This window comes from Microtus oregoni, unplaced genomic scaffold (genome assembly GCF_018167655.1).
Source record: "Microtus oregoni isolate MIOR12 unplaced genomic scaffold, Mior012 000067F_000, whole genome shotgun sequence".
NCBI classification, from domain to species: domain Eukaryota; kingdom Metazoa; phylum Chordata; class Mammalia; order Rodentia; family Cricetidae; genus Microtus; species Microtus oregoni.
The window spans coordinates 669,928-814,106 of NW_024543953.1; the positions used below are offsets into that span (position 1 = coordinate 669,928).

General features: G+C 35.3%; 1 protein-coding gene across 2 annotated transcripts; it reads right to left on the reverse strand.

The window, feature by feature from the left end:
* Window positions 1–20,896: 20,896 nt before the first annotated feature.
* Window positions 20,897–108,255, reverse strand: Klhl4 (kelch like family member 4). 2 transcript variants are annotated; one of them, XM_041640974.1, is made up of 11 exons: window positions 107,771–108,255; window positions 61,909–62,073; window positions 61,216–61,352; window positions 58,961–59,157; window positions 54,123–54,335; window positions 45,044–45,212; window positions 40,055–40,279; window positions 38,618–38,780; window positions 36,390–36,602; window positions 22,606–22,777; window positions 20,897–22,267 (listed from the first exon to the last, which is right to left on the reverse strand). In XM_041640974.1, the coding sequence occupies exons 1-11, from the start codon at window positions 108,190–108,192 to the stop codon at window positions 22,208–22,210; spliced, it is 2,136 nt and encodes a 711-aa protein (XP_041496908.1). In that variant the 5' UTR covers window positions 108,193–108,255; the 3' UTR covers window positions 20,897–22,207. The 2 variants fall into 2 exon arrangements, with proteins under 2 accessions (XP_041496908.1, XP_041496907.1); XM_041640973.1 differs by having other exon boundaries at window positions 45,026–45,212.
* Window positions 108,256–144,179: the final 35,924 nt, after the last annotated feature.

The following is a 144,179-nucleotide window of genomic DNA, read 5'->3' on the forward strand; positions in this document are numbered from 1 at the left end:
TTTTATTCAGATCTTTCATGGTGTAACCTGCATGCCAGGTTCATCTCAGTCGGCAGTTGAGTGAAATAATGTTTTGAGGGTGTTCACAGCAACCTTTCAGGAGGGTGGGATAGAAGCAATCCACAGGGTCTCATCCTCTGTGAAAACAAAAGAAGACCCTCTCCAAAGCTTCATATCCTTAGACCCAAATTCTGAAGTCATAATACCCTTATGATATCCATTCTGGTTCTGCTTGGGAGCCCATATAATGAAATGTCTCTCTGTACTTAGCTCCTTTATGGTCAAGAGATTCAAAGAAAACACAGTAATACAAAGACTCCAGACTCTCTGTGAATTTTCCATTTTTACATGGCTTATTTTTACTCTATCACTTTCCTTTACAGACAAAAAGATTATACCACAGAATTTATGGATTGGAAACTCTTTCTGTTAATTACTGGATGAGCTCTCTCTGATAACAATTAAGGTTACATGTCTATCTATGAGTATAACAGAATATCATTAGGCATTATTATATTGATATTAACTTTTTCATCGTGTCTGGTTTTATTCTAGGTCTCTGGGTCATTATTATTATGTGTCATGGGGAATTTCTTTTTTGGTTCAATCTATTTGAAGTTTTCTATTCTCCTCTACCTTGATTATCACAACCTTTCCTAGGTGGGGAAACTTTTCTTAATTAATTTTGCTGAAATTATTTTTGTGTGTGTTATTGGCCTGGGTCTCTTCACTGACTTGGGTCTCTTCTTTCTAAATACCTATTATTTGGAGATTTGATCTTTTTATTGAGTCCCAGATGTCCTTGAATATCCGTGCCTATTTTTTTAAGACTTAACATCTCTTTTGATTGAAGTATCTGTTTCATCTACTTCATTATCAATGTCTGTTATTTTCGTTTTTATATCTTGTACTCTGTTGTTGAGGTGTACCTATGAGATTTTTTTTAGTCTGAATTTCTAAATTTTTCATTTCCAGTTTTACTTCATTTGGAGTTTCATTAGTCATTCTATTTCTATGATAAACTCTACTCTCATGTCATAAATTGTTTTTATTATTTCATTCAATTTATTTTATTTTCACAGATTTCATTAAAAGATTTATCTGCTCTTCTTTAATGTCTTTGGGCATACTTATGATTGCTATTTGGAAGTTCTTTACTGTGGAATAATGCTCCACATTATTGTAAAAAACATTGTAAAGTTTTTTCACTCATATTGGTTTAATAAAATGCTGAATGGCCAGTAGCCAGGCAGGGAATATAGGTGGAACAAACAGATGAGGAAAATTCTTGGAAGAAGAAAGACAGAGATGTAGTCATCATCCAGAAGCAGAGGAAGCAAGATGATATTGTCTTACTGAGAAAAGGTAACCAAACCACATGGTTAAACTTAGATAAAAATTATGGGTTAATTTAAGTTATAAGAGGGAGCTAATAATAAGCCTGAGCAATAGGCCAAAGAATTTAGAATTAATACAACCCTCTGTGGTTTATTTGAGACTGAATGACTGTGGGAACAGGTAGGACAGAATCTTCCATCCATATTTTTGTCTTCTGCTTCAGATATATTGCATTTCCCAGAGCCTAATGTCATAGGTTTACAAGGTTCTAGTGGAGGCATATTGTCTTAAATGTTAATTTTTTACATTGTCATGTAGTCTTCTTGAGTTATGATGATCAAGGTGATATTAAGTGTTGGAAACTGATCTTGACTTTGTTGGTTGGCTGTTCAATTCTTTGATTTATGTTGCCCTCTCTGGATATAAGAAAATAGAGTTGCTGTGGTTTCCTTGGAACAGATGGCTTCTAATGGTTGGTAGATGACAGAACAGAATGGAAATATAATAGGAGAGAAGACAAAGAGCAACTGCTGGAAAGAGCTAAGGAAATTCTGTCCAGATCAAGGGACAGTATCTCCAAGTAGTTGAAGTTACAGAGTGAAGAGGGGCTTCAGACAGTAAGCTGAAATAAAACAAGGAAAATTATGGAGAAACAGGAATGAAAGAGGGACAGAGAGATGCTGTGTCTGTATCAAGAACTGAAGTCTACAATGAATGGCGTTGAGGTGGGACAAGGGAAATCTGAAAGCTTGTTTTTACAGGCTGATGCTGGAGACAGAGATATTGCAAGAGAGGACAGGAAGCATAATATGAAGCACCTTCCTGCCATGGCCATTGAAAGTTCCAAGTAGAAATTGGTTTGAGAAATATAGTGATGACACAAATGAATAGAAATAGACTAGAAAGAAGGGTTGTGAGAGTTGATCGGTAGGAGCAAAGCTGAGTTCTCACTAAGTTTTGGTTCAGGGGAATCAATGTATTTTGGGAAGAGTGGCACTTACTAGACAGGAGAGGCTTAATGGAGGAAAGGAAGAAGAGTAAATATTTCTTACTGAGTCCTCGGTAGGTGTGACTACTGGAGTCATTCTTGGGACATGTTTCTAGGTATCTGGGGCTGAAACAAATGAATGGGAGTGGGCTGTAAGGAAGGACTGAAAAGGTCCACAGGTAAAAACAAAAAATGTTGGTTCAGCACGAAGGTTTGTCAGGTGCCCTCATGAATTGGAGGTAGAGTGGAAGAAGGGGCACCTGCTAGCAGGTGGCTGCAGGGCTGGGAATGAAACTCAGGAGACTGGCAGTGTAAACCAGGAAGAAGCATAACAATCACCTACCTGAGTCCCAGCATGATGTGACCCCTGGGCATTAGCTAGAAATTATTTTTATGCATAAGGAGCTGAACTAAAGGAATCTTATTACAATTTCTATTTACATTAATGTCTTTGGTTTTGTAAGTTCATGAATGAAAAGGAATTTTGTCCTTAGAATAAAGCATATCTTGATTCTCACCCATATCTGATTTAAATGTTTAGATAAAATGTTAGACTTCAGTATTTTGAATTGAATCTACAAGGTATTAAGTGTCTGTGACAGTTCTAATGAAATAACAATTTTACATGTGAAGTTGACATTTATCTTAGAGAATTTATACCTCTTATCTAATTACACATTGACATCTCATTTCCTATTTGTAATGACATTAGAAACGGGAGGATCTTTAAAAAGGAATTGTGATCTCATGAGGACAGAGCTATATTTAATGGATTTAATGTCATTATAGGAACTCTGAGAACACATGTTTTTGTCTATTTTCTATTTTATTAGAGTTTGAGAAGAAATTGGCAACCTTAAAGTAGAAAATGAGCCATCATTAAAATCATGCCATGTGGGCACCCTAACCAAGGAGTTTTATTATCAATCTGTGTAACAAATAAATGTCTATTTTTATAAACCACTATGTCTATGGAATTCAAAGCTATAAAAATATCAATTGTCTGTCATTGTTGATTTTTAGGGTTATTTGTATATTTTTGATAACTGTCTTTTCCAGGTGTTCCTTGAAAATATTTACTTCTACCCTGTAGCATTTGTTTTCATTCTCTTCATAACATATTCTATAAGATTTATTTTTTAGTCCAATGAAATACAACTTATGGATTTTTTAATGAGCTATATGTTTGGTGATATACATAGTGAGACTTTTGTTTGGGTCTTGTGCCAGCCCGAACCCTAAATTATTTTTCTGGACCAGACCAGAGGTGTGACATTAAAAATACAACTCACATGGCTTTGTCGGGAGGGAGATTTTCAGTGATCCCTCATAAAATCCTGAATTCATATCCTGAAAATCTTTTGTGTTTATTCTTCAAACATTCTTATAAAACAAAATATAAACTGAGGGGGGATTTCATTAGCATTCTGTTTCCTAGGTAATCAGGTGAATGGCTGTGGTCATGTTCATAACTACCTATGCCATCTCTGTTACATAGGCCTAATTAACATGTTTTCAGGCATCCACCAAATTACAAAAAAAGGGAGCAGAACAACATTACCATATCATGACCCTTTGTTTTTTTCTCTTATTTATTTATTTATTTTGTTTAAAAAAAATCTGCCTCCTCCCTATCTCCCATTTCCCTCCCCCTCCTCCCACTCCTCTCCCATTCTCACCATTCCTCTCTCCCTCCCCCCACTCCATTACCCCTCCCTCTTGAGTCTGAAGAATAGTCCAGATTCTCTGCCCTGTGGGAAGTCCAAGGTCCTCCCCCCTCCATCCAGGTCCAGGAAGGTGAGCATCCAAACAGGCTAAGCTCCCACAAAGCCAGTTCATGCAGTAGGATCAAAACCTAGTGCCATTGTCCTTGGCTTCTCATCAGCCTTCATTGTCGGAAATGTTCAGAGTCCCGTTTTATCCCATGCTTATTCAGTCACAGTACAGATGGCCTTCATAAGCCTCGATAGATCAGCCCCACTGTCACAGTGGGTGGGGGCACCCCACACGGTCCTGACTTCCTTGCTCATGTTCGCCCTCCTTCTGTTCCTCATTTGGACCTTGGGAGCTCAGTACAGTGCTCCAATGTGGGTCTCTGTCTCTATCTCCATCCATCGCCAGATGAATGTTCTAAGGTGATATATATGCAAGATATTCATCAGTAGGGCTATAGGATAGGGTCATTTCAGGTTCCCTCTCCTCAGTTGCCCAAGGTACAAGCTGGGGACATCTTCCTGGATACCTGTAAGCCCCTCTAGAGTCAAGTCTCTTGCCAACCCTAGGATGACACCCTTAATTAGGATACATACTTACCTGTTCCCATATCCACCCTTCCTTTATCACAACCATCCATTTCCCCAAGCTCCCCCCATCCTCCCCTTCTCACTTTTCGCACCCCATTTCCCCTTACCTCCTTCCCACCTCACCCCCAAGTTTCCAGTTTTTGCCCGGCAATCTTGTTTACTTCCCATATCCAGGCAGATGACTATATGTTTCTCTTTGGGTCCACCTTCTTATTTAGCTTCTCTAGGATCACAAATTATAGGCTCAATGTCCTTTATTTATGGCTAGAAACCAATTATGAGTGAGTACATACCATGTTCATCTTTTTAGGTCTGGGTTACCTCACTCAGGGTAGTGTTTTCTATTTCCATCCATTTGCATGCAAAATTCACGATGTCATTGTTTTTTACCACTGAGTAGTACTCTAATATGTATATATTCCACACTTTCTTCATCCATTCTTCCTTTGAATGGCATCTAGGTTGTTTCCAGGTTCTGGCTATTACAAATAATGCTGCTATGAACATAATTAAACAAATGCTTTTGTCATATGATAGGGCATCTCTTGGGTATATTCCCAAGAGTGGTATTACAGAGTCTTGGAGTAGGTTGATACCGAATTTCCTGAGAAATCGCCACACTGATTTCGAAAGTGGTTGCACAAGTTTGCATTCCCACCAGCAATGGATGTGTGTGCCCCTTACTCCACAACCTCTCCAGCAAAGGCTATCATTGGTGTTTTTGATTTTAGCCATTCTGACAGGTGTAAGATGGTATCTCAAAGTTGTTTTAATTTGCATTTTCCTGATTGCTAAGGAGGTTTAGCATGACCTTAAGTGTCTTTTGACCATTTGAATTTCAACTGTTGAGAATTCTCTGTTCAGTTCAGTGTCCCATTTTTTAATTGGGTTAATTAGCATTTTAAAGACTATTTTCTTGACTTATTTATATATTTTGCAGATCAGACCTTTGTCTCTTGTGGGGTTTGTGAAGATCTTCTCCCAGTCAGTGGGTTGCCTTTTTGTCTTATTGACAGTGTCCTTTGCTTTACAGGAGCTTCTCAGTTCAGGAGGTCCCATTTATTCAGTGCTGCCCTTAATATCTGTGCTGCTGGGGTTATACATAAGAAGTGTCCTCCTGTGCCCATAAGTTGTAGAGTACTTAACACTTTCTCTTCTATGAGGGTCAGTGTGTACAGATTGATTTTGAGGACTTTGACCCATTTGGACTTGAGTTTTGTGTATGGTGATAGATATGGATCAATATTTATTTTTCAACAGGTTAACATCCAGTTATGCCAGCACCATTTGGTGAAGATGCTTTCTTTATTCCATTGTTAACTTTTATCTCCTTTATGGAAAATCAGGTCTTCATAGGATTGAGGGTTAAAATCCGCATCTTCTATTTGTTTCAATTAGTAAACTTCTCTGTTGTTATGCCAATACCAAGCTGTTTTCAATATTGTAGCTCTGGAACAGAGTTTTAAATCAGGGATAGTAATGCCTCCAGAAGTTCCTTTATTGTATAAGATTGTTTTGACTATCCTGTTTTTTTTTCATATAAAGTTGATTATTGTCCTCTCAAGATCTGTGAAGATTTTGATGGGACCTTGATGGGGATTGCATTGAATCTATAAATTGCCCTTGGTAGAATTGCCATTGCTATGTTGAAACTCCCAATCCAAGAGCAAGGAAGATCTTTCCATTTTCTGGTATACTTCTCTTTCTTTCTTCAATGACTTAAAGTTCTTGTCAAATAGATCCTTCACTTCCTTGGTTAGAGTTACCCCAAGATATTTTATGCTATTTGTGTCTATCGTGAAAGGTGATGCTTCTCTGATTTCCCTCTCTGCTTCCTTATCCTTTCTGTATAGGAGGGTGACAATTTTTTTTGGAATTGATCTTATATCCTGTCACGCTACTAAAGGTGTTTATCTGCTGTAGGAGTTCTTTTATGGAGTTTTTGGAGTCGCTTATGTACACTATCATATCATCTGCAAATAATGAAAGTTTAACTTCTTCCATTCCAATTCGAATCCCTTTGATCCCCTTATGTTGTCTTATTGCTATTGCTAGAACTTCAAGCATTATATTGAAAATGTGGGAAGAGAGTGGACAACCTTATCCTGTTCCTGATTTTAGTGGGATGGCTTTGAGTTTCTCTCTGTTTAATTTGCTGTTAGCAGTTGACTTGCTGTAAATATCTTTTATTATATTTAGGTATCACCCTTGTATCACTAATCTCTCCAAGACGTTTGTCCTAAAGGGATGTTGAATTTTGTCAAATGCTTTTTCAGCATCTAATTAAGTGATCATTTGACTTTTTTTTTCTTTCAGTTTATTTATATGATGGATTATATTGATAGATTTTCATATGTAGAACCAGCCCTACAACACTGGGATGAAGCTTACTTGATCAAAATGGATAATTTTTCTAATGTGTTCTTGGATTCAGTTTGCCAGTATTTCATTGAGGATTTTTGCATCGATGTTCATGAGTGAGATTGGCTTGTAATTTTCTCTTTGTGTGGTTTTGGTATCAGGGTAACTGTAGCTTCATAAAAGGAATTTGGCAATGACTTTTCTGTTTCTATATTGTAAAATACACCAGGGAATATAGGTATTAGGTCTTCTTGGAAGTTCTGGTAGAATTCTACATTGAAACCATCTCGACCTGGGTTTTTTTTGGTAGGGAGGTTTTTGATAACAACTTCTAATTCTTGGCAACTAACAGGTCTATTTGGATTGGTCACCTGGTCCTTGTTTAACTTTGGTATATGGTACTTATCTAAAACAGTGTCCATTTTTTTTCCATTTTCCATTTTTTTTTGCATACAGGCTTTTGTAGTAAGATCTAATGATTCTCTGAATTTCCTCTGTGTCTATGGTTATGTCCCCCTTTTCATTTCTTATCTTGTTAAATTGTGTATTCTCTCTCTGCCGTTTGATTAGTTTGGATAGGGTTTCCTCAATCTTGTTGATTTTCTCCAAGAACCAGCTTCTTGTTTCATTGATTCTTTGGATTGTTTTCTGTGTTTCTATTTTGTTGATTTCACCCCTTAATTTGATTATTTCCAGTCTTCTACTCTTTCTATGTGAGTCTGCTTCTTTTTTTTTAGAGCTTTCAGGTGGGCTGTTAGGTCTCCAATGTGTGCTTTCTCTGTTTTCTTTAAGTGGGCACTTAGTGCTATGAACTTTCCTCTCAGGACTGCTTTCATAGTGTACCATAGGTTTGAGTATGTTGAGTCTTTATTTTCATTGAATTCAAGAAAGACTTTAATTTCTTTCTTTATTTCTTCCTTGATCCAGGAGTGGTTCAGTAGTTGACAGTCCAGTTTCCGTAAGTTTATAGGCTTTCTGGGGGTAGCACTGTTGTTGAACTCTAACTTTAATCCATGGTGATCTGATAAGACACAGAAGGTTACTAATATATTTTTTTTTGTAACTGTGGAAATTTGCTTTGTTTCTGAGTATGTAAGCAATTTTCGAGAAGGTTCCATGAGCTGCAGTAAAGAAGGAATATTCTTTCCTATTTGGGTGGAATGTTCTATAGATGTCTGTTAAGTCCATTTGATTCATTATCTCCATTAATTCTCTTATTTCACTGTTAGGTTTCTGTCTGATTGACCTGTCCATTGTTGAGAGAGTAGTGTTGAAGTCTCCTACTATTAGTGTGTGCGGTTTGATGGCAGCCTTGAGTTTTAGTAATGTTTCTTTTACGTACGTGGGTGCTTTTATATTAGGGGCATAGATATTCAGAATTGAGACTTTGTCCTGATGAATTGTTCCTGTTATGAGTATAAAATGTCCCTCTCCATCTCCTCTGATTTTAGTTTGAAGTTAACTTTATTAGAAATTAGTATGGCCACACCTGCTTGTTTCTTAGGTCCATTTGCTTGATAAACCTTTTCCCAGCCCTTTACTCTTAGTAGATGTCTGTCTTTGTGGTTGAGGTGTGTTTCTTGTAAAAAGGAGAATGTTGTATCCTGTTTTTGTATCTGATCCCTTAGCCTGTGCCTTTTTTAGGTGAGTTGAGTCCATTGATAGATATTAAGTGATGTTAATGACCAGTGGTTGTTAACTCCAATCATCTTTTCTTTTCTTTTCTTTTCTTTTCTTTTCTTTTCTTTTCTTTTCTTTTCTTTTCTTTTCTTTTCTTTTTTTTTGGTAGTAGAGTTTGTAGTTTCCCTTCTTTGAGTTGTGCTGTTGAACGATCATTAGATGTCTGAGTTATTGTGTACATTGTTGGACTTCTTGGGTTCTGATTTTCCTTTCTATTCCTTTCTGCAAGGCTGGATTTGTGGTTACGTATTGTTTAAATTTGTTTTTATCCTGGAAAATTTTGTTTTCTCCATTTATAGTGAATGAAAGCTAGGCTGGGTTTAGTAGTCTGGGCTTGCATCCATGGTCTCTTATTTTCTGCAGTACATCTATCCAGGACGTTTTGGCTTTCAGGGTTTCCATAGAGAAGTCAGGTGTAAGTCTGATAGGTTTACCTTTATAAGTAACTTGGCCTTTTTCCTTTACAGCTCTTAATATTCTTTCTTTATTCTGTATATTTTGTGTTTTGATTATTATATGGTGAGTGGATTTTTTTTTTGATCCAGTCTATTCAGTGTTCTGTATGCTTCTTGAACCTTCAAAGGAATAGCTTTCTTTAGGTTGGGAAAGTTTTCTTCTATAATTTTATTAAATATATTTTCTGGACCGTTGAGCTGTACTTCTCCTTCTTCTACTCCAATTATTCTTAGGTTTGATCCTTTTATTGTGTCCCAGATTTCCTGAATGTTTTGTGATGAGAATTTGTTGGTTTTGCTGTTTTCTTTGATCAGTTTGTTTATTTTCTCTATGGTATCTCCAGTGTCTGACATTCTTTCTTCTATCTCTTGTAATTTTTGGTAGTACTTGTCTCTGTAGTTCCTGTTCGTTTACCCAGATTTTCCACCTCCATCCTTCCCTCAGTTTGTGTTCTACATTATTTCCATTTCATTCTTCAAGTCTTGAACTATTTCCCTTACCTGTTTGATTGCTTTTTCTTGTTTCTCTTGGTTGTCTTGGGTATCTTTGAGAGATTTATTCATTTCTTCTACCTTTTTGTTTGTGATCTCTAATTGTTTATGGCAGTTTTTCACCTCCTGTTTAAGGTCTTCTATTATTTTCATATAATTCAGTTTAGAGTCGATTTCTTCTGTTTCTTCTCGAGTAGGGTGTACAATTCTTCTTGTTTCGGGATCCCTGGATTCTGGTGATGTCATGTTGCCTTTCAGGTTGTTAGAGGAATTCTTGCATTGTTGCCTTCCCATCTCTTCCTTCAGATAGAGCCAGGAGAGGCCTGGTGTCTTGGTCCAGTCTTTGCTGTGACTGACTCTCTGGGTGGATCTCCTCATTGTAGAAGCAGGAACCGTTCCCGTGCAGATGGAACTCATCAGCACTGAAACAGGGATGCCTGGTATCCCAATTATCCATGGACAAAAGGGCGAACTTGGGGGGCATGGCGGGGTCAAGTAGAATGCAGGAGACCCTGCAGCACAAGCTGAAGGTGCCCGCACTCCCTTGCAGGGGACCTTGAGGCCTGCCCGGTAGGCAGGCACTCACTGCTCTGAGTGAGTAGCCTTAGTGTATCCTGACCCTTTTTATGGAGGTGACCACCTCTTGTGTGGCAGGTGCAAATTATATCCTGGAAGTCTGACTGTCATTCAATGTAGAAATACGGGAATACAGACATTATTAAAACAAGGCCAACTTCAATTGCTTCAAGTGTTACAATTTAGGAGTTACTTTTAGATTTTAAAGTCATTTTGAAATAATGTTCAGAAAGAATAGTATTTTCTGAACTAATTTTATGGGAATATCTTTTTGTTGAAAAACTTACCTCAGTCAATTATATTAAATTTATTCATTTGTTTGTTTATTGAGCTGAATAGTTTTTTTGTTGAAAACAATTTCTATACTATAAATGATGGCATGCATTGGACATACTATCATGTATAAAACCAAGAATTTTCTTGTGATCTGAAGAAGAGAATTATGTTTCTCACAGATTTTAATACTTGCTCAGTCAAACAAATTAAGATGCATTGGGCTGGCCGGAAATATCCTATTTGTTCAGATAAAAATTCTGAATCAAGTTTTGTTAGTGTAGAATTGGCAGAAATAAGACAAATGTAAATATGAAGATTTGTGAAGGTATGGATTTCAAAGATAGTCATCTGATTTTCTCCTTTTTAAATCTATTTTTTATAAAGCTATCTTGTCTCATTTTTACATGCCAATTCCATTTCCTACTCTCTCCTCTCCTTCTGCTCCCCCCACCTTCCTCTCTCGAACCCCCCATCCCATGCCCATTCAATCCTCAGTGCCCTGATAAGGCTTCCCATAGGGAGTCAAAGAAGTTTAGCACATTGCTTTCAGGCAGGATCAAGCCCCCCCCCCCCCCCATTTCTAGGCTGAGTAAAGTATCTCTCCACAGAGAATGGGTTCCAAAAAGCCAGAAAAAGCAATGGTACTAAATCCTGGTTCTACTGTCAGTGGCCCCAAAGTCTATACCAGCTATACAACTGCAATTCACATACAGAGGGCCTAGTTTGGTCATCTGCTGGTTCCCTCATGGTAAGGCCAGAGTTGGAAGGCTTCCATTAACTTAGGTAAACTGTTTCAGTGGATATCTCCATTATGTTCTTGACCTATTTGCTTTTGTTCTCACTCGTCCTTCCCTTCCACTTGACTTTGGCAGCTCAGCCCAATGCTCCACTGTTTTTCTCTGCATATGCTCCCATCCGTTGCTGGATAAAGTTTCTATGGTAACATTTAAGATAGTAATCAGCCAGACTACAGGTCAAGGCCACTTCAGGCACCCTATCCATTATTGCTTAGGGTCTTACCTGGGGTCATCCTTGTGGATTCCTGGGAATTTCTCTAGTGCCAGGTTTCGAGATAGTCCCATAATGGCAGCCAAAATAAAGATATCTCTTTTTTTTTGCTCTTTATCTCTGTCCTTCCCCTATCTCAGCCATCCTGTTCCTTCTAGTTCTTCTCCCTTCTACTTTCACTTCTCCCCTCACCCCAAACTCCCAATTATCTCACAAAGGTTGACAAATGGAATAAAATAAAAAAGATGAGCATGGTATGTACCCATTCACAAGTGAATACTAGCTCTAAAGCAAATGATAAGGAGCCTTTAGTTTGTGACTCCAGAGAAGCTAAGTAGCAAGGACTATCCTAAGAAAAATATGGATAGATACTCAGGGGAAGGAGAAATAGGCAAGATCTCCTGAGAGCTGGGTGGGTGATCACTCACCTCCCCATCACACAGGTTAAGGTACCAAGTTAAATAAGGTTGTCAACAACTTGGCATGTTACCTGTCAAATGATGGCACAGATGGTCAGTTTTACAGTAATCATTACATGGTACTAGAAAACTAACTGTGTCCACATTAATGCCTAATCAAATAAGTATACATAAAAAACAGTGTTGTACTGCTTTTGTTGTTTTTTATTATTATTTTCCATCTTGATTTGTTTCTGTTTAAATGCTTATTGACTTCACGGAGAACTGCATAAGACACCTTGGGCTTCCATTTTACAGCTGCATTTGAAAATAATGCTAGGCCACTCTAGCATAGAATGAACAAAAAAGGAAGTGAAAAGAATCTGAGCAGATGTGACCAAAATGGATGGAGACCTACAGAGGCCTAGACACAAAAATATAGCTATATTTGTCACAGCAAAACATAACTTGGAAATGAAGTGAAGGCAGGTCCTTCTGGTCATTTATTGATGGAGATCACCTTTCAAGGCAGATGCAGTTAGGGAAATGTCTTAGATATTGGTTTGTTGCTGTGTAGAGACACTATGACCAAGGTAATTCTTAAAATTAATGTGTTTAATTGGGTACCTGTTTACAGTTTCAGAGGGTTAATTCACTTTTATCATGAGAGGGGAATGGATGGACATGGTGCTAGAGAAGTAGCTAAGAGGTTTTTTATTCTGATCCACAGACAACAGGCAAAGAGAGAAAGAAAGAGAGAGAGAGAGAGAGAGAGAGAGAGAGAGAGAGAGAGAGAGAGAGAGAGAGAGAAAAGAGAGAGAGAGAGAGAGAGAGAGAGAGAGAGAGAGAGAGAGAGAGAGAGAGAGACTTGACTTGCCATGGGATTTTGAAACTTCAAAACCCACTCTCAGAGGCATAACTGTCCCACAAAAGACATAACTACACCAACAAGGCCACACCTCCTCATCCTTTCCAAATAGTCCATTGACTGGGTAATAAACATGTACATAAATGAGAGTTTAGGGGCCATTCTCACAAAACTACTACCAAAAATGAGTTTTAATTAATGCATTCTTTCTATGAGTATATGAATGTATACATTTAAACACTTTACAATTAGTAGACAAAAATGTTGCTTCTTGATATATATCATTTATATGTATACATATGACAGTCGACTATAACATAAACTAGGAAATGAAATGACCAGTGCCAGAAATCTGTAACTTGTTGTAGAAAATTATTTTAAGGTGTGTTACTTTTGTTTATGCTATATTTGTTTAACTCTGTGAAGCTGTGATCCTTTGTCTGTCTAAAACAGATGATGTTCTAATAAACAACTGAGTGGCAAATAGTAAAGCAGAGAAAGTATAAGTAGGGCTGGTAGGAAAAGAGTATAAATAGGAGGTGGAATCTTGGGAAAAGAAGGGGCAAGACAGAATGAGGAGAGGAGAAAGTCAGAGTTCAGCCACCTAGCCAGCCACAGAGTAAGAGTGAAAGTAAGATATACATAAGCAATAAAAAAGTCCAAAGGCAAAAAGTAGATGGGATAATTTAAAATAAGAAAAGGTGTCTAGAAAAAAGCCAAACTAAGGCTGGTTGTCCACAAATAATAATATATCTCTCGGTTTGTGATTTATTTTGTACCTGGGTGGCAAGCCCCCCAAAAGAGTCCAAAGACCAAAGTATAAAGGACAACAGAGTAAAAAGGGGGAGAAACAACCAACAACAGGAAACTCTTTTGGAATTGATTGCTGGTGGGATCATGTAGACTTCTAGAGATTACACCTTTACCCCAAGAAATTGACGATAAGATTATATTGCTGATGGTATCATATATATATATATATATATATATATATATATATATATATATATATATATAAAATAAAATTTAGAGAAATCAAGCTAGTACTGCCCTAGAAGCTTCTTATCTATTCTCCAGCATTCAGAGTGCTGGGAGGTGCTATGCACCCTACCAAAAGAGAAAAGTAGTTAGCAGTCTTACCCAACTGTGAATCTTGAAGGATACCATAATGACTGTTCCAGCACGATATGCCTATTGGCAAGATTGTGGCACAAATGTGTAGTTATATTTCATTTCTATTCTAATAAATAAAGTTTTCCTGAAATTCAGAGAGTAAAACATCCATCCTCATCAACCGTACAAACCAGGAAGTCATGAAACACATTTTCAATCCCAGTAGCCACATTAGTTTGCCATAGAAACTAGTCATTTTGGTGCATGTCTCTTCAATACCAGAACTAGAGAGGAATATAAGACAGGAGAAGATAATTCTCAGGCACAGTTTCATTTTGAGGATTCCTGGAAGCAGGATCACTATTTTGGGCTGAGGTAAAGGTAAGAACAAGTGACTAGCTGTTCTGTTTTGCTTACCTTCAGGTTCAACCATAAGAACTGTCTCTGGGTTTTTATTAATTGTGATACACAAATGTTATGGAGAATAGCCAAACACTTTAAGATTGGATTACCACCCTGTCCACAATATGGACCCTATCTATACCTGGCACCAATATTGGCATCAGCAACCTGTGACTAGGCAAATCATAGGCTCTATGAGAGAACTTACTGTTATTATCCTGCTAAATGGACTCCTAATGACTTCTGACTTTAACCACAGAATAGTACATCTCTCAACCCTCATAGAGAAACTTCATTTTGCAAGAGATACTGATATACAGTAAGGCCTATAGCCTTTTCACATGTGGAACATAAGAAACTGTGGAATGCTTAACCATAAATAGTAAAATTACATCTTACAGGAGTAGGGAAGTAGATATCTTAATTAAGGGAGCCATTTTAGGGTTGGCAAGAGACTTGACTCTGGAGGGGTTCCCAGGTGTCCAAGGAGATGCCCCAGCTTTTTCCATGGGCAGCAGAGAAGAGGGTGCCTGAACTGGCCCTATCCTATAGCCACACTGATGAATATCTTGCATATCACCATAGAACCTTCATCTGGCGATGAATGGAGATAGAGACAGAGACCCACATTGGAGCACTGGACTGAGCTCCTAAGGTCTATATGAAGAACAGAAGCAGGGAGAACATGAGCAAGGAAGTCAGGACAGCGATGGGTGCGTCCACCCACTGAGACGGTGGGACTGATCTAATGGGAGATCACCAAGGCCAGTTGGACTGGAACTGATGGAACATGTGATCAAACCAGAATCTCTGAATGTGGTTGACGGTGAAGGCTGACGGAGAACTCAAAAACAATGGTGCTGGGTTTTGATTCTACTGCATGGATGGGCTTTGTGGAAGCCTAGTCTGTTTGGATGCTCACCTTCCTGGACCTGAGGGGAGCAGGGAGGACCTCGGATTTCCCATAGGGTAGGGAACCCTGACTGCTCCTTGGACTGAAGAGGTAGGGAAGTGGGAGGAGGGGAGGAAGTGGAAATTTTTAATAAAAAATAAAAAGTTACATCTTACCCCAGCCTCCCAAATCTCAGGGTTCTTAGAAGAATAGAAAACAGAAAGATATGCAAGAGTCAAGGTGGTAGAGTACTAGAGTTAAATTGTATTTTCTGAACAAATAGAAGAATTAAACATATGATCTTTCAGGAGCTATAATAGCATATTCAATAACTTTACAAGCTCAAGTCAAACAAAATGTGAGCGTGGGAGTCAATGGTGGGGACAAAGGAAAATTGGTCATTGACAACTACTGAAATAAGAGAATCAGTTTCCTTTAAAAATATGACTCCTGGTAGATTTCCTACACTCTAGGAAGTAACTCCAAACCCAATACAGTAACTCAATCCAATACAGTAATAGGTTTGGGGGGGAAACACGTGAGGTTGGGTAGGTAGAGAGTAGCAGGTGGATCTGAGATGAGTTACATGGCCTATGGTAGGTCACAAAATAAAAGGATTAGTATTAATGTGTGAGAGAGATTTGTGGGGAGGAGAGTCACTCAAAGTATTGGTAGAGAGATAGAGGTGGGAAACATGAATGTGCATTGCACATGTGCAAAGCAGTTTAAACAAAATTTAATTAATAGAAAATATTTGAAAGGCTTACTTGATCTGAAAAAATTGGCATGAACTACAGTGGAAGGTACTGAGCAAGACTTGTCTTACTTTAAAATAACCCAGAAATAAGAAAGTCAGATAGCGACCTGCCTCAGCTTCACTAGCCTGCCAGCAGGCAAGTTTTCTTGCAGGTAGTCATCTCCAACCCCCACCCCCAATTGATGTGATCTTCTAAGCGACAAGGCCCACTCTGCCCCCTAATCCACCTATCCCCTGATACTTCAGAAGAACTCTTAACCAGAAGTGGCAATGGCACACAGCAGATCATGAGAGAAGGGCAAGAGAGATCTCAGCAGCTCCCTGGACACAGAGAGTGACTGCACAGAATAGACTAAGAACAGTTTCCTAAGACACAAATACCAACTGCAAGGATTGGACCAAGAAGCAAAGACACTGTTGACACCAATTGGAGGAAGAGATGTGTAGGCACCAAAAGCAAAAATTCATTCAACTACATTAAAAGCAACATGGTAATGTCAAAACCCAGTAGGCATAAAACAGGAAGACCTAATCATCCTAACCCAGAGGAAGCAGAAGAAAATGTCCTTACATATAACTTTATGAGGATGATAGAGACCCTTAAAGAGGAAATGAAAAATCCCCTTAAAGAAATGAAGGAAAAGACAAAAATTGAATGAAATCAAAAAATATCTTAAATAAACTCAAGAAAACCAGGAAAAAGCCAACAAACAAGCGAACAAAATAGTTCAAAACTTGAAAACTGAAATAGATGCAATAAAGAAAATATAAACTGAGGGAATTCAGAAAATGGAAAATTTGGTTAAATGATCAGGAAGTACCGATGCAAGCATAACCAATAGAATATAAGAGATGGAAGAGAGAATCACAGGTGTTAAAGATACCGTAGAGAAAATAGATTCATCAGTCAAAGATAACATAAATCAAGACCAGGTGAGCAATTTAAGTAGACATAACTTAAAAACAAATAGAAGATGTCATCAAAAGCCTCCCAACAACAACAAAAAGACCAGGGTCTGATAGTTTTAGCAAAAATTCTACCAGAACATCAAAGAAAAGCAAATACCTATACTCCTCAATTTGTTCCACAAAATAGAAACAGAAAGAACTTTGCTAAATTCTTTTTATGAGGTTACAGTTACCTTGATACTGAATCCACATAAAGACTCAACCAAGGAAGAGAATTACAGACCATTGTCCCTCATGAACATAGTTGCAAAAATAGTCAATAAAATACTGGCAAACCAAATACAAGAAAACAAAAAAATCATCTACCATGATTAACTAGGCTTCATCCCAAAGATTCAGGGATGGATCAACATTAAAAAAAATCTATCAATGTAATCAACCATATAAATATACTGAAAGAAAAAATCCATAAAATTATCTCATTAGATGTTGAAAAGCTTTCGATGATATCCAACATTCCTTTATCATAAAGGTCTTGGAGAGATCAGGGATACAAGGAACATATCTAAATATAATAAAAGTAATATACAACAAGCAGACAGCCAACATCAAATTAAATGGAGAGAAACTCAAAGTGATTCCACTAAAATTAGGAACAAGACAAGTCTGTAGACTCTTTCCATATCTATTCAACATAATTCTTGAAGTTCTAGCTAGAGCAATAAGAGAACATAAAGGGGACTCAAATGAAGAAGTCAAACTTTCACTATTTGAAGATGATATGATAGTACACATATGTGACCCCAAGAAATCTACTAGGGAACTTCTATAGATAATAAATACTTTCAGTAATGTGACAGGATACAGATCAACTAAAAAAAAAATCAGTAGCCCTCTTATATTCAAATGATAAAAAAGCTGAGAAAGAAAGCGGAGAAACATCACCATTCACAGCAGCCAGAAATAACATAATATATCTTGAGGTAAAACTAACCAAAGAAGAGAAAGACCTGTTCAACAAAAGCTTTTAATTCCTCAAAGAAATAAATAGAAGAAGATAAAAGAAAATGAAAAGGCCAGGCAGTGGTGGCGCACGCCTTTAATCCCAGCACTCGGGAGGCAGAGGCAGGCGGATCTCTGTGAGTTCGAGACCAGCCTGGTCTACAGAGCTAGTTCCAGGACAGGCTCCAAAGCCACAGAGAAACCCTGTCTCGGAAAACCAAAAAAAAAAAAAAAAAAAAAAAAAAAAAAAGAAAAAAAAAAGAAAATGAAAAGATCTCTTGTGCTCTTGTATAGGTAGAATCAACATAATAAAAATGGCAGCCCTACCAAAAGCAATTCAATGCAATTCCCATTTAAATTCCAAATCTGTTTTTATTGGCATAAAAAGAGACAGGTTGTCCAATGGAATCAAACTGAAGACCAAGGTATTTATCCACACATATGAATACCTGATTTTTGATAAAGAATCTAAAATTACACAACAATAGAAAAAAAGCATCTTCAACCAACAGTGTTAGCATAACTTGATGTCAACGTATGGAAAAATGCAAATAGAGTTCAAATGGACTAAAGACCTCAATATAAATATGACTACACCGAACATGATGGAAGAGAAAGTGGGAAGTAGTCTTCAATACATGGGCACAGGGGACCACTTTCTAAATATAACACCAATATTACAGACACTGAGAACAACAATCAATAAATGGGCCCTCCTGAAACTGAGAAGCTTCTGTAAAGCAAAGAATACAGTCAATAAGATAAAAAGGCAGCACATTGAATGGGAAGATATCATCACCAACTCTATATAAGACAGAGAACTGATTTCAAAAATATATAAAGAACTCAAGAAATTAGACATCAAAGTATCAAATAATCTAATTTAAAAAATGGGATAAATGTCTAAGTGAGAATTCTCAAAAGAAGAATCTCAAATGGGCAAAAGATACTTAAAGAAATGTTCAGCATCCATAGCTATCTGAGAAATGCAATTCAAACCAATTCTGATATACCATCTTACACCTATCAGAATGGCTAAAATCAAAAAACAGTAATGATAATTAATGTTGGAGTGGATGTGCAGCAGGGGGTCATTCCTCCATTGCTGGTGGGAATGCAAATTTGTACAACAGTCTGGAAATGAGTATGGTGTTTTTTTTTTGTTTGTTTGTTCTTGTTTTCAGAAAATTGGGAATCAACTTACCACAAAACCCAGCAATACCACACTTAGACATAACCTAAATGATGCTCAATCATACTACAAGGATATTTGTTCAACTATGTTCATAGCAGCATTATTTGTAATATCAAGAACTTGGAAACAAATTAGATGCTCCTCCACCAAAGAATGGGTAAAGAAACCATGATAGCTACATAATGGAGTACTACTCAGCAATATAAAGCAATGACATCTTGAAATTTGCTGTACATAGATGGAACCAGAAAAAAATAAACATGCTGAGTGAGGAAACCCAGACACAGAAAGATGAACATGCTATGTACTGACTCATAAGTGGATTCTAACTGTAAAGCAAAGGATAAGCCTATAATCCATGACTCCAGAGAGGCTAAGTAACAAGGAGTATCCTTAGAGAAACATATATAGATCCCCCTGGGAAGAGGGGATATAAATGATCTCCTTGAGAATATTAGAAGCATTCGGAGTGAAAGAAGGAAAGGCAGAAGAGGAAGAGGAGGGAAGAAGGGTCTAAGAGGAGGAGAATTTACAGAATGGGATGGTTGAGATGGAGCAAGGACAGAGATGGAGAACAATGAAAGAGATATCTTGATTGAGGGAGCCATTATGGGTCTATCAAGAAGACTGTCATGAGATAAATTCCTTGGAATCCACAAGGATGACCCCAGCTAAGATCGTAAACAATAGTGGAGAGGGTGCCCGAACTGGCCTTGCTCTGTAGTCAGATTGATGACAATCTTAAATATCACCATAGAAACTTTTCCCAGCAACTGATGGAAGCAGAGGCAGAGATCCACAGCTGAGCACTGGGTTGGGCTCCCAAAGCCTAGTCAAAGAGCGGGAGGAGTGAGAATATGAGCAAAGAGATCAAGATACCCACTGAAACAGTTTACCTGAGCTAATGAATGCTCATCAATTCTGGCTGGACAGGGAAGTAATCAGCAGATGACCAAATTAAGCCCTCTGTATGTGGGTGACAGTTATATGGCTGTGGCAGACTACAGGGCCACTGGCAATGGGACCAGCTTTTATCCATACTGCTTGTACTGACTTTTTAAAATCCATTGTTTCTGGAGGGAATACCTTGCTCACTGTAGATATAGTAGGGAAGGCCTTGGTTTTTCCTTAAAGCAATGACCCTTACCCTCTCTGAAGAGGGGATGGGGTGTGGGAAGGAAGGTGGAGGGAATGGGAAGAGGGGAGAGAGAAACTGGGATTGTTATGTAAAATGAAAAAAACGATAGGTTTTTTTTTAAAAAAAATAAAATACAAAATAAATAAAATCTGTGTTCTCCATTTCAAACATGTTCATATTCATGAGGAAAAAATTGTGATGGGGTTAAAGAATTGTGACATTTGTACTTTCACATTAATTTGATAAAAATACAATTTAACACATCTAACCAACCTGTCACCCATGCTACTGTAAATAGCACTAATGGAACTCATTTGTTTACAGTGAGTTCAAAAAGGTAAATATAAAAGTTATTAAAGAAAGAGCTAGCTAAGGAGAGAGAGGAGATTAGTAGGAGTAAGGGAAGAAAAGAGATGGTATATAAAGGATTAATATGATAAACATGCCTTATGTACATGTAGGAAATGTCACAAGGCAACTTATTAGTATGTATAATTAAAAAATGCTAAAATAAACATTAAAATCCAGAAATGTCTTATGTTTCTTTTTTTGTGTGTATGCTAACCTTTCTATGCCACCTTTGATGTGAAGTCTGCACCACTTTGTTGAGAATTATAGACAAAATAAGAAACAAAGGAGGGGAATTGTGTATTAGCATTAAAATATTTTTGCTTTGGGGGCACTACAGCATCAGAAAAATCATACAACTTGCACTGGACATATTTTAGAATGACAATCATTATAGTCAGATGGAAAAGATTTTATTTAGATTCAATTTACCAAAGTACAAATACCTTTTTTTCAACATATGCTGTGATATTAAAAAAAATTAATAGGTAGTAAGTAGCATTTTTAAAGCATTACTCTGGATTTTGTTGCTTGTTTTGATATTCTACAAGGCAAAGTTCCTTTTATGAGAAGTATTATAGAAATTCAAAAATGGAACATTTACTTGAAAAGTTAACTTCAAAAACATGAGTTTTCAATATTTCACCATAATGTTTTATCTTTAAGTAGTGTAAATGAAAATAAAATAAAAGCTAAAGTAATACTCAAATACTCTTTTTATTTTTATTTTCAAAAGTGTAGTTTTGTAGTACATGTGTCTTTACTATTTACTGCTAGGTAAACATGATTATGAAATTAAAAGAAGATTAGGTATAGATAAGTAAAGAAAAATTATAGAATTGACTATCTATGTTAAACTTTTTAGTGTTTCCGTTGTTAATATTGTGCATCATATTCTCAACTTTAACTTTGTTTAGATCAAATTTTAACATAATCGAAGGTGTTTATTGAGAAAATATTAAATGTTTGAGGAAAGAATAAACTTCTGTACAATGAGGCCCTCAGGCAAAGTTTGTAACAATATAATATTCACTATTAGATGATAGATTGTATATGCGACATTATGATACTTTACTGCAAATGAATCTATCAACACACCATGTCATGGGATAGAAAATTTATATACATATTTTAGCAGAAAGTTAACTGAAAATAATAGCCTGTGAAAAGTTTGACATTGTGTAATTAGTATAGGAAATTACATCAGTGAATGACCTGTTTCATGCATGGCACAGAAAACACTTTCTTCTTGGCTAATGTGAGGTATTATTAGCTAGGTGAGCTATTGTTTGAAACAAGATGGTATGCTTTAAAGCTTCTGTCATTCTTTTTTATTAAGTTATTCCAGATGGTAGAGTACCTTCAATAGAAAATGTTTTACTTCCTAGACCCTTACACGAAAACTGTTAATGCATTCATCACCTTCAAATACTGCCCACTGCCAAATGTTTGTTAGGTACTTTAACATTTTATGCTAATGAGGCTAAACATAGCCCATGGGATTTTGCATTAGATTATAAGCTGAGACAGCACATATACTCAACAGTAACATGTAATCCACATTTTTCAGCCGTATGAATGTTAAAAATTTCAACTACACGTGAAAACAACACAACAGCATTTGAATCTGCTATCAACTTCTGAAAAGAGGATATGTCTTCTTCATTCTTGAGATAATTCTATTCCATTGTATTAGCTAATGAGAGTTTCAGTGTAGCTTCACAACTACAACACATGCTCCGGCTCTTCCAACATTCACAGGTACTTCCTAAAACACAAACAAAAAAGAAACACTGCCTTTAGTATAACCCAGAAGGTTGGCCTTCAAAGAATTTTTACTGCCTTGACCCAACTTTTGCCTTGTCCTTAAATAAGAAAGTTGCAGCTCAGATCATTGAAGACTGTAGATGGCTTCTGGAAGATCAGGTGCTTTGGCATTAAGTTTTTACTTTTGTGACAATTTTCTCAGTTTTTCAACTGTGCTTTTTCACACAGCTAATGATACTACTACTCAAAGTTTTTTGAGAATTAAATGAAATAATGGACCACAAGAATTTGATATATAAATTCTGAAATATAATAACATGAAGATTTTTACTATAATACCTCTTTCCATTCATCTTTCTGAGCATCATATGATTCAACAGTATTCAGATATGTATGACCATCATATCCGCCAACCACATAGAGTTTGTCTCCAAGGGGGCATACTGCAACAGCATCACGAGGAACACTCAAAGGTGCCACAGTTGACCACGAATCACTTTTTGGATCATATCTTAAGAGATTTATGAAGAAAAATGAGAGGTAAAATTCAGTAATATCACAATAAAAATCAATAGGCATTAATAAAATGTGTTATTGTGTAAAATACATAATTAGGAACACTGAAAAGCATTATCAACCATAGGTTTGCTATACAAGACAAAAGAGTTAAAAAAAAGTATAAAGAATTGAAGAATTAAAGAATATGTACACGATATAGCTCTCTCCAGCCACAAGAGGACACACAAAGCATACAGAAAAAGTGCTTCCTTTTTCCATCAGGTATTTCTTTTGTCCATACTCAATTCATATGTTATACAAATTTGGCATTAAAGTCTCCCATAGATAACTTTTCTATAACTTTGACCTGTATGCTTAAACTACGTAACATTGACTCTAAAAAGTGTGAAAAGTAAATTAATACAAGTATACATTACATGCGCTCTAACCATGTTGATCTATTTGTAAAAGCACATTGAAAGTGTTATCTTGTATGTCACCTTTTACTAATTATATTAGGATTACATCTTTTAATCTTAACAAATTTTCAATAGATACCTAAAAGTCTCATTTTAACTTTTTTCTGAATTTTAGATTATTTCAATAATATTTTAATAATATCAGAAACCCACAAATTATCAAGATTATCTTTATGTATCTTTTACATTATTGAATGTCCTTACTGTGTCATGTTAAATTGTTATGGTATGTTGAAATTTAGAATGAGAAAAGCTACAGTTGATTCTCTATGTGTAGTATTTTCCAAATAATAATGTAATTGAGTCTATAGTGGTCAAATTAATTAATTATAAGTAGAAGTGAGTGAAAACTCACAGAGGTGATTCCTCCCATGTTCACATAAATTCTCAAGTATTTTTAATTCATACATAATCAAATCTCAAAATACTAATATTATCAGGTTATTATTTAATTCAGAAAATGTTGAATTGTTATGATTTTGCTTAATTTCTTCATTATTGGCATACTTGAGAATTGAAACTAGGTTTTAACATTGTTGACAAATGTTAAGGCACTAGCACTTGGATAAAACCCAGCAGAAAATATTGAATTTTAAGAAGGAAATGAAATTATTAATTAATATGAAACCTATAAAGTTATGAAGCAACACACTGACTAATTAATTATATTCAACTTGTAATAACACCACTTATCTCCCTGTTTCTTTCTCTTTTCACTCAGTCTATATAGACACATAAATTAAACACATTAATTCTAATGGAGATTTCTAATGTTCTTACAAATAGGAGACTTAATAATGGGCCCATTGCACACATGATAGAATGCTTAGAAATAATTTCTTTGACTTCTTGAACTGCATTTTAAATTAACATTATAGAAAATAAACACTGATGGATGGGGAATCATCAAAGTTAAATTCTCCTATGTTAAGTAATGGTTAAGACAATTCCAGGGAAATGGGCAAGTCACCATTTTTCAACAAGTAATAATGTTGTAAATGTAAAACTTTTTTTTTCTGTTTTGCTGGTTAGTTTTGTCAATTTGACACAAACTGGAATCACTGGAAAAGTGGGAAACTCAATTAAGGAATTGTCTCCAAATCATTGGATTGAAGGCATGCCTGTGTGCATTTTCTTGCTTAATGGTCAATGTGAACTCCATTTTTGGCAATGCCATCACAGGGCAGATGCTCGTGGGCTGTATAAAGATACAAGCTTAGTAAGCCTTTAGGAACAAGTAGTGTTCCTTCACTGTCTCTGCTTCAGTTCTGCCTCCTTATTCTTGCTGCAATTCATAACTTTGCTTCCTCAATAGTGGATTATAACCTAAATAAGTCATTTCCTCTATTAAGTTAAGATTGGTTAGCAGTGGTTTCAGTGCTGAGGAGTTCCATCTGGATGGGTGAGTGTGTGCTATCCAGGGGCAGATTGTCCCGGAAGAGAGCACAACCCCCTCTCCCCCAGCTCCTGCTACAGGGCTGTCTTTCTTACACACCAACCAGCCCCCCCCCCCCAAGCCTGGCCTGTTGTCTGTTAAGTCCTTTGCTCAAGAACAGTTCTCTGCTCCTACACTAAGTATACCCACCAAGAGCAGTGAGTGCCTGCCTATCGGTGAGGCCTCTAGGATCCCCAAAAGAGATCGTGGGCACCTTCAGCTTGTGCTGTAGGGTCTCCTGTGCTCTACCGACCCCGCCAAGCCCCCCCCCTCCAAGTTCGCCCTTTTGTCCGCAGGTCATTGGACTACCAGAAGTCCATGTTTCGGTGCTGAGGAGCTCCATCTGCAGGGAACGGTTCCTGCTTCTACACTGAGGAGATCCACCTAGAGAGTCAGTCACAGCAAAGACTGGACCAAGACACCAGGCCTCTCCTGGCTCCATTTGAATGAAGAGATGGGAAGGCGCCAATGCAAGAATTCCTCTAACAACCTGAAAGGCAACATGACATCACCAGAATCCAGGGATCCCGAAACAAGAAGAATTGTACACCCTACTCGAGAAGAAATAGAAGAAATCGACTCTAAACTGAATTATATGAAAATAATAGAAGACCTTAAACAGGAGGTGAAAAACTGCCATAAACAATTAGAGATCACAAACAAAAAGGTAGAGGAAATGAATAAATCTCTCAAAGATACCCAAGACAACCAAGAGAAACAAGAAAAAGCAATCAAACAGGTAAGGGAAATGGTTCAAGACTTGAAGAATGAAATGGAAATAATGAAGAAAACACAAACTGAGGATAGGATGGAGATGGAAAATCTGGGTAAATGAACAGGAACTACAGAGACAAGTACTACCAACAGATTACAAGAGATAGAAGAAAGAATGTCAGACACTGAAGATACCATAGAGAAAATAAACACACTGATCAAAGAAAACAGCAAAACCAACAAATTCTCATCACAAAACATTCAGGAAATCTGGGACACAATAAAAGGATCAAACCTAAGAATAATAGGGGTAGAAGAAGGAGAAGTACAGCTCAACGGTCCAGAAAATATATTTAATAAAATTATAGAAGAAAACTTTCCCAACCTAAAGAAAGCTATTCCTTCGAAGGTTCAAGAAGCATACAGACAACTGAATAGACTGGATCAAAAAAAATCTCCTCACCATATAATAATCAAAACACAAAATACACAGAATAAAGAAAGAATATTAAGAGCTGCAAAGGAAAAAGGTCAAGGTAAAACTATCAGACTTACACCTGACTTCTCTATGGAAACCATGAAAGCCAGAAGGTCCTGAATAGATGTACTGCAAAAACTAAGAGACCATGGATGCAAGCCCAGACTACTATACCAAGCCAGGCTTTCGTTCACTATAAATGGAGAAAACAAAATTTTCCAGGATAAAAACAAATTTAAAACATACGTAGCCACAAATCCAGCCTTACAGAAAGGAATAGAAGGAAAATCACAACCCAAGGAATACAACAATGCCCACAATAACTCAGACATCTAACGACCCTTCAACAGCACAACTCAAAGATGGGAAACACACAAACTCTAATACCAAAAAAAAAAAAAAAAAGAAAAATAAAAAATGACCGGAGTTATCAACCACTGGTCATTAATATCACTTAATATCAATGGACTCAACTCACCTAAAAAGAGACACAGGCTAAGAGATTGGATATGAAAACAGGATCCAACATTCTGCTGTTTACAAGAAACACACCTTAACCACAAAGACAGACATCTACTCAGAGTAAAGGGCTGGGGAAAGGTTTATCAAGCAAATGGACCGAAGAAACAAGCAAGTGTGGCCATACTAATTTCTAACGAAGTTGAATTCAAACTAAAATCAATGAGAGGAGATGGAGAGGGACATTTTTTACACATAACATGAACAATTAATCAGGACAAAATCTCAATCCTGAATATCTATGCCCCTAATATAAAAGCACCCACGTACGTAAAAGAAACATTACTAAAACTCAAGGCAGTCATCAAACCAAACACACTAATAGTAGGAGATTTCAACACTCCTCTCTCACCAATGGACAGGTCAATCAGACAGAAACCTAACAGAGAAATAAGAGGATTAAGGGAGGTAATGAATCAAATGGACTCAATAGACATCTATAGATCATTCCATCCAAATAGGAAAGAATGTACCTTCTTTACAGCAGCTCATGGAACCTTCTCCAAAAATGATTACATACTCGGTAACAAAGCAAACTTCCACAGTTACAAAAAAAAATTAGTAACCAATTGTGTCTTATTGGATCACTGTGGATTAAAGTTAGAATTCAACAACAATGCTACCCCCAGAAAGCCAACGAACTCATGGAAACCCGACAGTTAACTACTGAACCACACCTGGATCAAGGAAGAAATAAAGAAATTAAAGTCTTTCTTGAATTCAAAGAAAATAAAGATTCAACATACTCAAACCTATGGGACACTATGAAAGCAGTACTAAGAGGAAAGTTCATAGCACTAAGTGCCCACTTAAAGAAAACAGAAAGCACACCTTGGAGACTTAACAGCGCACCTGAAAGCTCTAGAAAAAAAAAGAAGCAGACTCACCTAGGAGGAGTAGAGGACTGGAAATAATCAAACTAAGAGCTGAAATCAACAAAATAGAAACACAGAAAACAATCCAAAGAGTCAAAGAAACAAGAAGCTGGTTCTTGGAGAAAATCAACAAGATTGATAAACCCCTATCCAAACTAATCAAATGGCGGAGAGAGAATACACAAATTAACAAGATAAGAAATGAAAAGGGAGACATAACCACAGACACAGAGGAAATTCAGAAAATCATTAGATCTTATTACAAAAGCCTATATGCCAAAAAATTGAAAAATGTTAAAGAAATGGAAACTTTTTTAGATGAGTACCATATACTAAAGTTAGACCAGGAACACATGAACAATCTAAATAGACCTGTTAGTTGCGAAGAATTAGAAGTTTTTATCAAAAACCTCCCTACCAAATAAAGCCCAGGTCCAGACGGTTTCAATGCAGAATTCCACCAGAATTTCTGAGAAGACCTAATACCTATACTCCTTAATGTATTTCACAATATAGAAACAAAAAAGTCATTGCCAAATTCCTCCTATGAAGCTACAGTTACCCTGATATCAAAACCACAAAAAGACTCAACCAGGAAAGAGAATTACAAGCCAATCTCTCTCATGAACATCGATGCGGAAATCCTCAATGAAATACTGGCAAACCGAATCCAAGAACATATTAGAAAAATTATCCATTACGATCAAGTAGGCTTCATGCCAGGGTTGCAGGGCTGGTACAACATATGAAAATCTATCAATGTAATCCATCATATAAATAAACTGAAAGAAAAAAACCATATGATCATTTCATTAGATGCTGAAAAAGCATTTGACAAAATTCAACACCCCTTTATGATAAAAGTATTGGAGAGATTAGGGATACAAGGGTCATACCTAAATATAATAAAAGCTATTTATAGCAAGCCGACAGCTAACATCAAATTAAATGGAGAGAAACTCAAAGCCATCCCACTAAAATCAGGAACATGACAAGGCTGTCCACTCTCTCCATACTTCTTCAATATAGTGCTTGAAGTTCTAGCAATAGCAATAAGACAACATAAGGGGATCAAAGGGATTCGAATTGGTAAGGAAGAAGTTAAACTTTCATTATTTGCAGATGATATGATAGTGTACATAAGCGACTCCAAAAACTCCATAAAAGAACTCCTACAGCAGATAAACACCTTTAGTAGAGTAACAGGATATAAGATCAATTCCAAAAAAATTGTCACCCTCCTATACAGAAAGGATAAGGAAGCAGAGAGGGAAATCAGAGAAGCATCACCTTTCACGATAGACACAAATAGCATAAAATATCTTGGGGTAACTCTAACCAAGGAAGTGAAGGATCTATTTGACAAGAACTTTAAGTCTTTGAAGAAAGAAACTGAAGAGGATACCAGAAAATGGAAGGATCTCCCTTGCTCTTGGATTGGGAGTATCAACATAGCAATGGCAATTCTACCAAGGGCAATTTATAGATTCATTGCAATCTCCATTAAAATCCCATTGAAATTCTTCACAGATCTTTAGAGAACAATAATCAACTTTATATGGAAAAACAAAAAAAACCCAGGGATAGTCAAAACAATCTTATACAATAAAGGAACTTCTGGAGGCATTACCATCCCTGACTTCAAACTCTATTATAGAGCTTCAGTATTGAAAACAGCTTGGTATTGGCATAAAAACGAAGAAGTCGATCAATGGAATAGAAGACCCGGATTTTAACCCACAAACCTATGAACACCCGATTTTCGATAAAGGAGCTAAAAGTATTCAATGGAAGAAAGAAATTATCTTCATCAAATGGTGCTTGCAGAACTGGTTGTCAACCTGTAGAAGAATGAAAATAGATCCATATCTATCGCCATGCACAAAACTCAAGTCCAAATGGATTAAAGACCTCAATATCAGGCTGAACACACTGAACCTGATAGAGGAGATAGTGAGAAGCACTCTACAACACATGGGCACAGGAGATCAATTCCTACGTATATGCCCAGCAGCACAAACATTAAGGAGAACATTGAATAAATGGGACCTCCTGAAACTGAGAAGCTTTTGTAAAGCAAAGGACACTGTCACTAAGACAAAAAAAAAAAAAACCCACTGATGGAGAGAAGATCTTCATGAACCCCACAACAGACAAAGGTCTGATCTCCAAAATATATAAAGAACTCAAGAAACTAGACTTTAGATTGCTAATTAACCAAATTAAAAAATGGGACACTGAACTGAACAGAGAATTTTTAACAGAAGAAGTTCAAATGGCCAAAAGACACTTAAGGTCATGCTCAACCTCCTTGGCGATCAGGAAAATTCAAATTAAAACAACTTTGAAATACCATCTTACACCTGTCAGAGGGGCTAAAATTAAAAACACCAATGATAGCCTTTGCTGGAGAGGTTGTGGAGTAAGGGGCACACACATCCATTGCTGGTGGGAATGCAAACTTGTGAATCCACTTTGGAAATCAGTGTGGCGATTTCTCAGGAAATTCAGGATCAACCAACCCCAAGATCCAGTAATACCACTTTTGGGAATATACCCAAGAGATGCCCAATCATATGACAAAAGCATTTGTTCAGTTATGTTCATAGCAGCATTATTTGTAATAGCCAGAACCTGGAAACAACGTAGATGTCCTTCAATGGAAGAATGGATGAAGAAAGTGTGGAATATATACACATTAGAGTACTACTCAGCGGTAAAAAACAATGACATCGTGAATTTTGCATGCAAATGGATGGATATAGAAAACACAACCCTGAGTGAGGTAACCCAGACCCAAAAAGATGAACATGGTATGTACTCACTCATAATTGGTTTCTAGCCATAAATTAAGGACATTGAGCCTATAATTTGTGATCCTAGAGAAGCTAAATAAGAAGGTGAACCCAAAGAGAAACATATAGTCATCTGCCTGGATATGGGAAGTAGACAAGATTGCCGGGCAAAAACTGGGAACTTGGGGGTGAGGTGGGAAGGGTTAAGGGGAAATGGGGTGAGAAAATGAGAAGCGGAGAATTGGGGGAGCTCAGAGGAATGGGTTGGTTACGATAAAGGAAGGGTGGATATGGGAGCAGAGAAATATATATCCTAATTAAGGGAGCCACCTTAGGGTTGGCAAGAGACTTGACTCTAGAGGGGCTCTCAGGTGTCCAGGGAGATGTCCCCAGCTAGTACCTTGGGCAACTGAGGAGAGGGAACCTGAAATGACCCTATCCCATAGCCATACTGATGAATATGTTGCATAACATCTTAAAACCTTCATCTGGCGATGGATCGAGATAGACATAGAGACCCACACTGGAGCACCGGACTAAACTCTTAACATCCAAATGAGGAGCAGAAGGAGGGAGAACATGAGCAAGGAAGTCAGGACCACGAGGGGTGCACCCACCCACTGTGACAGTGGAACTGATCTATTGGGAGCTCACCAAGGCCAGCTGGACTGGGACTGAATGAGCATAGGATGAAACCGTACTTTCTTAACATGGTGGACAATGAAGGCTGATGAGAAGCCAAGGACAATGGCACTAGGTTTCGACCCTAATACATGAACTGCCCTAGCCTGTTTGGATGTTCACCCTCCTGGACCTTGATAGAAGTGGGAGGACCTTGTAGTTCCAGCAGGGCAGGGAATCTGGACTGCTCTTCATTCTCGAGAGGGAGGGGGAATGGAGTGGGGGGGAGGGGGAGGGGGAGAGGAGAGGGGGGAGGGGGCAATATGTGGGAGGAGGGGGAAATAGGAAATGGGGAAGAGGTGGAAATTCTTTTTCAACAACTAAAAAAAAAATAAACAAGAAAAAAAGAAAAAAAAAAAGAACTGCAAGCAAAGCAATTCATTTTTGATTATTATTACATATTTCCAAAGTGGACCCATAAGGAATATCACAGACTAATGAAGTACTGTAGATCTCATTTCAAATTACCATGGTTGTATCTCTTATGTAGTATAAGCTTCCAAAATTCACACAAATAATTTGAAATCATTTTTATATTCATATAATTTAATTTCATGATTTTTAAAAATATAGTGTCCAATTATTATTATAATTCTCTTATTACAGAAGAAAATGCCACGGTAAGGGGAGAAGGGGTTAGAGAAGTGAGAAGGGGAGGATGGGGAGAGCTTGGGGGAATGGGATGGTTGGGATGGAGGAAGAGTGGATATGGGAGCAGCAAAGTATATATCTTAATTAACGAAGCCATTTTAGGGTTGGCAAGAGACTGGACTCTAGAGAGGTTCCCAGGTGTCCAAGGAGATGTCCCCAGCTTGTTCCTTGAGCAGCTGAGAAGAGGGCACCTGAACTGGCCCTATACTATAGCCACTCTGATGAATATCTTGCATATCACCATAGAACCTTCATCTGGCATTGGATGGAGATAGAGACAGAGACCCACATTGGAGCTCTGGATTGAGCTCCCAAGGTCCAAATGAGGAGCAGAAGGAGAAAGAACATGAGCAAGGAATTCAGGACCACGAGGGTTGCGCCCACCCAGTGAGACGGTGGGGCTGATCTGATGGGAACTCACCAAGGCCAGCTGGACTGGGACTGATGGAACTTGTGACCGAACCGGACTCTGAATGTGGCTGACAAGGAGGGCTGACTGAGAAGCCAAGGACAATGGCACAGGGTTTTGATCCTAATGCATGAACTGTCATTGTGGGAACCTAGTCTGTTTGGATGCTCACCCTCCTAGACCTGGATGGAGTGGGAAGGACCTTGGACTTCCCACAGGGCAGGGAACCCTGACTGCTCTTTGGTCTCAAGAGGGAGGAGGAGTAGGGGGAAAGGGGAGGGAAAAGAGAGGAGGTGAAAATTTGTAATAACAATATAAAAATTAAAAAAAAAAAAAGAAAAAGATTGGATAGCAGTGATGGAAACCAGAAAACTGGAAAGCCTTCTCTTTCTTTACAGTAATGGCTTTAATGTGTGTGACATTTGTGTACTTGTGTTCAATCCTGTGTTTATTTGTGTGTGTATATGTGTGTGTGTGCATGTATGTGTGTGTTAGTAAGAAAATTCCAACAGAAATATATGTCTACAACGTACAAATTCTACCTGTTCCATGAATTTCTTTAAGGGAATATCTCTTATATCATCTGTGTTTTCTGAGATCCCACTGATAATTTGTGATTTGGTGATAATTTAACATTATTTTAACTATTTTTGTGCCTATGTATTTTGTCTACTTTGAAAGAGAATACAGACAGATGATCTTTATTTTAAGCAACAAATAATGTTATTTATCTAAACCAATGTTTTCCACTCTAAGAACTCATGCCATGGAATATTATTTTAAGTTGTTTTCTATTCATTTATGCTGTGGAAAATTGGTTTAATGATAAAAAGATGTGTTACACTCTTTTAAGTTGCATTTATTTAACTCTGTGAAGCAAAGTTATTTTGCATGTGTAAAACACAAGACTGATGTAATAAAGAGCTAAATAGACAATAGTTTACCAGGAGAAAGATAGTTGGGGCTGCCAGACAGAGAAGATAAATGAGAGAGATGAGAGAGAAGAGGAAGAGTGAGAAAAGAAGAAGGAAAGGAGGAGGCAAAGGTCCAACTCCCCAACAACATGGGCAGTCATGGAGTAAGAAGAAAGGAAAGACATAGACTAGAGAAAGGTAGAAACACAGAGAAAAAACATAGTTGAAGAGAAATGGAATAATTTAAGAAAAGCTGGCTAAAAGTGCAGCAGTGGTCCTAGCCACACCACTTAGCAGTTTAAAGACTCATACAGTCAAAAACAGCTATTCTATATGCAGTAAAAGAGGTCTATATGGAGACACATTTAAACAGGTTACAGTGAGTTTTACAATGTATGTAGGCTTAAGAAAAGAGACAGGGTAAAATAGTTACTAAAAAAAAGTTAAAGACATAACAAAACTTTATAGCTAGAAGTAAAGTAATATAAAAAAGAATAAGCCATGTAAATTTTGAAAACACACATGGAGTCTGTATCCTACATATTGCCTTATTGAACTTGAGTTTTTTGATTGCTATAACCAAAGGGCAGCAGGCTAACAGACATGAGATTGTGAACTAGACTGTTAAGTGGAACCAACCTGCTTTAGGTCTATCTTAACTTTTAAAAAGAATTTTTAAAAATGAATTTCCTTGGAGAAGAGCTTTTGTTTTTATTTCTACAAAAAAAAAAAAAAAACCTATAGATTCCTTCCAGGTTGATAAGTATCAGGTTTGATTGGGCAAGGGCTGCTGATATTGACAGGTGATATATATCAGCAAAAGATATATCTTGTCTGTCAGGACTTGGCCATTATCTCAATATTTACAGGGACCCCCTAAAGAAGCCTTCACCCACAGATATCAGGAAGCAATTTGGAGAACATGAAACCTATATTCCAAAAAGATGGAGTAGATCGTTGTTGGTTATTTGGTGGGTTATGGATGTTAGTTATCATTAAAGAAATATAGCAATATAGGATAAGAAGACAATTATTAATCTCTATTTTTTTGCATAGGCATTGATTTTCGTATATTTATACAAATTTAGAGTTATTTTTGTTATAATGTATATATGTTTCTACTTTTATTTTGTGTATTGTGCTTATACAGCTCATTTAGAAATACAATGTATAATTAGGATATGGGGTGTGTAGTTAATCTATACTAATGAGGCTTTTAGTTATATCAGATATGTTTTCAAGGTTAAGCAAGTATATTTTAGACAGATAGGTGATTATCAAACATTTAAAATACCTATAGAATGTGGCAGTTAATATGTTTAATAACCTAAGGTTTTCAAGGTAACGAGACACATCTGCTTTTGGCATCAACACTTTACTTCATAAAAGAATGATGGACATTGAAGAAACTCCATATGGAGTTTGTTTTCAATGGGCAAGTATAGCACATCAAAAAAAACTGTTAAAGTTTGCCAAGAGAAGGTGGAACAGTCCTTCAAGAATCCTGCTTCACAGAAAAGTCTGACAAACATTCTGCAGGACACAGAGGAAAGTGACTGTCAGATTTTGCCAATACAAGGTAGAACAGTCCTTCAAAATTTCTGCTTCACTGAAAAGTATGCCAGATATGGTAGGCCTGTAGGCTAAAAATAGATGCCCCAACATTGCAAAGGAACATTGGGTGAATGTCCAGGAAACAAAATGTCTCTGTTGTTAGGTAATATTACATCCATCTGGGATCTTTGGTGGAGATAAAGACTAAATATTGTTATAGCTTTACTTAGGCATGATAGAAAATAAATTAGGCATAGCATTTCAGAATCACTAAGATAAGATAATCAATGGAGTATTTTATTTTGAATTTGCTAAATACAAAGGATCTGAATTGTAAATGTAACTCTTACTTGATAACTGCTTTTTTATATTTATTTATTTGAAGTGGGAGTGTTGTTATCTATCTGTTGCTTTCATTGGTTAATTAATAAAGAAAACTGCTTGGCCTGATAGGGCAGAATTTAAATAGGCGGAGTAGACTGAACAGAATGCTGGGAGAAAGAAAGCCGAGTCAGGCAGTGGCCATGATTCTCCCACCCGACACAGATGCAGGTTAAGAATCTCCCTGGTAAGCCACACCTCATGGTTCTACACAGATTATTAAATATGGGTTAAAGCAAGATGTGAGAATTAGCCAATAAGAGGCTAGAACTAATGGACCAGGCAGTGTTTAAAAGAATACAGTTTCCGTGTAATTATTTCAGGTAAAGATAGCCGGGTGGTGGGAAGCGGCCTGCCGCTCCTACCACTACATTTATTTATTATGGATACAATATTCTGTATGTGTGTATGCCTGCAGGCCAGAAGAGGGTACCAGACCCCATTACAGATGGTTATGAGCCACCATGTGGTTGCTGGCAATTGAACTCAGGATGTTTGGAAGAGCAGGGATTGCTCTTAGCCTCTGAGCCATCTCTATAGCCCCTATAACTGCTTTTTTTTTTTTTTTAAATAAAAGCAGTGTATGGTGTTCTGTCTGCATGCATGGCTGCAGGCCAGAAGAGGGCTCTCACTACAGATGGTTATGAACCACCATGTGGGTTTTGGGAATTGAACTCAGGACCTCTGGATGAGCAGTCAGTGCTCTTAACTGCTAAGCCATCACTCCAGCCTGATAATTGCTTTTGTTGTGTACACTTTTACAATGTTAAAGTTAAAATATTTTATTTTTATTTAAAGAAAAGTGAGAAATATCATAGAATGTTAGTTAAAGATATATTTGTTTAATCTGTGGAATATTTGTTTAATGATATAAAGATGTGTTTCATTCTTTTATGTTGCATTAGTTTAACTCTGTAAAGTTGTGTTACTTTGCCTGTCTAAGACAACTGATTGGTCTAATAAAGAGTTGAATGGCTGATAAATAGCTAGGCAGGAGAAGGATAGGTGGGATTGCCTGGTAGAGAGATAAAACAAGAGAATAAAAAGAGAGATAAGTAAGAGAAAGAGGAGAGAGGACACTGGGGGCCAGCCACCCAGCCACAGATTAAAAAGAAAGAAAGATATATAGAATAAAGAAAGGTAAAAAGCCCAGAGGCAAAACAAAGTTAAAGAGAAATCGGATAATTTGAGTTAGAAAAGCTTGCTAAAAACAAGCAAAGCTCCAGCATTCATAAGTATGAGTAGGTCTCTGTGTCTTTATTTGTGATCTGGGTGGAGGATGCCCAAAGAGCAAAGACTAAAACTGTAAAATTAGCTTTGAGCAAGGAAATATTTATTGCAATAAGTAAAGTTGTTGTTCAGAAAAGTAATTTTGTTTGGAAATTCTGCTCATATTTTTGACAGTCCATTTTATTATCACTTTGAAGACCAAATTGAGTTTTGAAATGGTAAACTTAATTTGATTTGGATAACATGACTGATTGATAACTTTGCATAAAAATGTCCTTTTACGTTTATCTCTTTTGTGCCACTACTTTATAACATAACTAAACAAATATGTTTCATAAAGTTTAATACTAAATTTATAGGGCCTTTTACAAAATACTTTGTAAAAGCATAAGTGTAGAATGTTACAAAGTACAAATCCATTTTAAAAACTAATGAATCCAATTACATTTTTGTAGTTTAAATTTTTTTTCTCATTAAATAGTCCAAAAAACCACATGTGGAAAAACTTACCTTTCTACACAGTCAGAAAGCCTGGAGCAATGGTTAGGAGCAGGAGCATCATGTCCCCCTACAACATACAAGTATCCATTGTGCGTTGCTACGCCTATACCTCCACGTCTTTTTGACATTGGAGCACACAGACTCCACTTGTTAGTGTGTGGGTCAAAGTACTCCATTGACTTGAGGCAGGAACTTCCATCACGCCCACCAATAGCATACAGCCTACAAAAAAAAAAAAATAAACACACACATACATATATACACATATGTGTGTACATAGTCACACAAATTCATTTACAGTGATGACAATAAAGGCATTTTTATTTTCTTACACTTTATAATGTATATTCTAATCCATTGCTGTTGTCAACAGAAAGACTGGATTTGCGAATGGGTATTTATCTATGGCCCTTGGTGAAGCCTAGTCTATTCCAAACAACCCTCTTTAATTTTTGTCAAGAAAAATTTTGACTTAACACTGAAAGATCTGGAAAATATTTATGTGCAGAAATTCAGAAGGTATCAAGAAGATTTATTTTCATATGTAGTCCCAACAATCAGTTTCAACAAAGTTGCAGTTACAGGAGGTCAATCTGTTTCACTTCATACTTTCTGTCATATATGAGCTGTTTAGTATTAAATATAATATTTTTCCTAAAAGATGTTTATATAAGGCAACTAATGAAATATAATAAAATTGAGAAGGTAGATTATCCTTATGAAGAAAATGTAACTATAAAATGTTGTTTAATAACTTATGAATGTAAATTATTATAATATATAATGCTTTAATTTAAATATTATATGGTAATAATAAAGATGATAAACAATCATCAAACCATATGTTTGTAGCTTTCTTTCACACTGAATTGAAAACAATATAACTCAATAAAGCAAAATGAAATAAATTCAATTTGATGATTTGAATCTGGTGTGGTGTATAGAGGGGTTATGGAATTGAATCACTTGATATTACAGATAGGAACCTCTCTTCTGCTTTAACTATTTACTATTTCTTTTTCTGTTGAGCTCTAAAATACACCTGTGCTGAGTTTTTACTAAGCTCATTGATGTTCAGGTAATAATTTCATACATAGTAGTACAGAATCACATAAATCTTGACACTGGTTACACTATTGTCTGAACTATCTACCATGTAAGCTATATGTGACTGAGAGTAAGGTTTCATATCTCTGAAAAACACACATGTAAGTAGCATTATACAGACTAAGCAGGTTATATTTATTTATAATATAATTTATAATTATATTTAATAATATGCATATATATGCATGAATGTGAAAACAATGAAAAGGAACCTTAAATTTGCAAGAAAGATATGAAAGGTATATGGGACAGTTTGGATGGAGGGAAAGGAAGGAAGAAATGATGTAATTATTTAATAATCTCAATAATAGAAGAAAATAAAATAAAAATAAAGAAAACCATTATAATTATGTAGTACTGATTCAAGGTTTGGAAGCATCAGGAGAGCTTGTTTTTACAGAATCAAAAAAATGTGAGTCTTCAGGAAGGGAAAAACCAGATGGAATTCATTACTTATGCACCTTAAACTCTCAGAGGAGAGATTGGTGAACAATAACTTACCTTATTCATAAACATAGGAAGACAAATTACTTTTATAAATTTAGAGTGACTTGTAATGCAAAAGATGTCACTTATTTAGGGCAAATTGGAAATGATTATCTAAAATAGTGTTCTTCAAATTCATGAGTATATACTTTTCCTAAAGATTTAAGTAAAATGCAGTTTCTGATTCTTTTAAGATAAGACTAAGATGTAAAATTTTCCCCAAAGATTGCTTATATTTCTGGATCCAGGACAAAATTTTGAATAGAGTCTATATGTTTTTTAATGTAGCATTTATTGTAGAAAACTATTTTCCATCACAAAGAAAGGAAGATTCCACCAAATGACTTTTTTTTTTTTTTTTTTTTTTTTTTGGTTTTTCGAGACAGGGTTTCTCTGTGGCTTTGGAGCCTGTCCTGGAACTAGCTCTGTAGACCAGGCTGGTCTCGAACTCACAGAGATCCGCCTACCTCTGCCTCCCGAGTGCTGGGATTAAAGGCGTGCGCCACCATCGCCCGGCACCAAATGACTTTTATAATTGCTAATAAGGATGATCTGATAACGTATAATGTTTACTGACTGATGATCAAAACAAAGAAACTGCACAACATGGTCTGGTAACAAAGAGCTTGTATATTTAAGTTTACTTGTTATTTAGTGCAACAACTCCAACCGTGCTTCTAGGAGTTGACATGCTGGCCACATAATTCCATTGACGTCCATCAGGATCCCATCTTTCTACAGTATTTAGATAACTCCATCCATCGTGACCTCCAACAGCATACATTGGTCCTTCAAGTGTCGCTACACCTAAAGGATAGCATAGTATAAAGGGTCATTTACCTATGCCTTATGAAGCAACAAACTGCTTTAAGAACTATTTTGTATCTGAAATAGTTTTCTGCCCATGTGAGTCATTAATTGATTACATATGAGGCTAAATATGGGATTATTATCGTAGAAAAACTTCCCCTGACCACTATATTTCATGATAAGACATCAATAATCAGATTCTCATTGCTTTTTGTACATTCTTCTCACATATGTGATTTGTAACATGTGTTAGATTGCATTTTTAAAGCTTGCATTTATATCTTTTCAGGACATGTACATGCATAAGAATTATAATGATATAACAGATAATAACTACATTGTGTATGATTTAACAGAAACAATTTAACAAAACAAATGGTGAGAAAATTCCAGTCCTGGATCTGACACGTAGTACCATAGTACCATATGAAAGTCTATTGTGATCTTGCCAAGAACTGGATGAGTTCAGTTATGGCACTCATGTCTGGCAGTTCTCAAATGCCTGCAATTCTGGCTTCAATAGATCTGATACTTTCTTCTGATCTCCAAGGCACCATTTGCATGTATGTAAGCCCACATATAGATACATTTGCTTACACATATATTTTTTGAAATCATAAAAGCGTACTTTGTAAAAAATGTCAAATACTTCATTTTTTCAGATACCATAATATTTAAGCACATAGAACATAGTATAGAGAAATCAATGTACCTTGATATATATTCAAGAGAATTAATGTTTTCCAATATTCTACACAACATTACTTATCCATAAATTGTGTAGAGACCTCTGCCTTAATTATGCTTTAGAGTTCTGATCAGCAAAAGTACTAAACATAAATATATTTATCCTGTATTTGCGTTCAAAAATATCTTAATATCTTAGTGAATGCAAATTTGCTTGTTGTGCAGAGGCATAATTTTCTGACAAGAGCTTATAATACTTTACCATTGTCAAAAATTTTACTCCCAACTGAGCTTGAGGGAAGTGTTCTGTTGCATTTTATATTCTCCATAAAATAGACCTTCAGAAAATTAACATCTTCTCTGAAATGGAACCCTTTCAAATGTTGGTAGAAGGGACATAGAATTAAAATATAACATTATGTTACAATTAAAGATTTCCATGAGCATTTCAAGTTTGCTTAACTTTCCCAGAACCTTTAAGCCACTGTGATTCTTGGAATATCTCCTTGTAAAGTGCTCCTTGATCTAGTATGAAAAGTTTTCCTACATATTTTTGAAAAATTATATAGCATTAAATATCTTACCAAGCCCATGTCTATGTGTTGACATAGGAGGCATCACAACCCAGGTTTTGGTAACTGGATTAAAACATTCTACAGTATTCAATGTTTTTAAACCATCTCTTCCTCCCACGACATAAAGTTTATTATCAACAACTGCAACTCCAAACTGAAGTCTACGACCACTCATAGTGCCAATATGGAGCCAACTGTTGGTTCTGAGGTCATACTTCTCAATTGTAGTAGTACCTGTTAAAGATGTAATTAGCAATAATAAAAACAAAATTAAACAATAAGTGTGGTTATTTAATATTATGTGTTCTAACTCACAACATAACATCAGGAAAGAGAGTTGAAATTAATTTAACTAGCTCATGTCACAGTACTAACAGATATATAAGGCAAGGAGTGATAGTTCCACTGCTTTTAAATTAAACTGGAACCCTGAGCAGAAAGTAGTGTATTTGGTTTTGACATCAAAATATGAATTTAATGATAATATTAAATAATACATGAAATAAAATTGTGGGCAATTACAGTAGTACCAATACATGGTATATATATATATATATATATATATATATATATATATATATATATTATGAAAAAGCTCGTGTCTTAGTTATTTTAGTGCATATTTATATAAAATATGAGATGAATTAATAATTCCTTCAATAGCTTACTAAAGCCAGTGAACTGAAATTTTAATTATGCTAATAATTATTTTCTTTGTATTTTCTACAATGTAAGGGTTTTCTGTTGTATGTTTATAGATGTATATGTGCGTTGAAAATTATTTTAAATGAATTAAACATTAGAGGGAGGACTAAATAATTATGAATTACAATTCATTTCACATATGGTTTTGGCATTATTTCTCCAAAATTTTCATGGTGGTTATGTGAAGAATTGCAGCTGAAGTTATAGAATTCTAAAGAATTACTTCATTGATGAAAATTTTAAGTTATACTTTTGAAATATCAATTTAGTGAAGTAGTATATTCTCACCAGTGAAATAGTAAATTCTAAACTAATATTTTAATGAATTTTTACTTCTATAAACACTGCATTTTGTAATTTACTCAATGTTGCTGCTGAGCATTTTCAGTGAAGGCTGATTCATCACAATGGCTATGAGTATAATGAAAAAACTAAAGTAGACTTAATTGGTATTAATTCCTATAGTTTATCAGAGGGACAAGCAAAACACTTCCCACATGTTCTTTACTGGTGGATTTGTAGGAAAATTAGTTTGTAACAATGAAAATAAAGTTAACATTTGCAGTGTTGTTATTGACAGCTGTAAGGCTATGGTCTAAGAGCATATAAAGGCAAAAATTTAGGTGGAGGTTATATTGTCTCTATAGCTAATTTATGTTGATTTAGGTCATCTTTTCTGCACTACAAATATTTAGATGATACAGTTAAACTTAAATACATACAAATTCCTACATGATTTCGAATACACATTTCTGAGAATGTTTTGTTTTTATTTATTACAATTTTCAGAAATCATTCTTTTAATTCTTCTGATTTGTTTTAATGTTGGTTTATTCAGTGAAAATTATCATAGCCAATTTATATTGGAATTCAAAATTAAGCTATACTAATTATTAAGAAAATATAGATACCATTGGAAAGGTAATAGGTTAGGAAATTAGACAAGGCTACATTAGCTATCATAGAAAAATGAACTAGAAATATCTCGATATCCAGGGTAGTAGGCTAACTACACAAGGTAAGATTTTATTTAACTTCTCGATTGCAATCACAAAAGTTTGGATAAGTACTTTAAAATTTTGAACTTTAAAGACTTTCTCAGTTTCTTTAATCACCATCTCTGATAATTCAACTATTCAAATTTAAAATTTTGACTCAGATCTTGACTACAGTTTCTGATGATGGTTCTTTTATGATAATTTCTAGTCATTAGCATTAGCTTCAGACATTTGTGTGTTGTCTGTATTTAATCGTAGTTCTGTATTTATTATATAATTTAGAACCAAAAATAAATAATAGAGTACTATATTCCTAGACATTAATAGGAATTAATTAGATTCAAAAAACCTCATCAAGGCAACTGAAACAATATACTATAAGAAAAGGCATATATAGCACTGTAATGATAAATGCTTTTCAATATAATACTGATTTATGTAAGTAGACGCTACACTTTCCACATTTTGTGCATACTACTTAGATTTTGTATCTAATTCTGTACTGTTTTATTGTTGATCATAGGAGCTCACACTGGCTGTTCAAGAACCTGAAACCACAAAGAGTACAGAGGGGTTTACTGCTAACCCTTCTAGAATTGTGACAATGGCGATAAAGGAACAAGGACTTCTAGTAAGTATTATTCAGTCACATTTCAAGATTATCAAATCTTAAATTGCCCAAAGTAGAAATAATAGAAGTTCTCTTCCAGTATTATGGTCAGAGTTATGAAATATTTCCAAAAGGTACTTGATACTACTAGTTCTTGTTATTTTCCTAATAGTTGTCAACTTCCCATAGAGCTTTATATGGTGTTTCTATATAGAGACCCTCAAAATGAAAGGTTTACATGCCTTCAAAACAGAACTGTGGTAAGAGAGTTCAGTTATAAAAAGATCCTATTTCATTGATCTTTAGAATCAGACATGAAACTGGATACACTTACAATCATTTCATTGTTTAAAATAAACTATTCATTTAAGGATAACATAGACAAGAAATACTTGAAAATGATAAGAAAGAGCAAATGCAACAAACACACACACAAGAGATTTCTGTACTGTACCAGAGAAATGGCTCAGTGGATCAAGGTGCTGGCAGCTAAAACTGATGACTGGAGTTTGATCTCAAGGAGACAACTGATGCCTGTTAATTGCCTTCATATGCACACTGTGACACACATGTGCTTGCGATACAATTAATAAATAAAATGAACAGAGTCTCAATACTTAGAAATGTTTCTATATTGCAGATTATGTTTTTAAAGATATCACAAACTAGAACCAGAATTTATAGTGCATAGGTAGAGCATAAGCCTAGCATAAGTAAAGCGCTGAACTGATTCCCAGCACTGAAAGAAAAAAAAAATCTCAACAAATGATAATTGCATTTATGTTTTGCACTTAATACCTTCAGTTTTTAATTTAAGTACCAAGAAGCTGTTAATATTATTCTATTCAGTGCAATAAAGTCAGAGATAGTCATTTATGTCTGTAATACCAGCACTTGGGAGGCTGATGCAGTAGGATTGCCATCACCTTTTAAATCAGCCTAGGCTATGGAAGCAATATGTGAAAAATTAGACAATCAAAAAGTAATAAAATGTGAAACTGTCAAACCTGAAATTAATTAGGGTATCCTATAGTATTTGTTATTTTCTGAAGAACGCTAGTTATATGAAGTAGTTCCAGAATTTTGGAAATTATTTCCTCTATAATCTCATTTTCAAATGTGTTAAATTAGATATATATTTTGTAGAGTTTATATATTGACAAGCTGATCTATATTATGGCAATGTTTAAAGGTTTTTTGCATTAGAACTGATAAGATGATGAATATTTACTCTCACAAATTGATCAATTTTGCTCTCACAATACTCCGCTAGTTATCATGAAAGCAGACTATTACCAAACAAAAATCAGACAGGAGATGAGAAAAGACAATAGAGGGCAATTTAAAAAAAAAAACTATGCTATATGTATGTATTACAGTATCATAGCGAAACAACTTTATTCTACAATTAATGGGCAGTAATAAAAACAAAAGTTTACCTTCTATATGTTCTTTGCTATTTTCACTTTCTTACTTTTTTTGTCCCTCAAGCTCATAATTTTTATTATTTTAAATTTCTTAGATTCAGATACCCTATTATAGTAATAGAAAATTCACTACGTAAAAATTCTTTGTAATTAATTGGCATATTTCTTATATCTATTCCAATTTCAAATGGAAATAATTGATTGTTACTAGGATAAACCTTCAAGTTGTAGGTCATTTATTCAATCTATCAAATAAAATTTCAACTTATGATTTATCAGTATTCTCACTTTGTTTTCAATAAACTTCATTATAAAATCATTTCTTTAGTTTGGAGAGATGATTCAGTTGGCAAATCACCAGCTGCCCTCTCACATGACCCAGTTTCTATTTCCAAAACTCACATGATGGCTAAAAACAAACCAAGGGATCTGAAGTCTCTTCTATTCTTCTTGAGATTGTACTCATGGGTGCTAAACATGCATTTGCAATCATGTATGAAAACAAAACACCCTTCCATGTAAAATAAAATAATAAAAAAATCTTCGCTTTGTTATTTTAGCCAAAAGAATCATTAAAATGAAAAATTCACATGAAAATAATAAAGCCATAGACGAAGTTTTTCAAGAAGGGGAAGGATAATAGCTTCAGAAGCTGCTCCTTTATCTTCATGGAAGTTTTATTTATATAAAATTAACCTTATATTGCAATTCAAACAGAGGATCTTACAGTTAACATTTCAGTATTTTTTTATAATTAGTCTTTAAGCATGTAGCAGAATTAAGAGAACTAACTAGATGTCACTATTGTATTTGGGAAAATACATTTATCTCTTTCTAAAATAGAAACATGGATAGAAAGAAAGATGATACAGATAGATAGACTGAAAGACAGACAGACAGACAGACAGATAGATAGAGCTGGATAGATAAATAAAATTTCCCTGTAAAGGTTTGACAGAGAAAACTGAATAGTCAAACCTAATATTGTATTCTTAAAGTAAAATATCTATTAAGAATTAAGTAATTCATAATTAACAGATGATGATCCATAAGATAAGGAGGAAAATGAGGTATAAAATAATCATACAAACTACCCTATTTATGAAAATTCAGCTTCTGATACACTTACTTAACAAGGATTTAATAGTTTCCTTATAATGCGGAGGCTGTTAGAAATATCTCTCTCTTCTTTTTTTTCAAATGGAGGTATTTTCCCAATTAATTAATGTGTTGCTTTTACCTTTAGCAGAATCCATACCTCCCACAGCATAAAGTGCCCCCACAGTTGACTTTCTAGGTTTTGTACGAGGGCTTTGCAACATAGATCTTCTCTCAGGCAAGAGATGATACTTCATAGCTTCCATTAATAGCTTCTGACACTCCAGATCATCAGCAAACATCGAACTGTTTTCCAGATCTGCTAGTAACTGGAAAGCAACAATGCATGGTACATATATAAGGAGTCCAACATAGAAAGAACATGGTTTATTTCTATAACATGGAATACTAAGTATGAAAAATGACAAGAAAAATATTTGTCAAAAGTAATCAAAGAGACTAGCTATAGCACACAATCCTAAGTACGTTCATCTACTGCTTAAGGCTAATTCAAACAGTTCATATTTTTGTGTATTTGGGATATTGGAGATGTCATGGAAACATACTCTGTAAAGATATTATCCCCTTCATCTGTACTGTATCTTTATCATTACATCACAGCACTATTCTAAAAGCATATGCTTTTTTAAATTGAGCTAGTATATATATATATATATATATGTGTGTGTGTGTGTGTGTGTGTGTGTGTGTGTGTGTGTGTGTGTGTGAATAATTACTAGTCAAGATCAGAAAAAGTGGGTGATAGATATTGCCATTACCTAATACATTACAGGATCCTAAATAACTATGACAAAATATAGGTAAAATATTGTTCCCAAGAGGAACCGTAGAAAACTCAAAGACATATTTCAGAATGTTGATATGTATCATTGAATCCACACTGGCATAGTATATCAAAAGAAATAGCAAACAAGTTTGCTGGATTAAATTGTTAGTCTTATACCATAAGATTTTTATGACAATTCTTTTTCTGGTTAACTTTAGTTCTGTTTTATTTGACTTGTTCTCTGGTGAAGGAATATTTTGATTTGCCAGACTAAACTGCAGGCATTTCTTAAACATGATATTTGAAATAGGTTTGAAGATTATGCTATAAAACTTTCCTCTAAAAAACACTTTATAAATTTATAATGTTCATATATTTTATTTCTTTAGTGTTTGTTTGAAATATTGCGTAAGTCAAAAAATACCGGCCCATTTCCACCTTGTCTGATAATCAGAAAGTTTGGAGATTTGACAATAATTGTCGCATGCCCTAAGTCAGAAGGTGATTGCTCAGTTCTTTTGAAATTAAAATAGCTCATTCTAGTAAGTCCATGCCATTCTGACAGGTGGTCAGGATATGCAAATGTGCTTCTGCCCTAACCAACCCCCACGCCCCAGCCCCACCCTTTATGATGAGTACAAAAGTTGTGAAAAAAATAAACGCTAGAGAATTTCAGTATTTCTGTCACTGGAATGCCCTGCTGATACTTTCCAAGTTTTCTGTCTCATTATTTTTATGCGTCTTCATATTCTTTACTCATATTTCTTAATTTCCCATGCCTCTACCCTGCAAAATATAATCAATTATCTTAGAAACTCTACATGCCCATCTAATTTCATATTACTAACAATATTAGAAAATTTTCAAATAAGACATATTTTACGTATAAAGCATTATTAAAGTTCAGAGAACAATAGTTGTATGATTAGGTATGACACATCCCCTTATTCTAATACAGAGAAGTTTAAACTAATGCCTGCTGAAAAATACCAAATCTAAATAAAGAGCTCTAAATTTAAGAGCTTTGTATACATAAGTGCTTCCCAGGATTTTTCATGTCTAAAAAATATGATGAACAGGTTAAAATATATATTATTCAACCTAATTATAGGGTCTAAAAATATAGATTCTAAAAAGTTCATAGAAAATATCTTGATGTTGTTCTGTGAAAATTACAGAATCTAATCATTTTCCTAGTTTCGTATGCTTAGACAAATAGAAATTTTCTACATAATCGGAATTTCAACTATCTGTTCTTTATTAAGAATTTTGAGAAATATTTGAGAGAGAGAGAGTAGTTATGTTTTAGGTATTATTATTGTCTTATCTTTTGGATCAACAATATGCTCAAGAAAGCACTTGAAGAAACATTGTCTTAAAAAACCCAAAAGGCTATTGATATTATGTCATGATATATGTATATATACATATATATATTCTCAATGAGCACATAAAATTTTATAATTTAATAAACAAGAGGACTCATTAGAAAGTATGAGATTGCAAAAGCAGTTCTAAGAGGATATTAATGCTTTAAAAAAACAGAAAATACAAACAACTTAAAATACACTTTGACACCATAAATATATTAATAACAAACTAAACTCAATATCAATAGATGGAAAAAATAACAAAGATTATTGCAGAAAAAAATGGAATGGAGACCAGAAGAACATAACAAAAATCAACGAAATATAGTAAGATAAGGGCCAAATTTAACAAGATGATAGGTGAAAAAGGAAACACTACATTAGAAACAAATTAAATCCAGAGAATTGTTAGTGAATCCTTTCAAAATGTTTATTTAAAAGATTCTGGAAAGTCTATGATAAGGAGTAAATTCTTAGACAGATAGAAACCACTAAGATTAAATTCAGAGGTTATAAAAAGTGATAATAATAGTATAAAAATAATGAGCCAAAAGATTCAAGCATTATCCAAGTATCTCAGCAAAAAAGAAAAAAATATGGTTCATTAATGAATTCTACCAGACCTTTAAAGAATAACTAACATAACTATGTCTTAGAAAATTCAATAAAGCAGAAAGAGAAATCATTCTACAAAAATCACACCAAAAGAAGGTAGCATTATCCTGAATCTGAAACCAAAAAGGAACACACACAAAAAATAGAAAAATTCAAACCATTTTTTCCAGAGAAATTAGACACACATTATCTCAATAAAATATTTTCAAATGGTCTTAAAAATATATGAAAACTGACAAACAATATTTTTAAATATGTTTCATTTTCAGTATGTGAAGAAGGTACAATAAATGTATATCAACATATGTAAAACAGTAAGTTAATAGATTTAGGAATAGAAGCCACAAGGTGATTTTAATAGATATTATAACAATATTGACAACCACAAAAGCCTTCAGTGATCTTCAACACCACTTCAGGATAAACAGCCCTAAAGAAATTATGACTAGAAGGAACACACCTCAAAATAATTAATAGGCCAACCGGTTTATAATTAATTTAGGCCTCTGTGTGTTTTCTTTGGGACTGAATGGCTGTGGCACCAAGCCGGACAGTAACCTTCACCAACAAATGTTGCCAACGTGGACAACTACATGCACATAAAACCTGAGAGATCTTGGGAAGTAATTTGAGACAAAAGAACAGAGTTAAGCATGACATTTTGGTGGCAGCATTTTCTTGTGTGAGCTCCATTTGCTAGAAAAAAAATGTATCTCATTTAAGAGAGGCTTTCTGACTCAGGTTTAGCTGTAAAACCTTGCAGCTCTTTTAAGAAGCCCACCACAAAACAATTAAATGGTATTTATGGATAGCCAATACCATGCTTCTTGGTGGTTCCAGGGACCTTGAAACACCATACAGTTGTAGCAATAAACATGGCTCCAGCTTCACCATGAAGATAGACTATCAGAAAACTAAGGAATGGGGTGGATCCAGTTGTCAAATCTACAGCTTTAATCCTATCCATACCACTTAGCAAATTAAACACTCATGCGGTCATAAAAGGAGAGATATAGAGTAAAGATAGATTCCGATAAAACAAAACAAAACCAACCTCTAAATAGTTTACAGTGTGTTTAAAAATATATGTAGGCTTGGGAGTGAAAAATAAAAGGATAAAGTTGAAAGAGAGAGAGAGACAGAGAGAGGGAGAGAGAGAGAGAGAGAGAGAGAGAGAGAGAGAGAGAGAGAGAGAGAGAGAGAGAGAGAGTGGTGGCACACACACCTTTAATCCCAGCACTTGGGAAGCAGAGGCAGCAGACAGGTCTCTGTGAGATCAAGGACAGCATGGTCTCCACAGTGAATTCCAGGACAACCAAAGATATACAAAGAAACCCTGTCTCATAAAAACAGAAATTAAAAAGAAAAGGAAAAGAAATAGAGTTCAAAATAAAGCCATGTAAAGATGGAAAATACACAGAAAATCTGGGTAGTGTATGTTATTGTACTGTCTTTGAGTTGTTTGATGGCTGAGGATGAATCAACAGCTGCTAAAAGACATTTGGTTATAAATGCTGCTGGATTAACATGGCATATAAATTTTGAAAAATGCCTTGACTTCAAAATTTAAGTAAAAAGATATGTTAGTTTGGAGAAGAGGTTTTGTTTTTGTTTCCACAGAAAATGAAAGGCTGCGGATTCATTCTGGGCTTAGAAAAATCAGGTTTGATCAAGGAAGACCCCCTGAGAAATATCCAATAATGGCATTTGGCCCAGATGTCTGAGTTTTACATCCAGAACAGCCTCAATACTGCTGGCTGAGATGATCAAGCCTCACAGAATAGTCCATTCAGGACTTGCCCATAACTCTAAATTTTCTTTAGGTCCCTATAAGATTATCAGCATCTCTAATCAGCAGGAAGTATCATAGAAAACTATGCCCACATTCCCTAAAAATGAATTATGGATGTTTCTCTCTCTCTTTTTTTAGAGTTTTAGTTAAAAGTTGTTATGAATAATGGTCATGGAGAAAGCTAAACAAAGGAGATTAGATTCAGAGTTTTTGCTTTGAAAAAAAAGGGGGAAAGTACTGTGGGGCAGTGGTCTTATACCCTATAAAGAATTGTCACCTGTATTGATTTAAGAAAATTCCAATTGGCCAGTATTCAGATAGAAAGTATAGGTGGGCAATAAGAACAGGAGAATTCTGTGAAGAGGAAAGGCTCAGTCTGTAGTCATCACCCAGACATAAAGGAAGAAAGATGAGAATGCCACATTGACAAAAGGTACCAAGCCATGTGATAAATACAGACAAGATAATAGATTAATGAATGATGTAAGAGTTAGTTAATAAGAAAGCATGAGCTAATAGGCCAACCAGTTTATAATTAATGTAGGCCTCTGTCTATTTTTTGGGAATGACTAGCTATGGCACTAAGCAGGACAGAATCCACCGCCAACACCTAACTTTTGATAAAAACTATCAGTAGCAAAGATCTTCTCTTTGTCAGATGGAGGGAGGAAAATCGGGTATCGGCAAGCTTAAGAGCAAGTATAAATTATCTGCCTCTTACATTGTACCAATCAATTCTAAATGGATCACAGATGAAGAACAAGATCATGTGAAATAAATAAAAAGCATCATGAAAACAAATTTACAAACCTCTACAGAATGCAAGAAAATTCTTTGCCAACTATATATTTTAATTGGTTAATAGAATACAGAGTCAGGGGAATACTCCTCCACTGTTGGTTGGAGTACAAACTTGTACAGCCACTTTGAAAACCACTATAGCAGTTTCTTAGAAAATTGGGAATCAATCTACCTCTAGACCCAGATATACCATTCCTAGACATATAACCAAATGATGCTCAGTCATACAACAAGGGCACTTGCTCATTACTGTTCACAGCAGCATTATTTTAATAGCCAAAGCCTCAGAACAACCTAGATGGCCCTCTATTGAAGAAAGAATGAATGAAAAGAAAATGTAGTACATTGACACAATTGAACTCTACTCAGCTGAAAAAAGAAGTGACATTGTGAAATTTGCAGACAAATAGAACTAGAACAAGAAATCCTGAGTGAGGTAACCCAGACTCAGAAAGGCAAACGCAGTATGTACTCACACATAAGTAGATATTACATGTATAGCAAAGAATAACCAGACTATAATCCATAGTGCCAGAGAAGCTAGGTAACAAGGAAGACCCTAAGAGAGGTACATGGATTGCCCTGGGAAGAGGAATTAAATGAGATCACCTGTATAAATTGGGGGAAAGGTTGTGGTAAAGAAAAGGAGATGGGAGAGGAGAATGTAAGGGAATAGGATGATCAATTAAGGAGAGGGATGGAGTGGGAGAGCAATGAAAGAGATATCTTAATAGAGAGTCACTATGGGGTTAGGGAGAAGCCTCCTCCTAGGAAATTCCCAAGAATCTTCAAGGATGACCCAAGCTAAGACTGCAAGAAATATGGAGTGGGTGACCAACCTGGTCTGACCATGTAATTAGATTGGTGAATAACCCAACTATTATCGTAGAGCTTTCATCCAGTAACCAGGGGAAACATATGCAGAGATCCACAGCCAAGCACCATGGAGAGCTCCAGAAATAAAATAAAAGTGAGGGAGGAGGTAATATATGAGCAAGATCATGATGGAGAAATATACAGACAGCTGGTTCAAGCTTGTGGAAATTTATGAACTCTAGACCGACAGCTGTGGAGCCTCCATGGGATCAAACTATTCCCTCCAAGTATATGGGAGACAGTGATGAAAATTGTAGTATTTGAGAGGCTCTTGACAATAGGACCAGGATCTCTCCCTGGTGCATGAGCTAGCTTGTTAGAGCCCATTGTCTATGATGGGACCCCATGCTCATCCTTAATGCAGGGGGGAGGAACTTTGTCCTGCTCCACCTTACTGTGCCATATTTTGTTGATTCCCCATTGTAGCCTCCTTACCCAATGGGTAGACTGAATGGGGATTGGGCTGTTGGGGAGGCAAGGGGGAGGTGGGAGGAGAACTGTGGTGGGAATTTAAAATCAAATTAAAACAATAAAAATAAATGTGATTTTAGAAAGTGTTAATATCTAGAATCAACAGAAATTTGATTTAAATATCAAATACGGATGTAGGAAGTCCTTTTGTATATGTTGCTTTTATTGGTTAATGAAAAAAGAAACTGTCTGATGCCTGTGCAAGGCAGAACTTAGCTAGGCCGGGAAAACTAAACTGAATGCTGGGAGAAAGAAGGTGGAGTCAGTGAGAAGCCATGTAGCCCAGCAGAGAGAGATGCTGGAACTTTACCCAGCAAGCCACAGCCTCGTGACAATACACAGATTAGTGGAAATGGATTAATTTAAGATATGAGTTAGTCAGAAATACACTTAAGCTATTGGTCACACAGTATTGCAAATAATATTATTCTCTGATTATTTCAGGAGTCTGGGTGGCCAGGAAACAACAAGCAGCTTCCTACTACAAATTTATTAAATCAATAAAAGGACAAATGAATTGAACAGAACAGATAATCCTCAAATTAAAAAACACAAATGGTCATTCAACATATGTAAATAAGTTTCAACATCCTTAGACATCAGGAAAACACAAAATAAGAATGCACTGAAATTCCATATTAATATACACCTATAAGAAAAAAATTTAAAAAGATATAAAATTTAAAAAACTCCATTGAGTAACATAATGATATAATATAAGGAGAAATAAAACCTTATATACTGCTGTCTCAAAAGTAATCTGGTAAAAAGAAACTAGTAGGAAGTTTCCTCAAAAATCTACAATAGAGCTACTAAATAATCTAACTAAATAATCTGAGAAATATTTACAAAGAAATATAATTCAGCATCCTATGTAGATAGTTACCTGTGCACCCATGATTATTTTAACACTATTCAAAAATCTATGATATGCAATAAATAAATATATATATATATTATATAAATATATAAATAAATATAGATGCCTACCAACAGTATGAAATAAAACAGTGCTTCATAAAGAGGAACTAGCCAATAGTATCTACAAGCTAATCAAGTAAATTAAGACCATTCTCGACAAAAATAAACTATTCAGAAAGACAAATAACACCTTTCCCATGCATGTACAAAATCTAAATTTAGTTATATGTATGCGTCTCTTCTACTTTCATGATGTGCTTATTTGTGAGAGAATAAAAGGAAGGCAAGATGAGGACATGGGATGTGACAGTAAGCTGAATATCAATAAACTATAATAGATTCATATGAATGAAATATCATTAGGGAAACCTTAATTGCATTGTATATAGATTTAAAAATAAAAAAAAGTCAAGTAAGCATTTTTCACTTTATTTGATTGGGAATAACAGCTACCTTAGAAACTACATTTTTTCTATTGTTTGGTTTGATAATAATGCCTTATGCAATCACATACAAATAAGTAACAGATGAAAACTAAGAGAGAAATTATCAATACATTAACATATGTTTTTCAATATTAACATTTAATTGGGAAATATGTTATAAAATGTATGAATTTTATATTAATTTTACAAGACCTATTTTTCTTTTTATAGTAAATGATTTGTGGCACTTTAGCCAGATTCAATAAATATGAAACTCATATGAGCAATGTGCTTTTCTATATTGTATAAATCACACGTACTATAAGATTAGTTTACAATTAATAAATTGTTATTAACACAAATGTTGCAATAATAGGCCTGCACTGCATTTGAGGAAAAATTCATGTTAAAACTGAACAACATGCTAGGCAGTCACGGTGCACATCTTTAATCATAGCATTCAGGAAGCAGAGAAGGCAAATCTCTATGAGTTCGTGGTCAGCCTGGTCTACAAGAGATAGTTCCAGGACAGGCTCCAAAGCTACAGAGAATCCCTATCTCAAAAAAACAAAATCAAACAAACAAACAAAAAGAACCCCCCAAAACAAAAGAAAGCAAACAAAGACCCTGAACAACATACGAGCCAATCTTAGGTCTTAACTAAGGACATTTATTTTTAGAATCGTTTTCTGTAATCCTTTAGTTTAGTACACATAATGAGAATACCATTATAATGAGTGCACCTGAAAGGACAGGAGCTTGTTTTCAATTACAGGAGATATTTGCCCATGTTTGTAGGTAATATCCTGTATCTAACTCCTCCTAAAGCCCCTTACATGAAGCGCTCTCTTGATTATTAACCACTTTGCTTAGAAGGTGCGTGGAATCAGGAAAGGAGCCTCAATCATTTTCCTTGTTTGCTATAATGCTGTCTGACAAAGGATGAAACTGAAACTGATGTATATTATGATGTTTAGGATCATCTGTAGGCTATTATTTTCAACTATGTTCCTTTTTCTCCATTATTAATAATTTCAATTGAAGAGTATGTTGTTCTATGAAATGATTCCTGTATACACCATTATTAGATATTCTTTGTAAAACTGGATGGATAACGACTGGTCTGCTGCCTAGCGGTAATTTAGAAATCCAATTTACATTACCTTAATAAATTTCCATACCTGTGGTGAAAGTAATGGCAGTCTGATATAAGAAAGCAGCTTCGCCAGATCTCGTTGCCTAGTCTGAACATCATAACCTACCCACTGCATAAGAGCATGGAAAATTGTTTCTTCATCAGGCACATTAATGTCATCACTACACAGAAGTTTTGATATTTCATTAGCTGGAAGCAGAAGGAATTCTTGATTCTTTACTACATCAATGAAATGTTCCTACAAAAAAATACAATGTCTTGTGATAAAGTAGTTGAGAATCTGTTTAATAAAATAAGAGTTCAATGTATTTTATTTTGTTAATTTCCATAAAGATCAGAACACACATTTTACTGTATGTAATTTCAAGTTTCCATTTGCAATTGCCATATATATTTAATCTAATATCAAAGTATAAGTAGCTATGTTTCAATTTTTCATTAAAGCACACCCATAATTTCTAGTTCTTAAATACATATTATTAACATGGATTATTTCAAATATTTATATAATTGAATGTGTCAATCTTTTTAAGTATATAAACTCTTATACTCTTGAAACATAATTAAGCATTTTCTTACTAGATTGAGTTTTGATAAAAACAGATATTCTGGAGAATCTTAAAACAGATTATAAATAATTTGGAGTTTTAACTAAATCAAATAATTACATTACTTCTTCTACTTTAATCATTAGCAAAAGGAGAATAAATATCAAATTTTTTCATGAAGTAAAAAAAGAAGGCTGATAATTCCATATTGAAATGCTGGTGCCTTAAATTCCTAAATCAGTTTGCCTATTTAAACAATGAACCCTTTTGTGACTAAGGCAATCAGTTGAAACAAAACTGATGTTCTTCTGTCGCATACCACTCTGGCTAACATTTCTCCCATTTATAGAAAATTATTGCAATGTTCTTTCACACATTAATTAGTAATTTTACAAGTGATAAGTAATCACTATAGGATCTTATGAAGAGATGGATTACTCTAATGACAGACATGCAGTACACATTGTTTGATCTCCTATATGAGTTGAAAACTCTGAACTCTAACATTAATATCTGAAATCATGTTTATTTTATTTTGCTCAACTATACAACTGTCTTTTCGAGGTTACAGAGTATTTGTAGAAATGTTAAGAAAAAATTGACCAAACACCAGGCCAAGCTCCAGGAATCCAGTTGAAAGGAGGGAGGAGGGGATATATGAGCAAAGGAGGTCAAAATCATTAAGGGGAAATCTATAGAGACAGCTGAACCAAGCTCATGAGAACTCATGAACTCTAGACCAATGGCTGTGGAGCCTCTTTAAAACTCAACGAGGCCCTCTGCATATAGAAGATAGCTATGTAGCTTAGTTTATTTGAGGGGCCCCTAGCAGTGGAACTAGGATCTATCTATCCTTGGTTCATGAGCTAGCTTGTTGGAGCCATTCCTTATGATGGCATGCCATATGAAGCCTTAATACGGGGGGGAGGGGGTCTTGGTCCTGCCTCAACTTTATGTGCCAGATTTTGTTGACTCCCCATGGGAGGTCTTGCCCTGTGGGATGGGTTATGGGTGAAACAAGGAAGGTGGGAAGAGGGGTAGAGAGAAAACTGTAGTTGGAAGGTAAAATGAAATTTTAAAAAATAAAAAATTAAATGTATGATTAACTGTCATGGTCATCAGGTGTTAATTCTGAAACTGTATTTATTCCTTAAATAAAAACAAGAGACAGAGTATTTCTGTGTGTAAAACTTACTCAGTGCCAAATTGTATCATAGAGAAGTTTATTTAAAATGTCTTTATTGAGAGTTAAAGTAATGATAAGATATGTTAATGTGATATTTAATACACAAGCATACATTTACTTTGTGGTCCAATTGCTATCATTTCAGAGTCATTGCTTCATATGTGTATTGAAAACTGATGAGCAATATAGACTAGTGTAAATAAAAGTAAATATATTATCTTCAAACATCTGTGCATGCCACTGTGGAACTTCAAACTATAGACAAGTAATCATTTTAAATGGTTTTATTTTGAAATTATTTTGAACCTGATGCCCTTTTTTTTGCAACTTCCAGCAAGATTTTCTTTTATGTTTTTGTTAACCATTTATGATCTGTACTTAACTTCATGTAATATTTATAAACTAAATATTTTGTTTATTATATTTTGATTATTTATATGACTGAGATAGAAACTTTTATGTGTAGGCTTGCAGTATGTATCCAAAGCTGATTGTGGATAAAAAACACCCAAATCAGGGCAGGCAAGCTGTTTTCCTTATTCTATCAACTCAACTATCATTTTCGTTCATTAGTGATTAACTCTATGCATCACCAATAATGCATTGGTGTCTCATTAAGGAAAAAAAAAACTAAACATTTACCCTGTGAGTCATTTAACCAAGAGTGAGTCCAGATTTGAATTCTCTACTTAATGCTCCCTGTGTGTTCTCTTCTGTTTGTTGTATGAGTCTGAATCTGTTCCTGAATATGTATATGTCCTTCTGTGTTTATATATGTGAGTCTCTGAATCTGTCACTGATAAAGAATTTGCTTTGTATTTATCGAACAGCATAGAAAATATCACATGGAGAAGGAATGGCATACCTTACAGGAACCTTTATAACAGAATTTTATAAGGTAGTAAGTCACTGATTCCAGCTAATCCCAACTTATTCAAGCAACAAACATCATTGTTGGCCAACCAAAATCCACTTCTTTCAATCCTTATGTTAGATTTTAAAAAGTTGTTTTCAACTTCTGTATTTGCTGCTTTCACCAAACAATACACAAGAATAGTCTATGTCAGTGTCAAGGAAGAGTATATAATTTCAAATTGTAGGTATGCATTGATTATCTTAGGCTGTGAAAGTTAATTATGTGGGAAATCCAAAGGAAGTAAGGTTGTCACTTTTTTTCTGTTCAAGTCAAGCTAAGCAGACAATTTGAGTGCATAACATGAAACAGTTTTAAGTCTGAAGTGACTTCAAGGTGCACTAATAACTGGCTTTGAGGTCCAGGAAAGCTATAGTTTCTTAAAATGTAAGAGATATTTTGATAATATTTCATAGCCACAATAACCTAATTTGCCTAACAGTATTTTTAGAAAGTAATTATTTGCATTCAAATACTATCAATACAGAATTGTAAACATATTATAAGAAGTATTTTTTTTCTAATTTTATTATATTCTAAATAGATACTAATATTATTGAAAAGGGTGTTAAGGGACAAAGCTCTATTGCGTATTTATGGACATCTTGCTTTGACACTCAGTTTGGATACCACAATTAAAGAGGAAGGCAAGTTCATTTTGAGCAGCAAAAAATAATACAAGTTGTTTATCAGAGTGCATTTTGTCTGCAAGAGTAAGATACCAGACAGGAAACTGTTAATACTTACTTCAAGAATTTAAGCAATTTAACAGGAAGTTTTCATGATTGGCTTTTATAGTAGGATTAAACTTTGAACTACATAACTGCTGTTCTTTTAGATTATATGGCATCCATATTTATGACACAGGAATATAAATAGCATGACTAAATAACATATTTACAATGTTAGTCTGTGATTATGTGATTCTCCACATTCTGGTATTGTTTCAGGACTGTATATGAAACTTCAAATTCTAAGCAATGAGCTGGTAGGGGTGGGGAAAAAGAAGAATAAAATTTATACAAAAATTAGACAACTCATATTTTATGTTTTGAGTTTGAGAGGAGTGTTTGTATATATATGCATATCGGTATATATGAATTTATCCTACAATCTATTATTTCTACTGAATAATTTTACACTGAGTGTTCTATTTTTCATTAATATGCAATTACCTCTTTCTAAAAACCCAAATGTCTGGTGCAATTTAATTTGTTCAAAGTATTTATCTTTTGATAAAGTTTCAAAGAGATCCACCTCTCTGTTAATCTACTGCATTAGAGGTTAGTTTGTTTTCATTTTATCAGAGAAATATTAGTAACCATAGTAAAGATTTTATTTTATATCTAATATCCTATTTTCCCTTCCCCTTTATATTCCGTATTTCATTTGATTGTTATCTAAATAAATAAAGATGGTTTTACTCTGTACAAATTCTAAATAAGTATTATCTACTGATAATCAATTGATTCATTATAACTTGGTAGAGTTAAGAGTAATTTCTAAAGTTCAATGAGTGAACTGAAAATTATTTTCTCCAAACTACAAGGTTTTTCTAATACTTAAAGCCAATTCAATAAAATCATTTGAGTTACTAATCTTGATGAAATATTGCCACTTATACTTTTCTTTTCTTCTGCTCCTTTTCTGAAACAGTCTCATGTATCCCAGGCAGACCTGAGATTCTTTATGGAGTTGAGGATCACCTAGAACTCCTGATGCTCTTATCTCTAGCAACCAGGCTAGAATGCAGATATTAACCACCATGCCCAGTTTATAAAAGGCCTGGGAATTATACCAACTACGTTATACATGATAAACAAACAATCTATAAACTGAGTTGTATTCACTTTTTAAAATTGAATAATATATAATTTTAATAGAAATCCTAATTTGTCAAATTTTACAAAATAAGTTGCTAATTATTGAAAAGGTTATGCAGGTAATGCTTTCAATGCTGTATATTCAATTAGAAATACAGAGTTGTTCAATTTAAGAATGAGCAGTATTTTATTTCTCTGTAGTTTAGAGATTTAGTAAAATTCCATTTTAGTTCTAAAGTAAAAATTTTGAGTATTATTCACCTGAACAAATTTTTTTTAATTATTGATAATGTACAAGTTACCTGAAAATTATGTAAGTTTATATAGGCTTTAAGTTTCATCAGAGAAAGTATATATTATTACAATCAGTTACTTTGAAACAAATTATTTTACCATGGTGTACTTATGTGCCACATTCTGGAGCTCCACACAGCCCTGGGCATCTCCAAATGAGCGAATCCCTAGGCAGTTTGAAGGATGAAGTTGCTTTATGAGGAAATTGCAGCAGACATCAATGACTTGAGTCAGTTGTAAGAGACATGCTGCAGCCAGCAAGTTTTCAATGGTGTCTTCTCTCAGTTGAAGCACACCTAAATGGTTTCAATTAGTAGAGAACAATTAGATATCACATAAAATAAGAAACAGATATTTTAGGCGACATTTTAGTTGGCCTTTATAGGGCATCTATGTCTTTTGTTGTTCAGCAGCTTCTTTCAGAATATGGTTTAAGACAGAAATACAAAGGAGTCTTTGTGTACATACAAATAAAGAAGGAAAAAGGCTGTCAGACAAGATTAAACAAAATGAATGCAGCAAATGAATAGTGAATATTATAAAGAATGGTAAGTTAGTATTTTCTTTTTTTAAAAGATTTATTTATTTTGTACACAGTGTTCAGCCTCCGTGTATGCCTGCAGGCCAGTGGCACCAGATCTCATTACAGATGGTTGTGAGCCACCATGTGGTTGCTTGGAATTGAACTCAGGACCTCTGGAAGAGAGCAGTCAGTGCTCTTAACCTCTGAGCTATAATATTTTCCAAGGTGTGCAGTAAGTCTACATATTTTATTGTGTTATTTCTTAAACTGGGGAGAACTACTAGTATCTTAGAAAAAGGAAAGTGTAATCACATCCTATATTTTTAAACTGCTTACTTCTCTTATCCACTTGCAACTATGGAATCCTATAATAAGTAATCTTTATAGTAGTTTTCCTTCAACTAGCATGGCATTTAAAAATTCATTTCAACTGGAGAATCTATCAGTGTTTCCTTCATATTTCATTGCCTATTAACAGTCCATATTATCTAACTAATCTATATGTTTCTTTATGTTATAAATATTCCGATTTTTCATTATTTATAATTATGACTAACAATAACTAATTTATCACTTGCAGACACATTTTTGTATGCTCATATTCTTCCCTTGGGTCAACTTGATCATGGCAATTGACATTTTTATATGTTGTTGAACTTGAAGTGTTATCAAGACTGTCTTCATCCATGTTGATCATGGAGTTTGACCTATAACTATATTTTTGTTTTGTATTCAGTTTTGGTATTTATTGTGTAGCACTTTTTTCATTACATGTTTTAGATTTATTAAAGTATTTTTTACATTAACTCGACTTAATTTTAGTAATTGATGTGTGCTTACAATTTATCCATCTCTTTTAGTTTTTCCAATTTATTGAAATATTTATCTTCGAATTACATTCTAATGATTCTCTGAGTTTGATTGTCTCTCCTGTGATGTTTTCCCTTTCCTTTCTAATCTTATTAAACTTGTTTATTTTAAAAGACCCAACTCTTTGTTTAAGTGATCCTTCCTTCTGTATTATTCTTATCTATTTAATGTATGTCCTGATCTTAATATTTGATTTATGATTACTAATAATGAAATTAAATTGTTGTGATGCCTGTATGTTCATTATGTTGTTTGAGATTTCTCTAACATTTTATATAAACACTTATAGTGATAAATTTTTTGCTATTTAAGCTTCTTTTGTTTTATCCCACTGTTTCTAGTATGTTATGTTTCCATTTTCCTTTGAAGGTAGGAATATTTTAATTTCCTTCTTAATGTCTGTGATGATACATTAATTATTTAATAAAATGGTGGTAAATGCTCATGTGTTTGTATAGTTTCTGTGTTTCTTTTATCAATTTCTGGTTTTACTCTATTGTAATCAGATGGAAGCTGTATTTATATTTATAACTGTTCTATCTTTTTAATCAATTATCCATGTTCAAGAACTTACAAATGCCCTTAACTCCAGCTCCATGATCCAATAATCTCTTCTTTCCCCAATGGCAATTACAATCAGATGCACATAGCCTCCCCACCAAGCACACATAATTAAAATTAATATAGATAAATTACTCCACACTTTTAACCCATATAAGACACAATCTTGCATTTTATGTTAAAATATCCCTCTCCTCTCATGGTAGCAATATTTAACAGCACATTCATTATATTTTACATTATGGTGATTAATTTATTATTTTGTCCTTTTAAATTTTCCAGTTTTGGAAAATTCTTTAATTGCTAAATGGTATATTTCCATTTTTGTAGAACACAAATAACTATAATGCAGGATGTATAATGTAATGTTAATGTTAGTTAATTCACAATGAGAGCTTACCTGTATAAGCATACTGCACCAAAGAATTAAGTGCATTTGGATCTACTCCTTCCATCTTGACCTCTTCTTGTCTGGCTTCAAGCACGTCATTAGTAAACATTGCAGCAAAGTAGTCAGACACAGCACTGAGAACCAATCTAGAATGATAAAAGTTAAATCAATACTATATCAATCAACAACATCACACATAATCGTACAATGTTTTCAATAAGTTTGTGAAACGTGTAAGTCTGCTTTCTTCATTAAATGTTCAAAATTCCCATGCATGGTTGCCAATGCCATTAATTCCAGGGAGGCAGAGCTAGGCAGATTCTGTGTGTTCTAGGTCAGCTTGGTCTGGCATAGCAGTATCCAGGCCAGACTGGGATACATAAAAAGAGTCTGTCTCAAAACATACATATAAAATATCACAATATTTTGTATTAAATTTATGAAATTTTATTTAATATTTAATTAAATTTTACTAAAGTTAAAAAGGGCAGTTAAGTAGACTGATCTTTTCAGAGGTTTTGGTATTTTGTATGCATCATGAAATCTCCAATTATGGCTCTATTAGATGTTGGACAAATAATAATTTTTCAATATTTCAAAGTAAAAATGATTTCTCCACCATATAATTTGTAATAAGTTTACAGATTCATTCTCATTCATACTTGCTTTCTTTGCATGTTCTTTCTGCATAATAATATTTACCGATGAGCTGGAATCTTGAGAGGTCCAGCAATAAGTAGCACATCACATAATTTTTTCTCTTTCAAATAGTTTTCCATTTTACAGAGAGTGTGATTTGCATGGTTTTGAGAACGGAAGTGATCCTCAGAACTGATATTCATTTCTTCAGATTCTTCAGCATACAGTCTAGAAGTTAAGTGAAAATGAAAATATGATTTATCATATCATCATTTATATGTTTTGATCTTCTAATACATAATATAATATCTAGTAGAAATCTAGTCATGACTTCTATATATAACATTCTTGAGTAAATTACATTAAAATTTTCTCTATGATAATAAATATTTTATCATTATTTCTGCCTAAACTTCTATTCAAATGAAGAGTCACAGTATTTTATTTAGAACATTACAACTAGTATTTCTCTCTATATAAATACATTCCACAAAATATAATATCACCCTATATTTGTGCTACTTCTTTAATTCTTATAGTTATAACTATTATGTTTAGACTTAATTCAAAATAATATCTTCAATCATATTCGGGCAGATAGGTAGATAGATATAGATGTATAGATATAGATCGAAAAGACATGCCCATCTTTCTTAAAATGAGTCTATATGTCACATTTACCAGCACTTTTCTGACATTCTTTTTCATATATTCAAGTCATACTTCACCCGTACATTCTAGTCATTTTTGTGTGAGAAGGTACTCTCCAATCTATGGAAGGAGAAACTTGGACATCAATTAAACCATAAAGCACTTGACAATCCATTAGGCATTCAAAACATGGTGGGGCATTGGTAATCTAGAACATGTGAAGAAGTCAATCAATGTTTGATTTAGCCCGAGGCACACCTCATGCCCTACACTGACTGGATGGTCAGGAACTGAAGATTGCATATCCCAGAGACCTAGGATAGAACCAAACAAACGTGGGGAAAAAAGCAGTTAAATGATTCCTAATGATATTCTGCTATACTTATAGATTGTTAGAACAGTGAGTACATTCTTATTATCAGAGAGGCTCTCTCTGGCAACAGGCTCCTGTACAGAGACCCACAACCAGCCATTATGCAGCAAAAGTCTAAATTACATGTCTTCGTTGGGTTCCTTCCCTTAGGAAATCTTATGAAATCTGGCAGAACAAGGGGCATAAAGATTATAGGATTCAGAGGGGACAGAAGACATCAGGATAACACACCAGAATCAACTAAAAAGGGCTCACATGGGCTCACAGAAGCTCAAGCCACAATCAGCACGATCCTCTGCATATATACTATGGCTGTTAACTTAGTGTTGAATTCCTATCAGTGGCAGCAGGTGTGTCTCTGACTCTATTGTCTGATCTTAGTACTCTTTTCCTCCTATTGGTTTGCCTTGACCAGCCTTGATATGAGGAGTTTTGTCTTGTTTTATTGTATTTTGTTTTGTCCTGTCTAGCTGTTGAAGAAGAATGGAGGGAAGATTGGCTCTGGGGGAGAGGGGAAATGAGAGGGAGTTAAGAGAGAAGAGAAACTGTGGTTGGGATGTATTGTCTGAGGGAAGAATCTGCTTACAATATAAAAAACTAAAAACAAACAAAACCCAAAAACAAACAAACAAAAATAAAGTCTATTTTATGAAGAACTCATAGATCCCTAGCCTATTTTTAATTGAGTTTAATTGGCTTAATTGTTTTCTTGACACTTTATTCTTGAGTTTGTATATTCTGAATATGAGTTCTCTGTCAGACATACAGGAACTATAAGCAACTAATGACTACTGAAAGTTGAAATAGCTTACTCCATGCATGAGGCCCCTTATGGATTCTCTAACACAGTATGATCAGGCTTAAAAGTAATATACACACCAATAACAAAAATCGACTCAATAGCTTGTAGTTATATATAATGTGCAAAAACATTTAAACACATTAATGAATGTAACAATAATAGTCAATTAATGGTTGCCAACTTGAGAATGGTGGAAATGAGAGGGATTTTAGGAAGGGGAGACAGGAATGCCTGGAGGGTAGAAAGGAAGGAGAAAGTCATGTGTTTGCATTTCAATGAAAACAATACTTAAAATATAATAAAAATTAAGGCTAAAATAGACTTCTGTTTTCTATGAATTGGCTGCACCAGTTTTTGAAAGACAATTTCTTCATCGAATGGACTTTTTAAAAATATTAGTTTCGTTCTAATGCTCACTGTCTTCACTTAGCCTTTCCCGAAGATCATGCTTGTTCACATCTCAACTAGCTCCCTTCCAACTTTCACTAATTTTTGTTCAAGTGTTTCGCTGGTAACTCACCAGATTTTAATATGTTGAAATACGGAGCGGCGGGCTGTGTCCTGCCACCCAGCTAGCTTTACCCGAAATAATTACACGGAAACTGTATTCTTTTAAACACTGCCTGACCCATTAGTTTCAGTTTCTTATTGGCTAGCTTTTACATATTGATCTAACCCATTTCTATTAATCTGTGTAGCCCACGAGCTGGCTTACCAGGAATGATCTTAACCTGCGTCTGTCTGGAGTGGGAGAATCATGGCGACTCCCCGACTCAGCTTCTTTCTCCCAGCATTCCGTTCTGTTTACTCCGCCTACCTAAGGGTTGGCCTATCAAATGGGTCTAGGCAGTTTCTTTATTAATAAGAAATCACTCCCACATCATTTCCCCTTTTTCTGTTTAAACAAAAAAGAAAGGCTTTAACTTTAACATAGTAAAATTACATATAGCAAAACAGTTATCAAGCAAGAATTACAGTTACAATATTTATATCTATTTTATCTTTTATCATAACTAAGGAAAACTATAACTATCTATTCATTCTTCAACTCCATCAAAGACTCCAGAAGGATATAATACTACCTAAGTAAACAAGAAATAAGAAAACTCTAGAAATGACAGAGACATCTCGCTGCCTGGACAGTCACCCAAAGTTCTTTTGTACCTTTGGGGCATCCATCTTCAGCCTTCAGGCCCAAAGTATCCAGCAGACATTTTCATGAAGCAGGAAATTCCAAAGACAGTTTAGTCATTATCTGTTGTGTCCTGTAGAATGTCTCGCAGACTCTTTCATGAGTCATGAACCCCGAAAGACCATCTCACCTTTAGGCAAGTTCAGTAGTCCTCTCTCTGCGGGTTCTCTGTGTCCATTTTATGCAACAGTCCAGGCAAGAGCAGTTTCTTGCCCAAATGGCTATCAAACTCCATAAGGATCCTCTTTGATGCCCATCTTTCTCTCGAAGTAGATTGGTGCTGCCAGGAGCAGACGTGTCTCATTGTCATGAAAAGTCCTAAGTTATTAAAATATTTTAAATGCCATATTCTGTAGCCTTTGAGAGATATGAAGAATGCCTATCTGAAATATATCTCTATATATCTAGAAAATCTAAGTAACATGACTACAAACTTGACTATTATTTATGATTATCCATCAACAACCTATATTTCCTAATTATACATTACATTTTAAAAATGAACTACACAATCACACCTTATTCAAGATCAAAAATACATATACATATAACAAAATTGACCTTAAAATCCATACCAATGCAAATTATTCATACCTATATCATATCCCCCTTTAAATGTAAAAGAACATTTATAAACAATATTTTGGGAACATGGGCGCAGTTTTTCTCTCCAAACTGCTTCCTGCTGAATGGGGGCGTCGTTAATTAGGCCTTTCATGGTATAACCTGTGTGCTAGTTTCATCTTAGTTGGCAGTTGAGCGAAGCAATTTTCTGAAGATGTTCACAACAACCTTTCAGGAGGGCGTGGTCTATCATACCAAATTGTAATAGAAAAAATCCATAGAGTCTCATCCTCTGTGAAAACAAAAGAAGACTCTCTCCAAAGCATCATATCCTTAGACCCAAATTTTGAAGTCATACCCTCATGATATCCGTTCTGGTTACACTTGGCAGTCCATATAATGAAATGTCTCTCTGTACTTAGCTCCTTCACAGTCAAAAATTTTAAAGAAAACACAATGTACATTATCCAGACTCTCTGTGAATTTTCCATTTTTACGTGGCTTATTTTTCTTTATTTCTTTTAATCTCTTAACTATCTGTACTCTGTCTCTTTTAAGACTTTACCTTTTTTTTTTAAACCATTAACTTTATTCTCTATATTCTTTTCTTCTCTCTCTCAAGCCTACGTACACTCATCCAACACTGTGGTCTTTTATGTCTGAATCTGTTTTATTGTGAATCTGTAACATTTTTTTTTACTATCCAGGAGCATTTCTTAAAATGTTAAGCAGTTCTTAAAAACTTAAGTTGCACCATGTACAGGTAATACGGTACCGCCTGTGTCCTGCCCAGTTGAAACCTTAAATGCGCTGTTTTTATGGTAATTACGGTAGTTTCTGCCTGAGACCAGCACAGTTCAGCATGGCAGAGCTGAGCCAAGCTGCTCCTGCCTCAGAGCCATTTGGTGCCCCTGAGCCACACACAGTTCCAGGCACACAGCAGTCCACATTGCCATCAAGCAAGCCGTAGAGCTTTACTCCAAATGTTCCATTTAAAAGCTCTGTCTCCCACAGGAGCCAGACAGAGATCGTAATGGTGGCACAGCCCAGAAAGCCGGCATTTTAAAACAGCCAGTTTTTTCCTGCTGCTGAGTCAGGACAATTTCTCTCTGTGGCACGCCACCCACAAACAGCAAAAAGCTATCTTTTCCTTATTTTTAAGCCTTCTCAGGTTTTTAAGTGGATTTAGCCCCACGTTGGGCACCACTCTGTTGAAATACGGAGCGGCGGGCTGTGTCCTGCCACCCAGCTAGCTTTACCCGAAATAATTACACGGAAACTGTATTCTTTTAAACACTGCCTGACCCATTAGTTTCAGTTTCTTATTGGCTAGCTTTTACATATTGATCTAACCCATTTCTATTAATCTGTGTAGCCCACGAGCTGGCTTACCAGGAATGATCTTAACCTGCGTCTGTCTGGAGTGGGAGAATCATGGCAACTCCCCGACTCAGCTTCTTTCTCCCAGCATTCCGTTCTGTTTACTCCGCCTACCTAAGGGTTGGCCTATCAAATGGGTCTAGGCAGTTTCTTTATTAATAAGAAATCACTCCCACATCATTAATATTTCCTCTCCTCTAATGATTTACTGTGTAATAATTTTTAGTTATTACTAGTAGTTGTTAAAATAGTAGAATATAGTCTCAATAGAGACAAATGGATATTTGGAATTTTGTGATCAGAAGTGATTTTTTTTTCTAAGTTTTCTTTGGATCAATTTGGTTAACATCAAAATAATTTCTCTAAATACAAGCTAATTCAGAATTTTATTCAGTTATAATGACTAATGAGATGCTTGGAAGATATTTTATTTTTCATGGAGATATTTAGAACCTAAATGTCTTACAAAGATGAACCCTACATAAAAGCTCACAATATTTCATGTAAGTATCACAAGCTAAGCAGTTGCACTACTAGCAAATCAAGTTTTAAATATTTCAAAGCAAAGATGTAAATCTATGATTGATCATTTTAAGAAATAAAAAATGAGTGCATAGGGAGATATATGTAGATGAAAATGCATTATAAACATAATAAATATATAAATATAATACATATGTAACTTAATTTATAGTATGAAACTAAAAATATAATATATGCCCATTATTATTTGAGGAGAAGGTAATGAAACAAAGAAGCAAACCACTACGTTTACAAACAAAGCCAGTCCATTTTCCTGACTTGTTCTCAATAATTTCATACAATTCATTAGTTTTTCACTTACCCTCATTTTAAATGCTATACTATTAGGTCAGATATTATAATTAATACTATAGCATTAGACTTTCTTTCCCTTATGATGTTCTAGCCACAGTTTGTAAGATGGGGGTGGGGAGCATAAGGTATCAGAAAAAACAGTCTATGGGGGTGAAATGTTTACATTAAGTGCAATCATAGCTATCTATTAGATAAGTCATATTGAACAAATAATTTATCCTTCCAAGTATTAATTTTATCCTATAAAAATGGGATTAAAGCAATATTAATGCTTCCTTCTGTAATTATTCAGCCACCCATAAGGCTGCACTTTCGGGTCCTAAAGGCAGGCACATGTGAGCAGACCCTTGGGAACAAAGGGTCCCGCGTGACCCACGTGCGCGCAGGCGTGGTTACCTCCACATATGACTCAACTAAAATCCTTGAGTGCATGCATGGATTGTCCATCATCTGTGTCATCAGCGTGACGTACTCACACTAACCCTTTGTGCGCATGTGCAAGGCGTGGGTCGCCCGTCATCAGTGTGTGATGTAGCCATGTCTTTCCCCCTGTGCGTATGTGCTATGCAGCTTTTAAAAGCTGGATGTGCCATCTTTACTCTCTCTGTACGCCACTCAGTGAGGCAGCCTCTCTCCCTCTCTCCCTCTCCCCCCTATACAGTTTTTCCCAGGCCTGTGTGCACTTCCCCCCTCTAATAAACTCCTAAGTGGGATGGTTCATATCCTGTGTTCTCTTCTTGCTCACCCAGATCATTTTACCTTCTCTGGAGATTCTGGCTCTTGGTACAAACTCAGCTTTGCTCCTGGCTCCTTCCTGTGGATTCTCTCAGCTTCCCTTCTAGCCTATTTCCATTTCCTTGATTAAGCCACCAGCATCCAAAAGACCTTCTACCAGGGACCTCCATTTGCCACACCAGGCTGGTAGGTACACCTATTCAGGTAGGTGATTTTTATTATCCTTTTTCTCAAATTGAGTCCCTCGTGTCACTATACCTCCATTCATAATGGAGATATATGATCAGCCAGTGTTTGGCTGTGGACTTCTATATCTTCATGTAGACTTCTATATTTGCTTCCATCAGACATTTGATAAAGGTCCTAGGATGGCAATTAGGGTAGTTACCAATCTGATTATAGGAGAAATCCAGCCAGTTCAGGCACCCTCTCTACTCTTGCTAAGTGTCTTACCTGAGGTCATCCTTGTGGATCCCTGGGAGTTTTCCTGGATCCAGGTTTCTCCTTAACCCATAAAGACCTGCTCTATGATGACATCTCTTTCATTATTCTCCCTCTGAAATGAGTATGGGTAAAGACTTCAAAATCAGAAAATATTCCATAAGAGGGGGATCAAAGGGGTTTACAATATATGTGATATGAAAGTAAAAAGGAAACATGAGGGTATAGGATGGTCGAGTTGTGAGTGGGATGGAGGGGGAGTGTAATGAAAGAGATGTCATGGTAGAGCAGGTCTTTATGGGTTAAGGAGAAACCTGGAGCCAGGAAAATTCCCAGGGATCCACAAGGATGACATCAGGTAAGACACTTAGCAAGAATAGAGAGGGTGCCTGAACTGGCTGGATTTCTCCTGTAATCAGATTGGTAACTACCCTAATTGCCATCCTAGGACTATTACCAAGAAACTGATAGAAGCAGATATAGAAGTCCACAGCCAAACACTCGGTCTAGCTCAGGGTGTTCAGTGGAAGAGAGGGAGGAGGAATTATATAAGCAAGATCATGAAGGGGAACTCACAGACACAGCTGACAAGAATGAGTGGGAGCTAAAGGACACGGGACCAACAGCTGGGGAGCCTGCATGGGACTGAACTAAGCCCTTTACATGTAGGTGACAGTTGTGTGGCTAGGTCTGTTTGTGGGGAAACTGACAGTGGGGCCAGGATCTACCCCTGGCGCATGACTCCTATTTTTGGAGCCCATTCCCTAGAGTAGGATGCCTTGCTCAGCCTTGATGCAGGGGGGAAGGGCTTGGTCATGCCTCAGCTTGGTATGACAGACTTTGTTGGCTCCCCATGGGAGGCCTTATCCTTTGGCCATGGGGTTGGAGGGATGTATGTGTGTGCAGGAGGAGGGGATGGAAGGGGAACTGTGATTAGGATATAAAAGGAATTTATTTTTTTTTAAAAAAAGCAACAAAATGAAGATTACTTGTAGTAGGACATAAATGATTTCAAGGGAAAAATAAAAGACAACAGCACATGGGGGAAGAGAAGGAACATAAAGTTAAGTATATAGGCAAATCTAACCATGTAACATGAGGGGCCTGCCTGGTATCTGTTGGGGTTTCTGTCCTGCCCGGTATCCTACAGCCTGCAAGTCCCAAAGAAAATTAAACACCGGAGGATATATGATTTTCTTTAGGTTCACCTTCTTATTTACCTTCTCTGGGATCACGAATTATAGGCTCAATTGGAAGGAGACAAGAATGCCAAGGTTTCGTTCACTATAAATGGAGAAAAAATTTTCCAGAATAAAAACAAATTTAAACAATATGTAGCTACAAATCCAGACTTACAGAAGGTAATAGAAGGAAAAATCACTAACCAAGGAGTCCAACAATGACCACAATAACTCAGACATCTAGAGACCCTTCACCAGCGCAACTCAAATAGGGAAACACACAAACTCTACTACTAAAAATGTGGCCGGAGTTAACAACCACTGGTCAGTAAAATCACTTAATGTCAATGGTCTCAACTCACCTATAAAAAGGCACAGGCTAAGAGATTGGATACAAAAACAGGATCCAACACTCTGTTGTTTACAGGAAACACACCTCAACCACAAAGACAGGCACCTACTCAGAGTAAAGGGCTGGGAAAAGGCTTATCAAGCAAATGGAACGAAGAAACAAGCAGGTGTGGCCATACTAATTTCTAACAAAGTTGACTTCAAACTTAAATCAATCAGAAGAGATGAGGAGGAACATTTTATACTCATAACAGGAACAATTCATCAAGACAAAGTCTCAATCCTGAATATCTATGCCCTTAATATAAAAGCACCCACGTATGTAAAAGAAACATTATTAAAACTCAAGTCAGCCATCAAACCGCACACACTAATAGTAGGAGACTTCATGACTCCTTTCTCACCAATGGACAGGTCAATCACACAGAAACCTAACAGAGAAATAAGAGAATTAATGGAGGTAATGAATCAATTGGACTTAACTGACATCTACAGAATATTTCACCCAAACAGGAAAGAATATACCTTCTTCTCTGCAGCTCATGGAACCCTCTCGAAAATTGACCACATACTCTGTAACAAAGCAAACTTCCACAGTTACAAAAAAAAATATTAGTAACCACCTGTGTCTTATCAGATCACCACGAATTAAAGTTAGAATTCAACAACAATGCTACCCCCAGAAAGCCTACAAACTCATGTAAACTGAACAGTCAACTACTGAACCATACCTGGATTAAGGAAGAAATAAAGAAAGAAATTGAAGTCTTCCTGGAATTCAATGAAAATAAAGAAACAACATATTCAGACTAATGGGACACAATGAAAGCAGTCCAAAGAGGAAATTCATAGCACTAAGTGCCCACATAAAGAAAACAGAGAAAGCACACATTGGAGACTTAACATCCCACCTGAAAGCTCTAGAAAAAAAAAAAAGAAGCAGACTCACATAGGAGGAGTAGAAGACTGGAAATAATCAAACTGAGGGCTGAAATCAACAAAATAGAAACACAGAAAACAATCCAAAGAATCAATGAAACAAAAAGCTGGTTCCTGGAGAAAATCAACAACATTGATAAACCCCTATCCAAACTAATCAAATGGCAGAGAGCATATGCAAATTAATAAGATCAGAAATGAAAAGCGCGAAATAACCACAGACACAGAGGAAATTCAGAGAATCATTAGATCTTACTACAAAAGCCTGTATGCCACAAAACTGGAAAATATAAAAAGGACACTTTTTTTAGATAAATACGATATACCAAAGTTAAACCAGTACCAGGTGAACAATCTAAATAGACCTATTAGTCGCGAAGAATTAGAAGCTGTTATCAAAACCCTCGCTACCAAAACAAGCCCAGGACCAGATGGTTTCAATGTGGAATTCTAACAGAACTTCCAAGATGACCTAATACCTATACTCCTTAATGTTTTTCACAATATAGAAACAGAAGAGTCATTGCCAAATTCCTTTAGGAAGCTACAGTTACTCTTATACCAAAACCACACAAAGACTCCACCATAAAAGAGAATTACAGGCCAAACTCACTCATGAACATAGACTCAAAAATCCTCAAAAAATACTGGCAAACTGAAATCCAAGTACACATTGGAAATAGTATCCATTAGGATCAAATAGGCTTCATCCCAGAGATGCAGGGCTGGTTCAACATACGAAAATCTACCAATGTAAACCAACATATAAATAAACTGAAAGAAAAAAAAACATATGATCATTTCTTTAGATGCTGAAAAGGCATATGACAAAATTAAACATCCATTAAGGATAAAAGTCTAGGAGAGATTAGGGATACAAGGGTCATTCCTAAATATAATAAAAGCTATATACAGCAAGCCGACAGCTAACATCAAATTAAACGGAGAGAAACTCAAAGCCATCCCACTAAAATCAGGAACACGACAAGGCTGTACACTCTCTCCATACCTCTTCAATATAGTGCTTGAAGTTTTAGCACTAGCAATAAGACAACATAAGGGGATCAAGGGGATCCGAATTGGAAAGGAAGAAGTTAAACTTTCGTTATTTGCAGATGATAGGATAGTGTACATAAGCGACCCCAAAAACTCCACCAAAGAACTCCTACACCTGATAAACACCTTAGGTAGCGTGGCAGGATACAAGATCAACTCCAAAAAATCAGTTGCCCTCTTATACACAAAGGATATGGAAGCAGAGAGGGAAATCAGAGAAGCATCACCTTTCATGATAGCCACAAACAGCATAAAATATCTTGGGGTAACTCTAACCAAGGAAGTGAAAGATCTATTTGACAAGATCTTTAAGGCATTGAAGAAAGAAATTGAAGAGAATACCAGAAAATAGAAGAATCTCACTTGCTTTTGGATTGGGGGGATCAACATAGTAAAAATTGCAATTCTACCAAAGGCAATTTATAGCTTCAATGTAATCCCCATTAAGGTCCCATCAAAATTCTTCACAGATCTTGAGAGGACAATCATCCATTTTATGTGGAAAAACAGAAAAACCAGGATAGCCAAAACAATCCTATACAATAAAGGAATTTCTGAAGGCATTACCATCCCTGACTTCAAACTCTATTACAGAGCTACAGTAATGAAAACAGCATGGTACTGGCATAAAAACAGAGAAGTCGACCAATGGAATCTTATAGAAGACCCAGATTTTAACCCACAAACCTATGAACACCTCATTTTCGATAGAGGAGCTAAACATATACAATGGAAGAAGGAGAGCATCTTCAACAAATGGTGCTGGCACAAATGGATGTCAACCTGTAGAAGAATGAAAATAGACCCATATCTATCACCATGCACAAAACTCAAGGCCAAATGAATCAAAGACCTCAATATCAATCTGAACACACTGAACCTGAAAGAAGAGAAAGTGGGAACTACCCTACAACATATGGGCATAGGAGATTGCTTCCTATGTATAACCCCAGCGGCACAGACATTAAGGCCAACATTGAATAAATGGGACGTACTGAAACTGAGAAGATTCTGTAAAGCAAAGGACACTGTCACTAAGACAAAAAGGCAACCCACTGAAGGGGGAAGATCTTCACCCACCCCACAACACACATAGGTCTGATCTCCAAAATATATAAATAACTCAAGAAACTAGACTTTAAAATGCTAATTAACCCAATTAAAAAATGGGGCACTGAACTGAACAGAGAATTCTCAACAGAAGAAGTTCAAATGGCCAAAAGACACTTAAGGTCATGCTCAACCTCCTTAGCGATCAGGGAAATGCAAATCAAAACAACTTTGAGATATCATCTTACACCTGTCAGAATGGCTAAAATCAAAAATACCAATGATAGCCTTTGCTGGAGAGGTTTTGGAGAAACGGGTACACTCATCCATTGTTGGTGGGAATGCAAACTTGTGCAACCACTGTGGAAATCAGTGTGGTGATTCCTCAGGAAATTCAGGATCAACCTACCCCTGGACCCAGCAATACCACTCTTGGGAATATACCCAGAAGATGCCCTATCATATGTCAAAAGCATTTGTTCAACTATGTTCATAACAGCATTATTTGTAATAGCCGGAAACTGGAAACAACGTAGATGTCCTTCAATGGAAGAATGGATGAAGAAAGTGTGGAATATATACACATTAGAGTACTACTCAGTGGTAAAAAACAATGACTTCTCGAATTTTGCATGCAAATGGATGGAAATAGAAAACACTACCCTGAGTGAGGTAACCCAGACCCAAAAAGATGAACATGGGATGTACTAACTCATAATTGGTTTCTAGCCATAAATCAAGGTCACTGAGTCTGTAATGTGTGATCCTAAAGAAGCTAAATAAGAAGGTGAACCCAAAGAGAAACATATAGTTATCCTCCTGGCTATGGGAATTAGACAAGATTGCCGGGCAAAAACTGGGATCTTGGGGGTGGGGCGGGATGGGGGTAAAGGGAGAGGGGGAGAAAAAAGTGAGAAGGGGAGGATGGGGGGAACTTGGTTAAACGGGATGGTTGGGATATAGGAGGGTTGGATAGGGGAGCAGGGAAGCACATATCTTAGATAAGGGAGCCACCTTAGGGTTGGCAAGAGTCTTGAACCTAGAGTGGCTCCCAGGTGCCCCCGGCGATGTCCCCAGTTAGTTCCTTGGGCAGCTGAAAATATGGAACCTGAAATGGCCCTATCCTATAGCCATACTGATGAATATCTTGCATATCACCATAGAACCTTCATCTGGCGATGGATGGAGATAGAGTCAGAGACCCACACTGGAGCACCAGACTGAGCTCCCAAGGTCCCAATGAGGAGAAGGAGGGGGAACATGAGCAAGGAAGTCAGGACCACAAGGGGTGCACCCATCCACTGAGACAGTGTGGTTGATCTATTGGGAGCTCACCAAGGCCAGCTGGTCTGTGACTGAAAAATCAAGGGATAAAACCAAACTCTCTGAACATGGTGGAAAATGAGGGCTGATGAGAAGCCAAGGACAATGGCACGGGGTTTTGATCTTACTTGATGTTCTGGATTTGTGGGAGCCTAACCAGTTTGGATGTTCACCTTCCTAGACCTGGATGGATGGTGGAGGACCTTGGATTTTCCACAGGGCAGGGAACCCTGACTGCTCTTCGGACTGGAGAGGGAGGAGGAGAAAAGTGGGGGGGGGGGAGAGGGGCGGGAGGAGGGGGAGGGAAATGGGAGGCTGGGAGGAGGCGGAAATTTTTTTCTTTTCAATAATAAATAAATAAATAAATAAATAAATAAATAAATAAATAAATAGAATACCAGGCAGAAGTTGGGTGCATGGGGGTGGGGGTGGGGTGGGTGTAAGGGGAGATGGGGAGAGATAAGGGAAAAGGGTAGGTTTGGGGAGAGCTTGTGGGAATGGGATGGTTGGGATGGATATTTGTTGTCAGATATTTTAAAAGTTTTAATTTTTTTCTGCTGTGTAGTACCCCATTTTGCAAATGTCCCATATTTTCCTTATCCATTCTTTGGTCGAGTGACATTTAGGTTGTTTCCAGGTTCTGGGTGTGACAGAGCTGCTATGAACATAGTTGAGCACATGTCCTTGTGGTACAATTGAGCATCCTTTGGATATACACCCAAAAGTAATATTACTGGGTCTTGAGGAAGGCTGTTTGCTAATTGAAAAAAAAATAACGATATCTTGAATTTTGCAGGAAAATGGAGCTAGAAAACATTATTTTGTGTGAGGTAACCCAGACACAGAAAGACAATTATCACGTGTACTCACTCACTCATAGGTGGTTTTTAAACATAAAGCAAAGAAAATCAGCCTACAAACCATAATCCCAGAGAATTTAGACAACAATGAGAACACAAGGAGAGATTACATAGATCTAATCTACATGGGAAGTAGATTAGAAGACAAGATATCTGGAGTAAATTGGGAGCATGGGGACCTTAAGGGAGGGTTAAAGGGGGAGGGGAGAGGCAGGGAGGGGAGCAGAGAAAAATGAAGAGCTCAATGAAAATCAATAAAAAATAAAAAGAAAAAAGAAAAACAAAAAAAGTTTTAATTTAAAATATTTCCATTTTTTCTTTCTTCTCTCTAATCCTTTCTACTATTCACATTGCCTTGAAATTACATTTTTTTTTTTTCGAGACAGGGTTTCTCTGTGGTTTTGGAGCTTACCCTGGAACTAGCTCTTGTAGACCAGGCTGGTCTCGAACTCACAGAGATCCGTCTCCCAAGTGCTGGGATTAAAGGCGTGGGCCACCACCGCCCGGCTGACATACTTTTTATTGTTATTGTCACAAATGCATATAAATTCTTAAATATATAATATATAACCTACTCAATCCATTTATTGTTAGTCTTATGTGTATGATTGCAGAACTGTTCACTTTTTATTGGATAACCAAATTAGAGGGTTTATCCCTGGGGAAGACCATTTCTTCAACATCAATGTTTGGTCTAACTTGAGATCCATGACATGAGAGGAATCCCATGCCCTACACTGCCTGGATAGCTAGGAATGAGGACTACATTGCCCACAGATCTAGGGTAGAACCAAACCCAACTGGCAAAAAAAAAAAAAAACAATGAAAAAATTTCTAATTATATTCTGCTATAATCATCATCAGACATCATCAGAGGGGCTTCCTCTAGTAACAGATGGGAGTTGTTACAGAGACCCACAGTCAGACATGGAGAGGGAGCGTATAAATTGGCGATCTCTAATGAATTCCTCCTCTCAAAGATCAGGAAATGCCAGGGAAGAGTGGGTTGTAAGATTGTAGGGGATCACAGTAGATAGAGGGCACCAGGAACACATGTCCCACTGAATCAACTAAGCAGGGCTCGAAAAGGCTCAAAAAGACTGAAGGAGCAAGATAGAGCCTGTTTGAATCTGCTACAGGTCCTCTGTGTATATACTGTGGTTGTTATCTTGGGGTTTTGTGGGACTCTTAATAGTAGAATTCCTAACAGTGGAAATGGATTTATCTCTAAGTCACTCTTTTGAATGATATTGGGACTCTTTTCCTCTTATTAGATTGCCTTGCCTAGTCTTCATGTCAGGGCTTTTGCCTTGCCTTTTTATATCTTGCTTTGTTCTGTTTGGCTGTCATTTCTTGGAGGTTGACTTTTTTTCTGAAGAGGAAGCAGAGGGGAAGTACATCTGGGGAATAGGGGAAGGGGGGGAGCCGGCAGAAAGAGATAGGGGGAAATTGTGCTCAGGATGTATGTATGAGAAAAGAATCCATTTTTAGTAAAAAATACAAAAAATAAGAGCAAATAAGGAAAGTGTAAAAATAAAAAATTTCCATGATCATGCCCCTCTTTGACAATTTAAGCATCAGGGTTAATGTTTTTTCTCCCAACTGATAAAACTCAAAGGGTTGTCCAGACAATAAAACAACTAAAATGCATTTATCAAATAGAGCAAAGATCAAAGCTGTGCTTTAACAGTCTTTCTAATGACCAAATTATTTAATAATATCAAGAAAGATGTGGCTCCAGCAAGGTGAAAAGAAATGTAGTGGTTCCTTCATTTGATTTGCATGATATAACTACATAAAATAGGATTATAGAAATAGAAAAAAAAAGTGTTTCCTCTAATTTTGGTTAAGCTTAAGGTCTTTAAAAACAATTTTTTAGTATTATATATCATGTGAAAATTATTTATTCATAGTAGTCTTACATTTACCCTTAAACTGCAGTATACACATTTTTTAGAAAAATATTTCTTATTTTATTTCATATGTTTTTGTCATGAATATTTTTTGCCTGATTGGATTGTCTATTTTTCTTGTTTCTGTGTGATATGTGTTGGTTATTTCTTATGATACCATTGAGCATGGTATGTTGACTATCTTTAAAATTAAAGATAAAGGAACATTAAGAAAAACAAAATATAATGTCTAATATTTGGCATTAAGGGTAAGTTGATTCACTAGCAATAATAATAAACTTATTTTTATGAGCAGTAAAGAATGACATTTAAGCAATAGCTTGAAAATTTATTTGTACTTTTATTTGTTTTTTTTTTTTTTTTTTTTTTTTTTTTTTTTTAAATATTTATTTATTTATTATGCATACAATATTCTGTCTGTGTGTATGTCTGCAGGCCAGAAGAGGGCACCAGACCTCATTACAGATGGTTATGAGCCACCATGTGGTTGCCGGGAATTGAACTCAGGACCTTTGGAAGAGCAGGCGATGCTCTTAACCACTGAGCCATTTCTCCAGCCCAAAAAAGTGTAGCCCAGGCTGGCCTCGAACTCGTGATCCTCCTGCCTCTGCCTCCTTCAGCAAATCCTACCGGCGTGCGCCACCACAACCGGCTTTTATTTGTTAAAAATAACATTAAAGTGAGTATTTTTGTCTCTTGGTAAACACAGCATGCTTTATGAACTTCAATTTCACAGTAGAGCAAGTAGCATTCAAAAGCTCTCACATGGAAACACTTCTCAATGAGTCATATTACTTTAAGAGCTTTTGGGAACTAAAGTACATAGAGTACAGAGTCTCAAATTATCTACCACCTTTTCTCTCCTCTGGCATCAACAGGAATTTGATCATCGGTTTACAAGTATAGCCCTTCAATCCACAAAATCAGTAACAAAATTTCATGAAAATAATTATAAAGACAGGGTGAATTGTAATAGGATGTGGGAAGGTCATTTATCAATCTGTTGTTTCATTGGTTAATCAATAAAGAAAACTGCTTGGTCTGATAGGTCAGAAAATTAGGTAGGTGGAGTAGACAGAACAGAATGCTGGGAGGAAGAGGGAAGTGAGGCAATTGCCATGCCTCTCCATGAAGATGCGATGAAGCTCCAGCCCAAGATGGACAGACGTACACACTAGAATCTTCCTGGTAAGACACCACCTCGTGGTGCTACACAGATTACTAAATATGGGTTATGCAAGATATGAGAGTTAGCCGAGAAGAGGCTAGATATAATGGGCCAGGCAGTGTTTAAATAACACAATTTGTGTGTTGTTATTTCAGGGAATAAGCTAGCTAGGCAGCTAGGAGCCAGGTGGCAGGAACGCAGCCTGCAGCTCTCTCAACAGTAATAGCTAGTCTTAAGAGTTCCTTTAGCAAGAGAAAGGCAAGAGTTCCTACTTTTTGAATGACTAATACTCATGTACATATATGTACCCAAATAAAGATAGTTCTGGTTTTTATGTAAAAATTTTGTTGCCACAATATATTCCCTAAATATACTAGATAGTGTGTCTGTTGTGTGAAAATGTTAAAAATATGTGTGAAAGAGCAATTACAAACAGAAGGAAAATTTTAAAAGAAAGCCCTGTATACAAATTACTATTTCAAATAAAACAGACAGTTATTGGGTCTACAGAGAAAATTAGTTTTTACAGTTGAACATTAAATTTTATTGTGCACTTAACATGAATCAATACAAAAGGAAAGCACATTGTCATAAATTTTATAAAATCTTAAGTGTAAAAGTTCATTGTAAGAGAGACTTTTTTGCTGGAACATTGACATAATAAATATTATTTTACTCAGAATTTCTTTTACTAGATTCATATAAGTCAGTAAGATTTTCATATAAAAGTTTCTCAGTGTCCATCAATGAAATATGAAGGTAGTAAATGAAATTATAAAATATAAAATGTATTTGTTTTAATTACCACATTGTAAAATTTATTATTAATGCATTTTGATGATATAACATAGACTGAATTTTATAAATCTTCTAAGTACAAAATTAAATCTCCCATAGATGATTGGCTTTCAAACATTGATCAACTAAAGGATAACATTAGAAAAATGCTGGCAATATGTTCAAACAACACCATATCCTCAAGCCAAAATCCAGAATTCTTCTATTAACCTCAGTACCCAGGTTAGAAAGCTTTATAAAAATAAAACCATATCTAATTGATTATTATGTAATACATTGTGTTGTGTGTCTCAGTTAGGGTTTCCATTGCTGTGCCAAAACACCATGATCAAAAAGCAAGCTGAGGAGGAAAGGCTTTATTTGACCTACACTTTCATATTGCTGTCCATCATCAAAAGAAGTCAAGACAGATTTTTGACAAGAAGCAAAAAAGATACAATGGAAAATAGAAAGCATCTTCAACAAATGGTGCTGGCATAACAGGATGCCAACTTGTAGAAGAATGAAAATAGATTTATATCTGTTGCCATGCACAAAACTCAAGTCCAAATGGATTAAAGACCTCCATATAAGTCTGACCACACTGAACCTGATAGGGGAGAAAGTGGTAAGTAACCTTCAATGCTCGGGCACAGGAGACCACTTTCTAAATATAACCCCAGTAGCACAGACAATAAGAGCATCAATAAATAAATGGGACCTTCTGAAACTGAGAAGCTTCTGTAAAGCAAAGGACAGAGTCAAAAAGACAAAAAAAGCAGCCTACTGAATGGGAAAAAAATCTTCACCAACCCCACATCAGACAAAGGACTGATCTCAAAAATTCATAAAGAACTCAATAAATTAGTTATTAAAATTCTTAATAACCCAATTAAAAAGTGGTGTACTGAACTAAATAGAGAATTCTCATCAGAATTTCAAATGGCCAAAAGATACTTAAGGACGTGGTCTTCGTCCTTAGCTATCAAGGAAATGCAAATCAAAACAACCTTGAGATACTGTCTTACACCTGTCAGAATGGCTAAGATCAAAAACACCAATGATAGCCTCTGCTGGAGAGGTTGTGGAGGAAGGGGTACCCTCATCCATTGCTTGTGGGAATGCAAACTTGTGAAACCACTTTGGAAATTAGTGTGGTGGTTCCTCAGAAAACTGGAATTCAATCTACCTCAGGATCCAGCAATTCCACTCTTGGGAATATATCCAAAAGATGTTCAATCATACTACAAAAGCATTTGTTCAACTATGTTCATAGCAGCATTATTTGTAATAGCCAGAACGTGGATATAACCTAGATGCCCCTCAACTGAAGAATGGATAAAGAAAGTGTGACACATCTACACATTAGAGTACTACTCAACAGTAAAAATTAATGACATCTTGAATTTTACATGCAAATGAATTGAATTAGAAAACATCACCCTGAGTGAGGTAACCCAGACCCCAAAATTCAAATATGGTATGTACTCACTCATAAGTGGATATTAGTCATAAACAAAGGGCAACCAGCCTGTAGCGCAGGATCCTAGAGAAACTAAGTAATCAGGTGAACCCAAAGAGAAAAATATATAGACCCACCTGGAAATTGGAATCAGACAAAAATTTGGTAGCACAGGGGCAAGGGGTAGAGGAGGGGAGAAGGGGGCTGGAGGAGAACTTGAGGGAATGGGATGGGCGAGATGGAGGAAGGACAGATATGAGAGCAAGGAAATAGATATCCTGATTGAGCGAGCCATTATGGAGTTAGCAAAGAACCTGGCTCTAGAAAAATGCCCAAGAATCCCCAGAGATGAACCCAGCTGAGACCCTAAGCAATAGAAGAGATGGTGTCAGAAATGACCTTACCCTGTAGTTAGACTGATGATTATCTTAAATATCACTATATAATATTTGTCCAACAACAGATGGGGAACAGAGGCAATGACCAACATCAGAGCACTGGACTGAACTCCCAGGATCCAGTTGAACAGTGGAGGGAGTGAGAGTATGAACAAGAAATTCCAGACCTTGAAGGGCTCATTCACTCAGACAGTTTGCTTGAGGTAAGGAAGCTCACCAACTCCAACTGGACTGGAAGTGAACAAGCATGGGAACAACCAAGCTCCCCCCTGAAGGGGGTTGACAGCTGGGGCAGACTGAGGGGCCACTGATAGTGACCTTGGGATGTGTCTCTACTTGCACATACCAGCTTCATGGGATCCTATTCTCTTTGGATGTAAACCTTGCTCAACCTATATGTAGTAGGGAGGGCCTTGGACTTTCCACAGGGCGGGGTTGGAGGGGTGGGGGAGGGTCTGTGGTGGGAGAGGGAGGGGACTAGGAAGAGGGGAGGGAGTGCAAATTTGGATTGGTATTTTTTTTAATAATAAAAAAAAAGAAAAAAAGAGACAGAAACTTAAGCAGGATAAAATTCCCAAGGCAGGAGCTGATACGAGGCCATGGAAGGGGCCTGTTAACTGGTTTGCTTCCCATGGCTTGCTCAGTCTTCTTTCTTATAGAACCCCAAACCACCAGCCCACAGATGGCAACACCTACCATGGGCTGGGCCCTCTGCCATTGATCACTAATTGAGAAAATACCTTACATCTGGAACTCAAGGAGGCATTTAGTCTCCTGAGGCTGCTTCCTCTGGTGACTCTAGCTTGTGTCAATTTGACACACAATACCACCAAGTACAGCTGACCCATTGTTAACTTGAAATATATCACCTTTAAGTCACACCCTTCCTTTGTTATTCATCTCTAAGATTTAAGTAACTTCAATAGTCCCACAGTCTTTACAAATTTAACACATTAAAATTTAAGGTACTTTAAAACAACTAATCTCTTTAAAAAATTCAGTTTTTTTTCAAGTCTCTCAACTGTGGGCTCCAGTGGAAAAAAAATATATTACTTTACTTCAAGAGAAAAAAAAATCAGGGCACAGTCACAATCAAAAGCAAAACAAAATTCCAACCAACCAATATCTGGGATCCACTTATAATCTTCTGGACAACTGCAAAGAGCTTGGGTCACTTTGCCAACTCTGCTCATTTTAACAAACACAGTTTGTCTTCCAGGCTCCGACTAGCTTCACTCCACTACTGTTGCTATTTGTATTTGGTTATCACATGGTACTGGCATCTTCAAAGTGCTGGGGTCCTTTGCTGTGACTGTGTTGCACTTTCTCCAATAGCCTCTCATAGGTTTTCATCATGTTGCCAATTCTCAACTTCTTTCAGTTCTGGGTTTTCAACACTACTGAGGCTACAACTTCACCAGGGCTCTTTCTTGGCCCTTGACAGTGCCAAACCACAGCCCCTCTCCATGAAAGCTTCATTCCTTCAAGGCCAGTACCACCGGGGTGACACTTAACACATTATCATGTCTGGCTACCAGCATAAGGTAAATTATGACTGCCTTTGCAATACAGTTTCTATAGGCTCTCAGGAAACACTTTCCAGAAGATTTTACTTCAGTGATGCTAATCTTTTAATCATTGCTAATTTCTTAGCTCCAGTGGGCCAGCATCAATTGTCCCAACAAAGTAAAATTTTGCTTTAGAGTAGTCCTGGTAACTTGTTAATCACAACTGATTCTTCAGCCCCAGCTAACCAGAAACACATGATTGCGTTAGGAGTTCTGGTGTCTTGTTAACAACAGCTGATTCTTTAACTTTAATTCTAACTTGTACCACAGATTCTTAATTCAAAATAATCAAGTGGCCCTGATTGAGTCTTTAAATGTTCCTCTGAAATTTTGCAAGCCTGGTCTCCATCCTCTGCACTTCTCTCAATATTCTTATCTTCCAAGTTTCCACAGAACATCACACTGAGGTCCCTAAGTACTCAATGGCTCTTCTAGGCCAAAGTTCCAAAGTTCTTGCGAAAAACATTGTCAGGTCTGTTATAGAAATGTCCTACTCTGCTGGTACCAATTTGTCTTAGTTAGGATGTCTACTGCCTTGATGAAACACCATGACTAAAAAGCAATTTTGGGAGGAACATGTTTAATTGGCTTATACTTCCACATTGCTTTTCACCACCGAATAAAGTTATAACAGGTGAACAGGGCAGGATCCTGGAGGCAGTAGCTAATGCAGAGACCATGGAGTGGAGCTTTACTGACTCACTTCCTATGGCTTGTTCAGCCCACATACTAGCAGACCAGGGATGGCAACTCCCACCATGGACTGGGTCCACTGTCATTTACCACTAAATGAGAAAATGCCTTCTAGCTGGATCTCAATGAGTCATTTCCTCAGCTGAGGCTCCTTCTTCTGATGACTCTAGCTTGTGTGAAGTTGGCACACAAAACCATCAATAGTTTGTGTCTTTTGAATATTAATTGCTTAAACTTTCAAACATTTATCTCTTAAACTTGCAGTGATTGGTCATGAATTCACTGTTGAATTTTCTGAGAAATTACTACTTTATTTACTGAGGAGGTGGAAAGGGTGTAAGAGGCAAAGGGGATGCCTGACACCAGGAGAACAAGTCCCTCTAAATGAATATGAGCAAAGTTCATATGAACTCATGGAAACTGAAGCAGCATGCACAGGGATGCACAAGTCTGTACTAGAGCTTCTGGGTGTATATTATCGCTTCCAGATTAGTGTTTTGACTCCTGAAAATGTGAATGAGTGGCTATCTGATTCTTATTCTTTCTCTTGGGGATCTTTTTCTTCTGTTGGTTTACCTTGTCCAATTTCAAGGTGATGGTTTTGTTTTATCATATTATATTTTATTTTGTTAAAATACAAAACCAAAAATATTTACTAAGCATGTTCTATGTACCAAACAATGGGACATACAAGCTTTTACTTCTTTTGGTACTTTTGCTGTGGCATGAAGGGAGACAGAGACATAAGTAAATAAGTAAATATTTAAGATAATTTCATCAGTGACAAAATAAAGAAATACTAGTTGAATGGAAAATAAGGGAAAATGGGTCTTGAATTATTGAAGAATAAGATGGCACATGATTATTAATAATGTATATTATTGATGAAATTAGTAATATTCCTGGGATTCATTTCTATGATGAAGGGTAAGACTTTTAGAACAAAACTAGTTTTGTATAACAGCAGAGTATAGAAACATCTGAAATGTCTGTATTCTAAAAATTTATGTTCAATGATGAACTTCCCTTAGAGATTGTTTTTAACAGATGGACTACCTAGTAGGTTATGTAAACCTAAGCAGTAAGCTCTCTCTCTCTCTCTCTCTCTCTCTATATATATATATATATATATATATATATATATGTGTGTGTGTGTGTGTGTGTGTGTGTGTGTGTGTATTAGCAACATTAAATATACTAAGAAAGTGTTGTTTAGATTTACATATGGACATATAATAAATTATCGTAATTATATAAGAAAATTCCATCAATTCTAGAGGTAGTGTGGCAGGAACATGGGAAGAGGAAAGAAAGGGTAGAGTGATATAATTTAAGTACAATACACATAATGAAATTTCAAAGTTTAAATTGACAAAAAAAATAGTCCAAGCATCCAAAGAGCTAAAACTAAAAGTATAATACCTTGTCTAAAAGATTATTAGAAATTCATTACACAATCTCAGTGTTTATTCAATCTTTTGGATAGTAAATGACAAATTAACAACAAGAGACAAAATGATGTGAAAATTTAGATGAGGTAATTTTAATGTCTATTATATAAGAATTGACAGCAATTACAATAATGAGGGCTTAGAACTCAGTCCTAAACAGGACATTTGTACCACCTCATCAGAGGCTCACAGAACATTTCAAAAGAGAGTAGGAAGGATGTAAGTGCTAAAAGAGAGGTACAAGAGATATAAGATGCTATCTTTAGGGCATGACATCTCCATTACACATGTGATCATACAACTGGCCTTTGTCTGCATGGAGCCTGCTGTGAGACTGGAATGATTAATAGTCAATCATGAATCATGGGAAGCTCAGGAAGCATTTTCCCCTCCCTGCAGGTTTGGCAACTGATGGACTCACCAAGCTCTAGTATATAGTTCTACCCATCAGACTTCAGTAGTAATTTCAAATCAGTGGCCATAGGATATTAATCATTAAAATCAGAGATCACACACTCAAAAAGAAAAAAAATATGAATTTGGGAAAGGGGCTTGTACAGAGGATAGGAAGATAACAGTAGTAGTAGCAAGAAAAGTGAGTCAAAGATGGGAGGGAGAGTTAGGGTAAACATATATATATATATATATATATATATATATATATATATATATAAAATCAAGGAACACACAAATTAACTGAATGAAAAAATAAAATTTAAAGCTGTTTGCTGGTTATTCTTATACCAGCATGACACACAAGCTAGTATTATCTGAATGGAGGGAAACTCAACTGAAAAAAAAATGCCTTCATAAGTTTCAGAAATAAAGCATTTTCTTAATTAGTTATTGTTGGGGGAATTTACAGTCCATTGTGGACTGATTCTATTCCTGGGCAGGTGGTCCTGGGTTCCATAAGAAATTAGACTGAACAAGCCAGAGGAAGCAGACCAGTAAGCCTCACCTCTCCATGGCCTCTGCATTGGCTCCTGTCTCTAGAATCCTTCCCTGTTTGTGTTTCTGTCCTGAGTTCCTTCGATGATGAACAGTGCTGGTGTATTGTTGATAAGAGATTCTTGTGATTCTCTATTTGCTAGGTTTATTTTCACCTTCAGTTTTATATACATTAAGCATTACATAAATGAGTGGTATCAAATTCAGAATAAATCCACAATAGAATATCTAAGAACAAAAGAAGTATGAATAGTAGAAATTTTAAAAACTGAGGGGTGTAAGGCATATATGTTTTTAAATTTTGCAAATGGCCAAAGCAAATGAATGAATAGAAAATGCAACTTTATGTTGAAGTAGATAGGAATAGCGTTAGGGAAAAAGTAGTAACTATTCTGGTTAAAAGGACATGACATGGCTGATTCACACATGAACTCCCAGTAGCTGTAGCTGATTTCATAATACATACATGAGATCACACCATTCAAAATTATAGCCTGAACTATCAAAGTGGCATAGCAGTCTTCTCCTGTAGCTAAGGAGCTTTGGGCAGTTGATGTCTGCTCAAAGGAGTTGGAAGAGAAAAAAATGGTGGGTCCGATGGAGCTGGAAGGAGGTAGTGGTGGACTAACAAGATCAAATACATTATAAACATGTTTGATGTTTTCAAATAATAGTTATTTTAAAAGAACGGAAAATAATTATTAACTCGTAATATTATCACAAAATAAAAAATGAACATTATTTTATTTTTGATGATTAATAAGAACATACAAAATATTGCATACAATATATTTAGAATGTGATTTCTTTAGTATTTGTTCTGATTTTTATAATATTATTAATATTGTTGATTCCAAAACTACATGTGATTTAAAGCTTTATCAAGTTCATTATCAGTCTGTTGATGGTTAACCATACATAAGCCCTTAATTATTGCTTATAATACACAAAATTATTCACTCACTTCTAAAACAAGTAAGTGACTTGAATAAATATTTTTAGTTAAGATATAAAAATACCCAATATTTATAAATCTAAATTACTGTGATCAGTTATTGAACATTTTTGAAAATGGCTATTTTGAAAATAGTAATAGATATGAGGAATTGGTTAAAATAAGAGAGGCTGGAATCTTGTATTAGTTATTTTTCTGTTGCTGGGACAAAATACCCAACAAAATCAACCTAAGAAAGGGCTTATTTTGGATCATAGTTTATGGTAGAATCTATTCTGGGGAAAATGTCACTGTGGCAGGAGGAGGAGCTTACTGTTCATATTTAATATATACTCAGATCCAAGAGAGTGAAAAATTTTGATGCTAAGCTCTCAGTTTCCTCTTTTTATTTGGTTCAAGATTCCAGCCCAAGGATCACGAAACCCTCCTTTAAGGCTGGTGTTACATCGAGATGAATGGATCTAATCTGGCTGAAAAAACATGTTATGGCTGATGAACAAATAAACTCATAGTAGATGTAGCTGACTTCATAATACTGGCATAATATCTAAACCATTCAAAAATGCAGCATGAACAAGGAGAGGGACTCAGAATTCTACTTCCCTAGCTGAGGAACTATTGGAAATTGATGTCTGCACAGGGAAGTAGAGTAAGCTTTCTTTGAGGGTGCAGCTGCTGGTAGGTTTCCAATGCCCTAGTGGATAGTCCCACTGTCACTGAAATATGGTCAGCAATAGTTGGATTAAGGAGGAATAACTAGATATCTAGATAATTCTACAAAGGTATGTTCAGAGGTTTTTCTACTGAAAGATTCTAAATCCTGTGTAATTGACACCAAACATTAAGCACCTGTTAATTGCAACATTATTCACAAATAGGGAAATACCTAAATTTAACATAGATGATTTAATGGATAAATTATGGTATATTCATACAATGAAAATAGTTATTATACAGTACTGAGAATCCAGTGACATAAAATGTGTTTGAATTTGAAAGATTTTTGTGCTAGATAGAATTATGTAGCAACAACAGGATAAATACTACCTTAATCAACTAATATGGTATATGCTTAAGAGCCAATCTCATAGAAATGTGGAAGGAAAAAGCAGTTGCTAGGAAGTTATAGGTAATGGAAATGTGGAATTGCTGCAGATTGAGTGTAAAGTCTCAGTTATGCAAGAAGTATAAATTCTAGAGATCTGTTACACAATAACACTATAATTAATACAGCATTGCACATTTAAATTTGTTAAATTGTTAGACCAAAATTTAAGTATACTTACAACAATAAAACAATGAACCTGCAACATATGGAAACGTGTATTTGTTGTCTAAAATTAACATATTCTTATTGAAAATATTAACAGAAAGGCCATGGCTATTTACAGCTAAACAAAAGACAATGACAACCTTGAAAGAAAGGAAGTAATCTCCAAAAATAAACTCAGAAAATCAGCTCGATATATGAGGACAGATTATTTGGGCTGTGAAATGTTTTTCTTCTAGTCCTTAAGTTATTCTCTCCTTACCTAACTTCATGTTATTAAGAGTCTTAAAGGAAGAATGACATCATTTTGTGATAGGATCTTAAAGACAAATGTTTGTTGGTAATACCCATGTTAAGTACTGTGGTTTTATTTCTATATGAATGTATTCCCTGTGCACATAAAAGAGCTAGTCATTTATGAAAGTAGTTTGTACCTAAATTATATACTGCATATGAGAAGGACATATTTGTATACACAGATGGACACATGGACACACACACACATAGATATCATTCTGGGATTAAAACCTTAGTTCTTGCAGGCTTGTTTTCCTACTCTAGTTTAAAACATGTTATTTATGACTTTTGAGATATACTGTTATTTAAGATTTACTATATTATTATACTTATTGAAACTATATTATTACAGTTTCTGGATTAGAACATACATACACCACATACTACCCTAGAATGTAAATAAATAGAAAGCAAGTTTTTAAGATGTATTTTTTATTTTGACCTTTAATACATTTATTATACATTCTAAAAATATCTATTGAACTCAAAGATCAGGTGCGGAGGTACTTTCTATATGCTCTTTTACTGTTTTGTATTAGTGTAATACAACTTGCAGTCAACTTTATTTTAGCTTCTTCCACAGTGTGCAAAGCATTCTGACATAGCAAAATTAGTCAAAATGCAGAGTGAAGTCGAAACTCTTCTAAAACAGAAAGCAAGAGTCATCTACTGAGAATTTTGAGAAACTTCAAGGCTTTAAGGATTTCAGAGAAGTCTGTCAACCTGAGAGCATTTTTCATGGCTTTCTCTTCTAGGCAATATTAATTTTGTGTTTCACAACATGTTAGAATAGGGGCAGACAAATTATAGCTTGTGGGCTAAATAACACAAATTAGCCATTTTTATGAAGCACAAATTAAGATTCTATTTTATAATTTTTTTTTGAGACAGGGTTTCTCTGTAGCTTTAGAACCTGTCCTGGACCTAGCTCTTGTAGACCAGGCTGGCCTCAAACTCACAGAGATTCATCTGCCTCTGCCTCCTAAGTGCTGGGATTAAAGGCTTGAGAATATGCCTGCCAGTGCCTGGCTCACTAAAGAAGGTGCTGAAGGTGGCGTCTCCTCCCTCAATGGTCTTGTCACTTGGCATCTGGCCATCAGCGGGATATCATGTTACAAGTAGTAGAGATACCATCAGGCATTGTTGATCTGGACACCAGCCTGCCCAACATTTATGGAGATTCACATATGTATGGTAGCTACAGGTTAGGAGGCCAGAGTGATCGCAGTGGACAGAAGGTTTCAGTTACCCTCCCCAAGAAATTAAGAGTAGAGTTAAGTAACATAATCAATTGTTGAATGTCTTTCTTCCTGAAAGCAAAAATTCAGGTTGTCTTTATTTGGGAGTAAAACTTAAATAATATCTTAACAGATCTTCTTCTGATTTAGAAGCATTTAAACTTGCACGTATTTTATAAACTATTATAAATGAATTTCCCAAATTTTACCATTTCAATATTTTTAATTTTTATTTAATTTTTTATTCATTTTACATCCCAACTTTAGCCTGCCCTCTTTCTTTTCCTCCCAGTTCCTTTCCCTACCTCTCCTGCACCCCCCTCAATCCACTGCTCTGTATTCACTCAGAAAGGGGCAAGTTTCCCATGGGCATCAGCAAAGAAATGCAATCAACCTGCCATACGACCAAGCACCAACCCTTGTATGCAGTTTATATTTCCTATCCATTAACTTCTTGTAATAGAAAATGTTAGCTTTTAAACATTATTATTCTGAAAATTAATTTTAGCGAATGATGTTTATAATAGACTGATTATAGAAATCTCTCCAAATGAAAAATGAGGGATAATAAAATTAAATTTAAACAGAAAAGGGAAAATGGTGTAGGAGGGATTTCTGTATTTGTGTTGCTTTCATTGGTTATTAAAGAAAACCACCTCGGCCTACTTGATAGGGAAGAACCCAGGTAGGTGGGGAAGACAGAACAGAATTCTGGGAGGAAGAAAGCAGAGACAGGCAAATGCCATGGTTCTTCTGCCTGAGACAGATGCTGGTTAGAAACTTTTCCGGTAAGCCACAACCTCGTGGTGATATACAGATTATTAAAAATGGGTTAACTAATATGGGAGAGTTAGCCAATAAAAGGCTAGAAATAATGGGCCAGGCAGTAATTTAATTAATAGAATTTCTGTGTGGTTATTTTGGGGGTTAAGCTAGCCAGGCAGTGGGATGCAGCCCGCTCCTTCCTCAACACTCTGTAGAACAATTCAGTGAATCAGAAATTATTCAGAGGCATTTTTTCACTCCAAAGCAAAACTAGCTAAATTTCCTTAATTATTTTAATTTTCATAAAATACAAATGTGGCATTCTAAAATTATTCAGATATTTGAATCGATAATGCTAACATTTACTGCACACTTAAGGATAAGGAATATTAAAATTTCTCAATTTATCGCCTCAGCATATATTCCACATAGCTATATGAAGTACTTGTTGCTACTCTTCATTTTATAGATGAGTGAATTTGAAGCTCAGAGAGATTCAACAGTTCACTGCAATTCATAACAGCATTAAATAACAGAAGTGGAATTAGATATTTCCCAAAGGCACTCAATCATGCCTTTCTATGTAGAGTGTGCAATAAACACAAATTTCATCTAATGGGCAGTCCTTTTATGCTATAATAAACATTTGGGGAAGTTGGTTTCTTTAATTTAATAATACATTCCATTTCTTCTGTTGATTAATTACTTATTCATTTATTGTATTAGAAAAGTGAACAAAATGTTTTCTTTTTCATTCTGGTATCTTTATAAAAGCAGTAATGACCAATATTCTAACAAATTTACTACAAACTGACATAGACAAGGAAAACAAAAAAGATGTCAGAGAAAACAAAAACTAACTACATTATTACACTTTGTCTGTTATCCATAACAATTACTCATTAATTTCTACATTTGGAGCTAGCAGCCAAATTAAAAATCAGAGGATCAGAGGAAAACTGGCTTGAATCTGCTCAGCATAAATATATATTTAAAATTAAGCTCTGCCTTGACTATGGTGAAATTGTCTTGAACTCCTGAGGTATTGATTCAAGTAACTAAACTTAACAAATGCCCATTTCAGTTTTTTTTTATTGACAAATCATTATGAAAATTAATGGTATATGATTTTAGAATTGTTTTATGTCAAGATCACTACTCCATTGCTCATTCCTTGTTGATATTTGGTAAGTTGCACATTTGCAATTTCAATGTACGGGTTTCATGTATTAGAAAATACCCTAAGATAATTTTCATTTACAGTAAAAATCTGTTTAGTTTATTAGAATTATGTATATTTCTGTGTATCTATATGTCAAAATATTATCCTTTATTCAATAAAACCATTCCCATTTGTTCATTTAAAAATTAAAAAAAAATGTTCATCCTCTCATTCTCATCTCGGGTACATAATTTCTATTCTAAGTCCTCTTGTTAACATAATTGTCCTCCATGAAAAAAGGTAAGTCAGACTTGGGCAAGAAATAACTTCTGCTATATGAGAAGAATAACAGCACTATCTCATGATCTTTTTTTTATTTAAATTTATTTATTTATTAAGGATTTCTGCCTCGTCCCCGCAACCGCTTCTCATTTCCCTCCCCCTCCCCCGATCAAGTCCCCCTCCCTCATCTGCTCGAAGAGCAATCAGGGTTCCCTGACCTGTGGGAAGCCCAAGGACTGCCCACCTCTATCCAGGTCTCCTAAGGTGAGCATCCAAACTGCCTAGGCTCCCACAAAACCAGTACGTGCAGTAGGATCAAAAACCCACTGCAATTGTTCTTGAATTCTCAGTATTCCTCATTGTCCGCTATGTTCAGCTAGTCCGGATTTATCCCATGCTTTTTCAGTCCTAGGCCAGCTGGCCTTGGTGAGATCCCTTACAGAGCTACAGTATTGAAAACAGCTTGGTATTGGCATAAAAACAGAGAAGTCGACCAATGGAATGGAATAGAAGACCCTGACATTAACGCACAAACCTATGAACACCTGATTTTCGATAAAGGAGCTAAAAGTATACAATGGAAAAAAGAGAGCATCTTCAACAAATTGTGCTGGCAAAACTGGATGTCAATCTGTAGAAGAATGAAAATAGATCCATATCTATCACCATGCACAAAACTCAAGTCCAAATGGATTAAAGACCTCAATATCAGTCCGAACACACTGAACCTGATAGAAGAGAAAGTGGGAAGTATCTCATGATCTTAAGGGACTTGCAAACGTATTTCTCTTCCTATCCAATTTTAAATGATGTAGATAATTAATATCTTATTACTTATTTTACTGGACTTATTGATGATTTTATACAAGTCCAATAATAATTTATATAAAGGTTTATAGAACTGAGAAAACAAATGCCAATGAAGTGGGAAGGGTGGGAATGGATGTGTGTCTATTTAACAACAAGCAAAATAAATTTTGGTACAAAAGAATTTTTCAATGCTATAATGACTACAGATACCGAGAAAGTATAGTCATAATTGAGATAATACTCAATTGGTGATTTGGCTGTATGGGAATATAAAGTGAAAGCACAAAACTGGTTTAATGATCATATTTATTTGGTGAAAATCAAATCAAGTTAAATCTAGCATTTCTACTACTCTGACCTGGCCATAAAAGCAGTATGAACTGGGAGAGAATGCCTAAAAATGTTAGGCATTAAATATTAAGCAGTCAATATTACATGATAATATATTAGCATATACTGAGTCAAAATTTAAGAATTAATTCCATTTTGCCTGGCAAAATTAATAAAATTAAATAAACCAATATATACATATCCATCTTTCCTCTCCAAATGCATGCAAATCTTATCTTGTACTATTTCTGCCCAAGGCTGTCAAACTGCATCATGAAAAACAAAATTAAATAGTAAATGGTAATGAAATGCCACTTGACTAATGGAAATAGGCCAAGAGAGTACTGAATTGTAATCCTCTTAATAAGAAACATTATTTCATCTATAATGGCAGATATGAAGATTCTAGCTACTCTCAGCATCTGATTAGCATAATGACACAATGTGAATTTTTGAAGTGAAAAACTGTGTATAATAGTGTCATAGTAATGGAGAAAGCTGTAAAACACAAGAAATTGGGTTTTATATTATTGTGAGCAGCCAAGAAATGTAATTTTGTACATTATGCTTATCAAACACACATTATGGAGAAATTAGAAAATTCTGATGTCTTAGCAAAGGAGATATATTCCATATATAGAAGAGACATTAAAAGAACATGATTCTCTAGGTAAAAATTGGTCTGTGTGTGTGTGTGTGTGTGTGTACACATGTGTGTTTGTACAGACACACATATACATACACACTTATGATATATATATATATATATATGTAATTATTAGAGAAAAGTGAGCTGGGTGTGGTGGTGAATACCTTTAATCACACTCAGAAGGCAGAGGCAGGAAGATCTTTGTGGGTTCAAGCCCAGCCTGATCTACATGGGAAATTTGACTAAGGTATATCCAGATTACATAATGATACACAAGAAAACAAAAGTGAAAGAAAAAGAAAAGAGTGAAAACAACATTGACTTTAGAAGAAAGTGTTATGATATCTTTATTTCTCTTCATAGAATGCAATAGATGATATATAATGCGGAGAATCCACAGAGTTGGATATTATAGAAATAACAGCATAGAAATAATCTAAACACAAAATGATTAGAATGTCCATCATTACCACATGAGGATTTATTTTTATTGCTGCCTATACATCTATTTTAGGTACACATTTTTAAATTAGTATATTTTGTTTTGTTTTTTAACTTTATCTTATTAACTTTTATTCTTCTCTCATAAATTATATCCCAACTGCAGTTTCCCCCTCCATTTCACCCAGTCCCTAACTCTAGCCCCCTTTCCCCCATATCAACTCCTCCTATATATCCCAATCAGAAAAGAAAGAAAAAAAGAAAGGAAGGGTTGAAAAGAAAAGTAAAAGAACGAGGTAAGAAAGAAAGAGCAGGCCTCCAAGCAATATCAAAGTAGTTATTTCACTTTTGTGCATGTAATCTAAGGACTCTATATCTTACAACAGGTTTACTTGGTCAACCATGGTTGCTGCTGCTCTATTTATAACAGCTAGAAATTGGAAAAACCCTAGATGTCCATCAGCTAATGAACAGCTAATGAAAATGTGGTACATTTACACATGGGGATATTATTTACATGTTAAGAAAATTGAAATTATGAAATTTGCAGGTAAATGGATGGAACTATACACAACCATTCTGATTGAGGTAGCCCAACACCAAAAGACAAATGTTCATTTTTTCTCTTTTTTGCAGATGTTACTTTTAAGCTTTAGGCATGTGTGTTTTAAGCACATTAACCACAGAATTTAGATAACTATTAAGGGGCCATCAGGGTAGAGGAGAACTTTCAAAAAACAGAAATAGAATATAGGCCTATAAAGAGGTAAAGAGGAAAGTAGAATAAGGTATTTAAAAGGAAAGTAGGGTGGGAAGGTGGGATAAAAGAGAATATAGGCAAAGACACAATACTAAAATTCATTTGTAATGCCAAACAAATTTCTTTAGAAGATTTCTAAAACTATATATTTAAAATGAAAGGGATTTAAATGAAGTCACTACATAACAGGCTACACAATGTTTCAATTAGCTATTTATGATGCAAAGTAAAATCCATAATCCCAGAAATGGATTATGTATTATTGAGGTTCTAGCCAAAGGGGTCTCATACACCACCCAAACATGATAGGCTGTTGATTAGCATCCATAACCTTATGATACATCCCTATTGCGGAAGACTAACACTTATGTCATCCATGGTAATATTTAGCTGTTCCCAGAAGCTTTATGCCTACTGACTAGAGTTCATGGTGCTGTAAGATACATTTTATACTACCAGAGGAGAAACATAATCATCAGTATCACATAGCTACAAACTCTGTGACCTGCATCAACAATCTGCATGCAAATATACTGGTGCAATAAAATACAAACTTAGCCGGGCAGTGGTGGCACATGCCTTTAATCCCAGCACTCGGGAGGCAGAGGCAGGCGGATCTCTATGAGTTCGAGGCCAGCCTGGTCTACAAGAGCTAGTTCCAGAACAGGAACCAAAAAGCTGCGGAGAAACCCTGTCTCAAAAATCCAAAAAAAAAAAAAAAAAAAAAAAGAAAGAAAGAAAGAAAAAGAAAAATACAAACTTATGGGAGTAAATAGCCACTGCTTGCTAGGATTTAAGAGACACTCCATGAAATGAAACCCAAATAAAGGACTGTTAATGATGCCAAGAACCTTAGACTAAATGGGTCATGGTCCTTGGGAAAATCTTAAATTATTATTCTGCTATAGGAACTTAGTAAAAAAAAATTAATACTTTTGATCCACTGTTTATACCCATATATCACTGTGCCACTCAACTTTCTTTAGAGGAGCTTCTTCTTGCCATAGATAATAATTAACAGTGACATCCACAACTGGACATTATCCAGAGAACAGTTAGTTGGAGCAAGCACTAATAAATGGGATGTCTTCTTCCAGTAAGGATCTATGTAGAAGAGAAGGTGGGAAGTTTGTAAGAAATGGATATGGTGAATGAATAAAAAGAAATAGTGTCTTCATGAAGCAGCAGGACTGATGCACTTACGACCTCACTGAGACAGTAGCAGCAAGCACAAAATCTACACAGGTTCAAGCCAGAAAAAAAATCCTAACACTAAAAAGGGGTAGTTGATTCAAATTTCTACACTGGTCATGAAGGTATTTGCAGTTGATACCTTCTGGAAAAGGGAAAATAAGTTGTCTGCAATAGCCTGTCACTGTGTATTATCAACTACGATCCAGGGCAGGCCCCATGCCCAGGAGTTGTTGTCCTACATTGGCCCACACAAAAATAGACTTAATTTTGGTTTGTTGTGTTTTTAATCTTTTTGTCTCTTTCTTTTATGATATTTTTTAGTGCTGAATATAGAAAGTACCTAAAATTGGGAGCATAGAGAAATGGGGAGGATCTGGGAGGAATTGGGGGAAGGGATAGAAAATGACTAAAATATATTGTATGAAAAAAATAGTGATAGATATTGCTGTACCAACTCTTCCTTAAAAATAAAATAAAATATAAACATCTCATGTGGTTTCTTTTATTTAAAAGACCTATAGTCTTGACTATAATATGAGAAAATTCAAGGGTTTTTTGAGAATTGTACATAAATAAAATCAATTTGAAAGCAATATGAGTTACATCATGGGGTCTGTATTATCTCCTTGCCTTGTTTTCTTGTAGTTAACCCTTAAGGCTTAACTGGAGGAGGACAATAGAATGGACAGTGAGTGATGGTGAAATTCATTCATATCATGAATAATATATGGTAGTGGAATTGAGAACTTCTTTATATTTTACTATAGTTTTCCAGAAATCTGTCACATAAAGAATTCTTCTTTCAAAATAACATTTTAAAAAGTTGTGCCCACGAGGGGTGCACCCACCCACTGAGACAGTGGAGCTGATCTATTGGGAGCTCACCAAGGCCAGCTGGACTGTGACTGAAAAAGCATGGGATAAAACTGGACTCTCTGAGCATGGCGAACAATGAGGGCTGATGAGAAGCCAAGGACAATGACACGGGGTTTTGAACCTACGTAATGTGCTGGCTTTGTGGGAGCCTAGCCAGTTTGGATGTTCACCTTCCTAGGAATGGACGGAGAGGGGAGGACCTAGGACTTACCACAGGGCAGGGAACCCTGACTGCTCTTTGGACTGGAGAGGGAGGGGGAGAGGAGTGGGGGGAGGGGGAGAAGGGTGGGAGGAGGGGGAGACGGGTGGGAGGAGGGGGAGGGAAATGGGAGGCTGGGAGGAGGTGGAAACTTGTTTTTTTTTCTCCCTTTCTCAATTAAAAAAAAATGGAAAAAAAAAAGTTGTGAACCTAGCCATTAATAGCTGAACCATCTCTCCATTCAGCTACAAATCCTATGATCTAAAAGGGTAAGCCAGTATACGTTGGTGCAATAGTGACAAAAAGACTGTGTAAATATCTTCCAAATATCTTATTTGAGTTAAGGCTCACTCCATGAAATGGAAGGCACACATAAACCTGGGAAGCCATGAATCTGAGACTAGAAGGGCCAGGAACCTAGGAAATGTAAAATATTGCTGCTTTGTTAAAGAAACATAGCAATAAAATGACAATGACATTGTGCTATGCTCATAAATTTGTTCATTATTCAATCATCATCAAAGATGCTCCTTCCTACAGCAAAGGAGAACACCTATAGAGACCCATAATCAGAAAATTTGCAGAGAGTGAGGCATCATGGAACACGCATCCCTAATAGTGAGGTCTCCACCAAATCCCTCTCTGAACTTAGGGAATTCTGCAAAAGAGAAGGCAGAAAAAGTGTGAGATCTACAGGGGATAAAGGATGCCAAGGAATCAAGGTCTTGTAGACACAACAGAGATGATGCTCATGTGAATTCACTGAAACTGTGGCTCATACACAGAGACTAAATGGGACTACCTCATATGGAGTTGTAGAGTTGAGAGGAGATGTGGAAACGTATCTCTATCCCTAACCCAGAAGCTATCTCCAATTGATAACCACTTTCAAATAAAAGTAAGTTTTATCCAAAGGAGTCTCACTCAGGAAATAAACACTTCTAAGGACAGATCCCATACCTAGCAGTAGATGACCAACAAAAAAAAATGAAGCCATCATAATTTCTGGAGTTTCTTTGTTTAATAGTATTAATTCAGAGCTTTAAAAATATACCTTAGTATTCCTTTGTGAATATATATCTTACACACACACACACACTCATATATATATACATATGTCTATCTTACATGTGTTTTCTGTATATATTCTTTATTGTATTCCTGTGTGTGTGCACATGTGTGTCTCTGGTCTATAAGAATCTCATATAGTTTTATTTTGGCTATTCTTGTTTTGTCCTATTTTGATTTGTTTTTGCCTTATCTTATTTTATTTTGTTTCATATCAGTTTTATTCCTTAGACATGTGTTTGACTTCCAATAATAGGCAGAAAGAGTGTGTATCAGGATCAGAAAGGAGATGGGGAGGAACTAGAAGAAAAGTAGGTATAAACATAATAAGAATATATTGTATAACATAAAAAGCCCTATCTTAAATCCAAACCAAGTTAAACCAATCAAAATGAGAAACAATAGTAGAAACATACCAAATAGCAATTCATTTAGTACTTTACTATGTATATTACTGAGGCAGAAATTGACAGTTTACCCTTCTCTCCTGTATTTTAAATTCCACAGAATCGGCAAAGCTCCTCTTTTGTAATATACAATTTATAAAGACTAATACCTACTTACAAATTGACTACTTACTTTATGTCCTTTTTTCCAAATAGTGAAGCAAAGTGATTTAGCCATATCCATTCTCTAAAGATTTGTGAAGTAGCTTAAAGTGAATCTCTGACATGATAATTTTCCATTTTAAAATGGTACAGTTACTTCAATTACTTAATTCCACAAAATCCTCTGTGCAACTTAATCTCATTTCAACTATAATGCTAACTGCAGGCTTGTATTTTTTTCAGAATGAAACAGTTAAACATGAAACTGAGAAAGGAGTATGGTGAGCAGCCAACAGTTAGGAAATTGTGTTTACAGTTTGAATTTTTCTTCCTTGAATTAGCTGTGGTCATTTTATACTTGGGTTTACTTTGTATATCTGCATAGTTCTTTAAAAGCCTTTTCAAACTCAGAAACACTATGATATTTTAAAGTGAGATTATCATGGACAGCTCAGTGGAAATAAAATAACCAAAATTCTGTGCAGGAGTATTGTTTGTCCTCAAACATACAATATCTATGAAAATTTGTTGTGGGACCTGGGGAAGGCAAGGAAAATTTTTGAATACTGTGAAGAATGTGTTTGGCAGAATACATATTTTCAGCACATATAGGATTATTTTGAAATCATCCAAACTGCTCATCAGAGAGTTGAATGGAACCCTGGTGATAATAGTACATTATAGTTATTTTCCTTTTGTTGCTAGAAAATAGAAACCAAATAAGAATTTTCCACATTGTTGAACTTGTTTCTATTCTTGAATTGAGCCTTCCCCTGTTTGTATTGTGAATCATTAGACTTCCTTCAATCTTCACTGTCCTCCACTAAACACCAGGATACCTAAAGCAAGTTGCTGCCATTGTAACTATTTAAGGCTTTTATGAAGGAAGTGTATACCCCCCCTTATTTTTTTATCATTCAAACTGCATTGTAAACTTCTTAAGGGCATGATCTTTAAAATATTTACAATCCTATAGTAGAACTTAATAAGCATCATTAAATATCAAAGTGGCACAAGGCTTTAAGTAATACTATGGACTATTTGTCAAGAATTTTCCTTTAGAAATACCATGAGAAATTGTTACTATAAACCCCAGAATTTCTCCAGGGAGAAGCTGAGTGTAGTATCTGTTCTGTCTCTCAAACGATGTTGCTGTAATCTTTACAGTCATAGAGAATTACTAAGGGTGTTTTCTTCTCTATATTATTGTTGAGCTTTAAAGGTTAGTTTTACAATATTGGTGCTTTTTCTGAAACTTTTACTCCAGAGTCAGACTTCCACTTCTATGTAAATAAATATATAGGTAAGAAATTTCCAGTTTTTACTAAATAAAGTGCAATTACTTTTTTTCAATTTCCTGTGCTTAATCATATTCATTGTACTGCACTATTATTTTTGTTAAAACAATTTAGATGTGGAAAAAGAACATCTTGAGCTAACAAACTGTTTTACCTTCTATGTTACATCTTAGTTTCAAGGAAATGAATTCTCACATACCAGGCCTGTTATTTTGAACATTATTTGCTTATTCTTGTTAAAACTTCATGTTATATGCTAATGGATTAATAAACTTGGAAAAGGAAGTGCCTGAGATTTCAGAGAGCTAATTATTAACCTAGAGATTTGTAATTACATAATATAGTTAAATTTTCTGATAGGAAATAGAGCCATTTATTGTCTTATGGCATACCTCATTTCTATAGTACTGGCTGCATCTTCATTCAGAGAGGGAGTAAAAGTACATGGATTATTGTCTCTAAGTCAGTCTAAGATTATTTTATAAAAGTTTTTGAAACTTTTTATTAATAAAAGAAAAGTAAGTTTATTCATTAATAATGGTACAATTTAGAATTATAACATACAAATTATAGAAAAAACATTATAGAACTTAAAAAAATTATGATATTTTGAATAAGCTAAATGGGCTTTTACCTTATTAGAGAACTGCATTTTGAATTGCTTTTCATTAAATATTCCTGTAGGATGTAATTGTTTTAAGTGCTACTAAATTTTGGATACTGACGATCCAACAAAAACAGAAGAGCAAATGGTGTGAGGTACATTCACAATAACATTTGAAGGTAAGCAAAGGGTAAGTCACTGTGACCAAAACAGGACAGGTTAATAAAATGAAGATCATGGGAGGATTAAAGATTCATTTCTGGAAGTTGCATCAACATGATCATTGGAATTTCTCTCTTCCAATGTAAATAAATGCTGTCTAAAGTTCCGTGTCTATTTGTAGACTTAAAAATGTGTTCTTTATACTATTTCTAGAACATAAACACACACACACACACACACACACACACACACTTCTTTTTATTGAAAATGTCAGCAATTCTTTTTCACAGCCTTACAATTAGATGTCTAGAAACAATTTGATTTAGATTCATTGCTTCTAGTTTATTTGTCTTAAGCAGTTGTTTTTAAATATACAATTAGAAAATATTACCTCTCCCAGTATGCCTAAGAATTTGGCATTCTCTTTAGTGAAAATATATAAATTGCATAGAATGATCATAAATAAAGCATACATAATGGTTATATGATGTATTTATCATTGGAAGCTAAAAGTTTTATATAATAATTATTGTTTTTATATGTATCAATACTTTCTTCCCAAAATGAAGTAGTAGACAGCAATATAAAATTATGGTTAATTTTGTACTTAAAAATGTCAATGAATATTCACTATGTCACTAGTCTCCATGGTATACTTAGCCATTAAAAAGAAATGTGATTTTCTCTAATGGAAAACTGTGATTATACATCAATTCTGTACTCCTACGATAGGTACATATGAAATGCTATCCATGAGTAATTTCATCTGGGTAAAACTATTTCATGTTGGAATTGAACTCAGGAGCTCTGGAAGAACAGCCAGTGCTCTTAACCTCTGAGCCAGCTGGATCACCAAGGCCAGCAGGATTGTGACTGAAAAAGCATGGGTTAAAACTGGACTCTCTGAACATGGCGAACAATGAGGGCTGATGAGAAGCCAAGGACAATGGCACGGGGTTTTGATCCTACGCAATGTGTTGGCTTTGTGGGAGCCTAGCCAGTTTGGATGTTCACCTTCCTAGATATGGACAGAGGGGGGAGGACCTAGGACTTACCACAGGGCAGGGAACCCTGACTGCTCTTTGGACTGGAGAGGGAGGGGGAGAGGAGTGGGAGGAGGGGGAGAAGGATGGGAGGAGGGGGACAAAGGTAGGAGGAGGGGGAGGGAAAAGGGAGGCTGGGAGGAGGTGGAAACTTGTCTTTTTTTTCTTCCTTTTCTCAATAATAAAAAAAAGGAAGAAAAAAAAGAATTTAAAAATATAAAAACTTAAGAAGACAAAAAAAAACTATTTCATGTTATTATTAGAGCTTCAGTTACCTCCATTAGAATTGCCTATAGAATATCATCTTGATGAAACAAAATATGACATATTCATTAGAAATTGTGAATCAACAGCATTATTTTAATGGTTGTAGAAGAATACAAGCAAATTAAGAAAGAGCAAATATTCACTTTTTATAAGTTTGTGGTACACTGCTGTTGACTTAGAAAATCTATTTAACGTGAGGACCACCGGATTTAATTGTCAGAAAGAAACTATGGGTAAAAAGAGTATAAATATATTTAATATTAGGATCATGGAATCTAATTTCAGAAAATATATTATGGTTAAAAATTATTTAAAAACTAAACAAAAAATTCCATCTCTAAATTGTCTGGAATTATGTCATACATTTAAATTATCTTCTAAAATGGTGTATATTCAGGAAAATACTTCAGGAACTCATATACTTCTGAATATTTTGTTTTAAATCACATTTAAGAAAATTTAACCTCAGCTACTCTATAAAAATAATGGTATTATTCCTAATTCTTTCATTTGAAAAGAGTTTCTAGTGAATAATGAGGTATAAAATTAAATAATGCAGGTCTTGTTCCTTAGAAAACCACAATATTTTTGCATAATAATATGCAACAAACATACCTAGAATAAAAATTTCCAGAAATATATAATTATCCATGTGAATAAGCATTTTAAATGAATTTTTTTCTTTGAAAGCATAAGAAATAAATTAAAATCATGTAAAACCTTGTGTGTGTGTGTGTGTGTGTGTGTGTGTGTGTGTGTGTACATGGAATCAAATAATGTTGAAATAAGTTGATATTCAGGTATGCCATGTCAATACCAGTTGCTGCTACACTGATCATTTTCTATAAATCACTTCACTATGGATGAGCTGAGAATTTCTAAGTATTTTTAATATACAAAAATGCTTCTTTCCAAAAAGTTTTAATACAGAAAGAAACTCTGAATCTTTAGGATCATGGTCACTTTAATAGTTGTTATTGCTAATTAAAACATTGTTGACCAAATTCACATGATTTTTAATCCTATATTACCCATAAGTTATATATTATTAATCATTTGAACTCCTCAGAATAAGTTTATGTGACCAGAGGATGATAAACAAAACAGTGAGACACTTGTGGCTGCTACAAATAGATTCTAGCATTGATTTTTTTAATAAAATCATTCATGCATTTTTGTGTTCTTAAAACATGTACCAAGCATATTACTCAGTATAACAAATCTGTTTGTATTTTGCTTATATGAGAAGACAAATGCAAGAGTAAAACCATTTATTATGGAAATAAGAGCTCCTATTGGAGAAGAAAATTGGACTGATCAATTCAGTTTCACTATAACTCTAGGCACTAAACAAGGCATACAAAATAAATAGTAATAATATTCATTGTAAAATGAAAAATATTAAACATTTTTTCTATCACTTTTAAAAACAATAGTACTTTTTGTTTCTTCATTTGTGCTCAAACAATTCTTTAGTTTTTCAAATTGTAGCTTACTTAAGATGAATTTTTTTCTAATACACATAAAAATGTATAATTTATAAGTTGAAATGGGTTTTTAACAAATGGAAGGTAAATTTGTTTTTTTTCTCACAGATACTTATCAGGTTCTTATCAGGCTTCCTGTATACACGTATTGTAACCATCAGTGTTGTATGGGTGATCGTTTATACACACATCATCCTGTCCTGCAACTTGCATTCATTTAAAAGGAGTCTTACACTAATGAGGACTGAAGACATATTTTACACATTTTGATTTAACACTCACTTGCACATATAAAACTGGTTTCTTAAATTATGTTTCATGCCCAGAAATAAAGATAACCATGACATTTTTAAGAACCTCTCATTTTTGCATTACCATTATCTTATTTTTAGTATTTATTTTTGTATTACTTTTCAAAACTCTCTTCTCTCACTGTTTCTGTTGTGCAATCTAGTAAAAAATGCATTGGTATTTGAACATACCAAGCATATTTCAGGCACAGGGTCATTGAAATTGCTATTTTACTTTCTTAGAGACTGCCTACAAATACTACACAGCTGCCTCTTTATTGTATTAGAAAGAATATTAGAATAAGTTTCATCATTTTTAATTCATGTTTCTCCTTATGTGGAAGTATTTTCCAAGTAGATTCTATATTACAAATGGGTTTGGACAGAGAATGAAAGCCCATACTGAAAGTGTCTCTATATAAATATTTTGGCAAAAAATCTTGTACAATGTCATGTTTATACTTCCTACAAAGGGCATAGGTCTCTGTGCATGAGGCATACTGTGTGGGAGCAGAGTATCCAGTTTCCCAGATAGCACAATGCCACCATGGTTACAGGATGGCTGAGAACTCACCTCTATGTCCAAAGGACATGAATGTGATCATAAAATCACCACAATGAGCAGTGTAATGTGAATTTGTTTAGTTCACCATTTAATCTGGAGATGTTTTGTACTTGATTCAGGTGGTTTTGTGGCGGCCTGTAGTACTGATTTGCACAGAAAAAAAAATGATGCATAGTAGTTAAGGACTCTTTAAGACCACTTATATCCATTCAAATTTATATTTTTGTTTGTTTATCCCTTCTTTTTCACTCTGTCTCTGAATATAACTTCATAATATGTATATGATATAAAATGGGATACTTCCTTTTATTCCATTTCATTACTAACATCTAGAATTCCTGAACATAATGGATATTCAGTATTTGTGGATTTACTTAATGAAAATTTCTGTTAATACAGTTCCCATTTCCTATTCTATATGGATATTTACAATGGCAATTACAATTTTTCAAGGCAAATTTTACTTGAAAAATAAAGTGCTCAGTGAAAACAGAATTTTAATTCTCAGCACATACTCCCAAATTAGAAATATATGCAGATTAATTTTTCTTACAGTTGTCAGTTTTTAAAAATCTTTATAGGTCCAACAGGCCAGTGACATGATCTTCATTCCTTTTGATATTTTAAACTAATAATTCTTTAACTGGAAGCACTCTATTAAGGTGTATGTTGGTACCATAAGTGTGTGTGTGTTAGTACCATAAACAAGTCATATACATTTTATTCAATAATTGATGTTTATGTAATGTGGATTAATGTTGACACTGTGATTTTCACATAAACACTAATACAATTATTTATTTAGAAGTAATTAATCATGGCTATACCTAAATATCTTGTCATTTAGCACAAGCATAATGTAATATTACATTGTTTATCTTTGGAAGTTTATGGTTAAAACAAAAAAGAGAAAATCTTTCTTGAACTAGGTAGTTGCAAAACAAGCAACAATGCAGAGTTGGCAGATGACTATCAAAAAATCAAATGACAAAATAATTCAGAACTATGATGAGGGGAATATTGATATATGCATCCTCACAGTGATTAAGCCTGTGGCAGACATTCTTAAATATACTACTAACTTGTGATCCAAGTTAGTAAGTATATATTTAATTTTTAATTATTATAAAAACATATTAATAGAAATTGACATAGTGATTTTAATTTCCTTGGGGAATTAATTTGACTTATTTTGTAATACTGGACACTAATAAATTAGCTCAATATGGGTTCAGTTTTTATAATATTTACAGAAAGTGGAATGTCTTAGAAAGTATTCGTTGTTGAGGTATGAGAGCTCACCCATACTAGATTTATAATTTCTCCATACTGTTTGCTGTTTTTATTTTATCTGAAATTGTATCAAGGATATGACAGGATGTTGCCAATTTAGTGAAGTCTTTTTTTTTCCAGTTCTCCAATCTTGCTACAGAAGAGAGAATTAAAGGAACACGAAATCCTAGAGCTTTTCTTTGAATTATCTTGGAATAAAACATGTAAATGTATAATAGGTAATAAGAGACATAATATTTTATCTAATAAAGTCCTCAATTTAGTTTTCGCTTCTGCCTTCATAGTCTTGACATATGCATAAATGTTTCCTGTGTTTATTTTAAGAAAATAGTAATTTTCCTATGAAAATTTAATAATTAAGCACAATTCCTTAGCAGATGAGAAATGTCAAAATCATAAATAAAATCATCTGGTGTTTTAGACTGGACAAGTACCTGTCGTTTTCTTTTAGTATCTAATTTCTTAGACTCATTTTTATTCTTTTTAGTTTTATTCAGAGATATACCCAGAGCTTTCTTAGAATATGACAGTGGACTTTTAAATTTATATATAGCAGAGACAAATATTTCCTTTAACCTTCAACTTGTCAGTTAAGAAGTATGGAAGTAGTTCACAAGAAAATGCTTTGAATTGAAAAACACTAATTTCATATTATTTTGAAAGTCTTTTAGTTGAGCTATATTCTTTATTCAGTCATTGTAGTTATATTTTTTGTAGTCATATTATTTTTTCAGGTAAATGAAAAATGCATATGCTCACAAAGAAACACTTGATATTTTAAAGGATCTTTATTGCAAGTGATCTAATATTGTGCTTAAAGCCATTTGACAATTTTTAACTGTTTACAGTTCATGAAGACCAAGTTCCTATATAGCTGTCATTTTGCATATGTGATTTTTCTCTATCATGATATACTTCATTTTCTTTTGATATTCTGTATTAAACTCATGGAAATAAGATTTCATTTTCTAAATATAGTGAACAGACCCTCACGATGAAGAAAATATCCCAGTACTTAATAGGAACACAATATCAAACACCTCGATTTTCAAAGAAGTTAGTATTGTTTCATTCTACATTAGTATGTGATTTTTTTAATACATCAAAACAAGTTCTTCATTATACAGCACTTCTAAAACTTAATTTCAGTTGAAAATTTAATTATGACTTACCAAATTAATAATATAAAATTTTTAATGGCAATACAAAACATGGGCAATGCACTAGGCTTACTTGACAGTGCTAAAGATAGCATAAATATTTCTTCCGTTCAGACCTTACTGATGAGAGCAAGTTAGGTTAAAATCATATAAGAAATCTACCCCAAAATATGCATTTCATTTTCTTATTTTAAGATCCTGCTGATGTAAGCAGATTTTTATTGCTTGTCCCATGAACATTTCTGTGTTACAAATTGGCTATGAAAGCAATGCCACTTAAAATGACTGACTTTCAAATGCCAAGGAATTTTATATATTCTTACTTTAAAAGAAACACAATTTTTAAACTATTACTGTGTCCTAAGCAGTAAACAAGTATATGCTCTGCAGTTAGAACTTGGATTCATTTTTTTCAAAGTTGCCCCGTTCACAAAATCAGAAAGAGTTCTTATTTAATGCACTTGTCAAAACAATTCTCACTGTGGGAACATCTAAACTGTTAAAAACATCTACAGAGCTTAGTAACGTAAAGAAATATCTCTTAAAAGCAAAGGAAAATTCTGAATATAACAGAAGTAAAGCTACCATAGGAATAATAACTTCTCATTAATTATCAAAACATATGCTTGATTACAGTGTTGTTTCCTAGACTAGAGGCGGGGGTTTCTTGAAGGCCCTGATTGGCTGCTCACAAACTCAGAGATAGTATAACATTTCTATTTAGAACGAAATGGGAGTTTTGTAGAATAAATTAATCTAGGCTAAAGCTTTCACTTACATAACCAAAAACTCTTACCGTGATTTAGAATCTTCTATTTCGTCATCACCCATCATCTCCAAACCTTGTGAGTGCTGCTCACAAGCTTCTTTGAGCAAATTCTCCTCTGGAGCCGCTTTAGGAGTGCCTTCATTTGCCTGAAGATGTACTATCACGTTTTGTTGGTGCCAATTCTGAAGGACTCTTTGATGGGCAGGGGCTGGTCCTGGCACCGGCGTCAGTATATTGTGGTGGACAGGACTATTGCCTTTCTTCAGTCCATTTCTGTCCCGTGAGTGGTTCTTCAACCTGCCCTGTACCGGGGTCCCTCTATGCTCATATCCTTCCTGCTGAAGGCAGCTTCCAGTGTTAGGCGATCCTTGAGAAGGATGACTAAACCATCTCCAGCGAAGCCTCAGGATCTGTTTCACATCAAACTCTTTCTTGCCGGACACTGACATTGTTGCCGGAGGAAAGACAAAAGCCTTCTCTAACAGAAAGGAAATGGAGCCTTTGTTATCTCTTGTTTCTCTGCCTCTTGTGTAAAACTAACAAAAGCACAAGTGCTGAGAGAGAGAGAGAGAGAGAGAGAGAGAGAGAGAGAGAGAGAGAGAGAGAGAGAGAGAGAGAGAGAGAGAGCAGTCTTTCTTGCTTTCTCTCCCCTCCCCCTCTGCCAGTGATACACTGTGAATACTTCCAGCCTAGCTGAAGCAGAAAGCTGCCGCTAACAGTGTAGGTGGGAACCCATACTGACAGGATGATGAGGTCAGACCTTAAACAAGTAAATCAGCTTAGCACAGGAAAGCAGCGACCACAAACACACTCCAGCTGCTAGATTTGCAAACTCACAGCCCTCACGCCTGAACTCGTAAATATCTAACCCAGCTTCTTTGATGCCAAAGTGCATAGCTACTACATAAACACAGACATGTGAGTAAGAGCAACATGTTTAAAGTCACTTCTACATTCCCCGTGCCCTCCTCACTGGCATACTCACTTCTCAGTAACCCACTTCCAAAACTGTGCTAATTTGTCCCAGGAGAATTTGTCATGGAGAATTCGTTATGATCTATTTTGAAATTCTTCTTATGTAAAATTTGAATATAGCTCATTAAGGAAAAGCATCGTATCCTCAGTACCCTTATGCAGATCTGCAGTTATTACATGCAAAGCTCTTCGGAAAATGTGAACGACTCTGGATAAACATTCTGTTTGAAAATAGAAAATATAAAAATAGTAAAATCATGTTGATTAGCCATGACTACACCCCCACACCCCTACAACACACACACACACACACACACACACACACACACACACACACACACACACACTCATCCCACTAAGTGCTGTAGGAAGAGTAACTAACTTAAGCAAACATATGGAGAGACAGTGCTTTTCTGATTTAACTTGAAAGGGATGTTTTCTGTTGTTGACCATAGTTTGAAAATGAACGCATCTTCTGGCCTCTTGCCTATATAAACACCTCTTTATCATACCCTGTACTTTCACAGGCAGTGATAAGGCTTGTTTTCTTTGTTCAGAACTCTTTTAAAAAGGATGCAGCAGGGCATGTTTTAAATTAACTCAAAATCACCACACTGTTGAGTCATATCCAAAATTCTTTGACATCTAGTTCAGAATGACAATTTTATGCCAAGGCAAATATTTCTAACTCAAACTAACATTTTTTTAATATTTATTTATTATGTATACAATATTCTGTCTGTATGCCTGAAGGCCAGAAGAGGGCACCAGACCTCTTTACAGATGGTTGTGAGCCACCATGTGGTTGCTGGGAATTGAACTCAGGACCTTTGGAAGAGCAGGCAATGCTCTTAACCACTGAGCCATCTCTCCAGCCCCCTCAAACTAACATTTATCATTAGTAGAATACCAACATCATTGTGTAGTTTATTTTGAAGTATATCCAGATCTTTCGGTTTACACTCAAATTAGTAAAAAGGGAACTTAGCATATCCTTAAAATCAATATTGAATTGGTAAGATTTTCAGTTTCAGATTTGTTGTTAATAAGTTGTGTGTCCCCAGAAAAATTATTATAATATGAAGAAGTTAAATTGATTTATAAGTAGCTACCAACACAAGTGCAAAAAGGTTTTAAAAAGAAATTAGAGAAGGAAATTAACTCTTCTAAGTTTGGGGTTTATCTCTAGTTGTTTATAATTCTAATTGCAACTTTCCGTTTTCCTTCTTGCTTTTGTCAGCATGACTGTTACTTTATGGCAAATTGACTAGGCTAAAAAAAAATCCCCAGATATTTGATTAGACACTCATTTGGTTGTTTCTCTGAGCATGTCAGTGTAAGTTTCATATTTACATCAACAGAGTGAATAAAATATTTTGGTGTAATTCTGTGTGAGACATCTAACCAGTTGAAGGCATGAATCTTTGTTCAGATTTGAACTAACGTTGCCTTTTTCTGGGACTCATGCTTGAAATCATTCAAACCCAAACTATACCATCAGAACATGTGTTTCTCCAGCTTCCTTTCTGGAGGTGTGAGAACTCCAGCCTCTTCTTGCCTACCATGCACCCCATTAGCTATATTCTTTAGAAAGCTCTGGTTAATTCAAGCTTGTCTGATATTCAAAAGTCACTAAAAGACATACTGATCATATATAGAGCTCATTTTAGGAGTTATAGGCCATTTATTCTCAACTCTAAATTTATACTCTACTTCTCCATAGATTGTTTAGTCCAAGTGTTAGCATCTATAGTCACCTGTCTTTGACAGATTGTGAAGAGTATTCATCATGCAAACTCTAAGTAACTGAATAAAACCTCAAATAGTTCTTTTTATATGGCTAATGTGCACAAACCATTAAATCTGGAATCCTATCTTATTATATAAGTATGTAAGATTCCACTAAATACCTAGAATTCATGGTATATGTTTTTACCCACTATACATAAAATACAATGCTGCACAAAGAGAAAGTAAATTGTATGTGTCGGATAGAATGATTGAAAAGTTTTAATAGATGTGTACATGATGTGTGACAGGAATAAGAAGTACTGAATTTTAATAAATTTAGCTCTAAATAATGCCAAGGTTTGAATGTAGCTTCCCCCACTAGAGTTAATGCGCTGGAAGCATCTTCTGCTAGGAAGCTATGGGAGGTGATGGGTGGGACATTGAAGGGATGGAAATGATGGGAGTAAAAAGATGAGAGAATCCATCATTAGAAAGAATTAACATAGTTGTCATAGGACCAAACAGTTTATCAAATAGAAAAACACAAAATACAAAGATTGATTCTTGAGTTATTCTCTGACTTCCTGTGTCATTATGTGGTTTTTTTCTTCCCTCTTGCAAGTGCTCCTACCACTATGATGAAATTATGGAGAAGATTACTTTTACCTAGAAGCAAGTTGCCAAAGGTGTTATAGCTTTGACATGCTAAATAAGAGTTCATATTAACTTATTTAAATCAGTTACATGATAATATCACATAGAATCTAGTAACATATTATTGAAGTATTAGACTTCTGAAATATTCTATAGCAGAAAGAATATCCAATAATGCAAAATTGGTTACTGTTGTCATTTAATTTTAAAAGCTAAATATATGTATTATATATTGCTATTAATAATAAAAGTTGACTATCTTCTTTTTAATTTGCAGTCTATTCCTTATTTTATATAAAAATATGGAAAAGTGGACATTAAAATAAAATTTCTTTAAGTGTGTGTGGGGAAACCTATGTGTGTTTTATAGTGGAATCTTCTTTCTTCTGAAACTATTTTCCACTTTTGAGTACCTTGCTTTCAAATAAAAAAATAATTGGGTTTGAAATACATACAATAATTTGGATTAATATAACTACAGTTTTATATAATTTAATGTATAAATTTTGTAAATATCTGTAGTTAAATTTCATTCCTAAATTCTTGAAAACAAGAAAACTTGGATGTGAATTTAGAAATTTCAGGGTCATAAAAAAAAATCCAATCCAAAGTTTCTGAGTGGTACAGATTCAGTATAATATTTAATAAATATGTATTTTTCAATACAAATGGCATTCATGTATTTGTTAAAATGCTGAAAGCTATACATACATTGACATAGTATGAAACAAATTGTGCCCTATAAATAAAAATTTAAAAAGTTTAAATCAGAAAATTCTGTATAAAATAATATTCATTTTCCACCACTACAAAAATATAGATAAACACACAAACCTGGCAGGGACGTGTAGCATGTCAATAAGTGTATATACACATATAAATTTATAATTATTTTAAGCAAATATAAATTTAAGGAAGTAAAGCAGTATAGACTGCATTAAACATACTCTGCCGATTTTATAGGTCTACCAGTTTCGTTTATCACAGTTATTTTGCTACCAATGTACCTTCCTTCTAACTAAGATATTTAATCAAAATTGATTCAAGAATGTGAAAAGATTCTTTTGCTCTTCACAGCAGAGGCTGATGAAAAAATAAAAACCACAAAAATAGTAAAAGATTCTTAATTATAAAGATAGTGTAGTTACTGTGAATTGGTTAATTCAATTTGAAATTGATTGATCTTAATATCTTATGAAAATATTGGCATGATTAACTTCAAATGTACTTTGAATTTTTATACCTGGAGTTCAATATTGGTCAAGTATGAAAATAAGTATCTAAAATTCTTTTTTTATATTTATGCCAAAGTAAGATTTGAGAATTTTGAACACAAAATTGCCATCAGATACATGTAAAAAGGTTAACATTTTCAGTAATAAGAAATTTACATTAAATATACAATGAAATTTCACTTTTGATCTATTTGGTACTTTTAAACTGTACCTAAGGTTTGGAAAACATTACAGAGAACTAGGCACAAAGATTTTAAGTGACAGATGCTCAGGAAGTCAGCTATGAGACTGTGTCTTTTAGAAATGGCTGCCTAATAAATATCAATAGACATACTGATAAAGATGGAGTCCCACCCCCTGGACAAAGAAGTACAGGCAAATAATGACTGCTATGTTTGGGAGAGGAGAATTAACCTCTCCCAGGAATAAGCCCTCTAAATAGTTACTCATTACAAGATGGTATTAATCAAGGAAAATGAGGTTATCAATTTAAGAGGGAGATGGGAGAGACTGGAGAGGGAAGATATGTTGGGGGAAGAAGCAGTTGGGAGGAAATGATAGGCTATATTTTAACCTAAACCATATTAAATAAATAAAACAAGTGTCTAGAAGATGTTCAAGTAAAGGAAACTTTATACATTTGATAGGATGGTAAACCAGCATAGTTATTGTAGATGATAGTATGAAAGCTTCAAAAAAAAAAAAAAGTAAAACTGTCATATAAATCAATACTTTTATGACTGGGAATATACACAAAAATGATGTCTATGCATTGAACAGGCATCAATACTACTATGTTGATTGAAACTTTATTCAAAGTCGTGATGATAGAGAAAGAACTTAAGTGTTCATCTGTGGGTAAATGCACTAAAATTCTCATGTAACTACACAAATCAATAGCCATTAGACTTTGAAAACGCAAATTATGTCACTTGTGACAGACAACAGCACTGAATCTAGAGAGCATTAATTTTTAGAAGAAAAAGCAAGAGTCAGAGAAACACAGTACTAGCTCATCTATATATCGAATCAAAAGGGAATAGACTCATACAATTACAAAATAAAAGGATGATTATCAGGGCTGGGAAAGGGTTTCAACTGAAAGGGGGGAAAACTAGTTAAGGAGTACAAAGTTTCAGTCAGATGTCAGAAGTGAATTTCATTGTCCTATTCAATAAGATTGCTGTAATTAATGATGGATTGCATATTCCAAAATATTTGAGCAATGATTTTTTGTATAGTCTTAGCATAAAGGAGCAATAAATAATGGAAGTCAAATGATGCCAATAAGCCTGATTTGGTCTTTTTACAATGTAAGTCTATACCAAAATATCAACTTTTACAACTTAATATGTATGTAATTATTTGTCAATTAAAATAAATGAAGTAAGTTTATCTGCCAATTTGTACAGAAATGGAAATCAAAATATAGAGGAAAAAATAAAAATAGCTACTGAGAGTCAGAGTTTAGGAAATACTTTTTTAAAAGTTAATCTTTTTCACACAATACATTTTAATTATGTTTTTTTCCCTCCATCAACTCCTCCCTAATTTTACCCATATCTTTACCCCACCCCCATCCTTCATGTTCCACCCACCTGATTTCATGCTTTTCCTTCCACTCAATGAGAACCTGCTATGTTCAACAAGGGGTTTAAATGACACTAAAATATAGTAAAGAGTAGATTCATGCTGAGTTACCCACACCACACAAATTAGGCACAGTAGAACAAAGCTAAAGGCTGATTTATTTGTATGATATAATTCATATGCCACACTTCCAACATTACTTAAAAACATAATATTGTGTAGAAAATAACACTGAGCTCATGCTCAGAAAAATTCTATTTAGTATTTGCTTACATTGTATCATGTAAAGAATAAGAGACAGACATATTTCATGAGTCATTCTTTAAACTAATTATCTATCAAACTGAAAGAAATTCACATGAACATTATATAACCAGCACCTTCAGCAGTTTTGGAGATATGAATTGTGAACATACAGGAAAACACACACAACTCTCAGTTTTTACTGAAAGTTTTCCGGATAATTGGAAATTGCAATTAATATCAAGGGTCAGTGAATGTATTTATACAGCTGCTAATAATAACTCAAGAACTAAATTTATAATTTTATTTCATTTAAATATGATTAATGTCTACTTGATCATGTAGAAATGATGGGCTGGCTTCACAGAAGGCATATGGTGTATATTTGAGATATTCTGAGCAAAATTACATTTAAAAGAACATCCTAGATTTTTTAAAACAATTACATACAGCAATATATCTAAAATAACATACAATGAGATAATCATAGTTACTTAAAAGGAAATAATTTTAGTAATAGTATTCTCAGCTTCCTTACAAATTCCATCTAATGGAAAAATCATGAAAAAATTGTCCTGTGCTTCAGAATTTATACATAAAAGAAAGTAAGGAACAATGCAGTGTTCTGATGTATAAAATGTATTGAAAAAGGGCAATTTAAACTATAAAGTGTTTGTAGATATCTGTAAACAATGTAGAAAATGCCTTTTTATCACTATTAAGAGTATTTTTTCTGTTAGAAATATGTATTTACATGCTTCTTTCTGTCTAACAACTGCCATGATAGAACATTTTATAATTCTCAGTTGTAAATAAATAATATATAATAGAATGGTGTCTTAGTTAGGGTTTCCATTGCTGTGAAGAGACACCATGACCTTATGAAGGAAAATATTTAATTGAGGCTGGCTTACAATTTCAGAGGTTTAATCCATTATTGTCATGGCAGGAATCAAGGCAATATGTAGTCAGACATGGTACTGGAGAGGTAACTGAGAGTACTGCATCTTGATCAGTAGGTAACAGAAAGTGAACTGGGACACACTTCCTCGAACAATGTCACACCTAATCCAACAAGGCCATACCTCCTAATAGTGCCACTCCCTATGAGCTTATGGGTGTCAGTTACTTTCAAACCACCATAGATAGGCACACACACTGCAATTATGAAAATCGAGGTTTACAGTCTTATATTTAAAGAAATTGCAGTTCTTTTGTGAAAGGTAAATAAAACACTCTTCAAAGAGTTAACTATCCACCTAAATAATGCATTTATCCATTGTGAGTGCATGTGTAGTTTTGCAAGGTCAAAGCAATGTAATAAGGAAATATATAAAATTTTGCTGTCAGAGAAAAAATGCTACAGAATTAAGATCAGAAAGATGAGGGAGGTGCCTTGATCTTCCTGTATTTCAAACCTTCTTTATACACTCTCTTTAACAATATTCCCTGAACCTTAGGTGTGGAATTGTTTTGTAGATACATCCACTGAGATTGAGCCCCAAAACTCTGTGTTTTCTGGTGGTTTCCCTGAAAAGAACCAATTTTAAAAACATCAAGGTACATCAAAACAATCCAAAATATAGACAAACTGAAATATCAAACAAGAAAAACTACCAGAAATATTAACAACAAATTGTAAAACTATTAAATATTATTGCATAGCATCAAAATATCAATCATTGACTATAATATGAAGTAATACCACAGGAAATCATTCTCAGTTATATTAGAGTAATACATTATCAAAATACTTTTTATATAACTTCACCAAATTGAAATTTCACAATACTCAGCTATGGTAGGTGTTTAACTCCAAATATATGACTGTGATAAATTTTCACATATATGTGAGTAGTGAAGATACACGTACAACAAATCATTTTGGTAGTACTATTTTTAATGTCATAAAATCAGTCTTGATTGGATGGTATGTGCCTAGGTTTATTGTTTCTTATTATGCCATGTTCAGTTGATATCCCTGGGAAGCCTGTGTTTTTCTGAAGGGAAACAGAGGAAGAGTGGATTTTGGGGGGAGCAGAGATGTGTGTGAGGAGAACTGGGAGGACTAGAGAAGGAACTGCAGTCTGATGTAATGTATAAGAGAAGAATAAATTTAAAAATAATTGTGTTTGTGTTTTGCTTGCATGCATGAATGTGTACCACTTCCTTCCTTGCCTGATGTACATGAAAGGCAAAATAGGGCTTTTCATCCCCTGAAACAGGAGTTGCATTTGGTTGTGAGCCACCATGCTGCTACTGAGAACTAAAATTGGGCCCTCTGCAAGATCAAAAAATTCTTTAAAAATCATTAAGTCATTTGTATGCCCTGTAGATATGTTTGTAACAGAGTGAAACTAAAATAAAAAGTAAATTATATATGTATATATATTATATGCATATATTATTTAAATAAAGGAGTGTCTGCACTATAAAAAGGAAATAATAGAACAGTATGGGTTAAATTGGGTGGAAAATGAGAGAGCAACATACTATAAGTAATACTGGAAGGGATATATAACATTGAATATATTTGAAATTAGTGGAGTAGTTTTACATGCTATGGTTTGGCCAGTTCAATAATGGCTGCCTGCTGATAGAAACATCAACAAAACAGTCCCTGAATCTTGATGTCTAAACCAGTCTTTAATCTATGTTGCAATCCTGAATAAGTAGGTTCTAATGGCAATGAAGCCATATCAGTAATGGGATTGAGGAACTTGCCAATGAGAGTGAGAGAAAGCAAATAAAAAGTAAAAAGCTTCCTTCATCAATGTCCTTTTATGTAGACTGTTGCTTTAGCTTTGCAGTCCATACAATGGATGTCTCTCTGTACTTAGCTCCTTTACAATCAAAAATTCAAAGAAAACACAATAGTATACATAATCCAGAGTCTCTGTGTATATTCCATCTTTACATGGCTCATTTTCTTTTTTCACTCATGTAATCTATGACTCTCTGTGCTGTCTTTTTGAAGACTTTACCTTTTTTTTATTTAATCTTTTTTTTTGAGGATATATATATATATTGAGAAAAGGAAAAAAAGTTTCAGCCTCCTCCCAGCCTCCCATTTCCCTCCCCATCCTCCCACCCTTCTCCCTCTCCCCCCACTCCTCTCCCCCTACCTCTCCAGCTCTCCAGTCCAAAGAGCAGTCAGGTTTCCCTGTTTTAATACCTCTTCTTTTTATAACTGTCTATATTTGTTTTCTTCTCTTTCTCAAGCCTACGTACATTTTTAAAAAATATACTGTGTCGCATTTAGAGGACTTTTTCATCTGAATTTGTCTTATTGTGTATCTGTAATTTCTTACTGTCTAGGAGTGCTTCTTAAAATGCTGAGCACTTCTTAAAAACTTAAGCCGCACCATTGCTAGAGAAAATACAGCAGTGCCTGCTTGCCCCACCCAGTCCAGCATGGTGGAGCTGCTTGCTGCCTCTGAGAGCCAAGCACAGTACCCCATCTCTAGGTACACAGCTGGTCTATGTTGCCACCAAGCCAGCCATGCATGTTGATCATGAACCCCTTTCAATTGCTCGATCTCCTGAAAGAGTCAGAGTTTGCACTGGCTGCATGGCCCAGAAAGCTGGCATTTTAAAACTGTATGTTTTTTTTTTTTGTTTTTTTTTTCTTTTTTTCTGCTACTGCTGGTTCAGGAAACCTCTCTTAAAGAGCCATGTCTCTGCTTGCTTCTAGCAAACAGAGCCCACCCAAGAAAATGCTGCTACCAAACCATGGTTAACTCTGTTCTTTTGTGTATAGGATTCCTTTTTAAGCTTTCTCTGGTTTTACATGAATTTAATCTACCACATTTGCTCACCAATTTTTTGGCGGAGGGCCACTTGTTTTTCCCAGCTGCCCAGAAGCAAAATAGTCACACAGAAACTGTATTAATTAAATCACTGCTTGGCTCATTAGCTCTAGCTTCTTATTGGCTAACTCTTACTTATTAATTTAACCCATTCCTATTAATAGGTGTATCACCACGTGGCTGTGGTTTACCAGCTAATGTTCCTGTGTCTGTCTCCAGTGGGGCTGCATGATGTCTCTCTGACTCTGCCTTCTTTCTCCCAGGATTCAGTTTAGTTTTCACCACTTAGCTCTATTTTCTTACAGCTCTGCTATAGGCCCAAAGCAGTCCCTTTATTTATCAATGGTAATCACAGCATACAGAGGGAAATCCCACATCAAGCAGTAATAATAAAATTATTATATACTATCCTATACTGTACTCTCCTTTCATAAATTATTAACATATCTGTACTTACATTTGCATAGTATATTTTAATGAGATTCTGTCATAACATTAAACTAACTGCAACCATTTTTCCTGTTGTCAGTCTGATTAACCAAAAGATCTTTATAGAGAAATTCAATGTGTATATTCTTAGCAGTATAATTATTATAACCAAGTGTATAAATCATGTTTTAATTCATTTTTCATAGTAACTTTAAAATAACAGTTATATACACTTTTATAATCTTCCATATAGAATTCTTTCATATAGAATTCCATATAGCCATATAATTGATACCTCGAAAGTCAACATATATACATTTAATTGTTACTTAGCAAATTATACTTAATGTCTAAAAAACAATTCAAAATAAGTTGTCAAATTGTGGTGATAATTAAAAATAAAATACCTAACATGACTGAGCAAGGACGATACTAATAGACATGCCAAAGTGAATGAGGAAAAAAACCCTTAGGCCTCAACCCTGCATAAAGAACTATAGAAAGTATAAGGAATATTGAGAACAGGAAACATAGCCTTCTCCTGGGAAGAATATATCAATTGTGAATATGGTAACAAATGGTCAGCCCATAAAAACATACATACAAGTAATTATATGGACTTATCAGATTATATATATATATATATATATATATGTGTGTGTGTGTGTGTGTGTGTGTGTGTGTGTGTGTCTTTCTGTGTGTATGTATATATCCATGTATGTATGTATGCAACAACACTTAATGAAAAAAAATAGGCCATGAATCTGAGAGAGCAAGGAGGTGTACATGAGAGGGTTTGGAAGGAAGAAAGTAAAGGGATGAAAGTTATTATACAGGGAAGTGGAAAATATAATTATGTTGTAATCTCAAAAGTAAATAAATAAATGAAGCCACTTCATAGGTGCTCATGTAAATTTCACAGTGATTCAGACTTGGATCTAAAGATGGCAGGGATAGAAACTCCTATCAATAAATATCATGGGAGAATTGCAAGGTATACACATGGTAACAATTCTCCCCTCAACAGGGTTTCAGTAAGGAAAACTCTTCTTATGTGGTCATCTTTCAGAGACCCAACTGACAAAACACTGATGCTTTCTAAAACACTGAAAACTTTATAACTACACCAACACATCCTGACTTCTGCAGAAAATAAAGGGAGCCTCAGAGTATAGGGAAGGTAGATTTTTGTTTGTTTGTTTTGTATTTTGTGTTTTTTTTTTCTTTCAGAACAGTACCTAAAGGCTTACAGAAGTTGAAAGAAGCAGCAGTCCATGGATCTTGAATTCCTGCAATGACTGACAGGTTTCAGAAACAAGAGACATGAATGTATTTTACTCAGGCCAATATCAGAACTGATGTTATGATCTTCAGATATAAGGTATTATTTTCTCTTCAGTGCACAAAGTTTATGCTTGTCTCCTATGTGGCACTAAAGCGACAGATTTTCGAAGTTCTTTGTTCCCAAATAACATACAAACTCACTGTTTGTATCCCTGCAGCTCAGGTTTAAATGTCTTTGTACTACTTTGAAGAGTCAGAATTCTAATCAAAAGCAATCTTTGTGATTAAATCTGCTTATGGTACCCCAATTAATAAAATTTATTCCTTCTGCCTCAGTATTTGTAAGTGTTCAAGTATGAGTGAGTCATTACAAAATAATTTAGAAAAATATTACAGGAAAAAAGAAACCCTAGCCCTGAGAAGCAAATATCTGCATCTCTTTTAGGAACTTTTTATCCAGTTATATACATGTTCACTGCTTCTCTGTTCAGAATAACTAGAAAGTTAAATCCATCTAGATACTCATCAAAAGATGAACAAAGAAGAGCACTGCACTACATATACATAATGCACTACTATTTAGCAGTAAAGAAAAATGTATTAGAAAAGTAGATAGTAATTGGAAAAACTGCATTACAAGAGGCAACTCCGGCTCAGAAAGACAAATATGTTTTACTCATACATAGATCCTAGATTCCAAACTTCTGTTTTATTTGTTTAACTTGAAGAACAAATGGGGACTTTTGGGGGCTACATTAGGGGAGCAGAGATAGTAAAGGTCATATTGTGAACAGAAAGATAGAAGGATAAGCTCGGGAAGGTTCATGAGTATGGGGAGAGTCAAAGGGTTAAAGGAAGGGCTAATGCAAAGAAAGGGAAATATAAAGTAATAGGAATGCCTACTCTCTATCAACCCAATTAAAACCAATTGGATGGATAGTGAAAATATATGTGGAATGAAAAAATACTGAATGTTAAAAGATCAAGTGGGGACTGGATCATGGGGAGGAGAAAGCTAATTGACTAAAATGGAAAATGTTTGAAAAAGCCTTATGAAGACAACTACTTTTAAGTTACTTTCAAAAGAAAACCAGAAATAATACTTCAAATAAAATTATCCTACCTGGAAGGGCAATATCAAGGTTAAATTTTAAATGAATACTATATTGCAAGACTTGGGATACCTAATTTCAAGTTATTAGTCAGGGCAATCTGAAGGTCTCCAAATAGACTACTGTCATTGCCCTTGATTATCTTCCATCTCTGCATGGTGAAATTCTATTACTGAATACTTTTGTGGCAGAACATAACAGAAATAAATCTCAAATGAACCAAGAAACTTCATCTCTCTGTCCAGCTTTGATAGTGCCAGAATGTGATGTAGGAGAAAACATGTCAATGGTCTTACCCACCACTAGACCCTGCATGCTGAAATACTAAGTTGTCTGGCAAGATATTCTCACTAGTGTGAATAGTGGCACAAGCATTAATGGGTAACCAATGGATTTCATTTTATTAGATTTAAAATTGCTTCACAGGAAGTAATTTTATGTCTGCTACTGTAATCTTCTTCCAAAGCTCATGGCAGGGGAGATCATAGGCTGTAGGATAGAACCTGCTATTTTTATTTTTCTAAATGGCCATGCTATCCTAATACTTTCTAAATAGTGGGCATAAGTCAAAGAGAGATTCATGATTTATCAAAGGTCATAGAATAAGAGACGGAGTTTGTCTCTAAATAAGACATTTATATCAACCACCTCCCTACCCCCACTATCACTGAAGCTCAGGGACCGCCATGGAATGGGAGATAAAAAAAAAATGAGAGCTGCGGGATAGGGATAAGTCCTGTGAAATGCTGTCTACATGACATAACATAGTCATTCATTTGTTAACTCATAGCAACCAGGTTTACCTGTGTATTGCCTGTAAAGTCCAACTCAGACACAGTGTAGATATACAGGACGTGAGTGTTCTCATGGTCCAATACTTTACTGAGGAGCTAATAACTGTTGATAATTGAAGGAAGAATAGCCTTTTGTTGAGGATTTAGCCTTTGGCAGGATTCCCATGATTCAGTAGATGACCATATACCCTATACTGGCACACTAATTGGATCTGGCCATGGGGTTCAGTGTGGTGGTAGGAGACACTAGAGAGGCCCTGGCCCACAAACATATCGTGCAGGTAGAGAAGGTTTCCAAGATAACTAAACCCATAGCCATGTGACAGTGGCTGGACATGAGAGACATTAAAGCATGATGATGAGCAAGTATGTGGTGAAGGAAAGACAGAGAAAGAGAGGCAGGATAGCTTGAGTACTGTGAACAGAGGCAGAACTAGAGATGGAAGGGTAGTGAGGAACAGCTTGTCATAAGTAGCCTGTGTAGCCACCTGAGGCCATGGAGATATCCGGTGAGTACTGATGCTGAGGATTATCTCTGGGTCCAATGGTGTGGGAAGTACTTCTGTCTATATGTTGCTTTTTATTGGTTAATGAACAAATCTGTTTCAACCAGTGGCTTAGCAGAATAGAGCTAGGTGGGAAAACTAAACTGAATGCTGGGAGTAAGAAGGCAGAGTCAGGGAGAAGCCATGGGGCCATTGCCTGGGACAGACTTGCCAAAACATTGCCAGTAAACCACAGCCACATGGCAATACAGAGATTAATATAAATGGGTTAATTTAGGATATAAGAATAAACCAGAAATACACTTAAGCTACTGGTCAAACAGTATTGCAAATAATACAATTTCTGTGTGATCATTTCATGGTCTGAGCAGCTGGGAACAAACAAGCCATCTACTATGACAGTCCATGGCCCTATAATAGCAGGGGGCAGGATTAATGTCTGTGACCAATTTAACCACCAAAGGCCATACAACATCCCTTAATCCAGGCTGCTACCTGGAGTTATGCTTAAATCCAACGGCTGTGCAGAACTGGCCCTTCCTATCACTGGTTTCAGCACTCTGGTTAAATTGCCTATCCCTTACCGGCTGATGCACTTGGGAGAGCAGGCCCCACACAATACATGGGCATCACAGTAAAGCTAGCCCTTGTATCAGGGGCATAGGTGACATAGCCCCAAGAGTATAAACTCTGGAGAGGTGAACCTGCCCCTCATCACCCATACAGTGATAGGGACAAAGGAGAGATGTACTCCTTGTCCCTCATAGCCTACAGCAAGCTGGAGAGCTGTCCTTGAGAGCAAGAAAGAATGTCAATTCTTATTGGCTACAGAACTCTAGACTTTTGTACCTGCACCTTACCTGGGCAGCACAACAGAACTATCCCTAGTGGCATGAGTGTGGGTGAGCAGGCTGAGGACCATAGCAAGGGAAAGCTGGCCCTACCCTTACCTGGGCAATGGGAGAGATGGTCATGAAGACTTAAGAGTGGATAAACTGGTTCTGCTCCTTTTCTAAACAAAGCTGGAGAGCTGGCCCTGGTGGCTTGGGAGTAGAACAGGCATGGTGACTGACTCAGCTAACACCCAGGCATTGGACCAGGGCTCATAATTGACTAATCTGAACATCTACCCCATCTCGGAACTGCTGGAGGGCATGAAGGCAGTGGCCCTGAAGAACCAAATGCAGGATCTTCATGACACAGGACAACAACAAGCTATCTGAGAGGAGTCCAGTGCAGATAGCAGAAACCAGAGACCTGGAACCAGAACAAGGACTATTTGAAATGAATTTTGCATGTAAAGTCATTTGGCCAAAGAATAGACTAGATGACACTCTGTGATACACAGCAGGTTCAATGGCAAGATGTTTCTTTTTATTCTTTAATTTGCATTTTATCATTTAATATTTTTATTTTTATAGCATTTACTTTTCTGTCTTCTCAAGGAGAAGAGGTTGCAAGCATGGAGGGAAGATTTGGAGGGTCAGAGATATAAGTGGGATTGGGGTGTATTATACAGAATTCACAAAGAATCAATAAAAAGATAAAATAATTTAAAAAATAAAAACAACAATGGCATAACATTAGGAGTAGAACATGTTGAGTAGTAGTATATGGACAAGTCAGCAGGAAAACAAGGGAGTAGACTGATTACATTTTATTATATATATACAAACACACACACACACACAAACACACACACACACACATATATATATATAATTAAATAAAATATAATCTAAACATGAGAATAAATATTGCTAAATATTCATGAATTTTATATATTGTAAAAAGAAAATAAAAATTCAACTGTATATTAGGCCACTATATATGCTTTATTATACAATGTTTTATTAAATAAATCAATGCAGAAAGTTTATAAGTCAATATTGAAAAATTAAGGCTATTGTGAAAGAAATTATTGCTATAATAATAATAAATTTATATACAATGTCCTCTAATTAACATCTAAATTTTAAGATATACGCTATCATCTAAAAAGAAGAAAATAATGACTGTAGACTCTGCTTTCAAAAGATGACATAAAACTATGAAGTAGCTTTTCTCAATTTAAACAGCTTATAATTCATTTAAAATATAAATAATAGTGCCTCATGTTTACAGGGTGGTAAATTTTGTGGTGGCAATAAATGATGATTAATGCTTTTGATTTTCATCTGAGACACTGAATAACTTTTTAAACCATTCCATCCCCACCTTCTAACTGTGCACAATCTTTACACAACTGAGTCAAAGAACAACACAGAACTACACTTTATCACAAAGATATTCTAATTAATTTAAGATTTAAAATGGTGATTATATTCTGCTCTGCCTAATCAAGATATCACTCAAATTGGCCTATTTATTTCAAACCTTATTTATATTTTCTATAGTTCCCACTATTGTCTGAACTTATCAAACTTTCGAATATTACAAAATGGCTGTGACATTATGCACTGAATATGTAAACATTAAGAAATATTTGATAACATGTTTTCTGAATATAGCGTTCTCAAGTAAACAAGAGTTTTCTTATGTATACTGTGGATGAATGATTCATAACTGCATTAGAACAATACAAATAAGTCATGTTTAATCATTTGTTTATATAATTTGCTAACACTCTTATGCAAATAATTAATTTATCATGATGGAAGGAGTAAATCTGTCCATTGAGAACAGTCTAATCAGTTATTATTAATGAGAAAAAAACTACAACAAAGTTTCCTTGTGTCTGAAAGACGTGCTTTAATTGACTATTTCGAAGTATGATGGGAAAATGAATGCCATTAATTTTTGTAAATGATTTTTTTGCTTTCTAAATTTGTCCTGACAACTCAAATCCCAAGAAAATACATAAAAAAGAATTTAATTGCTGTTTTATAGTGAAGAATATTTTTCTTATTTAAAATTTTATTATTATTGTTAACAACAAGACTTAATAAACCTTGTTTTTAAGACACATACATTTATCTTAGCAAATATATGAAGTTTGTAATATCTAAACAATAACAACCAACAAATTTAAGTAGCCTTTAGGGATATTTGTCAATCATTATAGACCCCCTTTCTTGTAAAAGACTGTAAAAGGTACTTTGGAGACAACAGAGCTAGAAAGAATGTGGGTTTTTGTTAAATTACAGATCAGAGTTGGTTATATAATTTTTACTACCTAATGGATCTGTGCAATAGTGATTATTTACAAAATGATTTGGAACATACATTATATTCATTTTAGTATATTTGGCAAGTTCTCTGACTATATTAGACACATTATATAAACACAAAACTACAATTTTAATTAAATTATGAGACAATTTTAGTAGTTATCTTTAGATTTTTCATGTGTTAATTAGTTTCAACTGAAGAACTTTTTCTCTTCATTAATAACAGACTGAATAGGTTTAAAAGTTTCCCGTTTTCTTATGCTTTGATTTGAATTGGTACTTATACTCTCATTGCAAATGTAATGGTTGTCAGTGAATTAAACAAATATTTTGAATTTCAACCTTTTAAATCAAGGCACAAGTCATATTGCTACTCACACTACACTGTTATGTATTTTAAATATCAAAACTAATAAAATTTTATTATGTATTCAGATAAATTTTCATTAAGTTGTTTAAACATCTTTTTTTATAGAATAGTTTTTCAGTATTCAAACTTTAATTCATGTATGTTCCATAATATAATCATTTAAATGATATTAATGTAGATTGCAATATACCTCAAGACTTTAAGGAATAAAAATTATACATGACAGTGATGATAAATCAATGAAATTAAACTTTTGTCTTCCTACCTAAAACCAGTCTTCAACGAGATATTTTACAATTATGTTCTATTCTGACAAATATTATAGATAATATAAATTTCACTTTGATTTTTGTTACTAATAAACATTTTTTTCTTTCCAGTAACAGACTTTTATGCAAGTCTCTAATTCACTTCCTGTCTTTTCCACAGTAACTTGCTGACAAATGTTTGCACTTTAGCTTTTAAAATAAATGTTTCTGCTTGCACGGAAACTTCTGAAAAACATTTTCCGTTTTACTGCCCGCAGAAGTGACATTAAACAATTCTGAAGCCAGACATTGTTTCCTGAGCTCTGTGTTTTCTTTAAAAAAAAAAAAAAAAAGTTGCAGTTTTATCATTGGTCTGTCATTTTTTTTTAAAGTGATCCGTTCTTTAAGATATAAACCATTTTAACTAGGAAAATCCCTTATACATTATGTAATTATTTGAGAAGTACTGCATTATTTTAACATTCTTTTATAATGCCATGTATACTACAGCACAGAAGGTATGAAATTTTTTTTTACTACAAATGGATGTTTTTAATTTCAAAACATCAAATGAGAGAAACTAATTAATATATAGTATATCTTCATGTTCTAAATCCTAATAGGTTTGAACCTTCATATTGTCAATATACTAAGACTGTTCTTTAAAACATTGTTCCTATTTATAGATGACTTGACTGGATACATGTGCCATCACCCAAAGGCCCCAACAGGAAGCTACTATTGCTGGATAAATACTTTCAGCACAGTAGAAAGTTACAAAATAACCATCCCAAAACAGTAGCCTTCCTTTAAACCAAACAAAAACAGACTGAAAAAGAAATTGGGGAAATACTAACCTTTACAATAGCCTCAAAAATTTAAAACACATGGGAGTAAATCTAACTAAGGAAATAAAAGATTTATATAATAAAATCAGTAAAGCACAAAGGAAATAAATTGAAGATGTGTCAGGAGAAAGACCTTTTAGACAAATAAAGTGCTAGGATTCACAGGAAAATAACTATCCTACCAAAAGCCATCTATGGAGTCAATATAATCATCATTAAAGTTCCAATGCAATTCTTCAATGAAATGGAAATCAATCTTAAAGATTCCCCAAATATCTCAACTATCCAAAGCAATCCTGAATGAAGACACTGCTGGAGGTATCCCTATATCAGCTTTGCAAGTAATATTACAGTTGCCTAGTAGTAAAAGCAGCATGACACTGGCAAAATAAATAAATAAATAAATAAATAAATAAATAAATAAACATAAATGAGTAGAATAAAATTAAGAATATAAATATAAGTAAAGGCTCCTAAAACTACCTGACTTTTCAGAAATTTGCCAAAAATGCACACTGAAAAAAAGGCAGCATCTGCAACAAATGGTGCTTAGAAAATTGCATAAGATCATGTAGAAGAACCAAACTTGATTCTTCTCTCTCACATACTACACAAATCAATTCTAAATGGATCACAGATTTCGATGTTTGAATTGAAAATGAAATTTGTATAAGAAAGAGTAGCGTGTACATTCAGGATACAGGCTCAGTAAAGTAAGGCCTTTTTCAATAGAAAAAAAGGTCCATATTTACCCAGGAAATAGGACCAACAATCAGCAGATGGGATCTTATGAAAACAAAATCTACCATACTACAAAAAGACTAATAACCTACTGAATAGGAAGCATAAAATGGGGGAAATGATGCATTCTCTCTCTCTCTCTCTCTCTCTCTCTATATATATATATATATATATATATATATATATATATATATATATATATATAATTGGCGTCTAGAACAAAAAAATGCAATAAACAAAACACCAAGAAAATAAACAAATATATTAAAAGTTGGCTATTGAACTGAACAGAATGTTCTCAAAAGTAGTAATGATGGCAATGGCAATGTGTTGTTAACACTTTAAAAACTATTCAGCATTCTTAGCCATCAAGAAAATGAAGATTAAGCCAAGTGGTTGTGGTGCATGCCTTTTATCCCAGAAGTCAGCAGGCAGATCTCTGTGAGTTTGAGGCCAGTCTGGTCTACAGAGCTAGTGCCAAAACATCTAAGATTACACAAAGAGACCTTGTTTCAGCAAAGAAACAAATGGAAATGCAAAACATTAACATTAAAAATTCATAGATATTCAATCTTTCATCAGTCAGAACAGCTTTTTAAACTAAGGAACATGCTACACAATAAAATTTATGCCTAATACTATAAATTAAGCTGAGTATGTCATTGGCCCCAGTTCTAGCTTTACTGTTATTATTTTGATAAGTGGGCATAGTATTTTTTCCTCTAAACTCATATTTCTAAACCCATAAATTACTGTAGCTTTCAGACCTCAGCAGAAAAATTTATTTGTGCAGTCCACACTAGTTAACTAAGAAACTCACAGTTGACGTGTATATATGTACAAAGAATAAGTGTCTTTGGGGTGTTTGTCCATTGATGTGGGAGTGTCATATATCAATCTGTTGATTTCATTGGTTAAGCAATAAAGAAACTGCTTGGCCCTGATAGGTTAAAACATATGTGGGAGGAGTAAACAGAACGGAATGCTAGGAGGAAGAGGAAGTGAGCTCAGAGACGCCATGAAGGGAGCTGCCAGGTCAGACATGCTGAATCTTTCCCAGTAAGACGGATGCTATACAGATTATTAGAGATGGGTTGATCAGGATATGAGAATTAACCCATAAGAGCCTAGAGATAGTGGGCCAAGCAGTGTATAAATGAATACAGTTTGTATGTTGTTATTTTGGGCATAAGCTAGCAGGCGGCCAGGGTGCTGGGGACGCGGCTCCGCCGCTCATATTACTACAAAATGGTGCCCAACGTGGGACAGCAATTTCTTGGGTCTGCTCTGCTTGCTAGAGGCAAGCAAGCGCTCTCATCTAAAAGAGGCTTCCTGACTCAGCTTCAGCTGCAAAACTCTGTAGCTCTTAAGAGGTCCTGCCACAAAACATTTAAATGGTGTTGATGAAAAGCCGACTGAATGCTTGTTTGTTTTCAGCTGTAGCAGGAAAAAAGTTGTGCTGTTTTAAAATGCCAGCTTTCTGGGCTGTCCTGCCAGTGCAAACTCTGACTGTTTGAGGCAGGAGGGCCGACTACAGAGAAAGGACTTGAGTGTTGTCTGTGGACATATGCTGCAACTTACTTGCTAGTAGGGACCTTAAACGCCATAGACTTGTGGCAATAAACATGGCCACAGCCAGTACCTCCGCCATAAGGCTGAAAGCTAAGGAATGGGCTGGATCTAGCTGCCAAAGCCACGGCATCCCAACCATATTGCTCAGTAATTTAAAGGCTTGTGTGGTCAGAAAAAGAGAGATATACAGTAAAGAGAGATTAAACGACAAAGAAAATTTCTAAATGGTTTACTGTATTTTAAAAATACATGCAAGCTAAAAGTTGAAGTTCTTAAAGTAACAAACAAAAAGAAAAGGAAGAAAGAGAGTAGTTGGGTGTGGTAGTACACACCTTTAATCCAAACACTTGGGAGGCAGAGGGGGATTGACCTCTGTGACTTCAAGGTGTGGTAGCACACGCCTTTAATCCCAGTGCCTAGAAGGCAGAGACAAACAGATCTCTATGAGTTCAAGGTGTAGTAGCGTACACCTTTAATCCCAATGCCTGGGAGGCAGAGACAGGCAGATCTCTGAGAGTTCAAGGACAGCCTGGTCTACAGAGTTATTCCAGGTCAAAGATACAGAGAACCTGTCTCTAAAGCACACAAAGATGGAAAATAAACAGAGAATTTTGATACTCTATGCTATTATGCTCTGTTTGAATCGTTTGAATGCTGAGGAAGGACCAACAGCTGCTAAAAGATATTTGTTTATAAATGCTGCTGAACTAATCCAACATAGATATTTTGAAAATGCCTTGACTTTGAAATTTTGGATCTAAGGACATGATGCTTTGGAGAGGAGTTTCTTATTTTGTTTTCACAGAGGATGAGAGTCTGTTGATTGCTTCTATCCCTATATGGTATGATAGACAACGTCCTCCTGAAAGGTTGCTGTGAACACCCTCAGAAAATTGCTTCGCTCAACTGTCAACTGAGATGAAACTAGCACAGAGGTTATACCATGAAAGACCTAATTAATGATGCCCCCATTCAGCAGGAAGCAGTTTGGAGAGAAAAAACTGGGCCCATGTTCCCAAATATGGTTTATAAACGTTCTTTAACATTTAAAAGGGGATATGATATAGATATGAATAATTTGCATTAGTGTAGATTTTGCTTTATTGATAGAGATTTAAGGTCAATTTTGTTATATGTATATGTGTTTCTGATCTTGATTAAGGTATTGTGATTGTGTAGTTCACTTAAAATGTAATATATATATATATAGCTATATATATATATAGCTTGTTAATAGATAATCATAATAATCAAGCTTGTAGTCATGTTAGTTAAGATTTTCTAGATGTACATAGATATATTTTAGATAGGCATTCTTCATATTTTTCAAAGATTATAGAATATGACATTTTAAATGTTTTAGTAACTTAGGGTTTTTCATGACAATGAGACACTCTGCTCCTGGCAGCACCAATCTACTTCAAGAAGAAGATGGGCATCGAAGAGGATCCTTATGGAGTTTGATAGCCATTTAGGCAAGAAACTGCTCTTGCCTGTACTATTGCATAAAGTGGAAACAGAAAACCCACAGAGAGAGGACTACTGAACTTGCCTAAAGGTGAGATGTTCTTTCGGGTTTCCTGATTCATGAAGGAGTCTGCAAGACATTCTGCAGGACACAACAGATAGTGACTGAACTGACTTTGAATTTTGCTGCTTCATGAAAATGTCTGCTGGATACTATGGGCCTGAAGGCTGAAGATTGATGCCCCAATGGTACAGAGGAACTTTGGGTGACTGTCCAGGCAGCGAGATGTCTCTGTAATTTCTAGAGTTTTGAAAATTGCTTACTTTTTGTTTGCTTATGTAATATTGTATTCTTCTGGAGTCTTTGATGGAGTTAAGAATAGATAGTTATAGTTATAGTTTTCCATTATTATGATAAAAGATAAAATAGATATAAATATTGTAACTATAATTCTTGCTTGATAACTGTTTTGTTATATGTAATTTTGCTATGTTAAAGTTAAAGCCTTCCCTTTTTTTTTTGTTTAAACAGAAATAGGGGAAGTGATGTGGGAATGTCATATATCAATCTGTTGATTTCATTGGTTAAGCAATAAAGAAACTGCTTGGCCCTGATATGTTAAAACATAGGTGGGAGGAGTAAACAGAACAGAATCCTGGGAAGAAGAGGAAGTGAGCTCAGAGATGCCATGAAGCGAGCTGCCAGGTCAGACATGCTGAATCTTTCCCGGTAAGACTGATGCTACACAAATTATTAGAGATGGGTTGATCAGGATATGAGAATTAGCCCGTAAGATCCTAGAGTTAGTGAGCCAAGCAGTGTTTCAATGAATACAGTTTGTATGTTGTTATTTTGGGCATAAGCTAGCAGGTGGCCAGGGTGCTGGGGATGCAGCCCCGCCGCACATATTACTACAGTCCATAGATGGGATAAACCTATCATACTCTTATCCCACAAGTTCGGTGAATCATTGCAGAAAAGGGTAGAGGAATACTATGAATGCCAGAAGTGGAGGACTGTGTGAAACACTGCCTTCTAGACATAGCAGGATTATTGTATTCATGAGCTAACAACAGCTCTGATTGCCTGCATTACATTTCAGCATGGACAGGAAAGGAACATATGAGTTCTCTCTCTTCGTTGAGGAGCTATCAACAGTTGGTGACTTCTCAAGGAGAGAGTCAATTTACTTTGAGAGTAGCCCCTTAAAGATCTGGGTGGCCTATGTTGCAACCCTGGACTGTTGATATCCAGGTCTGAGCTGCAATGGGAGATGTGTCTGTGTCCATGACCTTGCTTGCAGCCATGGTCTCTATTGATGTCTGTGGTTCCTGTTGCCATCAAGCACCGTGTGATGCCCAGGGTCTTGACTGCCACTTAGGGAGATGTTAGAGTCCTGGGATCATACTTCCAATGGGCCCACTGTGGCCTGTGCTACTACATGGATCCATGGTGACATTCAGGCTCAAGTTGCTGCCAAGGGTGAATTTAGTGGTTTATGATTCATATTTTAATAAATAAGCTTGCCTGAAGATAAGAAGGCAAAGCAGCCACACTAGTCAGTCATACAGGTCGGGTAGCGATGGCACACATCTTTAATACCAGTAACTACACTAGTTAGCCATAGACACTGGGTGGTGGTGGTGCAGGCCTTTAATCCCAGTCCTAGGGAAGTAAAGACAGAAGCTGTATACCTGGGCAAAGAGGAATATAAAGGGGAAGAGATAGGAACTCATTGGAGTGTGGAGTTTGAGGATTCATGGGGAGGATCTTGCCCTTTTAGTGTGAAGTTTTGCGAGAGGCAAAAAGGTGCTTTGCTTTTCTGATCTTCAGATATCTTTTTCTGGGTGTTTATTATACATACTACAGACTACATTTGAGTTTGTGGTTCTGCTGCAGTTGAAGTCTATATTAAGGTCTGTTGACCCTGCTATGCCAGGAACATGTTTAGCTGTTGCCACCCCTTACTGACCCTGAGAAATATGGTCCCACCCCTAACCACAGGTGTGGAAGAGCTGATGCCACCCTTCACCTGAGGGGGCATGTCTCAAAGGTCTGGACTGACCAATTCAGCTACTGTTCGGGCACACATAAAGGGCATTTAGTTAATCCACTCTAACAAGTACTACATCTATCACCTGCTGGAGACTATGAAGGGACTAGTGCTTCAAAACCATAGCTGCATGATCTCAATGACTGGGGCAATAGCGGGATATCTGAGAGGGGTTTCTGTGAGAGTCCAGTATTGATGGTGTACTAGAAGCCAGGGGACTTAAACCAGACCAACATCTCATCACACAATGAACATTTGCAAGTATAACTGTTTGTACAAAAGGGTACTGAGTAAAACAGAGCAGCTCCCAATGCCACTAATAAAGAGGTGATGGAAAAGCAGGAAAGATGAAGAAGCAAAGTGGTTTTTGTTTTGTTTATGATTTGATTTGTTAGGATTTTTTTGTGTGCTTTTTGTTTGGTTGTTTTTTTTTTGTTGAATTTGTTTTGTGTTTTTTGATTAATATTTTTACTTTTATTTCTTTATAAATCTTCCTTTTATGGAGATACTACAAGATTGAGGGGCAAATATGGAGGTACTGGGAAGTGAGTGGGATTGGAGCAAACTATGTGAAAATCCCAAAGAATCAATATTTTTTTTTTAAAAAGAACATGACCCCCTTATAGATTGACCATGTTCCATTAGAATATCCTACACTCATGAATATATGGACAGCAGAAATTGGACATAGTGGGTTATTTTTTGAAAAAGAAGACATGAAGTTGTGATGTGGTGGGATGGATCTTGGAGGAGTTAATGGGAAGAGTGAAGGACAATGAAACCATAATATACTGCACATATATATATATAAAATTTCAAATAATTCATTATTAATAGAATAAAAATTATATGGGTGTAAAATCGATATAGAATATTGCTTCAATTAATTTTATGTATATTAATATTTCTATTACCAATATATACAAAGGTATGATTTTTAATTTAATGCAAATGATATATAGACACATAAAAGAACACATACTAAGAGTATAATTCCTCCATAAATGTACACATTGCTTAATGTGATTCATGTTGAATATATTTATTTCTTCAAACATTTATCACTTCTCCATGCTGAAATCCTTTAACATCATTCCATATTAATATATAAGTTCTGCTATAATAATGTATTACTATTACTACAGATCACAATAATGTACTGCATTTTTCAAAAAGTCATTTCTAATAGGTGTACATCAACATGTTAACATACAATTTAGAATGTTAAAAGTTCATACTTAGTTGATGTTTTTATTTCTCCTTTTTCAAAATCAAATTCCAAGAACTGAGTATTTGCTTTCTGTAAGCATTATTTGAATAACATCAGAGCCTATTTCATATTTTCTCTCTGGTCTCTGAACAATTACTGAATGAAAACATTTTAAGCCAACTTAAGGAAGTTATTATGCTTCTTGTTTCTTAAATATGTAGTAGCGATAGTAGGAATACCTACTCAAAGAGATCTTGTGTGTATTATATTAAGTAAAATATGTTAATAAGTTTAAAATGTTGTGAAAAATAATCACAATTATTTTTTCAGTAATAATCGGCATCCAGTAGGCTAAATTGTTCTTCTCCTACAATTATGACTTTCCTCCTCTCTTTATGTTCTGTTTCTTCTCATATAGCAAAAACATCATCCTTCCACTTCTTGTATAAGTCCTACTATCTGTGTCTTTTAAATATATTTGTATATATGGAGTTTCCATATCTTTATAGAAGTTTTCTGGCAAGTTCCTTTACTGACTACTCTCTGACTGAACTTGAGACCCACTCCACAGTAGAGAACACATGCCCACTACTATAAATGGATCATAGTTTTCTCATTTTTTCTAGCTTCTACCTCACTGCCATTTGCTCCAGTCTGTTTGGATGATTTATTATTATTTATTTATTGTTACTTAATTTTATTCCATGAAGACATAAAAACTTTTTCAGAGTTAGATGGCTGAGGGAACCATTGCCATTAGTGTACTTCTGTCTAATATTTTAATTTAATCAAATTTTCATCTATTCTTCTGCTGAGAGGACAGGGTCTCTATGTTAAAATTGTAAATGTGACCATAGTTTTCAAATAATTATCCTCTTTACAATATACTACACCCAGAATCAACACATTTGGGTGTCTCATACTCACCCATTAACACACTGCTTATCTGCTGCAATGATAAACCTCTAGTCTTCTGTTGCAACAGATAAATACAGACTTCTCTGTAGAGGCACAGAGGAATCTGCTCTAATTTTTGAGCTGCAAAACTTCTTAAACTCCTAGCATTTGTACATACATTTTGAAGTGCTAGGAATAGATAATTCTGAAGAATTATGAGAAGCAAAATATAAGCTTCAGAAGGCAAAGGAAAATTTTCTTTTTCCCAATTTCAACACCTGTGTCTTTCAAAACCTACAATATATTGACCCGAGGCATAACTTTAGCTACTTAATAGATATTTGCTTAATTAAATGCTAGTATTGGGTGTGGCGGCACATGCATCTAACCACATAATGCAGACCTATAGAAGCTAAGTGCGGTGACAACAAGATAGATGCTGGTCTCTACTACACAGTGATAACCTAAAAATAACAAAAAGATGATAAAAAAAATGACTCAGCAATTAGGAACACAAGCTGCTTTTCCATAGTTGCCAAGCACAATTCCCAATCATCCACATCGCAGCTGACAGACATCTGTAATTCCAGACCTAGGACATTTGGCACTCTATTTTACTCTTCATGGGTACCAGGAATGCACTTAGTCCACATAAATAAGTGCAGACAAAACACTCAAAGTAAAATCAAGAAGAAATGTTATGACAAAAGGAAGAAAGAAATGGAGGAGGAGAAGGGAAAAAGGGGAGAAAGGGAGGAAGAAAAAAAGGAAAATAGTGAAGAAGCATATCCATATTGTCAAAAGTGAAAATATTTATTCTTACATGTTTCTGAAACTGCAAAAAGAAAATAATTTGATTTTATATTTTCCTGTAAATTGAATTTTTTATAGAACCTTTTGCTATTGAGCACACAATTCTGTAACAGTACAAATCTGAGTATCATCATCCTTCATGAAATATCTATTTAAATAATCACACACAGAAAATCTACTCTTGTTTTCACATACATACAAATGATACTAACAAAATAATACAAAACTTCTGTCCCAAATTATAGAAAAACTTATTCTTAAACTTCTATTTTTATGTGGTATGGTTTTACGCAATTCAGGCAAAAGACAATTATTTGTTATTATATGGTGCTGTTTTTATGATATTGCTTATCTAAAGAGGGAGAAAAAGCATAAATCAGAAAAAAAACAATGTGACAGAGCATCAAAGGAAGCAAATATATTTTATGTGTAAAGATAACTTTAAAACCTCAAATTTTATACACATGTGCCAATATTCTTACTAAATTTGTGATTTCATACTTTATTTATGTTTGATTATCAAAAGTTAATCATTATAAAGCAAAGCCCAGAGTAAATATCATAAAATGTTTAATGATATGCATTATTGCCATTGCATGATATACTAGCTGCTGCCTGAATTTAAAAAATGATTTTTTCTTTCCCTATTCCTTCCAGCACTTTATTAATTTCTAACTCAAGATGTCCCTCTGCTGGATCATTGAATTTTTGAAGCATACACTGTATCTTGTACAGGTCATGCTTCAGATGCCTAAAAGGAAAGTATCTGAAATGCTGTACTACAACCATTCTATGATACTGATGAGTTTTTCTAATAAAAATAAAAATACACACATTAACATCTATATTTACAGAAATACTGTTAAAAGCTATGTTTAACATCAATAAGCTTTCTTGTTGCAAACCCAAATTCTGTCTATGCCTCTTCCACTTTCAATAAATAACTTTTCTTTAAGGTATAATTTCAGAGGCTGAGGATATTTCTTTGTGCTTAAAATCACTAACTGTTCTTGCACCTAGGCTCAGCTTCCAGTCTCCACATGAGGACTCACAAACATCTGTAATTCTAGCTCCAAGAGTTATGACTATCTTTTCTACACTATATGAGCACTTGGTGCAGACCTACATGCAGGTAAAATACCCATATACATCATCATCATTATCATCATCATGAGGATGAGGGAGAGCTGGCAAGTTGACCAACCCTGTAACTACCCGATCTCAGAAAAAGGATTATGAGTGGGCCCATTTCATCTGTTAGAGCATGTAAAGGGATAGTCCTGAAGACCAAAGCTGCAGTATCTCCATGACACAGGGCAACAACAGGATATCCAAGAAGTCTCGGTGAGGACCCAGTATTGATAGTGTAGCAGAAACCAGAGGCCATGAACCAGACCAATGACTCTTTGAAATGAACACTTGTAAGTAAAGCTATATGAATAAAAGGCTAACCTGTGACTCACTTTGTCACACTACAACTTCCATGCTGAAATTTTCTGTCTTTCTTTTCTTCCTCATTCTTTTCTTATTTTCCTCTTAAATCTTATTTTATTATTGTTGGGGAGATTACAAGAGCAAAGGGTGGATATAAAGGTATGAGGAGATGAATGGGATCAAGACGCATAATGTGGCCAGGTAGTGGTGGTGCATGCCTTTAATCTCAGCACTCTGGAGGCAGAAACAGGTGCATCTCTGTGAGTTCAAGGCAAGCCTGGACTACAGAGTGAGTACCAGGACTGGTTCCAAAGCTACACAGAGAAACCATGACAAAAAAAAAAGTATGATGTGAAAAACACAAGAATAAATAAAATGAAGGTTTGAAAAGAATATTCACATTCTTTTTAACTACCCACATTCATCTCCAGACAGTTTTAAATATTTTTCCAAAACAAATTTATATGCATTAAATGATGACTCTCAATATCCCATCCTCCAGCCCCTTATACATACTATTTTTGTTCATGTTTCTATAAAGATATTTTATGTAAGTTAAATTTCATATCTTTTATGTAAATTTCTCTGTTTTCCGGGATATCTGATCATACTGTGAAGTGTAAGACTGCATTATTTTCTGGAAACACTTGTTTCTAGCTGTGGTGTGGCTCAGCCCTAGAACAAACTAACCTGAGAACTTTCTGCTTGCATATTGTACATGATATTAAATAAGGTCAACCATAGGACAAGAAATAGAGCAAGCTGCTAGTTGACATGAAAACCATATAAAGGCATACCTATCAGAATTACTCCTGACAAAATTCCATGACAAAACCAGAATTAACCAATACCTAGCCACAAACCCAGCCCTACACAAAATATTAGAAGGAAAGCTCCAACCCAAGGAAGTTGGCTACATAAAAAAAAAAAAAACACAGACAATTGATGGTCTCATAGCAGCAAATCCCAAAGACCAAAAACGGGAAAACCACATAAATTAATATCACCAGTAATGAAAGACAAATTAACAGGAGATAGCAATCACTGGTCATTATTATCCCTTAATATAAATGGACTCAACTCACCTATGAAAAGTCACAGGCTAACAGATTTGATACGAAAACAGAATCCATCCTTCTTCTACATACACTAAATGCTTACATGAAGAAGTTGGAAAAAAACCCACACTGGTAAATTAACAGAACATTTGAAACCTTGAGAACAACAACAACAAAAAAAAGCAAACTCACCCAAGAGAACTACACGACAGGAAATAATCAAATTGAGAGCTGAAATCAACAAAATAGAAACAAAACAAGACAAATAATCAATGAGACAAAGACTTGGATTTTCAAGAAAATCAACAAAATAGACAAACCTTTATCCAAACTAACCAAAAGGCAGAGAGAGAATATCCAAATTAACAAATTCAGATATGAAAAGGGAGACATAATAACAACATGGAGGAAATGCAGAGAATCTTCAGGTCATATTTTGAAACTCTGTACTCTACAAAATTGGAAAAAAAAGGAAATGGACAACTTTCTTGATAAGTATCACTTACCAAGATTAATCAAGATCAGATATGCAAATTAAACAGACCTATAACTGCTGAAGAAATAGAAATATTCATCAAAAGTCTCCCAACCAAAAAAAGCCCAGGACCAGATGGTTTCAGCACAGAATTCTAAAAGATTTTTAAAGAAGAACTAATACCAATACTCCTCAAATTATTCCACACAATAGAATCAGAAGAAACATTGCCAAATTCTTTTTATAAGGCTACAATTACCCGGATAACTGCGCAAAAAACAGAAAGACATTACTAAGAAAGAGAATTACAGACCAATCTCACTCATGAACATTGATACAAAAATTCTCAATAAAATACTGACAAATTGAATCCAAGAACACATCAGAACCATCATCCACCATGATCAATTTGGTTTCATCCCAGAGACACAGAGATGGTTCAACATATGAAAATCTGTCAACATAATCTACCATATAAACAAACTGAAAAATAAAACCCACATGATAATCTCATTAGATACCAAAAAACTTTTGACAAAATACCACATCCCTTCATAATAGAGGTCTTAGAGAGAGCAGGGATACAGGATCATACCTAAACATAATAAAGGCAACATACCTAAATGGCAAGCCAACAACCTACATCAAACAAAAGGGAGAGAAACCCCCAGCGGACCCACTGAAATCAGGAACAAGACAAGGTTGTCCACTCCATATCTTTCAATATAACACATGAACTAGAGCAATAAGACACCGAAAGGAGATCAAGGGGATACAAATTGAAAAAGAAGAAGTCAAACTTTCGCTAATTTTAATGATATATAGTTTACATAAGCGATCCCAAAAATTTTACCAAGGAACTTCTACAACTCATAAACACTTTCAGTAATGTAGCAGGAAACAACAATAACTTAAAAAATCAGTAGCCCTCCTGTACTCAGATGATAAAAGGGCTGGGAAAGAAATCAAAGAAACATTATCCTTTACAATAGCCACAAATAGCATAAAATATCACAAAATAAGTCTAACCAAACAAGTGGAAGTCTTGTATGACAAGAACTCTAAATATTTGTAGAAAGAAAATGAACAAGACACCAAAATGTATCTTTTTGCGTAGGTAGAATTAACACAGTAAAAAGGGCAATCTCAACCAAAAGCAATCTACAGATTAAATACAATGCCAATCAAAATCCCAGCAAAATTCTTCACAGACCTCGAAAGAATGGTACTAAACTTCATATGGAAAAGACAAAAACCCAGGATAGCCAAAACAATCCTGTACATTAAAAGAACGTTTGGAGGCATCACAATCCCTGACTTAAAACTCCACAGCAGAGCTACAGTACTGAAAACAGCCTGGTATTGGCATAAGAACAGACAAGAGGACCAATGGAACTGAATGGAAGACACAGATATTAATACACATGCCTTCTAATACATGATTTTTGACAAAGAAGCAAAAACTATCAAATGGAAAAAAGAAAGCATATTTAATAAATGGTGCTGGCATAACTGGATATCAACATGTAGAAGAATGAAAATAGATCTGTATCTATCACCATACAAAAAATTTAAGTCCAAATGACCTCAACATAAAGCCAGTAACACTGAACCTTATAGAAGAGAAAGTGAGAAGTACACTTGAACACATTGGCAAAAGAGACCATTTCTTAAACATAACCCCAGCAGCACAGACACTGAGAGAAACAATTAATAAATGGAACCTCCTGAAACTGAAATGCTTCTGTAAAGCAAAGGATATGGTTAATAAGACAAAACGAAAGCCTACAGAATTGGAAAAGATCTTAACTAACCCCACATCAGACAGAGGTCTGATCTCCAAAATATATAAAGAACTCAAGAAATTGGTCATCAAAAGAAAAAAAAATCATCCAATAAAAAAATGGAGTACAGACCTAAACAGAGAACTCTCAACAGAGGAAATTAAATTGGCTAAAAGACACTTAAGGAAATGTTCAACATCCTTAGTCATCAGGGAAATGCAAATCAAAACAACTCAGAGATTCCATCTTACACTTGTAAGAATGGGCCAAGATCAAAATCACTGATGATGACTTATGCTGGAGAGGTTGTAGGGAAAAGGGAATACTTCAGCATTGCTGGTGGGAATGCAAGCTGGTACAGCCCCTTTGGATGTCAGTGTGGCGATTTCTCAGAAAATTAGGAAACAACCTAAACTTCCTCATGACATAGTAATATCACTTTGGGGTATATATCCAAAGGATGCTCAATGGTACCACAAGGACAAGTGCTCAACTATGTTCATAGCAACATTGTTTGCCATAGCTAGAACCTGGAAACAACCTAAATTCCCCTCGACCGAAGAATAAATAAGGAAAATGTGGTACATTTGCACAATGTACATATTATACATATTCCTATCTCTAAAGAATACTGCAAGTTTTCTTGCCTCTGGTAATAAATTTAGGCACTCTCTGTTTCAGTGTACTCAGAAAGTTTCCAGGAATGAAAATTAGAAAAAAAATAATAATCAGGTCTGGATAGGTTTTTGGTGTTTGCACAGTAATATAAAACTGTTTTCTACTGTCCTGTTAGGAAGAATCCCTTATTTACTATCCTACGGTTGTGCATACTTGGGCATGTGTATGATTAAAATCACATACATTATTACAAAGGCCACGTGAAAAAGGAAAAATAAACTATTTACAACTTGTTTTACTTAGGATTTTATTGCTGTGAAGAGACACCATGACAACAATTTTTGTTTTGTTTTGTTTTGTTTTGTTCAAGGCAAGGTTTCTCTGTGTAGCATTGGAGCCTGTCCTAGAATTGCTCTATAGACCAGGCTAGCCTCAAACTCACAGAGATTCACCTGTCTCTGCCTCCTATGTTCTGGGATTAATGGTGCATACAGAAAACATTTAATTGGGGCTGGCTTACAATTCAGAACTTTAGTCCATTATCATCATGGCAGGAAGCATAGCAGAGTGCAGACAGACATGGTATTGTAGAGAGGCTTAGAGTTCTTCATCTGAGACCTAAGGCAACAGAAAGGAAGAGGGAGCCACTGGGCCTAAGCAGAGCTTTAGAAACTTCAAAGCCCATCCCCAATGACACACTTTCTCCAACAACTCCACAACTACTTCAACAAGATTATACCTCCTAATAGTGCCCTATGAGCCTATGGGGGCCATTTTCTTTCAAACCATCACACATCTCATACTCTAAAAAATAAATGTACGATTATATAGGATTTTTTATATCCTTTCCCATAAGTACTTTCTTCAATATTTACAGTGTTGCACATCTTTAATCCCAGAACTCCATAGGCTGAGACAGGTGGATCTTTGAAATCAAGACAAGCCTGTTCTACATGGCAGCTTCTAGGCAAACCAGAAATATATAGCAATATCTGTCACAGGAAAAAATGGTTTATGTTATTGTTAAAAAAATAGTACTTTATCATTTTTAAGGTACAGATGTAAAAGTGCAGTTACTTGAAGTTCTGTGAACATGATGACGATATTAACATTTAATAAAAAGTGGAAAATTCATCTTGGTCTTAAATCATTAAAACAAAGTAAAACTAGCTTTGAGTAAATAATACCCCGCCCTCATCTTATTATTATACATGCACAAGCTGTAACCAGGCTGACCAAGTTATGTAGTCCCAGCTGACATCAAACTCATGATGGCATGAGTCATGTTCCAGTTTTCTAAATGGAATTGCAGGCATAAAACCAAAGCTAAATCCAGGTAGAAATTTGCTCTAAACTTGAATGGGTTTATTCTATGATAACTAGTTTCTTAAACTAAGAAAGACAGTGATAAAAATTGACAACAATGGGGCTAGAGAGATGTTTCAATGTGAATGCTCTTCTTCCAGTGAAACTAAGTTCAGTTCCCTAGCATCCATGCTGGGCAGTTAACAATTACTTAAACTCCAGTTTTAAAGGTTGTGACATTATCTTTCATTCTACCACACAAAAGCTCCATTTACTCACTGAGACATATATAAACACATAAACTAAATGAAATGATTTTAATGATATTGGTCAGTAAATTAACCATAATGAATAGAAAAGAGCAAAAGAAGTTTAATATTTTTAGATATCTTAAGCTGACGTAACAGAAGTGAAGTCTTATAGCTAATGGGGATTATTCCATTGGAGACTAACTAGATTCACATTTAGATAAAATGAAAATTGAAATTAAGAGTGAGTTTATTTTCTAGCATTGTTCATTTTCTTGTATTTTTTTCCCATTTTTTATTGAGAAAAAGAGAAAAAAAAAACAAGTTTCCACCTCCTCCCAGCCTCCCATTTCCCTCCCCCTCCTCCCACCCTTTTCCCCCTCCCCCCACTCCTCTCCCCATCCCTCTACAGTCCAAAGAGGAGTCAGGGTTTACTGCCCTGTGGTAAGTCCTAGTTCCTCCCCTCTTTGTCCATTTCTAGGAAGGTGAACATCCAAACTGGCTAGGCTCCCACAAAGCCAGCACATTACGTAGGTTCAAAACCCCGTGCCATTGTCCTTGGCTTCTCATCAGCCCTCATTGATCGCCATGCTCAGAGAGTCCAGTTTTATCCCATGCTTTTTCAGTCACAGTCCAGCTGGCCTTGGTGAGCTCCCAATAGATCAGCTCCACTGTCTCAGTGGGTGGGTGCACCCTTCGTGGTCCCGACTTCTTTGCTCATGTTCTCCCTCCTTCTGCTCCTCATTGGGACCTTGGGAGCTCAGTCCAGTGCTCCAGTGTGGGTCTCTGTCTCTATCTCCATCCATCACCAGATGAAGGTTCTATGATGATATGCAAGATATTCGTCAGTATTGCTATAGGATAGGGTCATTTCAGGTTCCCTATCCTCAGCTGCCCAAGGAACTAACTGGGGACCTTGGCTTGGGTATCTAGGAGCCACTCTAGGTTCAAGTCTCTTGCCAAATCTAAGGTGGCTCCCTTACTAAGAATTGTGCTTCAGTGATCCCCTATCCAACCTTCCTTTATCCCAATCCTCCTTTTTCCCCAAGTTCCCCCCATTCTCCCCTTCTCCCTTTTCTCTCCCCATCACCCCTTACCCCCATCCCACCCCATCCCCAGGATCTCAATTTTCTCCCCGGCAATTTTGTCTACTTCCCATAGCCAAGAGGACAACAATATGTTTTTCCTTTGGTTCACCTTCTTACTTAGCTTCTTTGGGATCACCAATTGTAGACTCCGTGAACCTTGTTTATGGCTAGAAACCAATTATGAGTGAGTACATCCCATGTTCATCTTTTTGGGTCTGGGTTACCTCACTCAGTATAGTGTTGTCTATTTCTATCCATTTGCATGCAAAATTCGAGAAGTCATTGTTTTTTACCGCAGCGTAGTACTCTAATGTGTAGATATTCCACACTTTCTTCATCCATTCTTCCATTGAAGGGCATCTAGGTTATTTCCAGGTTCTGGCTATTACAAATAATACTGCTATGAACATAGTTGAACAAATGCTCTTGTCATATGATCGGGCATCTCTTGGGTATATTCCCAGGAGTGGTATTGCTGGGTCCAGGGGTAGGTTGATCCCGAATTTCCTGAGAAACTGAAACACAGATTTCCAAAGTGGTTGCACAAGATTGCATTCCCACCAGCAAAGGATGAGGGTACCCCTTCCTCCACAGCCTCTCCAGCAAAGGCTATCAGGGAGTTTTTTATTTTAGCCATTCTGACAGGTGTAAGATGATATCTCAAAGTTGTTTTG

Coding starts and splice junctions, on each gene's coding strand:
- Klhl4 (XM_041640973.1), bottom strand. CDS start 108,192: ATGTCAGTGTCCGGCAAGAAAGAGTTTGATGTGAAACAGATCCTGAGG. Junction 62,074..107,770: donor ATAGAAGATTCTAAATCACG/GTAAGAGTTTTT, acceptor CTTAACTTCTAG/ACTGTATGCTGAAGAATCTG. Junction 22,268..22,605: donor AGAAAGATGAATGGAAAGAG/GTATTATAGTAA, acceptor TTTGTGTTTTAG/GAAGTACCTGTGAATGTTGG.